The sequence below is a fragment of the Aythya marila genome, assembly GCF_965140915.1.
Source record: "Aythya marila genome assembly, chromosome: 20".
Lineage (NCBI taxonomy): Eukaryota > Metazoa > Chordata > Aves > Anseriformes > Anatidae > Aythya > Aythya marila.
In genome coordinates, this window is record NC_139061.1 from 11,752,531 (window position 1) to 11,893,911 (window position 141,381).

The 141,381-nt window shown below is 40.2% G+C and overlaps 5 protein-coding genes across 8 annotated transcripts; 2 read left to right on the forward strand and 3 right to left on the reverse strand.

Annotated features, from left to right (window-relative positions):
* Window positions 1–422: 422 nt before the first annotated feature.
* Window positions 423–79,456, forward strand: PITPNM3 (PITPNM family member 3). Of its 3 annotated transcripts, none has more exons than XM_082776230.1 (19): window positions 423–545; window positions 8,477–8,572; window positions 16,577–16,684; window positions 30,236–30,312; window positions 33,170–33,405; window positions 39,809–39,998; window positions 42,822–42,941; window positions 48,360–48,541; window positions 50,909–51,078; window positions 54,285–54,455; window positions 61,582–61,776; window positions 62,522–62,670; window positions 64,805–64,921; window positions 65,962–66,078; window positions 68,296–68,444; window positions 70,724–70,873; window positions 71,737–71,920; window positions 72,309–72,437; window positions 72,836–79,456. In XM_082776230.1, exons 1-19 carry the CDS (start codon window positions 524–526, stop codon window positions 73,142–73,144), a joined length of 2,871 nt encoding a protein of 956 aa, XP_082632356.1. In that variant the 5' UTR covers window positions 423–523; the 3' UTR covers window positions 73,145–79,456. The 3 variants fall into 3 exon arrangements, with proteins under 3 accessions (XP_082632356.1, XP_082632357.1, XP_082632358.1); XM_082776231.1 differs by having other exon boundaries at window positions 50,963–51,078; XM_082776232.1 differs by lacking the exon at window positions 61,582–61,776.
* Window positions 79,457–79,801: 345 nt separating this feature from the next.
* On the reverse strand, window positions 79,802–86,403 carry PIMREG (PICALM interacting mitotic regulator). Its single transcript, XM_082776634.1, has 5 exons — window positions 86,095–86,403; window positions 85,578–85,896; window positions 84,447–84,787; window positions 83,251–83,346; window positions 79,802–80,919 (listed from the first exon to the last, which is right to left on the reverse strand). The coding sequence occupies exons 2-5, from the start codon at window positions 85,866–85,868 to the stop codon at window positions 80,775–80,777; spliced, it is 873 nt and encodes a 290-aa protein (XP_082632760.1). The 5' UTR covers window positions 85,869–85,896; window positions 86,095–86,403; the 3' UTR covers window positions 79,802–80,774.
* Window positions 86,404–88,149: 1,746 nt separating this feature from the next.
* FBXO39 (F-box protein 39) lies at window positions 88,150–91,256 on the forward strand (the record flags this gene model as incomplete). The annotated part of the gene is made up of 3 exons (XM_082776683.1): window positions 88,150–89,277; window positions 90,314–90,490; window positions 91,128–91,256. The coding sequence occupies exons 1-3, from the start codon at window positions 88,264–88,266 to the stop codon at window positions 91,254–91,256; spliced, it is 1,320 nt and encodes a 439-aa protein (XP_082632809.1). The 5' UTR covers window positions 88,150–88,263.
* Window positions 91,257–92,158: 902 nt separating this feature from the next.
* TEKT1 (tektin 1) lies at window positions 92,159–98,211 on the reverse strand. The gene is made up of 8 exons (XM_082776080.1): window positions 98,173–98,211; window positions 97,204–97,408; window positions 96,655–96,820; window positions 96,257–96,385; window positions 95,701–95,844; window positions 93,459–93,681; window positions 92,614–92,843; window positions 92,159–92,328 (listed from the first exon to the last, which is right to left on the reverse strand). Exons 2-8 carry the CDS (start codon window positions 97,391–97,393, stop codon window positions 92,169–92,171), a joined length of 1,242 nt encoding a protein of 413 aa, XP_082632206.1. The 5' UTR covers window positions 97,394–97,408; window positions 98,173–98,211; the 3' UTR covers window positions 92,159–92,168.
* Window positions 98,212–101,978: 3,767 nt separating this feature from the next.
* Window positions 101,979–125,295, reverse strand: SMTNL2 (smoothelin like 2). Of its 2 annotated transcripts, none has more exons than XM_082776589.1 (9): window positions 124,793–125,295; window positions 116,272–116,359; window positions 115,537–115,764; window positions 114,798–114,851; window positions 113,184–113,259; window positions 111,614–111,784; window positions 110,926–111,043; window positions 109,425–109,576; window positions 101,979–103,579 (listed from the first exon to the last, which is right to left on the reverse strand). In XM_082776589.1, exons 1-9 carry the CDS (start codon window positions 125,204–125,206, stop codon window positions 103,453–103,455), a joined length of 1,428 nt encoding a protein of 475 aa, XP_082632715.1. In that variant the 5' UTR covers window positions 125,207–125,295; the 3' UTR covers window positions 101,979–103,452. The 2 variants fall into 2 exon arrangements, with proteins under 2 accessions (XP_082632715.1, XP_082632716.1); XM_082776590.1 differs by lacking the exon at window positions 101,979–103,579 and adding an exon at window positions 107,631–107,766.
* Between the last annotated feature and the right edge of the window lie 16,086 nt (window positions 125,296–141,381).

The following is a 141,381-nucleotide window of genomic DNA, read 5'->3' on the forward strand; positions in this document are numbered from 1 at the left end:
CCGGAGGTAACTCCGGGCGGCCGGGGACAGGGCGGCAAGGAAAGGCGGCGAAGGAGAGCCGCAGGACGGGCCGGCCGCGGGCACTGAGGGCTTCAGCTCCGAGCGGCGGCCGCTCTGGGCTGCGGCTGGGCGGGCCCTGTGGGCGGGCGGGCTTGGGGAGTCCCGCGGCCGCGCCTCTGCTCGGGCCTCGCCCATCGCCCTCCCGGCCGCCGACGAGCAGCCGCATCAGCGGGGCTGCCGGCCCGGCTCGGCGCCCGGTCACGCCCGAGCCGCTCGCTGCGCCTTTAACGGCGGCGGCTGCGCCGCGGCGGGTGGGCTGCGCGGGGGGGACGGGGCGGCACGGCACGGCACGGCGGCGCCTCCCGGTCGCGTCTCTCGGCGCCGCAGGCGGGTGGGCGGTGCGGGACCTCCGCCGGGAGCAGATGGAGCGGCGGGGCGCGGGGTGCCGGCGCGCCGGGAGGGCCCCGCGGGCGAGCAGCTGACGCGGCCGGCGACGGCTTGGCCGGGAGCGGGGAGCCCCGAGATGGCGAAAGCTCCGCGCCCAGGTGAGCGGGGAGCCCGCGCGGCGGGAGGGGCCGGCCCGAGGGGAGGGGAAAGGTGGGGGGGGGACGCTCCCCGCGCACCGGCCGGCCTCGGGGGCAGACCACGCTCTGTGCCCGCCGCAGGCCGAGCCGCTCCGAGCCGGCCGCCCCGTCGTGGCCCTGTGCAGGGTGCCGCGGCCTGCCCAGCCCCGTGCCGACCCACGGGACCGGTAGGCGCAGGCTCCCGTAAACGAGACCCGGGCGCGTTCGCCCGAGCAGGGTCCGCTCTGCCTTCGGCGCTCCTGTAGGCCCTGTGTCCGCGATAGCGGGAGTCCCGCGTGGGGCGTCTGCCCAGGCCGCTGGTGTCCTGCTGCCTGCCGGCTCTCCTCCTCGGCGCTGGGCTGGGGCTGTGGAGGGTCTCCCGGTTCCGGAGGCTGCACCGTGGCTGCAGCCTGCTTGAAGCGATGCTCGCTGCTGCCTGACGTGGGAGAAGCAGAAAGGGACGTGGCAGCCGCGGGCTCCTCTGAAGACAATAAAGACGTGCTTGTTTGGGTAGTACCCCTTCAAAGGAAAATGCAGATCCAGACTCACTTGTGCTTACTGGCTCACATGTTTTTGCTTTTGCTTCCCTTGGAGTCTGAGCAATTTGGAGATCAGTTTGCTGGACTTTGGGCTGGAGAGATTGAGAGTACTGTGCGGCAAAGCCATGTAAGAATCATAGAACCACTAAGATTGGAAAAGACTTCCAAGATCATCTGGTCCAAACATCACCACACTACCAATGTCACCCATTAAACTGTGTCCCTAAGCACTACATCCAACCTTTCCTTGAATACCCTCAGGGACGGTGAATTCACCACCTCCCTGGGTGACCTGTTCCAGTGCCTAATCGCTCTTTCTGAGAAGAAATGCCTCCTAGTTTCGAACCTGAACCTCCCCTGGCACAACTTGAGGCCATTCCCTCTTTTCCTGTCACTAGTTATTTGTGAGGACAACCCCCAGCTCCTCACACCTTCCTTTCAGGTAGTTGTAGAGAGTAATGAGGTCTGTCTCCCCTGAGCCTCCGCTCCACCAGACTAAACAACCCGAGGGCGCTCAGTTTCTCCTTATAGGACTTGTGATCCAAACCCTTCACCAGCTTCATAGCCCTTCTCTGGACATGCTCCAGGGCTTCAGTGTCTTTCCTTTGGTGAGAGGCCCAAAATTGGACACAGTACTCAAGGTGCGGCCTTGCTAGAGCAGAGTACAGGGGAACGATCACCTCCCTGGTCCCGCTGGCTACACTTCTTGATACAAGCCAGGAAGCTGTTGGCCTTCTTGGCCACCTGGGCACACTGCTGGCTCATGTTCAGGTGAGTATCGACCAACACCCCCAGATTCTTTTCTTCTGCACAGCTTCCAGCCACTCTGCCCTAAGCCTGATGCCCCATGCTTGCTGGCAGCCACATCCCATGTAACACATGTTAGGTGCACGTGAGTGACCTTTGTCAGCTGGCAGAGCCCATGAGAAACCTCTTGCTGTTGCAGAAGTGTTTTTCTTCTTGGTTGAATTCTGAACCCATTACTTTTGGAGGTGACGGCCTAACTGTGCAATGACTAAATGCCTGTTGGTCTGTGTGTGAAACTTGCCTAGTGTTTGGTGCCAGTCCGTTTATCTGTCAGTGTAGCTTTACAGTTGCATGGTAGCATGACATCTAAAACCAAGTTATTTTTCCCAACAGGATTATTTGATTTTATTTTTTAATATTTCCCCAAGGTAGGCATGGATTGCAGGCAGCCCTGAGAAAAACAGCATTCAGGAATGTGAGAACATCAATCACTTTAGAAAATGGAAGTAGAGTATAGAACTAAATGATTGGTTTTAGTCTTTGATAGACAAAGTATTAATCAAAAGTGTAAAAAGTCACGTTGTTTTTTTGGGGCATTGGTTTGCTGTCCTTTTAACTTTGATAGGAAGAAGGATGTGGTGTTTTCACTTCGTGGTAGTTTGGTAGCTTTATGTTGTCACTGCTTTTTGACTTAAGGAAATGCAAGAACCATCCATTCACAAAAGAGCTCTTTCAAAACGTATCTGACGTAGGAGCAGAGCAAATGTGCAGCTTGTAGAAATGGAGCCTATGGAGTTACCTACATGAGCAAGAATATGCACAAACAAGCAAATGTTGTGGCTGTTTTGCCTTGCAGCCATGAGCATTTCTGTGGCCTTGTCATAAATGCAAAGACCGTAATTCTATGAACCACAACATCTGGTTGATCAGTTTTGAATGGCACATGTGCTTATGATGGGCTTTTAGAGGCAGTAATCTTGACTTGTTTGAGTAGCCAGATCTCACCTATTGGACGTAAGGTCTTAAGCAAAATCCCTGCAAAGAACTTGCTAGGGCACTTGCAGAACTGTAGGTTGCCGACCACATTGGGACAACTGCAGCTCGCTACCTGGCATGTCCCTGTGGGTGGTGTGATATCTGTTCTTAATCTTTATTTCCTTGTGTAACAGACAGCAGTGACTCAAAAATGCCAGATCCTTCACAGAAAGCAAAAATGTCTGCACTAGGAAAGTACTTTCAGATGTGATGCAGGCAGTCCACCTACAGTCATTTCAGGGAAAGGTTAGAGAATATTCATATGTTCCCTGGTTTTGAGGAGTGAGTTTGGAGGAGGTGGTGAAGCTGCTAAGAAAAAGGGTAAAGTTAATTTCTGCTGTGGGAGATCTGGCATCTGAAGCATCAAGAAACAGCTCTAAAAGATGTACTGTATTTATAGGAAAGCTTGATCTAGGATTTGGAGCGTGAACCACCATGTTCAACCTCCTCTCTGTTCTTTCATCTCATCAGTAATGCCATAAGGTGCAAGACAGAAAATGCCACTGGTACCTTAAAATAGGGGATGAAAGGCCTGCATGGCTTAGCTTCTTTTTTTTTGTGGTTGTTGTTGTTTTGTTTCCTGTGCTCGGTGAACAAATATATGCCTGTCCATACCATCTGTTGCAGAACTGTCAGTTGAAGGATGTACAGAGTAGGTAGCCAGGGACTTGTCATTGCTAAAGTGCTATTAGTAGAAAGGCACTGAGTGAGGAAATAGGAGAGAGAAGTTGGTTATATTGGGTACTTAGCCCACAGTGGTGTCTGGACTGTTTCTCCAATTAGCCCTTTCACTTCTTAACATGGGAACTTGCATTTCACACGGACATTTTCTGCCTTCTATCTGTGTATTTGTAGTGTATCTGTGGCTGAGTCAACTAGGCTCTTCGCTCTCCCTTTTATTTTTTATGTAGGGACAGGTGCAGCCACTATGAGAATAAATGGGTGCCCAGGCCCTTTGCTGTTTTTAGCTTTTCTGTTGTCCATCCAACACTATCTTCAAGCTGCTTCTCTTCTCCACTTCTTGTCCCAAGCTGCTTACTTTCTGATGATTTCATTCTGCTGTTAATGCTTCCCTTCAGCCCTCAATTCTTGCCTGTTTGTATCTGTCAGCCCTTTCCGTGCCTGTTAGAAACCCAGTCTTAGTACCCTGCCTCTGTCAGCCCAGGTCTGCTCTCAGAGAAATTCTGTTTACATCTCTTCTCTGGGCTTCAGTTTCTCTGATAAACATAATGACTTTGCTTACTCTAGACCCCTGCTTACTTGATTCCTCTTTCAAGATGACCATTTTTTAAAATTCTTTTTTTTCCCCACCTACATATTCCTGCCCCCTTGCCTTTCATCTTCTTGCCTGTTAAACCAGGATCTTGCTCCTAATTCTTGTTGTCGAAGTTCCCACTCCTGTCCACTGTTTAATTTTTCCTGATTAACCCCCCTTCTGTCCTCTTTCCAAAGTGCCAGCAATACTTCCACATCTGCAATTCATAGGACTGTAAGCATATGCAAATTACAGAAGTGCCTGTACTGGGCGTGCTGCAAGTTCCTGAATGCAAAATGTAGTTTGATCTGGTGCCTTGCTGACAACAGGGGGAATCTTGTGTATCTCCACCTCTTTTCTAGGCCAGCTCACAAGCTTCAACAGCTCTTCTGCAGTCTTGTTCTGGGAACAAAAGAGGTGGAAAACTTCATTATTTTAAAATTTTGGAACATTTCTGCTAGATTTCCAGGCTCAACCACAGGGGCATGTGAGTGCTCTCCCTCGTGGGAGGAAGGCAATAAGATCATATCCCTTGTAAGCAGCTACCATTTAGACTGGTTGGAGCCCCACTGCCCACTCCCTTATTGGCCTTCCTTTCCACTTTGGCCTCCCACTCCTTTGTTTGCCCCTCCAGCCCAGCTCTTTATTTTCCTCACCAGCTTGACCTGCCAGTCTGATTTTCCTCTCCCATTCTCCCATGACACTCCACCTCTGGACTCCTGATATTTCCTTGGCATTGTGCACTCTCCCCCTTGGCCTCCTGCACCACTTCAGCCTCCTCATCTGACCAACCACCTGCTCCATCCTGGACTCCTGCTCTGGCCACCTTCCATCGTGTGTGAGGGCTTTCTTTGAACATCAGTTTTTACCCTGGAATAATTGGAGGGAGTATCCATATCTCCCTCTTTCTTGCCTGAGCTCTTGAGTCCAAGGAGGGCCTCCAGTAGTTAACATTCACATATTTTAAAGTACATCTTCAATTTCATGTTTGCTAAAGAAGAAAGAAAACATAACTAGAAAATAACAGTGGGTAATTTTAACCTCCAGTAAGACTTAACTATGTAGTCACTAGGTAACACTGTGTGGGTAGTTCAGTTAAATCACTTTTTGGGTAGGCAGGATGCATCTGAAACCAGCAGAACAGAAAGAAGTATTATGCAACAGCAGTCAATGTCAACAGCAACGGTCATTCCATCTACCCAGCATCTCTTTGCAAATGGAAAAAACAACTTGTGCTTTTTAATTTTAAATTTCTAGCCAGATCCAGAAGCCAGGCAACATATTTACTGTGTTAAATAATACCTCCAATGTAAATCAAGCAGAGCAACACTTTCACAAGACAAAGGGATCTGCGTTTAAGTGTATGTTTGAGTTTTGCTCTGATGAATTAACTACCTTTAATGTAAAACAGTGGTCAATTAATTACTGAAATATTAAAGCAGTGGTCACTTTAATATTCTCCGTTTCAAGGTTGTTGTGAACATTCTGCATTGCTGCTAAGGTGTGAATTGGGCAGTTCTGCAGAGTTCTGAATGAGCTGCCATATGTTTTAGGCGTTACATATTCACTAGGGTTCAAACCCCTTGCCTTCTTTTTCCCCCGTGTACTACAGCCTAACAAAAAAATTCTGTCAACTGTATCCTCACACAAATCAGTTGTTTGATGTGATAATGGAAATCAAACACTATGAAATTAGAATGGATGTTGGCAATAAACTACCAAGAATCTGTAAAGTACTTGTCATTGCTTTTCTGAATCACAGTGTATAATGCAAAAATGAAATTGAATTTCAGTAATGTAGAGACAACTATGAGTACCATTTGATCTGTAGTAGTGCATAGTCGTATCTATTCATTGGGAGGAAGATGGGAAGGAGTCCCAATAAAAAGCATTTTCACCTAAGATGCAGTAAAAGAGGTCTCAGGTTGTGGCCTTTCAGTGAAGTTATTACTAAACTAAGAAGCATGAGAAGAAAATATTAAACATCTTTAGCCAAAAGAATGGAGGTACCTTACTAACAATGGGAAGGTCAGAAAGTTTATTGCTATTTGTTTCTTCCTCTGATCTCCACACCTTTCCCTGTAACAGTCAGGCTAATATCTGCAAGTCCAAGTTCACATAAAGAAGGGCCTTTTCTGTGCTCATTTCTTCAAATGTGACCTTCATCAAAACTTCTGTACTGACTTAACTATTTCAGAGGAAATGTGTATCAACATGAAACCCAATGAATTAAAAATAATCAACAAAAAAAAAAAACGCACAACCAAAGCAACAACAACAACAAAAAAAATCAGAATGGAAACTGAAATAGAAACCAGAAAAATCAGGTATAGGATGGGGAAAGTACTATGAATTCCTGCAACGTTAATGGTTCTACTGATTTCAGTTGGATTAAATATGTGCATAAAATTAAGTATTCAGATGACATCTGGCAGGATTATAGTCTGTATTGGCACATATACCTGGCCTAGAGTCACAAGTCTGTTAAAACTGTAATTTAACCACGCAGTTTTATAATGAGGTGGTTGCAGCTGTGAGAGTAGCTAGAGGAGATGAGAAGCTTCCAATTTGTTAGTGTCGTAGTTGGCTCAAACACAAGTGTTCTCTTTAGGATGCAAGGAAATGGCCTCAAGTTGTGCAAGAAGAGGTTTAAGTTAGATAGTTGTAGGTATTAGATATTTCAGACATTGTGCTTAGGGATGTGGTTTAGTGGTGGACATAGTAGTGTTAGGCAATGATTAGACTTGATGGTGGTTTTTTTTTGTTGTTGTTGTTGTGTTTGTTTTTTTTCTTGCTGGCATTTCTATTCCTTGTACCTTCTCCCATCAATGCCAGTCCAGTCTGTAAACTGATCAGTGGTTGGTGCAATCTTAAGAGTGGTGCATTAGTTTACAATTAAAGTGTATTAGCCTGTCTGTATTCATGCACATGTCCTGCTCTGCAACAGAAAAAGTAAAAGTTGAATTCGCTTTCCACCAAGTTAGAACCATACAGGAAGTGTAAACAGAGAATTCAGCTTCTCTGCACACTACTGCCAGATCTGCTTTGGTCTTCTTACTAGCTGTTACTGTGCCTATGTGCTCAGGGCAAACACAGTCAGCTGCCTGTGTAACAGGTGAGTGTAGCAACCTGCGGTACTGTGCAAAAGAAGGCAGTTTAGATAGGAAGCTTTGCTTCTGCTTCTTCTAGAGGAAAAGACACAATGCATTTCTGTGGACTGTCTGCTGTGTGAAAATATTCCCCTTGTCTCCTACTGTCAGTCTGGTGTGTTGCCTAAACAGCCTCTGGAAACTAGTACATGTGCCTCTAGTTCAGCTACTGTGAATGAATTGCAAATTACTGATGTAGTGGGTTTCTGTTAAACTCATTGCATTTATAGATAGCTTCCCCATCCTCGGAAACTCTGGTACTGAACAGCTAAAATGAAATGTTAGCTGCTGCCCTGCTTGTAAAAATTGCTGAAGTCTGGCTGCTAAGAACCAGTCAGCAAATCTGGTATTTGAAGAGAAAGTTAATTGACTTAGAAGGAACAAATGTCATCACCAAGGAGGTAGTCTGTATTTTGAAGTAGGTCTGCTCTTTTCCTTCTCTGAAATGAAATAATAGAATATGCAGCAGTTGACACTGTAAATGAAATCAATGAGTCCAGGCAATGCCAGTGTTTAATGCAATCAGGGGATGTTAATAGAGTCCTATGAGGATGGCTAATGCTAAGCTGTTGGCACAGAATGAAGCAGACTGAGTAAGACTAATGCACTAGGGCAATGCAATTGCAGTCCAGCCAGCAAATAAATACGGGTGTGAAGAACTGCAGCTAGCTTGCACAGATTTCTGCTGTTGACTGTGGCTGTGTTTAAGTTGCTTCTAAATCTAGAAGCATTCCTAGTGCAGTATTATAAAACTGGTGCTGCCAAGGGCTTTTTTGGTGGCCAGAATTTTCCCCTGTGGATTTGTGATATTTTTCCCTGCCTTCCATTCACATTCTGTGTCAAAACTCCAAGGTTGCTGGAGGCACAAGCTTTCTTTGTGGGGCCAGCACTGTTATTGATTATGAGTCAGGCTAGTTGTAGTTCTTCTCCAGGAAGCTGCTGTTTAATTGGATTTTTATTATTATTATTATTTTTTTAATATTGCTGCTACAAAGAGTAAGAAAATAGCATTCAGAGTGTATCTGGAAAATTCTGGCTGTCTTTTTGAGATTAAAGTATGTGTCCTGACCAAGTGGATCCTCTTGAGCCATCTACACAAGCTGTTAGTTAATGTATTTTTTTTTCTTTGAAGCCTGGAGCTCAGGTGAGCATTCCCTTTGGTTAATGTGAGTCTCTCTGTATTTCCAGCTGGTCTGCGCCGATTCAGTGGTGCTCAGTGGCACATGCAGAATGTCCTCAAAGACTCTGTGGAGAGCTCCGATGATGAATTCTTTGATGCGCGAGGTCAGTGCACGCTTTTGTCCTCCTCTCCTCATTCTTTCCAGTTTTGCAGCAAGTAGTTGAGCTTCTTTAGGAATGGACTGACAACGTTGTCCTCAACTGACTGAGATATAGAAGAAAAAAATAATAATAGAATAAGATCTTGTTACAAGGATTTATGAGTGGGCCTAAATTTATGGGAGATTGGTGAAGTACTGGTGTGGATGAATGAGCTGCATCTGGTGTCAGAAGAAGCATGTCTGCAGAAGTCCATAGCTTTGTGGGGTCTCTTGGGCCCAGCTTGTTTACAGGTCAGGTAATATATGATGTTAGAGTTAAGTGCTCTGTTTTATAGCTCTGATGATGACCATGAGTGTCTGTGTTACTGATGGCCAGCCTTTAAAATTCATGGCCTAGATTTTCTACTGGCAAAATGTTGACTGATGTGCCTGGAAGTTCTGCTTGTTCAAGAAGCAGCAATATTTTAATGTTTGTGGTTTTAATCAGGAGAATCCAAAATACAACACTCCCTGTGTATCTAATGAGACCCTGAACTTTGGCATCTTTTTTTAAGGTGCCAAGTTTCGTTCTGAAGTGAGAGTAGAGGTTGTAGTTTGTGTGCATGCACAGTGCAAGATGGAGAGTCTAGTTTTGCTTTTGTTTGTGTGACCCAAACCTAATGCTTTTCTGATCTATTTCATTTGCTTTTCTGAAGAGAATAACCCATAGGAGAGAAATTATTTTGCTACTACTTTGAAATACAGCTATAGGATCTTTCATAATGTGAGCTATTGTGGTCGTAGTTACATCCTCATGTTACCTGGAAGTCAGGGGTAAAGGGTAATGGAATAAACTTGTAGAATGTCATTTATCTTTTGTGGAAAGTTGGATTCATTAAGTACTTAATACCAATATTAAGTATTTGGTCAAAGGGAGAGGGAATATCATATCCCTCCCCTTCCATATTTGTTGAGATTTCTCTTCTAGTTTAAAGTTAACCTAATCCAAACTGGAAAACTCAACTGTCCCATGGGGAATTTGGTTTCGGTTTGGGTATGCTTTTTATTTTTAGTTTGGTTGTTTCAGATAACGGCATGCTTAGCAGATGTTCTGCTGATTTCTGAGTGCAATAAAATCTGATGCTTTGCAAAGGAAATGGATATATTACTTCTGATAGCTAAGATTGTCATTGAGTTTCTCCATCTGCTGGATTTTCTCTCTATAATAAATATCATTTCCCAGCATTCTGTTTTTCTTGAATGAGACCTTGTTCTGAGGAAATACATTTTCTTTTATGGGACTGCTTTGGCTTCAGTGTCATTGCTGTTTGGGTGTCTGGAGATGCATGGTGGTACTGAAAATGGTAGTAAGTGCTTATAAGGCAGTATTTGGCATTAAATGTCTGCTGTGATGCAGTGTATTCTGTATTTCAGTATGTTTTTTGTTTCCTTTGTGGGTGGGATTGTTGCAGGAATGGTTGGCAACCAAACATGGCCACATCTTGTGTTTTCATGTTGGCATAAGCCTGAGTTGAAATTCAGCATAGAGGAGCTGTTTTGTCAGGGTTTATTAGTTGCTTTAAAAATGCATGGGTAAGAGGAGAACAGTGAAAACTAAACAGCTTTTTCTGGGGAGATCAGCTCTGTGCTCTTGACTGGTTTGTAAGATAGCTTTGAAGAAGATGCATCTTGCTGCATTATACTGATCTCACTCCACCAGGGGAAAACCCCAAAACTCTGAACCAACTGATAAATCTCTGACTTATTTCTGTGAGACTAAAATTGCAATATTATTTTCCAAAACAAACTGTTTCTAGACAGATATAATTAGTATTAGCCTTATTATAGAATCATAGAATCACAGAATGGCTTGGGTTGGAACGGATCGTAAATATCATCTAACTCCAACCCTCCTGCCATAGGCAGGGATGGATCCCACTAGTTCATGCTGGCCATGGCCCCATCCAGCCTGGCCTTGAACACTTCCAGGGTTGGGGCATCCACAACTTCTCTGGACACGCTGTTCCAGTGCCTCATACAGTGAAGAATTTCCTCCTAATGTTTATGATAGTTATTAGTAAAGTACCTGCAAGGTGTTTTGTGTTTTTGTTTTGTTTCGTTTTGTTTTTGTGTGGATTCTCTTGGAAACAAAGTTAACGGTTAATAAATACCACATTTGTGATACGATGTGAATGGTAGCATTGCTGTTCACAGGAGATCTTGTAACTACTGTCTAACCTAGTTCAAGTTCAGTTGAACTCAACTTCCAGTTATTTTTGATCTAAAGTTGTCGACCAGATGAGAACTGACCAACCATTAAAATATCTTCTTCATCATTCCTTCACTGAGTGCAATAAGTTTCTAAATCAGACTGTGGGGGCACTTTTAACAGGGATACAAAACCCTTTCTTCCCTCCTAAGCATGTAACAGATGTTACAATCCAAAATCTGCTTACAGCTCTACTAAAGATCAAAGAGGTGGCATGTAATACAGCAGCATCATTTTTTCCAGATGAATTTATTTAGTCTGTTTAAAAACTTTGGTTGTTATTTCTGTTTTCTTAAATTGATCTTTAGAGAACTGGCATCTGTATTGCTGTGTTCATAAAAAGAGGAAGCCGATAGCTATGTGCTGTGTATTTCAAGCCAGGCTTTGCCTGTGCTTTGTCAAGGTTCTTAATCATGAAAGAGGCTATGGTAGCTTTCTGCTATTTAAGTGTTGCTTTTAATTTGCTGCATCATGCTCTCCTGAAAATAGACCCACTGGTCTAATTTATTTAATTTTAAACTGCTCTGCTGAGAAACTTGCATATTATTTGACAGTGCTGCCTTGAACTAAAGTGGAAGTTTGGAGGATCTAAATGTTTCTCAGCATGAGCGTGTTCAATGGCAACAGTGGGATGTAAAGTTCTGTTGTGCTTAGAAAAAAACTCTTTATGTATGATGATGCTGTCCCTCATTCACTAAAGTACCGACATCTTAAGAAAAGACTGTGTTGCAAAAATGTGTACTGAATGTCTTAATGTTAAGAAATTAATCTTTGCCTGCCTCGGTGTTTGTTTCCCCCTGCTTAGTGAGTTTAAATATTAGTGGCAGACACTTCTGTAAGCAGGTCGTTTTCCATGTGATACATTCATTTTTGATGATGTATGAATAAATTTCTAGAGTTACCAATAATAAATGTGTGATTTACCATCTGTTTGAAAGAGACCAAGTGATTGCTTCTAGTACTACACCCACGTCTGTGATATTAGAGCAGTTCTTAGTCTTCTGGTGTTTGCAATCTATGGACACCATGTGCAGCCTTGCATCACCTTCACTGCTCACAGGACTTTCCAAGGCACAAAGATAGGTATTAAAGTTTCCAGATATTTCAGTGCAAACTGTGTGCAACAGTCTTCTCAACATCCCTGTTCACAAATCTTTTTTAGCTGTTGCTTAAAACCAGATAGTTCTATTCGTGGTTACGGTGAATTAGCTGTGTAATTTAAAGCCAATAAAGTCTCTTTTATAAATGGCAAATTTGATGCTGGAATTGAGTTGTTCCATAGCAGATAAAATACAATCATGACAACACCAGTTTAAGTATTTTAAAATACATTTTTGAAACATCATATACTTTTATTATTGATGACTGTGATGTGCTGTGAATTTACCCAAAGAGTGATAAAATGTGATATGTTTCCCATTTTGTTCAGTGCAGATGATGACATTTTTGTATGAGCAATAATTTAGTAGCATATCAGATTGACACAATGAATGTGAGAAGAGATATCCTCTTCCCAGGGTTCATGGGTGTTAAAGGAACCTTGTAGTTCACTGAACTTAGTCTAGATTCTTTTTGGAGAAAAATGGCCTGTCACACTAAAAAAAAAAAAATAAATAAATAAGTAAATAAATAAATCTGGCTGTGTAAATGCCATAAATTTGGGAATTTGGGGTGGCTGTCTTGAAGGTGTTTTTTTCTTTTTTTTCTTCCAGAGTAACTTAGCTCTGAAAATCAAGAATACTGAAGGTTACATAAATTAACAACCACCCAAACTAGAAAGATGGGAAAGAGGGGAGGGATGAGGTCTTATCCCTAATTTTTGAAAAGCATCCCATGCTCCTAGCAAAATTAATGCTTAAGAACAATCTCCACATTTCTGTTAAACTCCAATGATTCAAAAGCTTATGGAACCTTCCCTCCCAAAACCTCACTCACTCTGAAATTCTTAGAACAGGATATAGCAGGAGTTGCTCAGGCCCAACTGAAATAGGTCCTGTTTTATGTCAACAACAGTTCTGGGCCTGGCATGCTGTATTCCATGTGCTAGCACGTTTGGTATGCAATTGATGGAATTTTGGAATGGAGAAGACAATCCCAAAACTTCCCTTTTCCACTCTACTGCCTCCATTTTCTCAGATCATCTTTTTTTTGAGATAAACTGCTTTTGAATCAGAATGTCTGTTCAGTATTTTTTTAGATTTCTAATGCTGTCTACTGAATCAGCCGTTCTATAGCAGGATGATTTCCAAGGTTTGGAAGGAAGAGGATAAGTGTGTTTATACAGTACTCCGCATACTATGTTTTAAATGCATTTGGGAGAAATGTCACAATATTCTTAGTTCTTGAGCATAGGGAACTATTGATTTTAGTGTATAATACAGCTTTCATTAAATACTTTTTAATTGTTTAATGTCAGGGTAGTTTATGTAGTCTGAAATGCTCCTGATAACAATAGCTGTCCTTTTTATAACCATTACTTGAAATAAAATGTGACTGCTATGTATAGATAATGAACAACATCTGCTAGCCAGTTGTTAATGCTCTAGTAACAGACTTCTAGTGAGAGATGAGAATTTAATATGAGAGAAACTTCTTACGTGGATCAAAATTAAGTGTGTCTGTGGAAGACGTAGAAGATGAAGAGTGAGAGATGGTGCTCTGTTTCTGTTCTATGTTCAGTGAGAACAGGATGGCTAAATCGTTCAGGCTGTATTGAAATCCTAAGCTTTAGTGAGTGGAAGAGATGGAAGTAGAAATGAAAAACAGCCTCTGTTGATTTTTCTCCAAGTTGCCTTTGTGCATTTCAGTAGTGACTTGCCATGTAGTTTAAACCAGCTGTCTTACAGATTTCAGCAGTTTCTATGTTCCCTGTGAAGCGGGTATTGTAACTTTAAGCACTAACTCATACTTAAAATTTTGTTTAGAGAGAACTAAAATGGCGATGATTCATACAAGTTAGATGAGGTAGTTTATTTGTTTGCAAAATATTTTATTGGGCTCTCTTTTGGGAGTATGATCATTCGCTGTGCCTGATGGGATATTCTTTTGAATTGTCAACATCCATTGTTCAAGAATGCTTTGAAGGTCAGTATGATGATTGCCATTTTTGGAGTTGCTGAGGCATGGATCGTAGACTAATGATAAAAGAAATGTACTTGAAATTTACTGAATGTGGTCTGAATTCAAGTGAGGATAGTCATAGGATGGACTTTAAAGACATTTTGCAAGAGACTGAAATGTTGATAAACAGTGATTACCCACTGTACCAGGAGTTTGACCCAAGTATTTCCAACTTTTGATCACTTTGCAGTTAGCTTGCAAAATGTTTTTCAAATTAAGTTCAGGCAGATTTTCAGAAGAAAAGTAATGAGGAAATGGTCTCCTTTATTTCTACAGTGTGTGCCACTGGTCTGTTAAACGGTGGGTAACAATATGATAAACAGCTGGGGTCAAACCCCATTTACTCAAATAAAGTTCTATCTGACTACCTTGTAAACACAGAATTAAACACCTGTGTTTACGATCTGAACAGCTGTATATGTGTTGACAGTCGATTCATCTGCCCTGGCTAGCTGCTTACTTTAGTGAAATCCATAGAGAAAGGGAGAAGTAATATCTTACTGTTTTCTTCTGCGCACCTCTCCCTTGTTGCCTGCTTTCCATGTGGCATGGAATATGTCAGTCACAAAGCTCTCAGTTCATGGCAGGACTGAGTTACGCTACCATGTTGGATTTTCTTATTATTACTTTATTGCATGGGAACCAGCAGATTTTCCTCAGTTAAATGATGATCACTAAAGATATTTTCTCTGTATACTGAATGTCCTACCAGGGTGAAGTTTGAGCTGTGTGTGAACAAGGTGTGATGCATTAGAAATAGTGTCACTAGAAGGACTGGGGAAGTGATTGTCCCCTTGTATGCAGCATGGTGAGACTGCACCTCAAATATCGTGTTCAGTTTCGGGCCTCTCAGTAAAAAAGGTATATGAAGTTGCTTGAGCATGTGCAGAGAAGAGCAACAAAATTGGTATATGGACTATGTAAAGCAAGACTGATGAGGAGTGGCTGAGGGAACTAAGGTGGTTTAGTATGGAGAAAAGGAGTCTGAGGGGAGACCTCATCACTCGCTACAACCACCTTGAAAGGAAGTTGCAGCAAGGAGGGAGGAGGGTGTTGGTCTGTTTTCTCAGGTGCTCCTAGATGTCTCTGTGCACCTAGATGAAACTTTAAAGCTTTGTATAGCACAGGTGGCTTCTGAGAAAAGGAAAAAAACATGCTTGTAAAGAGGTCTCAGAGTCCTTTCTTCCCTCTGCCATGCCTTTTAAATGTTGTAAAGTCAGAATTTTAGTATATTGAAATCTACAAGCTAGTATTGATGGTTTAACGTTGACTTTTAGAGATATACTTTCACTTCAGGCCTGTCTAGTGTAGGAAGATACTTCTTTTGATTACATGTTAAAATTTGATACATAATAAACTTAGAAATGTTTATAGTAATGGGCCACATTTAGAGCTCTATTTTCAGGCTGAGGTGAATGTTGAACTACAATTATATGGCTGATAAAAGTCCCAGGATGTTGACTGAGGTTTTCCTTGCATCTTGGAAAATGTTCATGTTCACATTCTGAGAAGTTCATATAGTTTGACTGTTATAGAATACTTTAACTACCCTATAGTATAGCACATTTCGTTTCCTGAATAAGTATAAGGATATAATCCATTTGTATTATATTAATATAATTACGTCAGTACTAGATAGTTACTACTTGAATAGTTTAATTGCAGCGTTTTTACCTGCATGACCCACAGAAAATCTTTTTTTTTTCTTTTGTGTGCGAGTGTGTGTGTGTGTGTGTGTGTGTGTGCACATTGCTATTGGATCACAAGCTTGTTACTGAATTATACACATGAAAGTGCAGCATTTGTATTCCTGTGTCAGGTGAGAGGCTTTTAGAACAAAAAGGTTATTAATTTTTCAAGAAGTTCACAGTGATACTGACACTAGCAAGCTTTGTTTTTTCAGTGCATGTCCCCTGAAGCATTTCTGCTCCACCCAGTCATATAAGAGAATATCCTTAGGCTTCCAGCCTACTACATTGCTTCAGAGCACTATTGTAAAGACTGAATAAACAATACTTACCTGATTTCTGGTTAGAAAATAGTTTCAGTCTTTTAGGTAAAATGTGTTTCATGGAAGAAAAAAGGCATGTTGATACTTCAGTACTGTAAGTATCCTCAGTTTGTAGAGACTAAAGGAGGAGAACTGTGGTTTGGGCAAAACTGGAAGTTTATGTGAAATTTCTTTCAGCTGTTAGGTAAAAAAAAAAAAAGGCATGTTTTAGGGCTGTTTTAATCTTCATTCTTCATTGCTTGCCTGGGTTGGGAAGAGGGAGGAATTTTGACTAATTATTGATATTAAACACTTGAGTGATTTATTCACAACTTTGTTTTTAAAAGACTTGCTCAAGGTAAGAGCAAAAATGCAAGCAGTTCTCTCTTTTCTCTGTTTTTCCTACAAAAAAAATTATGTAGCACATAGGTACATTTCAGGGTATATCACTAAGCAGGAAGCTTTCCTGGAGAATCTTGCATATGCTAACCTGTTATGTATTCTCATTTGGAAACATGATGATCTGTTTATTTCTCTGACAGTTACTAGTTTTAACCTTATATATTTCTCTAACAGTTAGTAGTTTTAACGTTATATTTGTTCTTTTGTTCATCACTGCAATTTATTCTTTCTCCTTTTTCTTCCTACAGAAGAGGTGGTGGAAGGAAAAAGTGCCATTCTTATAGGCATGAGCCAATGGAACTCAAATGACCTTGTTGAACAGATAGAAACAATTGAGAAGATGGAAGAAAATCAAGGTAATGTTTACCTTGTTATGTTGCCTTACATGTTAATTTAACATTAATAAGAAAATCTGACTATTGAAGCAATTATGTGTCAGACATTATGTAAATGCTAAAAAGAAGTATAATTTACAATACCCCATAGTTAAAGGTTTTATGTAGACATGTAAGTAATATTTTAGTGCTTGGAAATCACAGAATTGTTGAAGTTGGAAGGAACTTCTTGATATCATCTAGTCCAACTTCCCTGCTCAGGCAGGATCATGTAAAGCACATTACCCAGGATTGTGTCCGGACAGCTTTTGAATATCTTCAGGGAAGGAAACTCCACAATCTTTCTGGGCAACTTGTTCAGCACTCTGTCACCATCACAGTAAAGAAGTCTTACCCATGTTCCAGTTTGGACCTGTTGCCTCTTGTCCTGTTGCTGGGCACCACTGAGAAGAGTCTGGCCCTGTCCTCTTGACACCCTCCCATTTTTTGTATTTGTATACATTGATCAGATCCCCTGAGCCTTCCCTTCTCCAGGCTGAACAGGCCTAGTTCCCTCAGCCTTTCCTCACATGGGAGATGCTCCAGTCTCTTAATCATTTTAGCAGCCCTCTGCTGGACTCTCTCCACGAGCTCCATGTTTCTCTTGTACTGGGGAACCCAGAACTGGACACAGTACTCCAGGTGAGGCCTCAGCAGGGCTGAGTAGAGGGGGATTAACTCTCTTGACCTGCTGGCAACACTCTTGCCTGATGTACCCCACGATACCATTGGCCTTCTTAGCCGCAAGGGCACACTGCTGGCTCATGGCCAGCTTGCTGTCCACCAGGACCCCCAGGTTCTTCTCCACTGAGCTGCTTTCCAGCAGGTCAGCCCCCAACCTGTACTGGGGCATAGGGTTATTCCTCCCCAAGTGCAGTGCCCTGCACTTGCTTTTGTTGCACATCATGGGGTTCCTCTCCACCCACTTCTCCAGCCTGCCTCGGTCTCTCTGAATGGCAGTGCAGCCCTCTGGGGTATCAGCCAGCCACTCTTCCCAGTTTTGTGTTAACAGCAAACTTGCTGAGAAGGCATTCCATCCCTTCATCTAGGTCATTGTTGGGTAAGTTAAACAATACTGGAGCCAGAACTGACTGCTGAGTGACGCTACGAGCTGCAGATCTCCAGCTAGACTGCCACTGATCACAACCCTGTGAGCTCTGCCATTCAGCCAGTTCTCAATCAATCTCACTGTCCACTCATCTAATCCACATTTCCTGATCTTATGTACGAGGATGTTGTAGGAAACAGCGTCAAAAGCCTTGCTGAAGTCCAGGCAGACAAAATCCAATGTTTTCCCTCATCTCTCCAGCCAGTTACAGAATAACAAAATCACAGAATGGCCAAGGTTGGAAGGGACCTCTCAAGATCATCTAGTCCAACCCCCCTGCTCAGTAGGATCACCTACACCACATTGCGTAGGGTGTCATCCAGACGGGTTTTGAATATCTCCAGAGAAAGAGACTCCACAATCTCTCTGGGCAAGCTGTTCCAGTGAGTGCTGTCACTCTCACAGTAAAGAAGTGTTCTCATATTCAGCTGGAATTTCCTGTGCTTCAGTTTGTGCCCATTGCCTCTTATCCTCTTGCTGGGCACAACTGAAAAGAGACTGGCTCCATCCTTGGTTGTCCCATCATAGAAGGCAGTCAGGTTGATTAAGCGTGATTTCTCTTTGGTGAATCCATGCTGACTGCTCCTGATTACCTTCTTGTCTTCCATATACTTAGAGGTGGCCTTCATGATTAGCTGTCCCATCACCTTTCCAGGGATAGAGGTCAGACTGACTGTCTTCTTCCATGACTACTTCTTTCCCTTTTAGAAGACTGGAGTGACAATGGCTTTCTTTCAGTCCTCAGGCACCTCCCCTCTTCTCCACAGCCTTTCAAAGATGATGGAGGGTGACTTAACAATAACATCCTCCAGCTCCCTCAGGATGTGTGGGTGCCTCCGATCCAAGTCCATGGATTTGTGGTATCAAGTTTGCGTAAATGATCTCTAAACTGATACTCCTCAACCAAGGGAAAATTTTCCTTTCTCCATACTTTATCCCTGGTATCATAAATGAAAGATTCTTGAGGGCACGCATTAGCAGTAATGACTGAAGCAAAGACGGCATACAGTAACTCTACTTTCTCTGTATCCTTCATCACAAGCAACAATTTCTTGCAATGTTTTGTAAAAGAAAGAATTCTCATCTGTTTTCTTCTTTTACTTCACTTCTATTCACACATAACTGCTCAAAAGGGCTTTACAGGCAGTGTACCCAACTCAACAGCATTTGATGAGTTGGTTTATGTGTAAGATGCATCTACATTCTGATACTGCTCATCATAGAATGGCTTGGGTTGGAAGGGACCTTAAAGATCACCTAGTTTCAACTCCCTGCCATAGGAGGGATGCCACTCGCTATATCAGGTTGGACATGGCCCCATCCAGCTTGGCCTTGAATGCCTCCAGGGACTGGGGAATCCACAACTTCTCTGGGTGACCTGTTCCAGTGCCTCACTACCCTTACAGTGAAGAATTTCCTCCTAATGTCTAAAGTAAATCTATCCTCTTTTAGTTTAAGACTAATCCCATTTGTCCTATCCTTATCTACCTAAGTAAAGAGTACCTCTCCATCTTTTTTATAAGGCCTCTTTAAGTATTGAAAGGTTGCAATGAGGTCTTTCCAGGTGACATTACAATGTGTGTGTGTGTGTCTATATATATCCTGGGGAGACGTTATATGTATGTATATATATATATATATATGCACATTGCTTAATGTATACTGTAAGCGTACTGTAGCTTTTCGTTCATTGTGCTGGTTTTTACCATTATTGAACAAGGCTGTCAGTCAAGAGTTGAAGTTGGTAAGGAGTGGGGCAGAAGAAGACTGAGCCAGTATTTCATATACCATGTTTTGTTATGTCAGCATGTAATTTCATTGCTTCAGTAGTGCAAAAGAAAGAAGAACACTGGCTGTAATGCACGCTGCTGGTTAGGAACTTTCCTTGATGCACCCCTGCTAAATACATCAGATTTCTTAACAGGTGAGGCAGTTAAAGGCATTTCCTTCTTTTCTCTGCCACTCTCAAATTCAGTCCTACTGATTTGCTACCTGTTGATTTTTCCTTGCATGTGCTCCTCTGTGTTTGTCTTCATAGTTATCTGCCAAATGCTGATAGATCTTATTGCAGTGTTTTTAGTACAGATATTAAGTGCTTTTGCTACAGCTTAATAAAACCGAATAGCAATTAGTGATTTAGCAGTCTTAGAAATGTTTCTGACTAGCAACCATCAGATACAAATGAGGAAGGCAAAGAGAGAATGAGGAGGATGCTTGACTGTATTGTCTCCTGTGCCGCAGTAAAAAGCTATTTCAGTCTTAGCCCAAGTGTTTATAGCCAAAAATTGTAAGCCTAGGTAAACCTGGATTCTCTCATTAAAAACATTATGTAGAAAAGAGAAAGATGTCCTCTATGACGTTCCTGTGAGGAATTTAACTGTCTCAGTGGAAAGATGTGAGGAGTATGGTCTGTTTTTCCAGTTAATATGTGTTTTTTTGCTGAAGCTGGATTTACTTGTGGTTCCCAGAAAATGATGAGTTCATTGACTCTGGTTGCAGAAAGCTTTGTTGCAATTTAATCAGTCTCTAGGACAAATGGTTTTGCTCAGTGGCTATGCAGGGAGTAGAGCACTGACTACTTTTCATGATTTAACAAATCAATTAATAAAGCATATCATTTATGGGATCTTTCAATGAATTAAGATGTATGAGAAGATGCAGCATGCTCTGAGCAGAGCTGAAGACCCACTGGACACTACTTAAGTAATGCTACAGATCCAATGTAAGACATGCAAAGGTTATTGGGAACTTTATAAATGGCAAGTGTGTAATTTAATTCAGTCACTGATTTTCAGTAAGTACAACTGAGAGCACTTGACCATCACAGCCTTTCTCATCAGTGATAGAAATACATCTTCAGGGGAAAACTGGGAGCAGCATTTAAATTGATTAAGTTTTCATTATGGATATTTCCGTTGATGTGAATTTGTGTAGTTACAGGATTGTAGGTAATTGGCATGTTCTTGTTTGATCGTTATTTCTTTTGAGGAAAACAAGTGTGTCTTTGTAAGACATGCTAGAATTAGATGACATCTGGAAATTATGTGCAATCTCTGCTTCTTTTGATTGTCTCCTCTTGCAGTATTCATGCTTTTCAGGAGCATGCAATTACTGGCTTTTGCCAGAAGGAGTACTTAATGTATGAGCATAAATGTGCTTGGGGATTAAGTTTGTGTGCTCATTAAAATGGCAATAGGTGACCTTTTTTGTTCTGAGCCTTCTCAAAATTATAGTGCATTAAAGCTATGAAATTACTTATTTCAATGCTGGTATGAAAAGGAAAAATAAAGCTATCTGTTTTTATCTCTCAAAGGTCCATGTTGTATGACAAGAGATGTGTTGACCTTCAGTGTTTCAAATAACAGATAATAAAGAGCTCATCTAGAAAGCAGTCAAGTTTTATTGCTGTTCTGGTTCATAAATAATTTACTGGAGATATGTGAAAGTGCCTGCTTGCACATGCACATTTGCTGCAGGTTCCAATAAGAATTACTTTATTTCTTAGTTATTTCTTAAGGGGTTTAGCCACGTCTGGGGCCTGACCAAGTAATGCATCTAGGCCAACAGTTATATCCATCCAAAGTAATTTTGAGACATCCAAGAAACAAGTGGAAAAGTGTTTTCATTGCCACCTTTTACACTTCCCCTGCAGTCCATTTGCTCCCCATCCAGACCCAAATATTTAATGCTCTTTGACATCGACTAGCTTTTAGCTGGGTGTTCCAGCAAGGAGCTGATTCATGCAATAGAGCCTGAAGTCCAAACTATCATTTTGTTTATGGAAGTGAGAAGAATTCATTGATGTCGTCATGCTGGCTGACTACAGTATTAGACTCCCACAACATCTACTTTATGTGTTTGCCCCTTAATCCTTTCCAAGAAGCTCTCAACTGTGCCATCACCAACTGCAAGCTCCATACAGTCCAGCCCATCCATTATATACACCAACAACCCCCAGCCTTGCCTGCCCTGCCTGTCCCTCCTGAAGAGCCTATAATCATCCATCACAGCACTCCAGCCACCTGTTGCTTCCCCCCAAATCTTGCTTGTATCAATGATGTCATAGCTCTGGAACCAACCTAAAGGTTCTAACTTCTCTTGCTTGTTCCTCATGCTGCATGCATTGAAGTAGAAACATTTCAGTGTGCTCCAATGTAGCCTGCATGTGTAGCCTCATGGAACAGATTGAAGGATCTCACTAACACAGAGTGCCTCAAACTTTGGCATGCTGTCCCGTATCCCATTCCCCTCTTCGAACCTAGTTTAAAGCTCTTTCAATCAGCTCTGCTAACTTAGGCACAAAAATTCATTTCCCCCTCTGAGAAAGGTGCATCCCATCAGGCAACAGCAGGCCTGATGTCATGTAGACCATCCTGTAGTCAAAAAACTGTCAGAGTTACATATTGATCAGCTGGATCTGCCTATTTCTCTCACTGATACTGGAAGGATAGAGGAAAACAATTGCTGTGCCTCCTGATCCTTTAACTAATTGTCAAGACCCTGAGGTCTCTTTGATCACCTTCGATGACCAACTTTATTGCTACATACATGAAAAAGCAGTAATGGATAAATAATCAGAGAGCCATACCAGCCTAGGAGGTTTTCTAGTAATGTTTCTTACCTGGGCTCCCGGGAGGCAGCAGACTTCCCAATGAATGGGATCTTGGCATATCAGGCCCTCTGTTCCCCTCAGAAGGGAGTCACTGATCTGCATTTTGTTTTCATAATGTAAGTTATCTTGTTACTGGGGGTGGGCTGACTTGCCTTAGACAACCTCTTCAACCTAGATGGATCTTCATCCATACTGTCCTGTCCGTCAAGTTCCCAAGCCTCATACCTGTTGTCTTAAGGGCACCTGGGAAGGCAAGGTAGGCAGGGAGGGGATTCACATGCTGCACTGAGCAGAAAGCTGCTTCCATCCCCCCTTAGCTCTTCAGTCACACCACCTTCTGCCTGGTGGAGAGAGGATAGGGAATTCTTCATGTCATATGTTATGACTGGCTGACACGTCTGTCCCAGGGATGGTAGGGTATGATTCCACCAGTCCATCTGTTTTTCCATCTCCCTGATGCTCCTCAGCCTACCCACCTCCTCCCAAAACTCTGTCACCAGGCTGAGCAGTTCTTCAGCCTGGGTGCACCTCCCACAGTATTAAACTGATGCTGTCAGACACTGACAGAAACCCCAAGCACACCCTGCAGCCTAAGACCTCTTTTTTCAGTCTAATTATGTGTGGGTCTTATCTGCTTTGTTGAATTTTGCATTTCAAACGTTAGTTTAAAAATAAATTAATGATTGGGTCAAGAGATTCACAAGCAAATATTGCAGATATGCCAACTTGGCTCTGAGTTAGCATTTTCCACTTACTTAACAGAAAGGTTCATTTCTTTGCATTAAATGGGTTAGATTATTATTATTATTATTATTTTTAAGATGCTAGTCAGTTGTGGTATGAATACTAACCCATAAAATCTGAAATTATGAGCTATGTTGAGTTGGAGCCATTAAATTCCTACAGGAAATTAATGTTGCTGTGCAAGACAAGGTGCACACTAATATGTTTCATCAAGCTCTGCATCTGGTCTCATCTTTCACTGGATCACTGCTTCAGTCTCCTTTGCCACATCCTCCATATAACTCATCTCCAAGGTTCTCCAACATTTATGCAGTAGTCAAAATACTCAGTATAATGGAAAAATCTGTATGCACCCTCATGGTTCTTTGCTTTCAGTTATGGTGATTTTCACTTTGTCCTGGTGTTCTCTGCCCCATCCTCAGGCACTTTGGCTGCATTGACTAATTTTTTCCACAGTGAATGTTCTGTGTAAACAAACTACTCTCCTTCTCCCCAGTAGCATGTGATCTCTCCTTCCTTGACTCTTTCTGGAGTGTCATGTAATTAATTAAAGGGTGTTTGGACATAACTAAATGTAGTGTTTATACTGCTATTAAATTTATTGCAGTAGCATCTGCCACTGCCTGATAATGTGAAGAATGGAAAACAAAATTTGGCTTAATGGAATGAACAGTGGAAGGAAAGGATGGAAATTAGAATAGCAATACCATTCCAAAACACATCAGATGGCTCATATGAAAACAGATTTACTTCTAGCAGCAGATTTTAAAGATAAACAGTGAATTGGACTTCTGCTGTCCTTGACATGCAAATCATCCATGATAGCAGTTTATACTAGAGTAGGTTATCCATGTTCAACAACTGCTGTCATTTTATTTTTGTGATGCTGTGCATTCTAAAATACAGCTCAGCAAATGTTTGCAAAATGGAGAAAACTTAAGGTAACTTCTAAGATATTTTTAGCTGAGTGTGAGCTCCTACTGCAAAGAAACTCTGATATCCTTGCTGTCCTTCCACAGATTCCCTTTTTGGTTTTGGACCTGTATTAAGATTTGGTCCGTATGCTAAAATCAGCAGGTGGTCTTACATCATTTTCATTGGGCCTAAAGGTTCCCTGGCTGTCAGTCCCATTCAGAGGGTCATCTCATCTGCAGGTGTAGTATCTCCTTTCCTTTGTACTCCCATGGTTGTTATATTTGACACATATATATATTTTTTTTCTATTTGAAGATAAATTTATATATTTTTTTTTCTATTTGAAGATAAATTTCACTATATTCTTGCAGGGGTAAAGTCACATTCTAAAGTGGAACATGAATGTTGTTTGTTCCAGTGATAACTTGTTAAGTTGTTAAATAAATTCAGGTGATTAGAACATGCATACCGTAAAGCCTGCTAAAGGTACGGCAGCTAATGTTGCAAGACTGGATATGTGGTGAAGAAGATGAAGAAAGATCCCCTTAATACCTTGCTGGTGCTTAGGCACACAACTCTGTTCAGCTGTGCTATACTCTGATGCTGACCATATTAGCAACGTAATCAAAAGGGAGAACAAAATGAGTTATACAAAATACGGCATGGGGGGTGCAAAGAAGATGAAGCCAGGCTCTTTCCAGTGACACCGGGGCTAGATGTAGCATACACAAACTGGAACACAGGAGATTCCATGTAAATATCAGGAAGCACTTCCTTACTATGCAGGTGATGGGAGCCCTAGCACAGGTAGCCTGGAGTCTCCCTCCTTGGAGAACTCAAAAGCCACTTGGACACTGTCCTGGGCACCCTGCTCTGGTTGGCCTACTGAAGCAGGGTAGGGGCCAGATGGACCCCGAGGTCCCTGCCAGCCTCAGCCATTCAGCGTGATTCTGTGGCATCTCAGGAGCATGGATTTGCAAAGATACATGTATGTGTAATGACTGTGTAGCACAGCTGTGTAGTGAAGGTAGTTTTGTAGAGCTTCATTTTCCCTTCCCTTCCCTTCCCTTCCCTTCCCTTCCCTTCCCTTCCCTTCCCTTCCCTTCCCTTCCCTTCCCTTCCCTTCCCTTCCCTTCCCTTCCCTTCCCTTCCCTTCCCTTCCCTTCCCTTCCCTTCCCTTCCCTTCCCTTCCCTTCCCTTCCCTTCCCTTCCCTTCCCTTCCCTTCCCTTCCCTTCCCTTCCCTTCCCTTCCCTTCCCTTCCCGTCCCGTCCCGTCCCGTCCCGTCCCGTCCCGTCCCGTCCCGTCCCGTCCCGTCCCGTCCCGTCCCGTCCCGTCCCGTCCATGTTAAAACTGTACTTCTGGGTGCAGATTTTCAGATTTTCAGAAGAAGACAGTAGACGTTCTTACATTACTGCAGTCTGAGCTTTTGGCAGTGTAGTAATGTTCCAAACACAGTAAGACAGCTGCAGACTGTAAGACTGTGCAGACTGCTGTGTCTGAAATAAAAATCTTTTATGCTTCCATAGACTGATCTGTGCGTCGTAGTTTTTGCAATCTCTTAATACTGCAAGTTGATATCATGCTTATCATGCTTCTTTTTTTTAAAATCCCCAATCAAAGTGAGAAAACAGTTTGTAAAGAAGGCCAGTATTCTGATAGCAGTCTACTTTACCTAGAGAATAGGAACTGCGATTAAAACAGTGCCTGGAATCTATTTTCCAGGCATCTGTAAGATTTTTATGAGTGTGGAGAAAGGAATTATCCTTCAGTCTGGCATTTGATGCATAAAGGAAAAAGCAACCCACCCTCTCTGCTTCCTAAAGACCTATTATTAGAACACAATTTTCAAAGGAACAGGGCACAAGTAATCCCAGGAAATATCTTGTCTAATGTGTTGCACTGTAAAGATAACAGAAAGTGTTTGTGAGCACATGATGAATCATGGGTTTCCTTTTTCAGTACTCTGTTGAAGATAAATATTATGGCTCCCTATAAGGTGGTGCCTCATGGCCCCGAACAACTATTTTTCATGCCTGATGTCATTTTAAAACTAATGTTTGTGTGGTACTGGTTCTGCTTTGAGCTTAGGTGCTAGAAAACTGTCACATTTTTCCAGTGAAGAACCTCAGAGTAAAATGGGTCTTCTGGACAGGCTTTTGGAAACACCACTTTTAAATTGAAGCAGATTTAAAGTGTAGAGACTTCCAGAAAGCAATTATGTTTGCTTGGAATTTCCAGGTTTGTGGGTTCATGTCGTTGCTGTTTGTTAGTGGTGTTGTGTGTGTGTATGCGCTATTTATTTTTGTTTGTTTCACACAAATACTAAATGACAAATCCTTTAAATCCTTGCCTGCCAAAGAGGCCAGAATAATCACCTTACTTTTAAATATAGAGAAACTTAGTCACTGTTCGAATGATTTTCTCATGGCTACAAGGAATGATAATGGCAAAATCTGTTACAGAATTAGTTCTTAATTGTAATGCCAAAGTCTGTGTAAATTTACTTCGTAAATTCCACTGAGGTATAGGAATGAAGGCTATTACGTAAAGACAACCTGGCACTTCTAGTTCATAATTGTTTTCTTTTAAACAAAAGATTACTGTAGATTTAATGTGCCATAGTTCTCATAAAGAACTTTATGGCAGTTTCTCTTGTTTCATTACGTGACAGTGGTTATGTTGAGGCAGATGCTGAGATGCTGGACTCAGCAGTAAATCATCACAAATTTGCCATTTGGGCACATTGCAATAAACATTGTTATTTGTAGCTTTTGATATTCTGTATCTTATACATGAATATTTTGGAGAACAATGGCCCATAAGGTAAAGAAACAAGCATCATGCAATGAGTAGGAAAACTAATGAGTGGAAGCACATTTAACAGATATATTCTGTATTTCAAAACAAACTAGTTTGTTGTTCTTGAGCCAATATTGGATGGTTAATAGTTTGACAGTAGAATAAACAATAAACTCAATTAGATTGGGTGTTAGAAGCCTGTCTATCAGTTTTATTTGTATAGGTTATCAGTTTCTTGTCTTACATAAAAAGTCACTGCTAGGCACTGGTACACTGTGAGCGTCACATTGCTGGGTCCCAGTCAACTTGTTGTCCACCAGGATCCTCAGGTCCTTTTCTGCAAAGGTGTTGTCCACACTGTCAGTCTGGGTTATTGTTCCCCAAGTGCAGGACTTTGCATTTCATTTGGTTACGCTTCATCATATTCCTGTTGACCTGTTTCTTCAGCCTGGTGAGATCCCTCTGAATGGCAGCACAACCATGTAATGTCTTAGCTACTCTGCCTACTTTTGTGTTGTCTGCAGGCTTGTTGAGTGTGTAATCTGTCCATTGTCTAGGAAATTAATAAATATGCTACACAGGAGTGGATCTAGTAGCAACCCCCAGGATGCACCAATGGACACTGGCCTTCAGCTGGACTTACGCTGCTGATCACAATGCCTTAAGCCTGGCAGTCCAGCCAGCTGTCAGTTCATCTCACTGTCCACTTATCTGGCCTGTATTTCCTCACTTTGTTTGCAAGGATGTTATGAGAGACAATGTTGAAAGCCCTGATAAAGTTGAGGTAAACAATATCCACTGCTCTCCCTTCATCCACCAAGCCAATAGTCTCATCAGAGAAGGCTATCAGGTTGGTTGGGCTTGATTTCCCCTTTGTAAATCCATGCCGACTACTGCTGTTCACTTTCTTGTTTTCATGTTTGGACATGAGAATAGCCAGTGGAGTAGCCTATCCAGCTGGTCTGCCTGTTTATTCAGATTTATTTATCTATTATTTATTCTGAATTCTTATAATATACTTATTCACAACTGTATCTTTGGGTCTGTTTAGTTAAACGTGTTGAGGTTTTTTAATCACATTTGTTAATGTTAATACCGTAATTAACAGTATATAGTAATTTATTAGTAATTAATATTAGTATATAGTAGTTTGTTAAGTATGTTAATACAGTTGAGCTAACAGATATTGCAGACCTGCTGTTTGAGGACCAAGAGTGTGCACCTAGTGCCTCTGATGAGGTATTGTAAAACATACGGTGTTTGTCTAGAGTGGTCTGAGTATATAATTGACTGTATTGAAGGTACTGAATCTGCTCTCATTGAAGCCAAAAACACTCTAAATTCTTCTCCAAAGTCAAAGTGGACTTTCCTTGTCTTTATAACAGATGATGAACATATGATCCTGTTGTGATAAAAGGTATTAGGAAAGCACTGTGTTTATCTGTGGTATTTCTTCCTGTTTGTTCAGGTTACAAGGTTTTTTGTTTTATTTTTTTGTGAAAATCTCTTGCTCTAAATTTCTGTTACTTCTGTTGTGCATCTTGGTAATGTAGCACTGCAGTTACTGTAGAACTGCAGTTACTAAAGGAACAGATGACGAACAACATCTGTGCTGGTACTGTACATCTCTGCATAGGGACCCGAGTCTTGTTATAAGTGTTGCTGTAAGAATGGAGGACTATTTAATATGTAGGACTGCAAAAAACCCTGTTTATTGTTCAGTTTATCCATGGGATTTCCTGTGAACAGATCTTTCTGTTTTGAAACTATATAACTCTATATACCCTTGTCTACCCCGAGGGTGCTGAGGGAGCTGGCAGATGTGATTGCCGAGCTGCTTTCCATCATCTGTCAGCTGTCATGGTCAACCAGAGAGGTCCCAGATGACTGGAGACTTGATAATGTGACATCCATCTATAAGAAAGGTCGTAAGGAAGATAAAGGGAACTGCAGGCCTGTCAGTCTGACCTCAGTGCCACGGAAGGTTATGGAACAAATAATCTTGAGGGCAGTCATACAGCATGTGCAAGACAACCTGGGGATCAGGCCCAGCCAGCATAGGTTCATGAAAGGCAAGTCTTGCCTGACCAGCATCATCTCCTTTTATGACCAGGTAACCCACCTGGTGGATGAGGGTGTAGTGTACCTAGACTTCAGCAAAGCCTTGGACGTGGTCTCCCACAGTATTCTCCTGGAGAAACTGGCAGCCCATGGCTTAGACAGGTACGCCCTTTGCTGGGTTAAAAACTGACTGGAAGACCAGGCCAAGAGAGGGGTGGTGAATAGAATGAAATCCAGCTGGCGACCAGTCTCAAGTGGTGTTCTCCATGTGTTGGTATTGGGGCACACCCTTTTCAATATCTTTACTGATGATTTAGATGAGGGAATTGAGTGCACCCTCAGTAAGGTTGCAGGTGACAACAAGTTGGGGGGAAAGTGTCAGTCTGCTTGAGGGTAGGAAGGCTCTGCGGACTGGGCAGGTTGGATCGATGAGCAGAGGCCGATGGAATGAGGTTCAACATGTCTAAGTGCCAGGTCCTGCAATGTGGTCACAACAACCCCGGGCAATGCTACAGGCTTGGGGCAGAGTGGCTGGAAGCTGTGCAGAGGAAAAGGATCTGGGGGTATTGCTCGACACTCACCTGAACATGAGCCAGCAGTGTGCCCAGGTGGCCAAGAAGGCCAATGGCTTCCTGGCTTGTATCAGGAATAGTGTAGCTAGCTGGACCAGGGTGGCGATTGTCCACTTGTATTCTTTACTCTGCTCTGGTGAGGTCGCACCTTGAGTACTGTATCCAGTTTTGGGCCCCTCGCTACAGGAAAGAAATTGAAGCCCTGGAGCATGTCCAGAGAAGGGCTATGAAGCTGGTGAAGGTTCTGGAACACAAGTCTTTTGAGGGGTGGCTGAGGGCACTGGGGTTGTTTAGTCTGGAGCAGCGAAGGCTCAGAGGAGACCTTATTGCTCTCTACAACTACCTGAAAAGAAGGTGTGGGGAGATGGGGGTCAGCCTCTTCTCACAGGTAGCTACAGATAGGACTAGAGGGAATGGCCTCAAGTTGTGCCAGGGGAGGTTCAGGTTGGAAATGAGGAGACATTTCTGCTCAGAAAGAGTGATGAGGCATTAGAACGGGTCACCCAGGGAGGTGGTGGAGTCACTGTCTGTGGAGGAGTTTAAGGAAGGGTTGGATGTGGTGTTTAGGGACATGGTTTAGTGAGTAATACTGGTGGAAGGGGGATGGCTGGACTAAATGATCTTGGAGGTCTTTTCCAATCTTAATGTTTCTATGATTCTATGTCTGAAAAAGGTGAGGAATCCAAGTATTTATGCTATCAATTGTCTTTTTTCTTTTCAGGTGAATTATATAGAGCCTCTTTAAGAAAACAAAGGTTACCTGCACAAGGCAGTATTGAAATACATGAGGACAATGAGGTGAGATTGTTCCCCAAAACCGATTGTGCTGATTTTCAAGGACCAGATATGTGGAAATACTCTCTTATTGTATTATGGAATTGTAAGCCTCTTTGATGGCTTAGTCTTTCTTTTTTATTTTTCAGTAAGTGTGCATGCAATAACTGAAAATCAAAATGAGATTTTTACATACTACATAATTTCACTTAGGTGGAAATATGACCCATTTCTCTCAAAAGATGTCTACGTAGTGCTTCAGGTCAAATACAGGCTTTGAGAAGGAGATTTTGTAGCAGTCAGAAAATTGACAGTAACAAAATTACTTTAGAAGAAGCAAAGAATCTAAACAAGTTATGCTCCTTCCAGTTGACTGATTAAGGTCCTCTGCCCCAACACAGGACAAGAAACAGAAATGTCTACATTTCCGTATTTCAAGAATCCGAGGCCAAATGTCCCCAGAAAATGCTGACAGTCTTTGACATCAGATGTTCTTTCAGTTCAGCCCTTTAGCTCCTTGTCTTAGTCATGACTGAACTGCTGATTACAGGCAAATTTTTTTTGTTCCTTTTGACTCCTTCTGTGAAAGCTACCTGTTAAATACAACTGTGCTGATAGACGTTTTTAACAGTTACTTGAGCAATATTGACTTGCTTGAATTTTTACCTCTGTTTTGAAGCCTTCAGTTACACCAACCTGTCAACAGTGCTACTTGTTTACAAGCTGGCATTGGCTGTGGAAAGAGCTACTTTGAGCTTTTAAAGGGAATTAAACTCCTCTTCTGAATAAATGGATGGGGAACATATGGAGAGGGAAATTGTAAATTAGAGCAAGAAAAAGTGGAACCTCAAAAACTCTCTTTTTACTTACCAGCATATCCAATACTGAAAGATACATGCAGATCAGCAAAATGCCTTCAGAGGATGAACATGGGACTTAAAATGAGTAATTCTACTGGAGACTAAAAATCATGGGCTGAACAGATATAATGGCTTTGTGGAACAATTTAGAATTCTCTCGTTTTCAACCATTTGTCTGTCACCATTCTACAGGTGCTGAATTATGTATTTTTTACTCATTCATGCCAACATCTTTTCCACCCCTGCACTTCTACTGCTAAACTCCAGGCTGAAATGTATCTGTGTGCATTTATTTACTTGTCAGTTTTTCTGGTTAATGCTTTGTTTGTTTGATTAATTTTGTGTGTGGTTTTTGTTAAACTCTGAGCAGTTCTTCTCATTTTATATTTACTATTCAAGATTGTGGTTTTGGTAGCAGAGCTGAAGAAGGAGATGCCTAGAACATTGCCTGTTTGCAAGTTGCCATAGTTAATTTAATAAAAGATATGACCTCATCCTGCAAAGTTTTTCCTCTCTTGCACGAGGTATGCTAATATTGGCCAGTTTCTTTGCAAAAACAAAATACTGTGATGGGAAATGCAGTCCTGAGACCTGAGAGTATAACTATCTGAGCTGGTCTATGTTCAAAAGCCCATTTTTAAAAGGTGCTATGTAAGCACATAACTCAAGCCAGTCTTTCCTTAAACAGCTTGCAGTTTAGATAGACTGATAAAGAAAAAGAGAAGAGACATCATCAGAATATAGCACATGAGGGTACAAACCTACCTAATAGATCATGATCACTTCGTAAGACTGGGGTCATAGTAGAAACTAAACTTACATAAATTAATTAAAAAGATGTTACTGAAAATAAATGGAGCTTATTTCACAATATAATATTTGATTATTTTATTTGAACTTCTTTCTCGGTAGATCACCCAAGGTAGCAGTTAACAATCCTCAAGCAAGTACAAGAAGGAAAATAGTTGTCAAGACTTAAAAACAGAGAATTTCCTAATCTTTTCATGTATTAGTAGGTCTTTCTTTGAATGAATACGACTGTCAAAGTTTAAAGAAGAAAAAAATGTGTAACTCTGAAACATGCAAAATGCTTTTCCAGTTTCAAGTAGATAGATAACATATTTTTCTACGTAGCACATGACCTCACCTTCCATGGTAGATTATTGTCTGTGTATTGCATGACAATTCACATACTCACCATTAGCAACAGTTCATTTTTTACTCTCTCAGTAAATGTCTTGTACGTTAACCTCCCCACCCCCTTTTTTTTTCTTCATTTTAATAAGTTACCATTCTCAGAAGGCTTCCAGTTTCAAAACTCTTACCAGTTGCTTCTGCTAGATGCTTTCATGGGCATAAATGAAAACATTGGCAAATGTGTTCATTTGTTTTCCTTTAAAGAACCTGTGATGATTAGAGTTAAAATGTTTCCAGTAAATGCAGCAGCCCATTTCACAATATCAAGACATTTTCTTAGGCTGCCTGTGAATGTTGGACATCTCCAGTCTGGACATATTTCCAATAGCTTTTGATGTGCACAAAGCTATAGTCTTTGTTGGTCTACACCTGACCTGTAAGAGTTTTCTGGCAGAGCATAGTGTGCTCTACCTGGTTCAGACATACTTAAATGTGTTGTGTCCCATCCCATCCTCCCTACCCAGCAGATAACACAAAGGTCACAGTGGGGTGGGAAAAGGAATCAATTCTAATTGCTTGTGAACATTAACATTTAGACATAAGGAAGAAATTTGTTACTCAGAGGGTGGTGAGGCACTGGAACAGGCTGTCCAGGGAAGCTGTGGATGCCCCATCCCTGGAGGTGTTCAATGCCAGGTTGGATGGGTCTTTGAGCATCCTGGGCTAGTGGAAGGTGTTCCCGCCCATGGCAGGGGGGTTGGAATTAGATGATCTTTAAAGTCCTTTCCAAGCCAAACTATTCTGTGATTATGTGATTAACACCAAATATACCAACACTGTCCCTAAAAAGGCTTCCTCCTTTCTTATTTCCTTTTTTCTCACAGGAAGGAGTTAAACACCAGAAATGCAAAACTCATGTGCTAATTCTGATCCTACATGGTGGAAACATCTTAGACACTGGAGGAGAGGACCAAAGCAGCAAGCTGGCAGACATCAACACCTTCAGTTCTGTGTTTGAAAAAGTCACCCAAGCCCATTTCCCTTCTGCTTTGGGACACATCTTAATCAGACTTGTTCCCTGCCCTGCAATCTGTTCAGCAGCCTTCTCTCTTGTTTCCAAGTAAGCTTATTTCATTTTCAAATGTTTGGCTTTGCAGTTTGGTTTTGAAAGGTTTTCTATGACCTGTGCTTTTCATATGAAATGCCATGAATCCTTTTTAAACTTTTGCTCACTGAATGACTTAGTATGATCTTTCATACTCTGCTACATGGATGTGTTAGTTTAAAAACAAACAAACAAAAAAGCAAACAACAACAACAACAAAAAATTCATGGTGGACTACAGACTATCATCCACATGCATCCAGAAGAAAAATAAAATCCAGAACAACTGGGCAGAAGAAGAAAACTATGATTATTGTTAACTTTTCCTTCGTCCATCCTTTAAAATCTGATTAAAAAATGAGTAGTCAGCATTTATCTTCTTCTAAAATGTGAAGCATAGCTAGAACTGCCAACAAATATACCAGCTGACACTTCTGTATCTGATTTGTCTGTTCAATATTTGAGCATTGCAGAGACAGGATGTTATAGAAGACCCTTCTGATAGTTTTAATGTTTTTAGATTTATAAACAAAAATGGCATATTGGTAACATTGGTTTAGGAGTTAAGTGGAGATTGGGAAGCCTTGCTGAGAAACTTAGACTAATTTAACAAAATTATGCTTTGCACTGGAGACTGAGAATAGAAAGAACTACCTAGAATGTTAGTGATTTAACACATTGTCTTGGTGAGAGAATTTACATATGAATATGATTTTTACCCTTTAACAAGAGAAAAAAAAAAGTAATATCTGTTTATTCCCAATAGCAGCTACTACTCTTTGAAACCCTGTAGTGTTTTGCAGTGGGGTATTAATTTATTGCCATTAACCTATAAGAATGCAGTATAAAGCAGTCTTGAATGAACTACAGAGGATGCATCTCTAAGAAACAGTGCCTTTGGCTAATGAAGGCTTCAGTTCAAAATGCAACTAGGATTTGGTTGCATGCATAGTAAGGGGGATCTGTCCTGTTTTTGGCTGGGGTAGAGTATATTTTCTTCATACTTGCTGGTATGGTGCTGTGCTTTGGATTTAGGATGAGAACAATGCTAATAACACACTGATGTTTCAGTTGTTGCTGAGCAGTGCTCGCACAGCCAAGGACTTCTCAGCTTCTCTTGTTGCCCTGCCAGCAAGGAGGCTGTGGGTACACAAGGAGTGGTGAGGGGACACAGTCAGGACAGCTGACCCCAGCTGGCCAAAGGGATGTCCCACACCATGTGGCCTCATGCTGAACAGGAAAACTGGGGGGGTTGGCTGGGGTGGTGGCCATTTCTTGGAAATGGGAATTGGTTTGTGGGTGGTAAACAGTTGCATTGTGCATCACCTGTTTTGTGTATTCTTTATCATCATCATAATTTTTTGGGGGCGGGAGGGGGGGTGTTGTTTTTTTGTTTGTTCATTTTGTTTTGGTTTTCCTTCATTTTCTGTCCTATTAAACTGTCCTCTCAACCCATGAGTTTTACCTTTTTTCTGATTCTCTCCACCATCCCACCTGGGGGGAGGGTGAGCGAACAGCTTTGTGGTACTTAGCTGTCTGACAGGTTAAACCACAGCACTTCTTAAAAAATAAATCAGTTTTAAGACACTGTGATCTTTTCTGGGCTATCCTGTAGGTTTTGAGCAAATCACTTACCTCTACTCTGAGTGTGCTTTTTCAAGTAGGCCAGCTGGGGATGCTTATAACATACATTAATAATTATATGTTTTGAAATTCCTGTGTGCATGCTTGTGCAAAAGATACTGGTGTGGTGAAAAACTATTATTACTATTAATTTTAACAATTGTTATATGTATGGCAGTAACAATTTCAGATATGCACTCTTTTTGACAATGCTGTGAGACTTCAAAAATGACATGTAGCAGCTCCTTTTCTCTGTTGTTATTTATCCCTGTGGTCCAAGTGAAGTGAACTTCAAATAACAAACAGATTTTTTCACTGCATACATCCACTTCAGTGCCTGTTCTTCCTCAGTTACTTTTTCAGTCCTAGAATTCAATCAATAGATGACAGGACCTTTTCAGGTAACACTTTTTGCCTTAGTTGTATTTTCCCTGAGATAAGTATTTTAGACAGAAGTGTGCTAATCTTGTCAGCACGACAGAGAAAGGAGGAAAAAACATGCTCTTAGGCCTGATTCAACTCTTCTACAAGTGTAAATCAACAGTAACTACTGAACTCTATACTGATGGCAGAGGAGACTCAGACTTGGCTGATTTCTTCTTTTCTAAACAGAGGGAAACTTCTGTTGGTTTTGTCCAGGGTTTCCCCTAAGTGACAGTCACTTTTATAGCCTTTCTTGCAGTATAGCACCTAAAGTTACATTTGAACTTGTAGAGCAGATAATGCTGCAGAAGAGGAGAGGATGTGAGTTTTCTACAAACGCGTTTTGGGCCTTAAGAAATGGGAACAGTGATGATTACTGCCCAGATGACAGGGTTGGAAAGGAGGGGTTAGAGTATAGGTTAAAGTTCTGAAATACCAGCTGGACTCAAAGCTAAGACAGCATGCAGGAATAAAAGGGGGCAATGTGTAGACCAGACTGCTAGAAGGTATGCCTGATTGTTCACATCAAGGGGGAATACACCAAAACAACTGGGAAAGCAGTATGTGTGTCCCAGTTGCTGCCCTGCAAGGAAAGAAAACTAATAGTGGAAGAGGAGTTGCAACATCAAGAGGTGTTTGAAGGATCCCTCTGCAAATGAGCCATTTATTAACACGGGGATCAGAAGTGTCTCTTAGATATCCACATAAGGCAGTGCCTGCAGGGCTCAACTAACTGGAAGAAGAGCTGGTAGAGTGGAAGGGCTGGTGACAACCCAAATGAAGAGAGCTCCTCCCTTCTTTTGCTTTGCTTTTTTTTGATTCCTTCTTGTTGCAGCCATCAATGCTCAGCCAAACTGAAAATAGCCAAGGTAGATTTTTGAGTGTTCAGTTGAACCATTCCCAGCACTGAAATACAATTAGTACTGCCAAGGTATGTTCTTGCCTTGAATCACTTGTAATGCATCCATTTGGTGCTGACAGAAGGAGAGATGATTATCGGCTCTCGCAATTTTGCTTCATGCCAGCAGCTTTCACAGTCAGAACTGAAGGAAGCAGTTGTGGAACATAAATTTGTGGTAAACATCCCACTTAGCAAACTGTGGGTGAGGAGGTGTGTTTTCAATTACTGAAATATTCATCGGGTGTGAGCCAGATAAAGCAGCAGCACAAGATTTCATGTTTGGTTTGAATGTATCCTGAATTCTGTGAATGTGCAAGCATAGTGCATGCCAAGGTAGAGCAACCCCTCTGTTTGCCTTGGCACAGGTTTTGAATTACAATGCGTCTATGTGCTGAGTATCTGGGTTCAGACTAATGCCACTGGGACCTTTCATCTGAACACGCACAGGCAGTTCTCCTCCCTGTCTTGCAAGGAGGGGGGTTAAAGAAAAGGGATCTTTCAGGGAAAATTCACTCCAACCAGTAAATGTTTTAGATTGTTTAATCTGGTCTGCTTCCATCTGCTCCCATCACTTTCAGTTTCCTGTATCTATTGTAAATCAGAAAGACACTGCTTATGCAGCCTGTGTGAATCTATAACGTATGAGTGATGTCCTGTGACACCTTTGCTGCTAAGGACAGGTAAGGTTTAAAACTAAGTTCCATTGTAGTTCCAACTAGATGGCTTGTGAGCCATCTCTTCCCTTTTCAGGGAAACATGTCACTGAGTAGATCAAAAGTTAGGCTTTTTAATAGATTGATTTGATGAGCATACATTGATTCACATCTCAGACTGAACCTTCTAAATTACAGAGTTAGCCAAACTGGGTAACAATTGCAATTTATTTATTTATTTATTTTAAGAAAAAAGCTTACATTGTAGCAGGCGAAGGGGCAAAAGTCAATCTTAACAGGCATGGGTCACTGTAAGTTGTTTGTCTAGTTGTTGACTACAATGGCTTCTGTTTACTTCTTGGTTTGAATAAAACCTTATGTAGCTGACTAAGCATGACTATTAAGCATGTACATCCTTAATAGTTTTGAGTAGGCATTTTAGGTCTCATAGACATTTAAATGGATGTACAGAGTTAAGCACATGCTTGAGCATTTTTGTGGACTGTCTCATTCTTCTGTTATTAGTCTTCTATGATTAGAGTTGAGGCATAAACTGGAAAGCCCATCTCTTTCTTTGCACAGCAAAGCATAAAGAAAGAGCATTGTTAGAATCTGATTACACAATAAAATAATTTAAAAGACAGGGAAAGTCTTTTAGCGAAAGAGACATTGCCTCTGAACTGTTTACACTCTTTGGTCCAACATACCTTAAACCTAGTGAGGGTCTTGAAAACTGGCAAAATCTATTTCCAGAGCAGTACCAGTTTTTTGCTATAGGGCATTATGTAAAACAGGGATGGTCTTAAGAGGAATTAATGCAAATGCTCAGCCTGGAAAAATCCAAACGTAAATAAGTGACTTCACTGTACAGCAACAAGTGTGTACAAGACAAGGTAATTTTCTAGGTGTTAAAATTTCATCTCTTTTAATAAACTATTAAATTGCACAAGATGCATTTTTCAGTTAAGAATTAATGCTGCCTAATTCTGGAGTTGGTATCAACTCCCTGACTGAAATTCCATTTTTAATGCTTGTGGATGACATTGCTACTGTATTTAAGAGTTTAGCTAGTTTTAACCCTGTGAGCTAAGGCAGTGAGATGTCTGTGAAATTTAGGCACAGAGGAGCTAGACACTTGCTGAAGGTAAGAAATCTGTGGCAGAATTAGGTCTTGAAATACGTTTGTTGTTACTACACCAAAGAATCACTTTCCTTTACCTCCTTGCAGACCAAACCTCGTGTTTAAACAAGAACCAGACAGGAAAGTTAATGACCGCAGTGGAGCACTACGTTGTTTTTGTCTCATATATATAGAGGTAGTATTTTCTTGAGATTTTCTTCCATTTCTTAAATTCTTAAAGAACTGTGCCAAGAAATATGGTTATCCAACTAAATTACTGACAGTACTTTGCTCACAACTGCAAAATGTTATCTTGTTCCCACTGTTTGTTTGCCTTTAGCAGTACTGCAAGAAGTGGGAGAGAAAAGCCTTACCTGATTGAGGTGAAACATACTTTGCCCCTTGGTTGTCTGTGTAGTGTTTTATCCTTTCATTATTCACCAGTGGGCAAGGTCAAGGTTTGATAGTTATCCAAACAAGTGTTCCCCCATAGGTGATTTTCCCCTCTGCTGTCCCCTTTCACCTCTGCTGTGGCCAGAGACTGACCTAAGGAAATTATGAGGGACCTGTGTTTCATCTTCACCTGTATTTAGCCACATGCTTTCTACATTCAGAAAAAGTTTCTTCCTTTTTCCTCCTTTCTGTTGCTCCTGCTCTGCTTGAAAATTACCAAATCACTGGAGTGTGTCAGCAATAGTCAAGTATGGAAACGTTCTGTGAAGCTGAGGATATGAATACAGACTGACCTTCATACTTGAGCATTGCAAGTCATCTTTTCTTCTTCTGTTACCCTGGTGATAGCCCTGAGGATGAAGATTTTAGCAGAGACACAGACTTTAACTCCAGTTCAGGGAGCTCACTTTTCAATATTGTGATAGCCTACAAAGTTCCTAAAAATAGTGACTGCAAAATAATGTTGAAGTATATTCAATTTGCTTGCCTATGGCTTTGGATGAACTTTGGATGTGCTGAATTGTTGAAAACACTTCTTACTGGACAGTCAGCTTACTGGAAGAGAATCTGGCACACAGTAATGTGACTTTCACCTTTGACTCCACTCATCAATAAAAATCAGTTGAGACATGACTGACAGATTTTCTGAAAAAGTTGCAGGGTACACATCCAAACTAAAACAAAACTGGCATTCTGACAAATTTAAGCTTGCATTTTCTATCAAGTTTCCACCTTTTTGCAAAATGTTACTCTGCAAACAATTACATGTAATTTCAGAACACAGGCAATTCTGTTCCAGCTGTTTGAATGGGCGGAACATTGGAAAAAATGTTTTTATACACTTTTGAACAATGTGCCTGTCACATGTTCTGTGAAACAATACTTCATTGTGATTATTTGATCCCATTTTTTAATGTAGTGAATTAGTATATGGGGGGGAAGCTAAAAGGGAATAATAATCTCTTCATTCATCTAAATTATGTCTACTTTTACATGTAAAAATAAGGTTGAAAAATTGCACCATGTGTGCTTAATTACAGGAATGCCTTCTAGCATTGTCTCAGTTTTGTAAAGCAGTAACTCCATGATTGTTAAGCTGTTGAGTGTTGTGAGAAAATGATCCTTCCTGTACTTTCATTGTCAACTGCAATAGCCAAGCCCATTTCTGTTAATAAGTAACTGTTCATTAACTAATGCTGTATGATGCCTTTTGCATTTTTCCTGATGATAGCATGTTCTTCTTTAGCCTAAATCCCTACAGCTATGATGAAAGCTGTCTCAGCAGCAGTGAAGACCACATCCCACTGGCTGCCTTGCCCTTGCTGGCTGTTTCATCCCCTCAGTACCAGGATGCAGTTGCCATGGTGATTACTAGAGCAAACCAAGTTTACAATGAATTTCTCAAATCTGCAGATGGGGTTGGTTTTAATGGACAGGTAGGACTATTCTTCTCCTACATCAAAGTAAAATTCCTTTAAAGTAAGACTGTTTCTTGTTAAACCACTTCTGATCTGTGTTGATGGTTTTGAGTTATGAGTGTGGGAACAATACTGTAAATGTGATGTATATGAACATTAGCTTGGAATTGTGCCCAGCATGAGAAAGACCCTTCTGGAATCCTATGCAGTATTTTACCTGGACTTACTCAGTTGGTAGAAGATATTATACCTTCTCCCACGACCATTTTGAGTCCTAATCTCTTGTTAATTATTGCTGTGAGCTCTGGTAATGTTTAGGAGCCTTAGTTGTGCAATAAGAGTGTATTATGCTAAGCAGTGAGCAAGCCTGCCAACTCAAGACAAGTGCTAATCTATGTTACCAAGTTCATCATCACACACCTGCTATGGATGTTGGAAGAATTGGGACATTAGCACATCTCTGACTAAGAGCAAAAGGAAATTTAACAGTTATTATTTATTTTTTGCCTCCATCACAGTAGTAGTAAAGCAGTTGACAGTAAAGAAACCCAGAAAATAAATATTCAGTTGCTGACAGTGTTGCAGGTTTCTTATGCAACTCAGGGATGGTCATTTATTTTTTTCAGTCTGATCCACTCCCCAGTGAAGTCACCTGCAGATTTCTTCCAGCTGACATATGTCACAGTTATTGTTCCTACTTCTCCATCTCTAGACTAGAAAAAGTAGTACTTTCCTGCTTCACATACAATAAATATGGTACTGCTACCCTCTATAAATTACTGATTATTTTTTTTTTTTGTGATGGGGCCCTATACATAGCTGCAAACATTCACTTCCTTAAAGTACAATGACGTCCAGACTGCAGAACAAAAGAAAAAAACAATTCAGAATATAGTATAATCTTTGAAGGAAAGCATGTGTCTTATAACACAGATTATTTTCTGTAGCAATAATAAGATTATGCTGTGGCATTTTTAGACTACAATTTGGTCTGAAGCCAGTTTTACTGTTCACAGCAAGCTATTCTTGCTTGAAACATGGAAACAGTCTATCTTCAGTGATAGAGCATTATAAAATGTGAGATTATGAAAAGAGGAATTATACAAGTTACAGAAATGATTGTAAAAATAATTATCAGTAGAATTTTTTTATTTGACAAAGAGACAAAGAAATCTCCCTGTTTTTTGCTGCAGACTCTGAATTAGTATTATACGTGCAGAAGTCATGACCCCTGTACACTCCACAGAGTTCTTACCATCAACAAATACCAGTATTATTAGAATGGAAAAGTGACTTCTCTGTGCTGTCTGCAGTTCTTTGCTGTGTTCCTTAGATAGAAATCTCAGTTCAACCTCTGAATAAATCATGCATTTCTAAAATAGATGCCATATAACCCGACTCCACCCTGTGTGTCTCTTTTCTCTCATATTTTGGTCTCTTTTGTCCATTTATATTGAAAGTTCATCAGATCAAAGGCTGCCCATTAGATTTTATGCAGCATCTGGAACAAATTATCTCCATTACCTTAGTGCCAATAGTAGTGAGGATTAGAAATGGAATGTAAATTCATGGAGATATCATTAATCTCCAACAAAATATGTTGTTGGTTTTAATAAGGCTACCGGTCTCCATGTGATTTTCAGTTCTTTGTTGACTTCATTGAATGTTAATAAGAATCTGAACATCAGAGATTAAATCAGCATTTCGGTTAATTATATATTACTTTAGAATTAGAGTTATCTTAGGATAGATGTTACCTTCATGTATTTTGATATATATATTTTTTTAATCCTGAGAAATGTGTTTTTAACTGTTAACTCTCAGTTAAGAGAGCCTGGTATATGGAGATACACTGAGAGGGGCTTGAGGTTATTTTCCTACCTGCATCTCAAAGTGCTCTCTTTTCCTAACACAGTTCACTTTGAAGGTATCATGCACAACATTCTGGTATTCCAATTGTGTAGTTTGGTGTTGTAGCCAAGATGATTTAAGGCTACAAGCAAGTTAAGGTCTGTAAGGAGAAGTAATTTCTTCTGTTAAACTGATTGGAGTTGGGAACAACAGACTGGGTGTGTTCTTCAGTTTGAGAAACATACAGAATAGGTTGCTGAAACTGGTGGAAGAGAGCAATTTGTTAACAAGGAGAGAGGTATTAGAGCAGTTATACCTCACAAGAAAGAGGCAGGGGGACAGGGTGAAAGAATTGTCTCCTTGTGGGGCTGTTAAGCACAATCAGCTTGTGAGGTAGATTCTAATGTTCCTTAAAATTACTTCAAGTACCAAATTGCCAATTTTAATATCTCATTTATTTTAATTCCCAGGCCCGTATTTTGAAGGTAGCTTGTATGTTGATATTAAATGTGAAGCAAGAGTGAGTCTCATTTTAATACCTCATTTAAAAGTTCTGTTCCCTTGTCCTGACAGGGACAATACCAATTTGTTTTTAATTAGTTGAAATCTTCTACCCTATCTGACTGCAGGAAATGTTAGGTAGCTTAAAATCTGTAAGATGGTTCTCTAGTGATCTGGACTTTTTAAGCTGGAAGCAGGCTTTAAGTAGGTGAAAGAATTCTGGCCCATTTGGAAGAACTCCTTGCTGGTCAGAACAGCCTCTGGGACAGATATTCTTGGCATAGGGCATATGTCTGTAGATCAGTTCCTCAGATGAGAGGAGACAAAAGAAAGTGACTACACGTTTTCAGCTGCAATAGGAACTACACTCTAAAAAAAACAGGAACAAGGGTGTAAATTAAGACAGGAGCTCCTATGCAGTGCAGTGATGGTTTTTGTTTCTTGTAAAACACTTGCTACATCCCACAAAGTATATTTTTATTTCCTCAGGTGTGTCTTGTTGGTGACTGCATTGGAGGAATTTTGGGTTTTGATGCCATCTGCTATAATGCTAATAGAGCTGATGAGAGTCGGAACAGTAGCAGGAGAGGAAGCATCAGCAGCATCCAGGTGAAGAGAATAAAATCTACTAAGCTGAAATCCTATAGATTCATTCCCTGGGGGGACAATTGGAAATTCAGGTCCATATAAAACAGAAAAAAATCAATGATTTGGTAAATTGCAATGATAGCACAGGATTTTTCTCACATATCAAAAAATTGCCATCTGAAAATAAAGTCTGCATATTCAATTTTATGATGCATAAAAATCACTAGTGAAGGCTTTATTGGTAGATCTGTAACGTTGGGCTACAGAGTGTCTTTTATTGCATACCTAATCCCTCACTGTAGATGTAAATGTGTCATCTCAGTAATCACAGGCTGCTGTTTTTCCAAAATCTTCTTTTTAAAAAAAAAAAATACTGAATTCCAGACGCTATGGAATCAATTATGCTAGTGCCTAGGGGTAGTCTAACATTATAATATGCTCATGAATAAGTTCTACTGACTGGTGAAAGACTGCCTCCTTTTTGATGAGGAATTAAGTCACCTGAGGATGTGTGAATGGACCACTGAGCATAACTGAGTCTCTAGATGAGTGCTGTATTTGGGGTGAAGGGATGATTAATTCTGTGGTCCAGGAAAGATTTTATTGTAGGAGAAGAGCATTTTTTTTAAATTCTACTTGCATATAGGAAGTATGACTGTGTTCTCCACTTAAGAAAGAAAACTGGAGTTTAACTAATCTTACGTACTTCAGACTCAAGTGGATATGCAGAGTGTTGGAGTTGACACTGGATGAGGTGCCTGCACTCCATTCTTTGATGGTTTTGTGACACTGGCTAAATTGTTTCCTCTTATGACTCTTCAGTTACCTCTCTCCTCAAAAATGGGATCAATTATACCAGCCTTCTCAGTTCATTCAGAGTGTGTTACAGAGTAGCATGTGAATATGGTAGCACTCTCCAGCGAAGACACATCCTCTAAACATTTCCAGGAGGCAAGTTTTTCTCTGACATGATTGTGGAGTCTCAGCAGGAAACCTTTGACAGTGCCAGCACTGAGGATAGTGTGTTGCAAGCAACATAAACGGAGAAATTGACCTGCTGGAACCCAGTCCTGCAGTGAGACTGATTATAGAAAAGTTGCTAATCAGTCTGAGAGCAGGGATCAGACTTTAGGAAGACAGGTTCTTTTGACTTCACTGCTCTTGCTTATAGTTTCAATTTTCCTTCCTTCTTTTCCATGATATCATAGAGCTTCACTTCCCAAGTCTCTCCCCAGCTTTTCCTTCTTCTCCTCCCATTTTCATCTCTAATAGTCTGTAAATTCAGAAGAACTAATAATTCCTTTCATTCCTTGTCTTGTCTTCCTGCCCATTGTTCCCAGCTTGCTCCTGTGAAACACAATCAGGATGCCCCTTTTACTTTTTTTTTTTTCCTTCCTTGGTATCGCCTGTAGAAATGGATCTCATTGGAAGGCTTTGAAGCACAGAAATATGAGGGAAATATTTTACAAATGTCAGAGGCATTTGTGAAATAAAACTAACTGGAAATAAGGATGAGACTGGGGTACTCTAAACCAGTTAATTGTATGCTCTGGTTATGAACCCTGAAAATAGAGTAAATAAGGTACCTTCAAACTCTGGTTATTTCAAAGTGGTTTATAACAATAACTATGATTGGTGATGCAGTGACCATTACATTCTCTGAATAATTCACAGTTTCAGGCTCTATAATAAACTATTTTTGGGGAGAGAAAGAGGGACTGATAATTTGTCACAGCAGTGTAAATAAGGAATTAGAGTGGTACATTCAGTACTATCACAGGTGAATATTTATTGTTTTGTGTTGCGGTCTTTTCTGTTTTTTTAGTTTTCAATATACACTACATATCAAGTGAGGCTTATGTGTAATTAGTAGTGATTTCCACAGTATAGGCAGAAATGTAAGTTATTACTGAGATCATGATTGTTACCTGTACATGTCTTTCAGGGGCAGTATTTAAAAATGTGTCTTCATGTTCAATAAAAGAACCAGCAGTAGAGCAAATGTCACTCTGCTCAGACCAGATTAGTAACTCTTGCCCTATAAAAATCAATTACATTTTTAAAAGTTAAAATGCTTAGCAAAAAAGCCAGTGTTATCATCATCGTCACCATCATCATACCACTCCGAGAGATTTTTAGGTATAGCAGGATGAAATGACCTTCATCAGTCATTGGAGGTGGAAACCCAAAGTCTTACAATAGCAAACTCTGCACTGGGTTGGGAGTACTGTATCTGTTGCTGTCTTGCTGCAACAGCTAAAATACTCACCATCTTGAAGCAGACAACCCTTCATTAGGACAAATAGAGAAAGGTGATGATTTGAACCACATGGATAAATAATACATAAAAACCAACTGTGGATGACTGATTCAGATCCTAATTATTGATTGCATTTTACTGCAGATAGGATTTTAATTGTGGCATTTGGGGGCATTGAGAGAGCTCGTGTCAAAGGAATAACAGGCTTTTAATTGTTTGAAATGTAGCATATGGTCTTTACACTGATCATATCAAACTTCTACTGTATTACCTGCTGTGTTTTTAAGTGGTTTAATATATTTTCCAGAAATGTTTGACACACTTTGATCTGGCTGATACAAATGCTGAGTTGGCAAAGTTTCTTTCATGGTATGCAAGAAAGACCATCATGAAGGTGAACCTAAATGCTCCAACCCATGACATCGAAATTTAGCCCCTTGCAAAATATGACCTGAGGTTATCTTGTGATGCAAGAGAAGAACACACTCTCTGCAAAGAGAATCTGTTAGTGAAGCTTAGTGGACAAAAGTGAATTGTTGCTGCCTTTCAGAGATGAAGACATTAGCTTCCATTAGTAAGCAGTCTTACCAGCTAGTTCTGTGGTGTCACAAGCTAGTTTTTGAATACTGTGAAGAAATAAGAGTGACTAAAACAAGTGTTTGGTTTTACATTACTATCATCTCTATGCCTTTTCAACAACTAGCCCTCTTCCTAAGGCCACCAGTAAATCAACAGTCCTACACCAAAATGTTTCATGATCTTGAGATTTTTTCATCTGCTTTTTTTCTCTGGCAACATCAAGGATTCCTATTTTTTTAGTCTATTGACAGCAATGACTTTTTAAAAAGTAATGGGAGCTGAGATGCTGATGTATCTGCCACATGGTTTTAACAAACAGAGCATTAAAATGTCACCAGGGTTTTCATGAGGCTCTGAGACTTGGCAGTACTTATGTGGTTTTAAGAAGTCACTAATGGTATGATATTTAAGTGCTTTGCCCATTAAAAACAGTGGATTTATCAGAGGACTTCATGGGCTTTTTGTTCAATCTCTAAAAATTCCCTTTCAGCTCTGTGTGTGGGTTCACCTCCATGTAGTGTATTTGAATATTCTTAGCATTTTAATAAATTAGTTAATAGTAAAAACATCTGCCAAATTGGTATTTTGGTCAAAGGTTGCATGCAGAATATTTGTAACATGCAAGTTTTAAAATTAAAACCATAAAAATACATATATTTTCATGACATTTTTGGTTAGGAACAAGCTAGAGATCAGAACTCATCATGGAGGCTATGAGGTAAATAAAAATCCTTTTGACTACTGAATCAGTTGGAAGTAGTCATGACACATGAACAGATTAAGACATGGCATTCACAAATGTTCCTCAGAATTCTATAAAAACAGTCCTGAGAATCTATAAAATAAAGTTCCTGTGTAAACTTTATCAGGAAAGTTTGGACATAGAAATTCTGGCTTTAGAAGAACCCTGGTGTTCTGCAGAATAGATAGAGATGGTAGAAAAAGCATTGATGTTGTAACAGAGCTTCAATGTAGGATTGTATACTGCAGGACATGTTAAGCTATGTAGAGTCAGTTTCAGAGTTTTAAAACAAACAAGCACCAACAAAACAGAAATGAAACCAAAAACAAGGAGGACCTGTAGTTGGTTCTGGGTTGAACTCAAAGGAAGCACGTTTTATTTACATGGGCTGCTGCTTTTGGTTTTCTGTCACTTTAGTGTACAAAGCAGCAGGGGCAGTTATCTCCCAACACACTGCAGGAGCTCTCCCCTCCTACACGGCCCTGTGGAACAGTTCTCTGCCTTTTAATAATAGTAGCAACTAAAAAGCCAGAAGTGAGGCTTAGTTTTAACAACATAGATGCAGTTATTATTGCGCAAAGCAAGGTCATAAATCTTACACAGCTTATATAGCTTATACAGCTTATATAGCTTATACAGCTACAGAAAGTTGGCGTGGTATGAATTTTGCTACATGTTACCATGAAATGCAGATAAAAATCCTACATGCATATATATATGTATGCATGTAATATATGTAATATGTAATATAATCCTACATGCATGAAATATATAGACAGGAATATGTGCATATGTAGGATATGTAGACAGGAATAATTGTCTATGAACATGCTGGTCCTAAATTTATCTTATCCAAGTTATTAGGATGCTAATGTTAGTTGCATGGTATTACTCATGCAAGTTGGAAATTAGGTTGGAAACTGGGAAAAATTATGGTAGGAAATTAGGAGAAATTTCTTCCCAAAAAGAGTGGTTAGACATTGGAACAGGTTGCCCAGGGAAGTGGAGTCACTGTCCCTGGGGGTGTTTAAGGCAAGGTTGGATGTGTTGGTAGGGGGGACGGTTGGACTTGATAACCTTGGAGATCTTTTCCAACCTTAATGATTCTTTGATTCTACAATTCTATACTGTGAATTCTAATACTGCATTATAGAGTTAGTAGGATATGGACAAAAACTGTTAATCACACAATTAGAAGAGATAACTCTTCGCCTAATGTGTCTTGCTGATGTTCATATGATTGAAATATTTTTTAATTTAAAAAAAAATCAGAGAGGATGTTGATGTAAGCTGCAGAAGTGCTGGAGGAAATGAACAATAAATACATCTATTTCCTATTTAAAGGGGTACCTTAAAGATCTGGTACCACCGATCTCCTCTTGCATCCCACAGAAGTTCACATTCTTTAAAAATCAGGTCCTGCATCCATGGAACATAATAAGCAAGACTGTTAATGTTCTAATGGCATTTTGTGCACTCAGGTAAGACCCCTTCTGATTACTTTATAATATTTATAGTTTTTTAAGAAAAAAACTATAAATAGTTTTTAAGAATGATGAAGTCAACAAGGGATGAAGCCTTTGTGTTACTCTTCCCACCACCGTCCCTATGCCTCCCTCCCCTCCCTTTCCCCCCCCCCCCCCCAAAAAAAAAAAATCCTGATTCTCCTTCTACCTTTTAGGCTGTACATCTTACAGGGTAATTTAGTCTTCATCTCTTTCCATATCCTCTCCAGCAACAGGAAAGTCTAACCCCTTACACCCTTCCTTGGATAAAATGAGGTCAAATGTATAAATGCAGCTCTGTTGTATTTTGGTCCCTTCCTAAATCTTCTTTTTGCTGTGTTCATTCTCTATAGGACAATCCCCTTTTAACAGATGATTCCAGTCTGGGTGGCAGCAAACGCCTGAGCAAAAGCAATATTGACATCTCGGAAATCATGGAGGATGAGGACCCAAGGCAGCCGTTGCCTAGGAAACAGAGTGACTCATCCACCTATGGCTGTGATACTATAACCCAACATCATGCTTTCCTGTCTAGGTAACTAGTGTGTGATGACTGAGTAAAAAAAAAATAGGCTTGCCACTAAATGCAGCCTGTCACTGCCAGTGGAACAGAGTCATTTTTATTGGTTATGGTGTATTTCTGGAGGTTTGCTTCAAGTCCCTGCAAATACTTTTCAAACAAAACCATGGATATAGTGTGTCTAGCATCAATTTACTCACATGTGGAGAGTTTTTTAACTTTTATTCATCTGTGAAAGATTTGAATATGCAAAACTAAATGTAGGTAGATTCATCTCTTCAGTGGGGCCCACACACATCAAGATGGATGAATGCTTTATAATTCTGAATTACTGTTACATTTTTCTTGGACTTCACTTACAGACTTTCCATTATTCTCTAAAGAGTGAGATAATTGCTTTTGGTGTTCTAATTGGTCTACAGGCTATACAGAGCATATTTAAAACAGAACAATAGCTAAAACTGTGTAAATGTCAGGCCTAAATGGGGAGGAGGCTGGAGGCAAGATTTAATCTCATTAGCTTTCTTGGGTCCTAAGAAACCTTTTAAATACAAATATGATGGGAAAATCAGCATTCCTTTTGTTTTCCTTGTTGTTTCTGTCTGTTCTGAGCTTTTGCTTGCTTTTTACTTCTGAATTATTTGTGCTTTTTATTCCTCTATCCATCTCATTTCCTTTATTTCATCAGGAGTGATGCAAACGGAGAAGTCGTAATGTGTATTCAAGTGCTGCTACAGTTTAAGTACAGTGCAGACTTACTACTGTGTTGTACTTCAGTCTGGCAGTTTTTTTAGTAGCAGCTTACGGTAATTTTATTGCCTCAAACTTTTTTTTTTTTTTTTTAATATCAGCATGTTGCATCTTCCCTCTGAGGCAAAATGGTTGGTTTTACTTTTCCATAACTGAAAACTTTTTGTCAGTTATTTTAGATTCCTCTATAGGAGTACTGTGCTATGTATAAAGTACAGTGCTGGATTGTATAAACTACTTTATACTTGGGGGATAATAGCATAATTAGATAACCGTCTTTTTACAGGTCTTCTCTTTTAGTTTTCTGGATGTCTGTGTTTTAAACTAAAACCTTTCCACAGAGCTGTACTTAAGCAAGAAGTTGGATATCTTCCATTCACAGTTTGGACACCTCAAACTTCAGGCTGTTGCGGTTATTTGAGAAGAGTTGCGTATACCTATATAAAGGAGGCAGAAAATATTCCTTGAGAGGGTGGGGGAGGAAAGTGTCAAACCAAACCATATCATCCTTTGCCCCACCCTGTCCAGCCTGTGAGACTTGCATAAGATCACTAGACCTTTTTTATCGTGCTTATATACTGCTATTTGGAAGTAGTGTGTCAGTGTGAGTAATGAGATTACAAAGATCCCTCTTTCACAGAGAAACTGATTTTTGAGCTACTTTTTTAATTACTTTTTGGGAGTTTTGATTAATAACATCAGGTTATAATTTGAGAATGTCAGGTTCTCAGATTGAAAGAATTGTCTTGTTGTTATGGTCTGATTCAGGACAAGTCTTCAGGATTTCTGGATTCTGAGCCATGATTGACCATTGATGTAAAGTGTAGTGTGCAGGTAACTCATGAGGGCTTTGGTTACAGCTCTGGTGATAGCATGGTCAGCATCTCTCAGTCAGGTTTTGCATGCTATGGCGACATGTTCTGTTCTGTCTCATGATGCTTCATGAGCAAGCGGGGTGTATATGTATATGTGCTAATGTTCTGCATCTGAATGTAGTAATTTCATCTTTCACAAAGCTAAATGAGGGATGAGTATTTTCTTTGTCCATGAAGGATAGGTGATCTGTATTTACCATATGCATATATGGCACAGAAAATAAATGAAAATGTTCAAATAGCTTAAAAGATTAAAATATATCTATAAGCATCACTAATTTTAACCTGTAATAACTAGTTAATAACTAGTTGAAAAGTTGTAAACTTCTGTTTCATAGCTCACAGAACACGTAAAAGCAATGCTTTTTTATGTACTTGTACAACTGTAACTTTTTAATACCATTGTCCTTACACAAGTTGAGTAGGTTCAAATTTGTAGCAAAAGTTGCAGAATAAGCTTACATGCACCTGTACAGCTAAAAGGGAAGGGAGGTAGACTTCAATTTTAAGAGTCCTTGCATAACTTACTGATAAGTATTTTAACTGTAGAAAACTTGTATGTTGAAGGTAGTAAACTTAATTAATGGCCACACTGGAAATCATAAATGGCTGCTATACTGTAATTAATCTTTTTACAGTTTAAGGCATATTGCTTGGATCTTGATGCAGGTGTTAGAGCTTTCTAAGCACCCTGTTTTTGGAATGTATTTCTTCTCTGGATTGATTATTGTTGAATCAGTGCGTTTTCTTTGCTCAGCATCCACTCAAGTGTGCTGAAAGATGATGCAGACTTTCTTCCTGTGAATTCCAGTCTCTCAGAAGTAAACCTGGGCCGATTTGAATTTGAGGTGTCTGATTTCTTCATCTTTGGATCGCCACTTGGTTTGGTGCTGGCCATGAGGAGTACTGTTCTGCCAGGCCTGGATGGTAAGCTCTTTCTGGGGTTAGAATACAGGATGTTTAATGACCTCTGTAAACAAAGAGACACATTTAAAAGGAGGTAAATAAAAGAGTCTAATTAAAGACTGAGGAGTGAAGTAAGTTTCTTCTAAAAGATGTGAATGTTAGTGTAGGTTGGTACTGAGGCATGAGGTGGTGAGGTCTGTTCCGGCAATGTCACTGCTCACCCATTTACAGCAGTGTGTCTTTTGCTCTGCTGTTGATTGTAAATTCCATACAACATGAAGCTTATACCTCACCAAGGAGCAGTCCTTGAAAATTACACCAAAAATAGCATCTGTGCTTAGTACAGCATTTCATCTTGTTCGCTTCTGGCTTCATGTGTAAATTTCAACCCCATTAGTGCTGGTTGTGAGCCATTTTAAACTCTGGTAAGAACACAGTGATCAGAGATATACAGGATTTTCTTTTTTTTATTTTTTTATTTTTGAATATATTTGGATTTTTTTCACTTATTTTAAAGGGATTTACTTTTCAAATTTCAGTGTGTCTTTTGCTTCTGTGCATCATATGAAGTTTGGATAGCAAGGCATCTTCATGGGAAATGATATGTTCTGTTATTAGATGAGGGAGAAAAATCCATTGCAGTAATATAAAGAGACAACAATTCAGAACTCCCAGGTTTTTTTTTCTTTGTAGGAGTTCAATTTATACACTTTTGAGTAATGTCATTTGGATATCTTTCAATGTTGCATTTAATTGCTGAAATAAATTGGAAAGGAATATGAAATGAACTTTATTTTACTTGCCATAAGTAAAACAAAAAAAGTGTATAGGAGGCTTCAGACATCTCACAGGAATTTTTTATCAGGTTCTGTGGCTTCAGAGGAGAATATTATTAAACTCTCATTTTGCATTTCTTCTGATTGATGTACAGATCATCCTTTCTAGAAAAATCAGCATACAACAGATAGTCTGAGCAGGTTTTGGTTATCCTGCAGCTGGAAACTTGGTAGTTGCCAGTGATAACAATCTAAAATGTTTTACAAAGAGTACTTTGGTGAAATGTTGTTCATGGGCATGCATCACTGCATCTGCTTTAGGCAGTTAACTCAGATAGCATGTGAGGAGCAGTCTAGTCTTCATCTATCATCAGTGGAATGCATTTAGATACTCACTGAATAGCTGTGCCATTTTTCCTTCATAATAGGTTTAGCAAGACTTGAAAAGGTTCCTGCCTGTGCAAATGTGGGCTGAGTATGCATTTGGTTGCTGGGGTTTAATGTATTTTGCATATCTGACAATAACATATTTCAACAGCTTGCATGGGCTGAGTATTATTTGACACTACCAGCAGGATAATTTGGAGAAGCAGGTAGAAGTTTCCTCTTAAATATTAATTGAAAAGGAATGTCTTCCTTTCTTTCCTCTCCCATGTCACAAATTCCTTGTGGTCTCACATCGTGTCCTAGCTGTTTATGAGGTATGACAGGTATGACACCCCATTCTAGTTCTGTTCTGAGCAACTGGAATTTTCTCTTTTTCCAATAGTCCTGTGTCTGTCCCTGTTTGAAATAGATATATGAACATGTGCCTCATCTTTAGAATTAATGTTTTTCTGAACTTGAACCTCAGTGCTGAAGTATCATAGTATCATAAAATGTCTTGGGTTGGATGGGACTTTAAAATAATCTACTTCCAACCACCCACTAGATCTGGTTGGACAAGGCCCCGTTCAGTCTGGCCTTGAACACCTCCAGGGATGGGGCATCCAAAGCTTCTCTGGGCAATCTGTTCCAGTGCCTCACTACCCTTACAGTGAAGAACTTCCTCCTAATGTCTAAACTAAATCTATCCCCTTTTAGTTTAAGACCATTCCCCCTTGTCTTATCCTTATCTACCTGAGTAAAGAGTCCCTCTCCATCCTTTTAAGTATCTTTGAAAGGTTTTTGCTATGAACAATAAAAGGGTAATTTTCTTACCAATTTAAATAAAAACTTGCTGACACTCTGCTATAGCTTTTACAGAACAGAGATTGCTGCAAAGTACTGCTATGACCTGCATATGGCAACACTGCTTTGACAACTCAGAAGTAGTCTTAGAAGTTCAGAACTCGGTAACATCGATATAGTCTACATCAAGATTTTTCCCTGTATGCAATTAATAACAGCAAGCAACGGAATAAATATTCTTAGAGTCCTTCCAGCAACATGGGAAGGACTTGAGAAAATCTGTAAGAGTGTAGTGTTCTCTGATATAGGTAGTTCATTGTGACTGACTGCAGCAGAGAAAGTTGAACAGTGTCAAGTTTTCTCAGTGTGATTTTGCTGATGTACAAATACCTTTACTGCTGCTCTTGAAAATTAGAAAGAACCTAAGTAGTGTTCTTTGATTTTATTTTTTTTTATATCTATGATGGGTACTCTGATAAGAGATGTCATTTAAAATAGATTCCATTATATCTAATATTCAGTAACACTCTCCATAATGAATTCATCTACCCAGGCTGGCAAGATTCGGAGTGATTAAAGTGTGGTATAGCTCAATGAGAAGGGACTACACTGTCGTACAGATTTTATCCATCTTGTGTGATCACCCTTCTAAGTTATGCTGCAGTGCCCTGTAATCAATCAAAAGAATGCCCTGCTATCTGACTAAGTAGATGGTTAACAAATACCCATTTCCAGTTGCAGCCCCCAAAACTCTGAGAATTTTCATATCTTCAGCAAGAATGTTAAACATTGCTTTGAGTATGACTAGCTTCATTTCTAAGCGTTAGCTTTCATAAGGTGACTTCAGAAACTGCAATAATGTCACCTTTCTTCTCTGGATCTCATTTAGATTTCAGTCCTCTATGTGTAACAGGCCTGTTAAACCATTTTGCTGGTAAATATTTGAAGTGCTGAGAGCATCATAGTTGTAATGCTCAGTAACAAATTTACAAGACTTTTGAACTTCTTTTTACTTCGTTGCTTCTGTCTTGTTTCTCTGGCTCATCTTCGTGTCTGCTGCATGCCTACATCTGAGATTGTGATGTCTCTGTAAAATTCCTTTGCAACAAAATGCTCATTACAGAGGAAATTGTAACTGATTTACATAAATTTCTCATGGCCAGATATGTGCTAGTCTGGAGTTGCAGAAGACCATATTAATCATTTATATATGTATATACTCCTTGAAAATTGTGAAGGTGCAATACTGAACTCTCTTTCTCTGTTTGATTCTCATCCAAGTATGCCAGGTCCGCCCAGCCTGCAGCCAAGTTTACAGTTTCTTTCACTCTGCTGATCCGTCTGCCTGCAGACTTGAACCACTGTTGGAGAAAAGATTTCATCTCCTGCCTCCATTCAGTGTCCCACGGTACCAGAGATACCCACTGGGGGATGGAAGATCTCACCAGTTAGGTACAGTACTTATTTTCCATAGCTCTCTGTATCTATTCTTCTCTTAAGCTTTCTTTCCTTACACAGCTCAAGAGGATTTGAAATACAAATGTGCTTCCATGCTAAAAACTAGTGATCTGGGGCAGAAGGGTACAGATATATTTAGCAAATATCAAACCAAAGATCATTGAGAAAAACTGATTCTTGCATGTGAGCTTTTGGGATACTAGCTCTGTTAAATAGTGTTTGGAAAGTGAACCATTGCTTTAGATGAAGAGTCACTTGCATGCTTCCATGTCTTTGACTGAGTTGATTGATACCATCATTTTGGACTATTTATTTTTACAGTTAGTTGAACTTTGCCTACATATACCAGTTGTTTTAGATGTTGTTTCTCTTGGTTACTTGTAGTAGTTTTATTGCAGATATCTATTAAGACAAATTATAGCACTAGGAAAATTGTCTTTTGATCTGCTCTTTTGTTGTTAGACTATTAAATAGTAATGATATTCAGCAATTGATGTTTGAATCCAGGAAAAAAATAAACAGATTGATTGGGGAGAAAATAGAAAGACATGGATTTAAATTAAAAAAAAAAAAAAAAGGAATTGTGCTGTTGTGTTGTAACAATTATGTTTTGACTTTGCATATAAAAAAATGAGATAGTTGTACGAATGTGCAGTATCCTGACATGCCATATTATGCAAATAAGGAATTAATCAGTGTATGTGTATATGCATACACATTAGATTTATTCTTCTTGCTACACATTCAGACATGAATTGAGGCCTCAGCAGAATATTTCAAAAGGCTTTTCAGGATTTGGAGTCTCACGTTAAAGGCTAATACAGTAAAATGGCAGTGTTTTCTTTTTGTTAGAACTGGGTGAGTATAGATCATTGTGAGCCTCTTCTGTGCAGTGTGATACACACACATCCCTTCCTTTTCTCTGCCAAAAGTAGTGTGTATATTGGATGCCAATCAGTCTAAATCTGATTAAACCAATTTTTGAAAAACTACAGCAGATCTTTAATTGTATCATTTCACATCCATAACAACGTCCTATCTAGGAAAAGCTCAGCAGTACTAAGTTCTCAGATAAAAATTTGAAATAGGGCACTTCTATGCAATAGTTGTTCTTTATCATAGCATATAGTTCTTTCTGTTGTAGATGTGTTTAAGGAATAACAATAATTAGTATTCAGATTTAGTATTAGTCTGTAGTTTCAATAATAGTTAAAATGTAACTGGTGACATTAAAAAACATAACAGACTGCATTAGAACAACACAAATAATTTTATGAAAAAACATGATATTAAAGTACTTGGATTTTTTTTTAATTAGGAAATGAGATGGAATAGTCTTCTTAAATTCATTCAAAGACCAGTGTTCATATGAGTAGGTAAGCATTAAAAAGCATGAGAAGAGCAAGACTCATGGTTACACATGAGCTGCTGAGTTGTGTACATCTGTTGTGGGAATCCTACAAATGTTGATGACAAGGACAATATAAAATAGCGGTACTGACATTTGGTTTGGAAAACAAACATTCTGGTTCTACAAATGGGATTTATTTTCATTTTTACAACATGAGAGTCTATATTCTCAGTGTTTACTAGAAATCAAGGTTTCATTGGATGGTAGAGAGTCTAGGAGTGGCAGGTTTTTGACAGGATGAACTATCAGATTGTCACCTACTTTCAGCATGAAATGTAACAGCACAGGTTCAATAAAGGATTTGGAACAAATTCTAATGTACAGAAGAGAGATTAAGACTTTATCCTGAGAGGGTAAATGACTGTTCAAGTATGAATTTACCTGTAGCTGCTTCCTTACTGTCAGCAGTTTTGTTTTGCTGTCTAGTACAGAATTGTTCAACATCTTTATAGTTTCTGCCCTCAGCAAGTACGCTGATGACACAAAGCTGGGTGGAGTGAGTGGCACACCAGAAGACTGTGCTGCCATTCAGCGAGACCTGGACAGGCTAGAGAGATGGAAGAAAACAAATGAGGTTTAACAAGAGCAAGTGTAGAGTCCTGCATCTGGGAAGGAACAACCACGTGTATCAGTACAGGCTGGGGGATGACCTGCTGGAGAGGAGCTCTGAGGAGGAGGACCTGAGGGTCCTGGTGGACGACAGGTTGACCATGAGCCAGCACTGTGCACTTGTGGCCAAGAGGGCTAATGGGATCCTGGTGTGCATTAAAAGGAGCGTGGCCAGCAGGTCAAGGGAGGTGATCCTCCCTCTCTACTCTGCCCTGGTCAAGCCTCACCTGGAGTACTGTGTCCATTTCTGGACTCTCCGGTACAAGAAAGACAGGGATCTCCTGGAAGGAGTCCAGCAGAGGGCCACAAAGATGATACGGGGCCTGGAGCATCTTCCCTATGAAGAAAGGCTGGGAGACCTGTGTCTGTTCAGCCTGGAGAAAAGAAGACTGAGAGGGGATCTCATCGATGTGTGTAAATACCTGACGTGTGGGAGACAGAGGGATTTGGCCAACCTTTTTTCAGTGGTTTGCGGGGACAGGACAAGAAGTAACAGTCACAAGGTAGAGCACAGGAAGTTCCGCACCAACATGCGAAAGAATTTCTTCATGGTGAGGGTGACGGAGCACTGGAATAGGCTGCCCAGGGAGGTTGTGGAGTCTCCTTTTCTGGAGATATTCAAGGCCCGTCTGGATGCCTGCATGGGCAGCCTGCTCTAAGGAACCTGCTTTGGCAGAGGGGTTGGACCCGATGATCTTTCGAGGTCCCTTCCAACCCCTTCAATTATGTGATTCTGTGAATACTAAGGAATACCATAAGAAAAGCCTTAATATAGTCTCACCCACACCAATTTTCTTAACACTGTTAGCTAACTTTTAACACTGTTAGCTAACTTAACACTATTGCCAAGCCACTGAAAATCCTGCAGATCTGTCTTTTCCTCAGGAATTGACTAAGGAATAGCCAAGCTGTTGGACAGTCCAATCTATGGAATGTGTTCTCTCATCACCCAAGTGTCTGAATTTTCCTACTGCTTAGTTAGGCACAAAATTCTGTCTCTGAAACATATCTCAGGCTATCTGAATACTTCCCTTAGACTGCTTTTCATGTTGAAAATGTTGTGTTGCTTTATTTTACCAGCTTTGTTGTATTGAAATAAACTCTTCAGATACTATGATTCTTGAAGCGAGACTTTATAAGTGATTCGAGAACAAAGGGTTTATAAGTGATTTGAGAACAAAGGAACTTTTTTGGTTCTTCTAAGGCAGTGTGTCAGAAGATTCTCCTACAAAGCACATAAATCTGGAAACACTGTCTGTTGGACATATTATAGGTTGAGATATTCAGGTTCAAGGTCTAATGATCAGCAGGTGTTCCATGGTATGGTTTTGTATTAACTCTGCATATTTAACTGTTGCTGTGCTTTACATCTAAGCTATGTTATTTCAATGAATATGAAATCCTCCCATTTAAATGCACAACCTTAGAGATCCTCTTGGAATTAAAGATTCTTAATTCACAAAGGATTAATCCCTGTGACTGCACAGATTTTTTTTTTTTTTTTTCATTTTCTCTGATACCTGGGCTTGTGAAAGCATTTCTCCAAATGGGAGCTTTCATGGTATTAACTTGGAATGGTAGTTTCCTAGTGAAATACAATGAAACCTAATTACACCAAACTGTATTATTGTTATGCACTGCCCAAAACAGCCTTTCCCGGTAACATTTCATGTCATTGCAGGATCTCATTCCCTATTACTTTTCTTATAAGAACAAATGGTTAATGTTTGGTTTTTTTGATTGGTTTGTATTTTTTTTGTTTTAAGTGTGAGGGCAAGGTACAAAGTTCAGATTGTGTTACAACACAGAGAAAGACACGTTGTCTTGACTTTTATTGGACAGCACCTTTCTCAATTTTTGCCTATTCAACATTTAGAATGCTTTTGTGATCCTTTACTTTGTGACAGATCCCTGATTTGCCACCACTCGTGGTTTTGACACCACTAGCATGTAGGATGTAATTTCTTTTTGCTTTGCTGCTTGTGGCATGGGGAGGGTTAAAAATATGGTCACTGTGTGTTTACTGAAAACACCTGGATTCAACTTACCCTACTTTTTAGACATTTGACATAGCAGAATGTAGATAATTTTCTTTCCTATTTACACTTAATAAAGAGTCTTTGAGCTTCTGTCACATTTCATTTTGCAGCACAATTGAAATAAATGCAAATTTCTTCTCTTGCAAAGTTTTATTTATAAGGAGTATGTAGGATTGCCAAATGGTGTGCTTCGTTATGGGTAGATAGAAGTCAAAGTCTAAAAGCACTGTATTTCTCTGATTGTATATAGAGAAATTAATGAATTGTTAATTTTGTCTGAATTGCCTGGCCGTGAGGAAGTTGCTTTGCCTCTTTGTCTGTGATGCAACTATCATAATTACCCGAGCTGGGACTTTGTGAAATGATCTGCCTTTGTTATCAAGCTTGATAAGTAAAAATAGTTAGACTAGTAATAAGAACCTATAATGATAAGTGATAATAGCCTCTAAAGGCTCTTAGAGAGCCTTTAGATCAGATCCTTGGAGCCTTTAACCTCAAATCCTGAGTCATGTGATACTCAGTTTCATGAAAAAGATTATTTTTGGAGGGAAGTGTCTTTTTCAGTTACTGTATTGGAAGAATAATGAAAATTCTCCTCCTTCACCATTCAACAAAAACCCATCTTCCAGAGATGAAAGCAGACTGCCCTACCTGCTTTACATAAAGCTGATTGAGGAAATATGAGAGAAAGGCATTTTTGGCAGTTTTCTTCCATTTTATTGATTTGGTCTCTTCAAAAGAAGAATGGTTACTCAAAATAAAAGTATTAGGAAATAAACAAAATACAAAGCTCCAGATTCTTACCGAGTGGTTGGTAAGCCAGCTAATAATTTGGAAAAGTCAAACAGTGTGTTGGCTGACATGTTTTCTATTTTGTGCAAAGTTATTATTTTTAATTCTGTCTCCATCTGCATTTTTGTGGGAATGAAGAACTGAATCTCAAACTTTTGAAAACTTCTGACAGAGAAGGAAGGATTGAATTATAATCAATTTACATTAGTTTCAGTAGAGCAACAACAATTTGGAGGTAGAGAATTTTAAAAGGCACAACAACCCTTTTTATTGAAGTTAATTTTTACCACCAGAGAGGGGAAGCAGAACATATGTGTCAGAAAACTGCCAACCACAAGCACTTTCTGGAGGCATCATTTTTTTTTTTAGCTCTCATTTACAGAATTTATTGCACTTTCTGTGGAATTTCCTGTTGATTGCAGTTTGATTCAGGTTACTGGTTCAGATAGACCCCTAACAGAGTTGCATCTTCCTTGTTCCTTACTCCATATGTCTGTGGATTCTACTGCTCTATCATCTCTTCAGTGAGCTGATTTGCTGTGATACTTCAGGGCAATGTGGTTTGGAGTTTGTTGTCAGAAAGACTAAGTGCATACTGGTTCAGTGTTTAGAATGACTTAGAATAGAACTTTTACTTCCTTGTACCTCTTGTTTTGCTACAAAGAGCATATAATATCTCCCCATCTTAAGAGGTAGGTTATAAGAAAGCAGCACTGTTTTTAATTTTCAGTTGTCTGTGTTAGAGGTTATGGTTTGCCTGAGACAAGGGAAATAGTAAGATTGTACTTCTATCTTTTTCACCTTCATTAATCTTTCCTACAGCCACACATAACTTTCCTTGTGTGGCATCAGAAAGATTCCTTTGAAAGAACGGTTCATTTTTTTAATGAAACTCAAAATACAGATTCCCATGGAAAAAAATGATTGAATATATTCTTTTGAAACTGTATACCAATCATGAAGTGTAAGAATTTAGTTGCTTCTCTGGTTCAATCTGGTCTATCTCCTTGTGTTGTCTCATGCAGTTGAGATATTCAGGCTTATGTCAAAACAAGACAACCTTTCCAGCCATGCCTGCTTTTTGGAAGGGATGAATTTGTAGGGAGCTATGAAGCTATTCCTTTTCATTCAATGCTGACAAGTTTTAACAGTTCTGATATCTATAGACATTTATACTCCCAGTGTATTTTTGCAAGCAATGATGTTACTGTAAACAACTTTTATGTTTAAGTTCTTAAAAAATCCTGTTGTGTTCTCCTCTGTGTACCATTGAGGTGTCCTTTGCACTAAGAGTTGGTAACACTTGAAAAGTTGGAAAAGAAACTTACCCTAGGCCTCCACTATGTAAAGAAATGTATGACGTAGTCCCTAACCCATGGCCACCTGAAAGATGAGCACAGTGTGATCAGTTGTCTGAATGGGACTGAAAAATGCTCAGGAATAGAGCAATATGTCGTCAAGGTCCCTCTGCTTTCTTTTTTATCATGTGCATTGAACTGCTTCCCCTTTTCCCTTTGTTGACTACATTTTAATCTCTCCAAGAGGTTTGTTCTCTGAAAAAACTATAGAGGAGTCAGCTGCTTTTGATGTGCACTTTGCTGTACATCCTGTCTCAAAGGTACCTTGTGGAGCTTCTGCCTTTGCTGGGTGCAGCAGGGATGTGCAGGCTACATCGGTAATACTTTTATTTAAATGCACATCTGTTCTTTGAACACCTCAGGAGTGTTGCAGAACACCTCAGGATGAAAGCTTTCTTTTGTTTCACTAAGTAGAGGTGTTAAGCATGGCCCATAGCTCATCTGTCAGAGTGGCATGAATAAATGAGAATTCTGTTCCATTTGTGAAGATGTAACGGTCTCTTTCTCTAGTCCTTTCGCTCACCTCAGGAAAATGAGGAGTGTCACAGACTCCAAGGGTTGCATAGCTCTTCTTAGAGAGTGACTTTAAAATAGGCAACGTTGAGTGAGAGGCAGCCTCCCAACAGAACTACGCATTTTGGAAGATCTTAGATGCCATTGCATTTTTATGGCAGTAGGGTATGCTTTCTCCATTTAGTTGTGTTGTCTTGTGCTGCCCTTCTCACTCTGAAGGAGTTTCATCTGTGGTCATTAAATCTGATGTTGTTAAGGAAAATGATCGTTGGCTTTATATTTTAAAAATATATATTTCAAAAATAATTTCAAAGCCATGTTGTTCATCCCATTGTTTTTTTGTTGGTGGTGGTGGCTGTTTTTTGTTTTGTTTTGTTTTTCATTTCTATGACCTGCAGGTGATGCCATCCAAAACCACAGTGCTCTGTTCCTTGAGAACAGCTCTTTGAATATAACTCTTGCTCAGGAGAGTCCTGAATCTCCAAACACATCTAATCAACCACAAGGAAAAGAGAGAAAGTTGAGCTTGGCCAGCACAAACAGCGAAAACTCAGGGTCAACAGAGAGCTTGCCATCAGCATACTTCACCAACAGTGAGTGAAGCCTGGTGACGTGCGCTGTCTGATATAGCAAATGCACTTTCCCTATATCCTTTCTGTGGAAAACTTTATTATGAAAAGGAAAATAACTTACTTGAAAATCTGGGGAGAATGAGAACAGCCTAAGTTGCTGTGGTTTTAAGTAACACAATTTAACTTCCTTTTTCTGTTTGTAATAATTTAGATAAAATAATGGAAGTGAAGTCACAATTCTATATTAAAATGGCACTTGGAAATAGTTATTAAGGGTTTCATACTAACTTGGGTTTAGAAGCATGGTCCAGGCATGAAGAAATATAGATAGATAAGAATTGTTACTCATAACTATAAGTGCTATAGATCATTATATTCTCCTGTTACAGACTGTAGACACATATCAATAGCGTATTCATTGTTTGCGAAGCATTTGCAACTCTTACTCTGTAACACGATCAGAAACTTAACTGGTCTTTCACTGTACATTTCCTATGGACCAGGAAGCAAAGGGAATCATGGTAAGATAACCTCTGCTTCCCAAAACTTGGAGGGCTGTTTTGACTGCAGACATTTAAGGGATTATGCAGTCAGTGAAAACAGTACATTTGTGTTTGTTTGATGCCTTTAACAGACTCTAAATGGCAGGATTAAAAAAGCAGAAGATTTTATTTTGTTATCTAGCTTAAACATAAAAACAGCAAGAGATTTGCTAAGATATCTTTTAGAAATGTGATACTTTTTTTCCTTTTGTTTTATTTTGTAGTTACTGCAAAGTGGTGGGGAACAAAACGAATTGATTATGCCTTGTATTGTCCAGATGTACTGACAGCATTTCCAACTGTGGCCCTGCCACATCTCTTCCATGCCAGCTACTGGGAATCAACAGACGTTGTGGCATTCATTTTGAGACAGGTCATTGATCTCTTTCTTTCTCTCTCTACAGCAAATATCCCTCTCAAAATTAGAGGGAATAAGGAAAAATTAGGAGACTGAAACTGAAGCGTGTAAGAAAAAACAGTTGCTTAGCAGTCTCTCCTATAACTGTACTAGTGTATTTACAGGCATTGTGTGCACTGTCTCAGAAATGATTTCTGAGGCATACGATGAGTCTCTTGTTCCTACTGTTCCAGTATTTAGACAGCAGCTGTGAGTGACCTAGAGTTAACCATGTTCTGATCTCTAGAGAAAGTCATGAAGCTGAGAAATCTCACCTGGGTTGAAAAAAATTTAGTGGATTTGAATGTGACCTGCAGGATAAGTGGCCAAGAAACCAAGGTCCCTCCCATAGAAGCTAGGTACAAGCACTTTAATTTGTATTAACTCAGGAATCAGTGTATTTTTTACATCCAGTGAATGATGAAATTATGTTTTTAATTGATGAAATTCTAAGGCTTCTTCAGCCGCTCACTGTCCTTTCAAAGCATCCTTTGGTATATCTAATTCCATTCAAAATGTAATAAACTTTGTTTATAACTAGTGTCACCAAAATCAATGCAAAGTAAAAGCTGTTTATGGGTTTTTCATGAAACAGAACAGCCTCCAGAACAGGAATCTTATTTGTTGTTCATCCCAAAGTAGAGAAGTGTCTTCTGGAAGTGTCAGGATGCAGATACCTGTTTTATTCTCCTGAAAAGTCTTAGATATTTGCATGTGGATGTTTCTGCTCTCCTTTGCAGCTTTCTTAAAGCTCTTGTCATCTCTTTCTCTCGGGATTTTTTTTAACCTTGAGTCCATCAGAACATTCTTGCATATCACCTTTCAAATGCCTCCCTAAGCATATTGCTGATACTTTTCTGTCAGCAATCATTCCTGCTTTATTCTTGCTTTCTGTTCATCCTTATTAAGTTGCAGTGTTTTGTCTTATCTAGCCTTATATGTGCATTCACACATTTGGAACGTTCCTCTAAAGCAATATGTGAGTTTGTAACACTACATAAAGGACTGGTTAATTTCAGCAAATGATGGACATTCTGTCTTGCTACCTGTTAAGGTTAAGGCTAGTGACTCATAAATGCCCTATAGGAATATATTTCCTATATATGCCCCCTGGTGAATGGAATTTATGACAATTTTTTTAAAAAACACACTGGCCTTCCAGCCTTACTCTGATCTGTTGCAAGCCAATTGCTTTTCTGTGGCTGAATGCAACATAATTTTACTTGATGGACACATCAGACAGCTTTCAAAGGGATTTCAGGCCACCATTCCAGATGGCACCAGGGTTGGAAAACTTCAGCATAGAAAGCCAACTGTCCAACTTGATTCATTTTCGGCTAGCATGTGAAAAATACAGACAAGCGATTTCTCATTCAAACTGAACTAGCCTCAAGCTGTCCCTGGTCCCATTATGGAAGCTGCAAGCCATGTCTTGCTGAAATTTGTGGGTTGGCTCTAATATATGAGTTGAACACGCAAATTTGTTGGTTAAGTGTGTGATATTTAGGTCATAAGGAAATGTAGCTTGCATGATGTGACAGGCTTTTGCATGTTCACAAACTATAGTCCTTTTACCTTCAGATTAAACCATGTCACCAGCCACAAGCCAAATCTCGTTCCTGTTCCCTACTGCAGTGGTGAGTAATAGCCAGAAGGCAATAGGAAACATTGTCTGGGCCTATGAATAGAAAATCGTTACAGATAGAGTCAGAAATCTGACCTCTGCTCAATAAAGGGCATTAACAAGTCTTAAGGAGCCACGGTCTTAAGGAGCCTTACTGACTTTGCAGACAATGAGGAGTGTCTCTTGTATCATCCTAATGTTTGTGTGGTTCAGGGAAGGATTTGAATGTAAAAAAATGTGCATGCTGTGGTGTGAATGGAAAAGCTGTTTATTAAGGACCTGAGCTTAACCATATAGACAAATAAAATGCTTTCACTCTTTTGGCCAGTGCTTAACGTGAACATATGGTCTGTGCATCTTTCTGCTCTGCTTGTGCTATCTGCTCTGCAGTGTCATTCAGCAGGGGCAGCAGTGTACTCCTTTCCTTGCCAATTAAAGGACTCTCCAAGCAACACATGGCTTATAAAAACATTAATATCATTTCAGGTGATGAGGTATGAAAATGTAAATTTCAAGGAGAACAACAGCCTGGATCCAGCAACACTAAGCCCATCTAATCCACGAGAAAAATGGCTCCGTAAAAGGACACATGTCAAATTGAGAGTAAGTATAAATCTGAATATCCATGGTAGCTATAGAAATTGGGTTTGGCAGCAATTTAAATGGAGTCTAATCTCCTAAATTGTGAATTTTACATAACTTAAAGCTGTTAACATAATCCAGAGACAAATAAATTAACAGTTAGGAAATAGGAACAATTTATTCTTGGTTTATCATTACACATTGGGAGAAAGTGTATTTCTTTCTTTAAATAACTGAAGGGCCTTACATTTCAGTTAAGCAAAGAGGTTGTTCTTCTATTTTCTTGTATGATAAATGAATCTATGACCCAAGAAAACATATTTTCTTTCTTTAGATGCCACTTCAATTATAAGTATCAATTAAAGGCTTAAATAACAAATAAATAAAATTCATGACTTGAGAAATTTCTTTCAGATATCACTGAAATCCTGACCTTTTTGCCTTAGCAAAATTACACTGTTAATTTTTAGACAGTTTTTTAACAAGTTTTGAATGCTGCTATAAGTGCTGATAAGGATTCGTTGTGCTCCAGAGCATAAGTGCATACCAGGTTAAATATGACATTCAATCAGTAAAAGCTTGTGTCCAATCTATGCTAAAAATGTATTCTCAGTTTGAAAGATGTGCCAAGTTGCAGATACTCTTCCCATTCATCAGTTAAAAGTTTCTTGGGGGAGGATTGTTTGTTTTTTAGTGTGAAAAATTTGAGCTACTGAAAATAAGTGAAAGTGCCTCATAAAAGGAATGTTCTGCATGTAATTATGTGGATCTATGGCACCACTTGTTCTGAAAGGTAATTGGCATTTCCTTTAAAAGTACTCTCTTCTTTGGTCATTTTGGGTGTCCTCAACAGAATCTCTATTCAGGAATGCACCATTAATGGAATCTTGGCCATTCCTGAAAGCCCAGTTTTGACAGGTACTCTAAGGTGCACTGGGATGTACCTCAAACACACTGTCTTGGACTGTGTTTCTGTCTTACTGTTCATAACAGCATAATAGAGACAATAGCCTTACTATAAAAGCAAACTGTACCCTTCCCACCTTTTGCTCTCATTTCAGAATGTGACTGCTAATCATCGAGCTAATGACATCATTGCAGTAGAAGATGGTCCTCAGGTACTAGTTGGGCGCTTTATGTATGGGCCTCTGGACATGGTAGCTTTAACAGGTGAAAAGGTAAAATCTGTTTCCTGTTTCCTTATTTTTCTAAAATAAGTGTTTACTAGAAATAGTTGTTGAATGTAATGCACATGTAGTTCATAGTACCAAAGAAAGTCTTACAGTGAGGGATTACGTCACTAGTCTGCCATCACTTCAGCAAAAATATTCTGTAAGCACACTCTCTGGATAGCTGACATTTTTCCCAGCTATCATCATTTTTACGTGATGCTGGCCATCTCCTCTTGTTACTGAAAAGCATGCTGGGTAGCCATCGCTGAACCCGTCCTGTGTTTACACTACCTACTGCAGAAAATTAGCTTGTTGAGGAAGGACAAAAAAAGTATTTATTAACAGTTGGCAAATCACTAGAAGAAAAATGTACATCTTCCTTTCAAGGTAATACAAGTAGATAAAGGAATAGTGATGCTGTAGGTTAGGTTGCTATTGTTTCTCATACATGGAAGAGTAAAGATCAGTTGTAGAATTGAAGAAGTAATGTGCCATGGTTGGAACCATCTGTGCTCCTAGCGCTGCCTGCAGCAGCCAGGCTTAAAACTAGCAAAGCCAAACATTAAGTGAACTCTTTGTTCATATTCAATAGACTGTAAGAGCTTTTATGGAAATTAGCAGAGCGTTGTTGCTGAACTTAGGGTAAAAATGAAGCTTGGAGACTTCGCTTTGCTTGTTTTGTGCCCATGCTGCTAAGGTGATGCATTAACCTCATGCTGGGTTGAGCATTCAGCTTCCTGCTTTTCAACATTGGGCAGTCTACTTTTAGTAGACTGCACTTAAATAATGACTCTGATAACAGCTTTATTTATGGTAAATCTCCTTTGTTCTCCATCTTCTTTTGCACTGTTTAGGAAACTGGCTATGGAAAGACTTCTGCCTACCTTTTTTCATGTTACTAAGCAGGAAGTGGTATTTCAGGTAGAAAAACCTAAGGATTGTGTTGCCATGCATTAGAAATGATCCTCTCACTGTTGCAAATGTACTCAGGCTCCTGGCTTCAAAATATTGGAGTTAAGATGTTGGCTGAGTTACATATAAGCTAGATATATTGCACTCAGCCAGAGTAAAGCTCTTGCTTTTGAGATCAGCATTTACATTCTCACTCTCTGCCTACATCACAATGAAATTATTGCACTCTTCTTATGTTAAATTTTGTATGTTAAATTTTCAGAGGTAACTGGAAAAAAAAAAAAAAAAAACTTTAGTGAAAGACAGGAATCTTTCGAAATTGTGTTATAGAATGCATTTGGAAGCCTTGACCAGTGTCTTTGAGTTGATAGTCTAGATTGCATCATTCAACTGAATTGCTTCCATCCCTAGCAGAGACCTCACTGTAAAATGTTTTCCATTCAGCCTCAACTATAGAGATCTTGAGTGATGCCTGTCTGAAAGATGGTTCATGTGACAAAGAACTCTTCTACAGTCACAAAAAGCTATGTCAGCTGCTGCTGTGTGTTGGCTTGAAATACAGTATACAATATCCCGTACCTCTGTCACTGCTGGGCTTCATCAGTTAACTCCACACGACTTAAGTGATGTGCTGCTTCTAAGATTCTATTGCAATATTCAGCATGCCTTGTACTGGTACAAATTGAACTATCATCATGGGTAATGGTTATACTTCTAAGACAATCACTGCTTCAATCTTATCCTGTTGTTTTGTTGTGTTGTTGTTTGGCTGTTCTGTTTTAAAAAACACCTTAAAGCATCCCCATCACTTGAGTGACTTAAGTTGAAGAAAAGCACTGATGAAACCTCTTCAGGGAAAAAAAAAAATCTTGATACTTTGAGATGTGTAGGCTTTTTGTTTGAAAGCAATGTTATGATTTGAGAAAGATTTCATCTTTTAATAACCAGCTGATTTTTTTCCCTTTTGTAGGTTTAGTATGCAAAAACTTAATACACACACGCAAGCTGAAATGATCTTTTTTCCAGTTTGATGTTCCTCCTGAAGTCCTGAGCTCTATATGCTCTTGACATTGGCAATGCTAAGATGGGTGCTTTAAATGGTCAAAGCAACAGTAAACTCTTGTACTGTGTGTTAGGAAACATTTCTAATTGAGAGGATCCTCTATGAAGTTTTTATTGAGTTTTAAGGTTCCTTGAAACTTTGTTAGCTTTTGGTACAAGACACAATTGGAGATACTAATGGGATGTAGGCTTGGCAGGTCTTGTGTGATAGTAGGCACCCTCTGTGTACCTGTTGTATTGTTTTTGCAGGTTGATATCTTCATAATGACTGAGCCATCTTCAGGTAGATGGGTGTACTTTGACACAGAGATATCCAACAGCAGTGGCCGGATATCTTACAGCATACCCAAACAAAAGAGATTGAGAGTTGGTGTGTATCCCATCAAAATGGTGGTCAGGTAATAACTCTAAGCTGGAACTACAGGTGTGATGGGCTCTTGTGATCAGGAAGACATCGACATGTACAAGATTGAAGTGTGTATGGAGGGGAAATTTGGTCAGTTCTATATTAAACAACAGATTTCTGTGTGGCTTTAGGCAGATAATTTAATTTCTTTGTGCTTCAGCTGTCCAGTGACAAATTTAATTATTTTTCTTGGTTTTCTTGCTGTGTTATCAGTTTAGATTTGAAACAGTGGTCATCTGTTTACTGGCCAGCTTACAGGTGTCCTGCCCAATGGGTCTTAACTATCCTTCCTGCAACACAAAACTTCAACATAATTCAATTTAGTGCAAAATAAGATGACTGGATGACTATTCAGTTTTCTTATGGCAAGAGTGTATGATTTGGTTTATTTCAGAGCTTCTTCATTGGAGAAAAGATTGCTGAAGGGTATGGCTTCATGTTCTTCAAGCCAATAAGAAGCTTTTATTGTTGAAATTAACAGTAGAGGATGTACTGTCTTATTCTCAGCCAGCAATGTGTGTGTTGATAGCAGGCTAATTGAAAGAGTCGCTTTAATTCTGTACATAAGAATGTTTATTCTAAAATGGGGGGAAAAAAGTATCTCAGAGTAACGTTTTATTGAAGTCAACTCCCCTGGTTTTCCTGTATTTGAAAAAAATACCGTGTTGTCATGTATAAAAAGTGAAAATGTATGAAGTAAGATTTGTTGGCATAGGTGCAAGACTAGGGTAGCTGTGCTTTTAAAAATTTTGATGTTTAATTCCTGTGCTGAATTAAAATAAATAAATAAATAAATAAATAACTTTAATTTAGCATTGCACTTAGAATTAAATCACATACCCAAATAGAAAATAATTTTACAGTTTTCTTTGAGTCTCTACTTTGGAGGCACAATCAGAGTGATGAATTCAGTTGAAATTGAACGTGACATTATCCACCCATTAATCAAGTCCAAAGTCAATTTTCAGTCTTGTGTAGTGCTAATGGAGGAAGAAATATTTTATTTCAGTGTTGTATAACAAACCATCAATTTATGAAAAGACAGTTACATGAACATAAATTAAGGTGTACAGGGAAGCTAAGTACCCATGGGCATTTAGACTGCAGGAATGAGTTTCAAACAGGAATCAGAGTTGTCCTGCCTTTGCCTGTTAAGCTGTAATGTAATTTGCACATATTTTAAGAATCTTCATCATCATATATAAATTTCTATATCATACGGTGATCATCTTTTTAAAGGAAGGACAATGTGGTCTTCGGATCACATTTTTTTAAGGACCATGATATCGTGGAATAATAAGACTTCGGATCACTTTGTGCTTTATTAGAGTCCAGACCTCTTGGGGAGGTCGTCATGAACAGAAGGTGGCATGGCATCTCACATATCTTTCTATATGAAAAGCCATCTGCAATTGCATTTTTCTGTTGGCTTGGTTCTGTTTAGGGGTAGGTTATTTTGGTTTGTTTTACTTTTCTGGATTGGCATTTCCATTGTAATTTGAAATGATAGAGAGATGGCTAATGCTAATATTATTCTATTGGTTATTTAGTGGAGAAAAGCTGATAGTCATAAGCAGAAAGATGCCAATAAAAGGTACATATCAGTTCTTCCCTCGTAATTTCTGAGAATTTGCCAGTAATTGTAGACTGTTGGGGAAAAAAAAAAAAAAAAAAAGCTAATTTCTGCCAGAGGAGGTTTAGGTTGAATATTAGGAAGAACTTTACCAAAAGGGTTGTTAGGCATTGGAATGAGCTGCCCAGGGAAGTGGTTGAGTCACCATCCCTGGAGGTCTTTAAAAGACATTTAGATGTAGAGCTCAGTGATCTGATTTAGTGGATGACTTGTTAGTATTAGGTCAGAGGTTGGAGTAGGTGATCTTGGAGGTCTTTTTCAACCTAGATGATAATGTGATTCTGTGTGCTATGTAGATCCACAGAGAATTCACATATTATCTATGTGTATATGTAGACAGATAGCATCCAAAGTTTGAGTTCTTAAGTTTTTTGGTGTTTGTTTTTTTTTTTTTTTTTATGAATTGTTATATGTATTTGTACAAATGCAATTTCTTATTAACATCAGCTTCCAAATTTCATATTGGAAAGCAATTTCCTAAAAGTTTAGGTTTTAAATGCCCCACATAGGACTGAAATCAGAATACCTACTTGATAGAGATATTTGAAACTGCAGATCTAGACAGTCCTTAACTAGAATGTGCAGAAAATATTCTCACACTATGCTTGTAAAAAGTGTTTATTCCTTTGGCTCTCCAGAGGGGACCAGAGCAGTGCCACAAGCTATCTGACTGTGCTTCCCCGAGGAATGGAATGTGTTGTGTTCAGCATTGATGGTTCATTTGCAGCAAGTGTTTCAATTATGGGAAGTGATCCCAAAGTCCGAGCTGGGGCTGTTGATGTTGTCAGGTAAGTGAAGTTTTCATGCTTCGCTTTCTCAATCTCTGACTTTTCTGTTTGAACACAATAGGGGGGAATGGAACAGAATATATAATTTTTTAAACTAAGGATGCAAAAATTCTTTGAAGGCTAGAATGCTTTGCAGGTATGTTTCTGCATTTGCTTGGACAACAGGCCTGCCTGATTTTCAGAGGAATCTTAGAATGCTATGGTTTACTTGGAAATTTGTAGTTTAAGTTGGATAAAGATTGAAAATTACGTATTCAAATGAACATGGTGTTAAAGTGCGAGTAATTAATTAATAATGATTCCAATTGTTACTGTGGTTAGCAAAGAGTGTATTTTGTGTTTCACTAACTTCAAGTAAGGACATACTTCTGCTCCAGAAATACCAAGCGCCATGAGCATAGGAGAGTTTTATGGATGAAAAGTCAGAATGCTTTTAATTCATTCTTGCAAGTCTGTTAACACTGCACTGGGTGAGGAAGTACAACTCACATTTTGGAATGCAGAGATGCCAGTTGTCAAGAATTTTCCATTTCCTTCATTTAAAATGACAGAATCTCGCAATACATTTCAAAGGTAGGAGGACTTGAGGTACAGCAAAGGGACTATTCTAAATCCATTTTTAAATAGCTATTATGTTTTACATAACTTATTGTATGAGACTATCACTTGCTTTATTCTATCTCCCTCAAGATGTAGATATAATTGCATAATTTCTCACTAGGAGCAGACAGGGTGCTTTCTACCTGTTGAAGGGTCATGTCTGATTTCTAACTGGGTCCATGCTGAGCAAAGAAATACTAACCTGTCTTTTGGGCATTATTTCTTTTTCTGCATCTATGTAATTTATCTGTTGTTTCTGACAGACATTGGCAGGACCTGGGGTATCTGATTATCTATATTACTGGCCGTCCAGATATGCAAAAGCAGCGTGTGGTTTCATGGTTGTCTCAACACAATTTCCCACAAGGAATGATCTTCTTCTCTGATGGACTCGTTCATGACCCACTGCGACAAAAGACTATTTTTCTACGGAATCTCATGCAAGAGGTACTAGAAAGAAGTTTATATCCTTGAAACCTTTTTCTAGAGGATATCATTGACTGAACAGTAAATCCTATTGGCCATTATAAAGTATTTTTGCCATTCCTCCTTTCTTTTCTTACTTTTCAAAGAATAGGAAATGCTAAATAAAATATCCAAAAGTACCTCCTGGCATATGGTATTACAAATAAATCGATGAACTACTTATTCTTTTCTCTCTGCATATTTGTAATTCTGCTGGCATGCAGGCAAACAGCTTTAGCTGTGTGTGGTTTACAGCATTTGTTAACAGTGAGTTTGCCTGTTGCTTCGATGCTAAACAAGTGCCATCCTTGTAGTGCATGCTGTTCAATAGTCAGAGCATTAACTTTGGAAGTAATATTATTTTTTTCAGTGCCACATCAAAATCTGTGCTGCATATGGTTCCATGAAAGATATTTCTGTTTACAATGTCTTGGCTCTGTCACCATCCCAGATCTACATAGTTGGACGTTCAACAAAGAAATACCAGGCACAGTGTCAAGTAAGTAATTGTTGCTGCTCAACCAGGAAGTCCTTGGGAGGAGTAAGGAAATGCATGTGCGTGAATGTATGCACGCACACACGTGCACACACACGCAAGATAAAGAGCAGGGACAGTCTTTCAGAGAAAGAAGGGCAGTTTTGGTCTCAGATGAGGCATTTTCTGGCTGAGTGAATCATAAAGAGAATTGAATGGTCACAGGTTGTACTTGCAAGTACATGTGTTGCATATTGCTGAACAACAAAATGGAACAATTCACTGAAATTAAAAAGGAGAGGAGACATATTAAGTCTTTTATTTATATATAACTAAATTGCCAAAGATAGGAACTGAACTCCTCATAGAGCTCATAGGTTGAGGCAGCAGTAATTTGTCACTCTCTTTCCTTCCTGTTTCAGTTCCTCAGTGAGGGTTATGCAGCCCACTTGGCCTCACTGGAGTTCAGTCTTCATTCACGACCCAAAAAGAACAACTCTCGGATGATCTTGAGAAAAGGCAGCTTTGGCCTTCACTCCCAACCTGAGTTTTTGCGCAAGAGAAACCATCTCCGCAGGACTATGTCTGTGCAGCAGCCTGACCCACCTTCTTCAAACCCCAAACCAGAGCGTGCCCAGAGCCAGCCCGAATCAGACAAAGATCATGACAGACATTTGCCCTCCATTGCTTGGGTTAGAGGTGGAGTTCACAAGTTTGAATCTGTCCCCTAGGAAGCCGGGGTATGTTGATCTTGGATGCCACCCCCTTAAACTTGTAATCATGCCTCAAAGATAATATTTAGGCAGCTTCCAACTAGAAAATGTAGAGAGGAACCTGTACCTCGGAGTTGTTCCTGCTCTAGAAAATGCCTTCTTATACCAACCAGGGAACTTGCAGTTTGTTCCTCTTGACATGTTTATTGGGAAATTTTAAAACAATCTAAAACTATCGCAAGTGCTTAAAACATCAAAGCAACAGGAAAAAAAATTATCTTTGGTTATTTTGTACAATAGATACAATAAAATGTGCAATAAGAGAAAAAGCTGCAACAAGCTGTTTTTTATTCAAAAGAAGGATTGTGGTAGCAGCTGACTAGCTGCACCCAAAGCAGTATAAACATTAGGTCCCATAGGTTACAGGGAAAGTTTGCACTTTAAACATTAGTTTTATCTGCTGCCACTTCACTTTCGATAAAGAGATACATTTGCAAGGAAAGAGGAAGAGGGAATACAATAATGGGTAATCAGAATTTGTACAGCAAGATGCTTGTTGGGTGCCTTTAACCCAAGATATCCTTTCAGCTTACATTATTGGTCAACAGACTCAGATATAGGCACTCATGTTGTCTGAAGTGCTGTACATCAAGTAATTTGGAGAACTCCACCTATGAACCAAATCGTAAATGCTTCGTGTTAGAAATAAATGTCTCTGCCACGGTTTGAAGTAGTTAGTGTTGCTGTGTACAAAGTGCTGTGCAAGTGTACAAAAATCACATTGTTTTGTTGAACTTGGTGACTGTGCAAAATGTATTAACTACTGTGAGCAAGGAGATGTCTCTAACCATCTAAGTCTGAAACAGATCCTAAGATGGTAACCTAAAGGGAACTTTTTTATTAAGGGATCTGCAAACTTCAGAGCAATCAATTTTTCCATTATTTTAACTAGAAACTTTAAGCTGGAGGAGGAAAAAGTGATAAATGCTAATGGAATTCCTGGGAGTAAATTATTTACCTTCTCATGCTTTACAGCAACTACTGTGCTAAGACAATCTGTAGCAGTCAGAATTACAGCCTGTGAGCTTCAAAGAATGGAGACGACAAATTACAGGTGCCAAGTAGACATTTTCCTACTGATTTAAATTTATCTCGGATCTCTCAATTAACGTATTAAAAGTAAAAATGTGTGAAGTTTTCTCTAGGTGATAATATTTCTAAACTAAACATTTTAATTAGTTTAACGTAGCTGCAGTTTGCAGCTTCTTTATGCAAATATTTCCACCAAACTATAAATTCACCAAGCGAACTTCCATGATAGAACTGATGCATGTTTCAAAACCTGCAACGAAGTTGCTAGTGCACAATTATTTTTTTTTTCTTCAAAAATTAAAACTCCAGACTGTTGACCCTGAGAAAACTGGAAGTCAGTAGGGGGATTTGGTTTCTCCCCAGCACATGCACTTTTGTGGAGTTGCAGGTTGTCATCCCCACCCTTTTACTTTCAGGTTTTCCTAATCTATAGCTGGAACAGAAAGAAGTCTGTTGATTAATGATTTCAAAGTCACTGTGTAAAACAATAAAGGAATGCAATAGAAAAGTATTCTGATGGTGCAGAAGGAAACCCAGTAACTTCCTGTTAACATAAAAGTTTCAGTGTGTTTTTTGAAGGGCCTAGTAATGTGGCTTTTGTCCTAAAAGGCAGCAAAATAGCTTATAAATGAAAGTTGGGGGTTTTGTTTGTGTCTGTCTTTCCTGGTTTTAAGCTTATCACTTACCAAGATTGTCAGTTACCTATTTCAAACTTCCTGAAAGATTTCTGGCACATCAGAAAGTTGTTCTTTTATAATGCTTCATTTAAGGGAAGGAGTAATCTTTGCTGAAGATTTAGGAAAGCTATGAGAAGTTTGGTAGCTCACATTCATTAGGTAACTGCAATACAAGGGCTGGGGTTGTTTTGCTCTGTTGGCAAGTCAGCCAGCTACAAAAGCTAAATGAAAGATCTCCAGAAACTACACTGAAGCAGTCTTTAGGTTTACAAATGCTTTCCCAGTAGTGTCACACTTAGCTCTTTAACCCAAATTTAGAGTAGTTTTCAGTGTTCTTTCTTTACCCAATGTGTCTTTTATTTACTGATCGTTGTCCATTTCGTTTCCTGTCCTATGCAGCTAGGAGGAGATTACACAAGCTAACACCAAACAGCAGGCTCCATGTCCCTCCAGTCAGTTCAGTGCTATCATAGGTACCAGAGCTGACAAGATGTTAGAGCAGTGAAGGCTACTTATCATAATGATGATAAGTACTCAATACTCCTTCCTGCTGCTGGTCTAGGAAACAAAAAAAATCACGTAGTAAAGAAAGATGCATGTATCTTTATATCTGTGCTCCCTTCCTATGAAATGTATCTTGCTCTAACAGGGACCAACAAAAGAGATTTCCTGAGTACATCCTCTGAAAAGACCAGCCACAGTAGCTAAGTCTCTGAACAGTAAATAATTGATACTGCAGAGCAGTCTTTGTTTATTAGTCCCACGGGACTGCCTTCTTTTTTCATATTGCACAATGACTGACAGAAAGTTTTGGCTCTTGCCAGGGCAAGACAACAGAATATAGTTATTGCACACATGCTCCTGGTTGTTGTTTTTATTTTAAATAGGTGAGGGAGGGAATCCAAAGATGGTGGCAATCACAAGACAAATTTGAAACTTACATAAGGGACCTAGAGGCAACATTGACTGCAAAATTTGAAGTTATTGTTTAAAAGAACTGGGTGTTGGGTAGCATGTCTTCTCAGAGGAAGAACTGTGCCCGTTCTAGAGTTCAAAGCTAATGTTGCTTTAGTTGTCTACCTCTACCAGCCGGAGACTCCAATACCTATTTTTTGATTTAAGTTGCTAAGACCCACTTCCTTTCAAAAAGGAGATCTGTGTGTAATTCTGTGATTGTCTTTAAGGGACTTAGGATTCTGAGCACAAGGTTAGGGAAATCTCCTAGGTTACTGAAGTTTGTTTTACTATTGCTAACACAATGGCATGTTGCAGGGAACCATGTCCTGAAAGCTCTCTCTCACTTTGTGTATTTCTGTTAATTTCTGGGTCACATTTACAGTAGTCATTATGTTGGCTTCTCATAAGAATATTATGAACTAAAAGTAGTAAAACAAATGCTATTGTATGCTTGATTTAGTGGTAACAATTTCATAGTCTGTACACATCATACTGAAATTCAGCTGAAAATATTTTCCCTAACTTCATTTCCTACAAGGGTTTATGTTGCCCTTGCATAATACCAACTCTACTTATTGCTCAGGGAGAGAGTGGTTTATCTCCTGAACACATGCCTCCAACTGAGCACTTTGGTGAACAATGATTGATACAGGCATCAGTTTGAAAGTTAAGACTTCATGCTAATTAGTAACTGAGCTTGAGACATCAGATGCAATTGTTTTGAAAGCACTAACCAGTTGCCACTAAAATGGCACAAAACCTCTGTTGGAGATGGGACTATGGAAGATATTTTTGTGATTTACTAGGTTGGTTCAACAAATACTGTGTTGCCATGGCTGGAGACCTCAAGTACTTCAGAACACTAGTTCCACTCCTCCCCACCCCCTCCTTCTTTTCCCCCCAGTCATTAGAAGCACTAGTTCTACAGCATAACTTTTCAATGTTTTCTCTTGAAACACTGCCTTCTGATCAGTCTTAGTTTAATATTTTGTCCACATGAAACTGCATGCAACAGTTCATTGGCATTCCCTTTGCAATTGGCCTTCAGTTTCACTTCCGCTTTCACAGAGGGATTATCAGTCCTCTTCAGCAGGCCATTCACTGAGATTAAATTTGAACCTGCAGTCCTTTTTTATTTTCTGATTACTGAGCCTCATTGCTGCATTCTCTGTAGTCAGTACTTTCTTAAACTTTATAGGCTAAGTGTTGAGGCATACACAGAAGGTAAATGTTCAGAGAAGCTGTGGGTATTATGGGTGGCCAAGGAACACAAGTTACACCCATCAGTAGTCTTCAACACATACAGTGCCTCCAGTATATTACAGAGAAGCACATAAACCTTTGATCAACTTAGTGGAAGAGGCAGAAGCGAAACATAAAACAAAAAGCTGGTATTCCATTTATTCAATTGGGTTCTGAAGCAGCAGTACAAGTCAGCCCTGTTCATATATATCTATAGCCCATAGTTCTTTGCCCTGTTCATACATATCCATTTTTAAATTACTGTATTCTGGGGGGGGAAGAAAAAAAAAAAAAAAAAAGAAAGCTGTGATTAATAGCAGTTTTAGACTTACCTGAGATATTGTGAAAACAAAACTTCACACTGTGGTGTATTTTGTATGTATGTAGCTATTGACAGCCAACCTAAGTGAAGTTCTGCTTTCAAAGCAAATTTGTAAGCTCTTTTTTTTTTTTTTTTTTTAAACAATGGCTGTTTATTCAATTAAAAAAATGTATCTGAGTACACTGGTGCGCTTCAAACAGAATCTTGCTTGACTAAAGTATGCCTATTTAGTTTTGTGGCATGGTTTATATCTATTTCTGCATAAAATTTTGTTAAGTGTAAAATTGACATGGCATTAACTATTCCTCTTGTTCCTTGGGGTTCATGAAAGCTGCCATTTTGATTTGTTTGGAGGAATATAGTCTTAATTCTTACAGATTGCTTCTCCTGAGCCTCTACTACTTAGGGAAGTCATTTCTAAACAGAGGTAAAACTTTTCACTGCTTATGTAGAAGAGCAGCTACCAGTAAACCACAGAGAAAGACATTTGACGCACCTTAATCTAATATTAAAATCCAGTGACATTTATCTTGAAGGTCCACCATTCTGCAAAATATCCTGTTTGCCTTTCTTAGTGAACAAGTTGTCCTATTTACACATTACAGGCTTTAGGCCAGAGAATGGCTATGAATGTAAGCAAATACACAATAGTTATTTCACGTATTTCACATGTATTTCATGTATTTCACAGCATAAATTTAGAAAGAAAAAGTGAAGTTTGTCCTTTTGTATTGTTTAATTTCTTATATTTGGTAAAAACATTAAGCATTTTTTATTATACCTGAAAACAACAGGTATTTTTAGCTTTAGAAATTTGTAACTGCAACAATTGTTACTGAGCTTTTGAGGGAAAACTGATTTTCCCCATTTTTTTCCCCTTTCGCAACAGAGAAGGTAAGTATGTTATGAAAGTGCTAGACAGTTCAAGTGTGGGCCATTTTATAATAATTTGTTTTAATAATGAAGCGATTATACAATATAGTTTCAATTTTTTCTGATTAGAACTTGAAATGTGGGATCTAAAATCAGGACTTCTGCGTTGAATTGTTCATTTCAGGCACACAGGGGAGAAAGTTGCATTCTTCATCCTCATCTGGAGCTGTCTCAGGATAGAAGTCTCTAAACACAAAAATTTCCAACTTACCTCCTCAGCTTCTGTAAGAGCAATGATTCCTCCTTGTCTTTGTTCATAGTTTCAGCAGAAATTGTAGTTCTCACAAGGTAATTTCACTTCAGTGCTGTTTAATCACTCAAGTGTAACTATAGGTTTCTACTAATGATCCTAAATTCAGTCCCCCATTAAAAAAAAAAAAAAAGGCAATAATACATTTTTCTGGATGAAAAGAGCTCCTTTTTTTTCAGAACTAGGAAAGGGCCTGGACCAGCTAGAATCCTGTGCCATGGACTCTGGAATTGAATGTCAGGTGTTGGTATTTCTCTTTCCCTCATTTTATACCAAGTCCAAGGTAAGGGGTTGATAGTTTATCCTCTATTTGTATTTATCCCAGTAAGCTACCTTTGAAACTGGCTATCATTGTCTGGGGAGTGTGGAGGTGGTGGAAATACAAAACAACTCTGGCAGATAAGTTCCTATTTGTAAAATTGTACAGAACTTAGGGGGGAGAGGGAGGGCACAGAATAGAGAGGCAAGATTACCATGACCTGCTGGGATATGGGGTACCAGAGATCATAACACTAAACCATAATTTAAAAATCACAACTTCTATGGACAAAGTTATTCTGCGAGGACTGATGTAGGACCCAGAATGGCAGGCTTCTCACAGAACCCCAAGCCTTCTGTATAAACTTTTCTATTTGTGGGGAAGGGAAAGAGGCAGTCCTCTTATAACTGAATTCCTAAAAGGAAAAAAAGTTGTACATGTTCTTTCAGTCTAGTTTTATGAAGCATTTACTTTCAGATATTATTTGTCAGTAAGAAGGTTCAATCTGGTGACAAATGTTTATATTTCTTATGGCTGCCTTGTAAAGATTCAAAAATGCACAATAATGAATTTCTTAATATGAAATAAGGAGTAAGATTTCTACAACTGGTATAGATTTTGATGTGTGTTGGTTTTTAAAATCTTATATTAGCCACTAAAATAAAACCTTCCTTGTCTTTAAGCCAGTAGTGTCCCAGACTGTTTTTATTCGTGGTGGTAGTATAGAAACTGTTTAATATTTTTGACTATCTGAAATAAAGACATAGATCTCTGAACAGACGTCAACCTGTGACCTTCAATCCTCCTTTTTGAAAAGAATACAAGAGATTTCAATAATGAGACACGATCCTTGTGGAAGCTTTATACAAGGAGTTTCAGTACATGCAAGGAATAACTTCAAGGTACTGTTCCATACGGGAAGTTTTTTGTTGTTGTTGTTTTATTTAAAAGCACAAAAACAAACCAAAACCTACTTCAGAAAAATCACACAATCTAAAGCTCACACCAGTCATATGACAGCCTAGATGTCTGGGATGTTTACAGGCTTTATTAACTGTTTCAATATTTTATAAGTTTAGTTTGACAGGAGAACAGGAAAGTGGGAACAAGTTTAAAAATCAGTAATTACACATAAATCAGAATTGAACATGAGTGCTTCTCATATTTATATTTAATACTGTTAAAACTTAGGCTGTTCAAGTTTTACCAAATTATATGTGCATCTTAAAAGTGATTGTAGATAAAAGTTTACCAACTCAATCTTTTGTCTGAAGGTACATCTTAGAGTGAAAGTAATTCCAAAAGACTGCACAAAACTCCTACCGTAGAAAACAGCACTGGTGTTGAATTCTAGAAGCTTGAGAAATCTTTGCTTTAGTATGAAAGACAAAAGTTGGGCTAGCCTAACAGCAGTCCTTAGGCTGTGTGTTGAAGTCCTAATGTGGCTCCACTGTTGTGGCTTGAGTGACTCCAAGGAAACCTGTTGCCTTGGAATGCCATTTGTGGTCAGAACTCAAGCAATTATTGTTTCTTTAACTTCCAGTTAAACATGATGCTTAGCTTTTAGTTTGTTAGTATTTAAAGAAAAAAAAAAGTTTTGAAAAGATCACTACTTTTAGTATATTATAAATCTGTGACCCTTGCTCTGACCATGGTCAGTGCAACATATGTTTCAAAGTACTTAGTGCCTATGAAAGCCACTTTCAGGATGGTCCCTTATCTTAGTAAGAGATAATACATTGTGGTACAAATTTCATTTGACTTTAGAAGAGAAAGCAAGGGAATGGAAGTCCCAAGCTGCTTTGTTAAAAAAGATTTTTAAAATGTAGTTGCTTAATCAAAGTTACGTTCAAAGCATACAGTACAGTCTCTCAGGTCCTAATCAAAGTCTTCCTTTAGATATACTCAAACCAACACTACTTATAGCCATCTCTGTCCAGGTACAAACTGCTCAACAGTTTCTTTGCTTGCCTTTTGATAGCCTGAGAAAATTTCTGAGATCGATGTACAGACTGCAAGTTTTGTGCCATTAGACAGTAGTAGATTGATACCGCATGCTGCCTGCAGAAGAACAAGACTACTGTTAGTAGCTTGAAGTCTACAAGGTTAAGTAACAGGTTGTTACACAAATTGCTGGAAAAATGGCAACAAAGGACAAGATCTGAGAGCAAGGAGGGAGCTGGTCTGGACCTGTGTACTTCCATTGAACACTTCTGAAAACTAGCAAGAAAATACTTAGTTACCTTCAATGAGCATAAATGGCAGTACAAAAATGAAGTATGGCAATACTTTAACTAGCAACAAGAGCATTTCTTGTGATATAATGTAATTCATTAAAACAGATACATCTGAGCAATGCATGGAGCTGGCAACCATCATCAGTTTGAGAACAAAGGCTTGTTTCATTATGGAAAAGATTAAATGGAAGCTACAATAAAGTAATTCATGGCAACTGAATACTGCAAGAGAAGGTAATGCGCTAGAGTGAGTGTAAGCATACCTCCAAAAAAAATGTATTTCACAACTATTCCAAATGGGGATCCTACAAACAAGCAAGTGCTGGAGCACATTGTATGCATCTACATGGGCAGAACTGGACCAAATCACTCTGAGGAAGCAGTACACATAGCTGTTGGAAGCTTCAAGCAAGCATTTGAAACTGCTCCCAGGTAGCAGAGAGTTGTATTTTACCTTTTTTTTTTTTTTCTTTTCCCTAAGTTACAGAAATCAAGTTCTTACACCTTTGTTGCAAGAATAGGAACTAGTATTCATGATACAACTTTCCCTTTAAACAGAAAGAATAGTTCAGATGTTAACAGGTGAAGATATTAATGTCATAACACAGATCACAGTGAAGGTTATCAAGGCTCTTATGACATTCTCATAGCAAACCTGGTAATGGTTCAATGAGTTGATACTAGAAGGTGATTTTCAGAAACACAAAGCAAAGAATTCATGTTCCCATCCACTTAGGTGCAATTGTGTTTAATAAGAATGCCAGCAACACAGGTATCATCTACTGTTTTTGTCACAGCATCATGTTAACCGCTAGTACAATGCTAGGGATGGAAAATAAAGGCTGTAAAATTAGCTCAGGGTAATACATGTAGTTTGTTCTGTCATGCTTTGTGATCTCTGTTATTAATCAGTAAGAACTGAGATCAAATGACAAAGACATTAGTACTAGTAGTTTTCTGATCTGGGGTGAAAAAAGCTGCTGTTTGCATAGAAGCCCAGTTTATGGTTCATCGCAAAGACGCAAGGTTTCACTAATCTTCAATACAGAGGCTGCTTCACATCTGCACAATGATCTGCTGTAGCAGAGAATGCCACAGTGAATATGAGGGAAAGAACCCTTTGGTTCCACACAGTAAGATTTTAAGAAAACTTTGAGTTAATATGTCTGTCCCTCTCCAAACAGCAGTTTTTCTCCTCACAGGTGCATGCAGGTATAGTCAAAGTAAGCGAACAACTACTTTACCTGGTTGATACTATCTTCAGTTACAAATGAGAGAAACTGTCATATCACTAACAGATGGGAGAATATTAGGAGTGAGATTTAGTAAATTTTCAATGTATATTATCATTAGCTTTTACAGGAGTAAACCTATCGCTATCTAAAAATGATGCCATTGGTAGAAGTTGGATTTTTGGAATTGTGCAGGATTTTATCTCTTGCCTTTATCTCTTTGTAGATAAAAGTAGTTAATGCTAAGCCTTCGCTAGAAGATCAAAGTACCTTGACTTTTAATTACTGAATGCCTGACATCAAGTGTTCTAAGAGAGAAAGGGGAGAAGGGGGTTTAGGGAACTGTTCTGTGTTGAAATTCCTGACCTTTAGTTTTTACTGACTGAATAGGCCTACTTCAGCATGACATAACCTTTACAAACACCTACCACCTCATGGGTTAACCAAGATTTTGTACAAGAGGCTTCTGCATCCTCTAAATTTTGAGGTATGGTTCAAATTGGCTATTTGTAAACATAAGTATATAACAAAAGCTTTTTTCTTATAAATGTGCATGCACCAATGATAGCTAAGTGTCTGTGCAATGGTTTGGAGTTTGTTTTCTTGGCATGTCTGGGTTGACAGCTCTTTTAGACAGAGGTAGCAGGATACTGTTCTCATACAAAGTAAAAGTTAGGCTCTGACTGGGAGAAATCAGAGTTCTACAGCAAGAAGACAGGGTGACTGTCTGTCAGGTTTTAGAAGCTGCAAGTTCAACTACTGATTGAATCTGCACAAGCGTCATGAAGAAAAAATGGCTCTATGTTACAACTGAGAAAGTTCTGCAGCTCTTCCTCCTCCTGAGTTACAGCAATCACTTCGCCTAATGTTCAAGTGGAAGATGGCCTATTGCTAAGAGTTGGGGTATTGTTGGCAGTATTTACCTCTCCTCTTGTACAATACCATCATCAAGTGCCTGAGAGAGGTGCTTCAGTCGTCGAATCCCTGAGGAGACCAGTTCCAACTCACACTCAAACTCTCTGCAAAAAGGATGTTTATTACTAGAGATGAAACAGGCAGACTGACTAGGTGACACTGCACAAGCCTCTATCCCTGCAGTAAAAACTCAAGTTACTGAGAGAAGTTTGGGCCTGTAATAATTATGTTCTTAATTCTACTGACCAACTGCTTCACATCTCCATTCATCCTATACATAGCTATCCTCCAGTTCAGTGACTGGTCTCAGGTTCTTGAGGTTTAGACAGCTTCTAGCTTTTGACATTTCTCACATGACTTTGACCGAGACAAAAGCATACCTGGTACATTATAAAATACTACCTTAGCTCACAACCCTTTCTCTAGTTTAGTGACACGGTTCAATGGTAGACTTGGCAGTGCTAGGTTAAAGATTGAACTAGATGACCTTAGAGGTCTTTTCCAACCTGAATTAGATCACAGAATCACAGAATTTCTAGGTTGGAAGAGACCTCAAGATCATCGAGTCCAACCTCTGACCTAACGCTAACAGTCCCCACTAAACCATTTCCCTAAGCTCTACATCTAAACGTCTTTTGAAGACTTCCAGGGATGGTGACTCTACCACTTCCCTGGGCAGCCTGTTCCAATAATAGATGATTCTATTATTCTAATTTCTGTTAAATCTTTGAGGCAAGAGGAATCTCTCTACTCTGTACGAAGAGGTTGGCATAGGCAGAACTCTTTCAGGTATCTCTGCAATAAAAATAGCTCTATCTTGCTAATGCTGCTAAGTAGAAGATGTGTTGAGAGCTTCTTTACCAGAAAAAGAACAGCAGAGTTCAGGTATATTCCTAGAGTCAGATGTGGTTTGGTGCTGAGAAACATGCTGTAAACTTTCTAATCCAATGGGAGAGTGATTAAAAAGGAAGCTCTTTCTTGCCACGGCACAAAATGAACATTCATGGTTCAGCTTTATGCAGTGCTCAGCCCCTTTCTATTCAGCAACTTGTAACTACTACTTTCCTAACTGTCCTAAGAGCATACCATTTCAGTGGGATAGGATAACAACCTTCATGCCTTGCCATTCATTTTACAAGATACTCTAATCACAGTAACAAAAAAAAGCGGTAAGGTTTACACAAAAAAAAAAAAAGTGTCTTACGTCATTCTGCTGGCACGAGCAGGTGATGAATAAGGGCTCTTAAGTGCTGCTGCTCTTCTTGATCTCCGGAGTGGGACAGCATCTTCACCGTGCCAGGATGGGAAACCCCTCCATTCTCTGTGTTCTGACACCCTTGTTGGCCCAAGCAAGGCTCTTTTGCTGGATTCTGGGGTGCTCATGGAACTGGCTGCTGGAGTAACACTATTCTTGTTATGGCAAGGGGTTTGAGGCATAGTACTTCTTTTCTTGGAAGAACTGGTCACATGGCTTCTCCTACCCACAGATTCATCCGGAAAGGCCACAATTGACTGTATTGGGTTTTGGTGAGTCTTCTGTATTTTCTGAAAGGTGCATTAGATAGACATGTTAAGCTAAATGAAATCTAGAGTTTGGAAACAGAAAGATAAGGAACATCTGAGCTGAATCCCTAGTTTTCATTCTCATATCAGGTTTACCCATTTGGGTTCAAGGAATCATTTGCTCCCCTAATCCTTGGAACCTGACAAGGACTTCAGCAGGCACTGGAAGAAAGTGCCTGCTGCTTTTGTGCAGGAAAGAGACAGGCTCTCTGATACAAAATTAATATGCCTAGAGTCTGCCTCCAACAGGAAGAGCAGTGCAAACTTTAGGTTGCTATGATGCTACCACCTACTGGCTTTTGTCAGTCCAAATTTAGATTGACTGTTATGAAGGACATGCTAATAAATAGCACAGGTGCAGGAAAGATCTCTATCTGTATTTATATGTCTAAAGCTACGCATTTCACAGAAACAATCATTTGCAAGCAATGGCAGTCTCTACCCACCTTCTTCCTCATGAAGGCTGCTCTGTCATACATGATGAAATACAGTAGGGGAAAGGGGCTTTATTAAATGATGTCTTATGTTTATTCTTTTCACCTTCCTCCCTGTTCTGCCAGAACCATAATTTTTCTGGATAATAAAGGCAAGGATTATCTAGCAAGGATAACATTCTACTAATGAGTAGCTATGAGCCAACCACTGTGTTGTACAATACATAGAATAAACATTCTGGAATACATTATACTTTACATCAGAGTCCAGTAATCTTGGAACTGAAGTTGAAGCACAAAATAAACTCTACCTACTCTCCAGTGCAAAGGCAAAGTACCTGGGACACCATTCCAAAAGCATTTCTTGCTGTTCTTGTAATACTCCGGAGAGTTTGGCACTTTGCTCTTGCTTCCATACTTTCCCAAGTTGGGGTCTCATGGAAATTCAGCTCTACCTGTTTTAAAGGTATTCGCTTCCTTAGAGACATACGGATGGTATTGAGAGAACTCAAAGAAGCCTTTCTCTTGAATTTGTCTGGTACAGGGCTGTCATTTTCATCAAAGTCAGCTAGGAGCTGGTGTTTCTGCCAGCCCATTGTTGCCTTGACATTTTTGAGCACAGATACCATCTCGGTCCAAGTCTTGATCAATTTATTTCTGAAACGATCAGAATACAAACAAAAATTAGAGCAAAGTGCATCAGTATGGAAAAGGAGAGATTGGATATCACACACTGCGTTTCCAAGGACATCAGTCCTGGCAAGCCGCGAGCCGCAAGCACATCAGGTGGAACGCGATTTAACTGAAAGTTTCTCGATGCCTCACGCAGACTAAGGTCCCACATTCATAGCTTACCGGGTTCCTTTCAGGTAAACTGCCGCTCGCTACGGATTATTTCACCTCGGAAAGCCCTGCACAGGCGGGATACCGGGAAGGGAGCAGCTGCTGCCCAAGGGTTGAGTCCTCTGAAGCCCGCGGCAGCTGAGGCGGCGAGCCCCGGCGACGCGGTTACTTCACGCGCAGGAGACGTTGAAAACCACGGCCGCGAAAGACGGCAGCGGCGATACAAAGGCTGGGGGAGAGCAGGGTCAAGCCCTGCACGGCCTCCTCCTCGTACGGCAGGGGACGCGGCCCGCGACAGGGCCTGCACCGACCGGGACCACGCCCGAGCCGCCCGCCACCGCCACAGCCGTCGCCGCCGCTGCGTTCAAATCCCGCCCCGCCCCCCTGCGTTCCGGATTGGCCGGCGCAGCCGCGCGCGCGCTTCCATTGGCTGAGCGCGGAGGCCGTTAGACGCGCGGCCACCGCCCAGGGTGGGTCGGGGAGCTGCGGGAGCGGAGCGTGACGTGACGTGACGCGACCGCTTCTGTTATTGCTGATAATTACAAGAGAAGTCTTGGAAGGCTGCGTTTGTTGCTGTTGTTGTTGGTTTTGTTGTTGTTTTGCCCCATGGGCTTCTTTCATAGCTGGAGAAGACAGAGCTGGTGGAATTACAGCGTTGTGCTGCAAACTGCTGGGGGGCCCTGTAGCAAATCAGGCAGCAACGAAAGGCCGAGTGCTGCCAATGTCATTAGTTTTGTTTTGCATCCTACCCCAGAGGAAAGCAAGTAACGCATTGATCTTCAAAACACTTGTACCTGAAAAAAACGCTCTTGGAAAGAGCTGACTGCTAGCGACACCTTGCCCTGCCAGAGCCACATCTGGCTTGCCCATTGACATTGCAGGATGCCTTGCAAGTCAGGTCAGAGGCTTGTAAGCGTACTTTCTAGGAGTTGCAAAGCACTACAGTTTTAAAATTTCCACATGACAGCATTTGTACCCTTTTGTATTCATAAACTTTAATGTGGGCAAGTGCATCCCAAGAAATAGTCCATTGTTAATAGAAATGTATTTCTGTGTATTACAGCCATATATGCTAGATTTGGTAGAACCAAATGGTAAACTGATCTGTAAAAGGCCTCATGAAAACAAGCACCTAACAGATCCGTGGGACTTAATTTGTATTTTACAGATGATGTTTGTGATTAGTAAATAAAAAGATAGATATGAAATGCATTATTTTCCTTCTTGGCTTTTTATTGTCTTTTCCTGAGATGATGAAACAAGTCTGCTTATCTTTTTCATTCTCTTTACCTCAGCCCAACTAACTTGTTTCAAGTTGGCTTTCTTTGCTGTTTGCCCTAGCATGGCTCCAGTTGTTGTGACATCACAAAAGTTACTTCTTTGCTTGATAGCAATGACCAAACTTTGGGGAGGGGGCGGTGAAGAGGGAGGTAGAGAAAAGAAGTCATGAACTCAGGAGGGCGACTATCCGTCAGAGCTGGAAAGGTGCTCAGGGAGCTGGACAGAGTCCAGTCTTGAGAGTGGAACAGGTAACATCTTGCATCATGTTTGTTTCCTTGTGTTTTATTACTACGCAGTTGGACTCCTGACTCACCAGCCTTCCAGTCCACTGGACCAAAATGTCTCAACAGCCTGTTTGACCAAGCGATAGAGTAGCTTACAGTGCTTATTACTCTCAAGAGGGATTGTACCTTCATCTAAGACATGGCGCTACTTTCAATTGTCCTGAAACAGTATTCAAGGGGCTAAGGACAGGCATGTGCAGTATCTTTGCACAGACAGTACTGCTCATCTCTGTACAGCCCAGAATGCTGGACACATTTCTACACTAGGTATCAGGCCCCAAAACATTATCAATTGCAATGACTGTTATCATACCATTTCCCTGTTTAGCTAGACTAGAGGCCGAAAAGTTCAAAGATGAATCCCGTGATTGTTTTTTACTTATTTTTTTTCTTTTGATTTAGGTTAGACCATCGTTTAGACATAAGAACTTACTTGATCCTGACAACTTGAGTACAGAAGCAAAGAAAAGACTATTGCTTTTGACTGTAAAGAAGCAAACTTTTAGCTGTTTGCTTGAAAGACCATCCTGTTGGGAATTACCGGAAATTTAGCCATAGCTTTCTTAATTTAAGCTTGGTTCAACAGTCAGAGGAGACGTGAAAAATTGTCTCCTCAATGGAGGATGACAGTGACTCTGAGCAGAGCTCCTGGGCTGATCTACCTGATGTCTGTCTGAGACATGTCTTCCACTGGTTAGGTGACAAGGATAGATCTCGGGCTGCCTTGGTCTGTAAAAAATGGAGTCAGGCCATGTACTCAGGATCCCTCTGGAGAACCAGAACCATCACATTCAGTGGTCAGCCATCAAGGGCACACACGTTTGAATTTAAAACTGCACTGTGGTATGTCAAGAAATTTGGCAAGTATTTGGAGCACCTTGAAATCAAGTTATTGTATCCTTACAATACTGTCATTACTCGAAAATTTCAAGCGACTATGAGAGGTCTTCTTTCACACTTGGGTAAATGTAACAGTCGCCTCATATCCCTGAGCATCAAGAACCTGGAATTAGACCGCTTGGTCTGGAAAAACATGGTCAGGGCTCAGTTTATCAAGAACTTAGGTACCTTCCTGAAAAGAATGAGCAAACAGCTTGATTATCTCAACTTAAAAGGAGCAAGAGTAACCTTGGAAGAAGGCTGTGGGCTTCTGAATTCTCTGAGCTGCTTGACTAATAAAAGCTTTATATCAGAAATCAATATCGAGGATTTCTTCAATCTCCACCTTTCTGTCTACAGCAGCACCTTGTTCCACCAAACCATGTCCAAGTTCCACAGCCTGGTTATCCTGACTTTTAATTATAATTGCATCTCTGATGAACTGCTGGACATCCTGCGGGAGCACAGTGCTCATTCCCTGCGCACCTTGAATATCAAATGTCATATCCACGACCCTCATGGGCAAGTCGTCTGGGGAATGTCATGGGCCAACTTGGCCAAGAGAGCCCCAAAACTGAACATCAACTTCTTCTTTGAAAGAGTTATGAAGCACGATCACTTAGCCAGAATCCTGCTAGTGGAAATCCCAGTCAGGAGCATCAGTTTACGGAGCTGCTATTTCAGTGATCCAGACTGGATAATGAGACCTACCCTCACCAACCTCCTCCCAGCCTACTGCCATGTGCTGCAGGTAAGGTGAGCAGTAGCGACAACTTAGAGCGGTAGTGATAACTTATCCCAAAGGTAAGTAAAGTAATCATGTAGGCATTCTGCGTAACAACAGTCACCTATAGGAATTCCTGACCACTTCAGTTTTATTTTTATGGTATTTTTCAGGAGAATTATTCAGTGTTCCAGTGTTCCAGCTGTAGTCTAGTTTGGTACTACTATCAGTTTGGTAGTGTTTGGACAATGCTCTCAGACACGTAGCCTTTTTTTGGGGGGTGGTCCTTTGGGGACCCAGAAGTTGGACTCGATGATCATTGTGGGTTCCGTCCAAACCGGGAATTTATAATTCTATGATTAATTATCCTTCCCTAGTTACAATGTTTGTGATGCTGTTCTTCACTAATGGCAGGCTGGTGTCAGGTTGCCCTCATAAAATACCAAAACATCAAAACTACAGGTGATTGTAATGTCAGCTGTGAGCTAAAAGAACCTTTCAGGCAGAAAAGCATCATTTTTGTAGAAAAGCTCTTCTGCCAAAGCAATTTGTTATCATGGAGGTTGCATCACAAAAGGTGTAAATGACTTACCTGGTCCATGCATTCTTGAGGGAAGCACATGGCCTTACAACTAATGGTTATTGACAGCTTTCTTTAAGTTCTGTTGCATTGTAGAATTTTGCAATAAACACCAGTGATCTAGAAAGCTTTCTAGAAGTTGTCTTTGGATGTACTCTTTTACTCTGTTATCTTTGATCATTTCTGGTATGTGAAATAATACCACGGCGTGAGCTGTGGGTTGTCTAGAAGACACTAGAAGCCCACTAGAAGTTGCATGTCTCTTAGGATGGTACGTCATGCACAGTGGACCGCCATCTTAAGGGGAGAATGGAAATTAGCATTGCATATACTTCTGTCATAAAAAAGTGATTTTTTTGCTAGTGTCAAGGTTCAAAGTCGATCTGCTGGCAGTCACTTCTGTTAGCAAATTTGGGAAATCCAGTTGCTACTGCACTCACAAGCTTTTTTCGGTGGTACTAACAGTGTTCTTTCTTTTTCAAGAAATTAACACTTGAAGTAAACAATGACCATGAGGTGCTGGATGATGAGCTGCTACAGCTCATCTTATCATGCAGGAGGTTGTTTTTTCTGAAAGTCTGGGCATTTCTTAATGTCACCTTTATGGAGAGGGTGCTACATAATCGTGCAGAGAGGAGATGCTTTTTGACTACCATAAAGGTAAGACTTTGTGCTTCAAAACTCCTGTTACCTTCCTTCTTCTCTTCCCTATTGAGAGGAATCTGTTGTCACTATATCCATATAAAGGTCACAGAAGGAAAAGTTAACGTAACTACCTTCCCTATATAATGCTAGTCTAGGGGTTCCCTCTGTTACCTCCCAGGTCAAGCTAGGGATTCTTAGTTACCTCGCAGGCCTGGTATTTGGATCTATGCTTAAACTGTAGAGTGTGGGTTGGCTCCTAGTAAACTGCAAAAATATGTAAACACATCTCACTGAATAGGGATGCTGTGTTGAACTGGGGCTAGACCACAAATGTAGCTGGTGTAAGCCATGCTGTCATGCTGCTTTGCCTGCTGGACTCTGAATTTAGTAGATTCTGTTAGAGCTGTGCAGATCCCACATATGCATTAGTCCTGGGGGAAAAGTACCCTTCCTCTTCCCAAAAAATTCTTTGGCAGGAGATGAGTCTTCACACAGTTTGGAGTAAAACCAGTAAAAACTTTAGGATTTAGCTCAAAAAAATTGGCTTCTCTAGATCCCTCAATAGTTGTAGAGGCTTCCTGTTGCCATGAACTTTAATGGGTTGAGACTGCTCCATGTATCTGAGACACATGACTGCCATTCATGCACACAGGTCAGGATTTACACAGCCCGACAAGAGACCAGTGAGGAGGATCGACTGTTGCGCGATATTTACAAGAAGTTCAAAAACCTGATTGACTCAGAGCTTAATTATTTTGTCATCACCTACCCAATGGTGTAAGCCACAGGGAGACCCAGAAAAACACCAGTTACATCTACAAATGATGAATGAATTCTTTAGATGGCATTAGTAAGGGATTTAAATCTTGCTGGTGCTGCCTCCAAAAGGGAAATACCATTACAGCAAGAGACAGGCAAGGAACAATTTTACTATCCCCTGGATTAAAATGTTGGATTTGAGAACCAAATGTGTCTCCTGCATCATTTATCCTTGTAATTTCTTTGCTTTCCCTCACCAGAACCAGAGGAAGCCCTTTCCCAGCCTTTACATGCACCTCCAGTAAAATCTAGCCCCTCCACTTTACTCAGCAATTCCCACTGTAGAGTTTCAAACACCTCACAATTGAAGGCCCTCTGATTGTTTCTGTTTTACAAATAGGGAAACAGAGATACGGGGTGAGGAAATGATTAACCCCAAATTAACCTTGGCTTGATCTTGACTCAGTTGCCATCAGATACCCCATCCAATGTATCACCAGTCCCTAGTTCCTATTGAGTTTAACATACACACTGTCCAGTTCTTAACAGCAGGTGTTAAGAAAAAAAACGTACCTTGGCTAGTCCTACCCATGGTGCTTCTACCCACCCCTCCCATTTGCCCATCTTTCCAGCAAGTGCCTTATGTGGAAACACCTACTTAAACTTCCACAACTTCTGTACCTCTCAGTGGCAAAAGATATCATCAGTTGCACATGAGATAAATAACATGGAAGGCACATTCCTTCTTATTCTGGAACTTTATTGCCAAGTGGGAGATTTCATCAGGCATTCTAAAGCATAGAAGTAGCTGTAAATACTAGGTCTGTTTTAATTACCTTACACATCTAGAACGAGAAGACAGCATTAAGACAAACCAGTAAATCTGGAAGTTTGTCAATAAAAATCTCACCAGGAGTTGTTCAGGAAGATGTCTTCAAAAGTTGTTAATGCAAACAGACTCTCTCATCTGCATGCAGAGCACTTCATCAATGTATAATGTATTTGCCTTGACTTGGATCTCCTCCTCCAAGGAAAGCTGTCGTCGGCTCAGACCTTTCAGCTCTGTCTCAGCCTGTGCCAATGTATCCTTTAACCTAACAGGGAAAATATAGACACACATTATTTGAGAATACATGGACATTTTGTCATATGGGATAAGAATTCCAAGTGGGGATAAAAAAAAAGAAAAAAAAAAAAAGAATGAGGATTCACAGTGAGACTCTATCCAGACAGCTTACCCTAAAATGTGCTACCCTTAAGGAAAAAGCAGTTCCCAACCTTTCAGGGAGGATAGCTGGGACCCAATGTTACTGTGACTATTTAACTTAACCCATTAATATATACCACAGTTTTCCCACTCTTTCATCATTTCTACTTGCCTTTGAATATTGTTTGTAATCTCTTGAACTTCACTAATCAACTTGTATTGTACTGTATCATAACATAATTCCACATTGGGACGATGGTTTCTTGCTTCCAAGCGAGTTTGAACCACTTTAACAGGTCCTTCTTTATCAGCAATTGCTTTCTTTAAGGCTGCAATGTTCTTCTCCTGTAAGGCAGTCTCATCCATCACCTTAACAAATCCAACAGAAGGAACTGCTGCACACTGCCTCGTACAATGAGCGAAATCATCAAGATCTTTAATAGCTATAGTAATAGCAATCACAGTAACACTCATTATGTTTAGGTTTTATTTTACTAGAGTATTTTTACAGGTTGCCCAGGATTATGGTTCCTTCACTGGAGAGGAGGTAACATCATTCTAAGTGAGACTAACAATTTAAGTTCAGCAATTAACTCTTAACATCAAGCCCAGTTTTTATGCATTGAACTTCAAGCACATTGGCCCTGATTTAATAAGCTATTAGGCTTTTACATCACAATCGTGAAAACCCTGTAGGAATACCATGTATCTGAAAATCACAAGGGAAATCCCAACTTCACTGAAGCCTAAGCATTTCCATTGAGTGAATGCTTTCAGAAACAATTTACCTCTGTATCAGTGCACATAGAGCTGGTTCAATAAAATCTAAGCTGACTGTTATGGGGGTAGAGGGTGGAGGTGGGGTACAGATGGTGGTGGGGGAATGTGGCAGTTCTTGCCAGTATTATGAAGGTAAAATTCTTAACTGCAGTAGCTCAAGACACCAGATTCAGTAAACTGGCTGATAACCCATGCCCATTGTTTTCATCTTTTCACTGACAGACTGCTATTACTTACTGATGCAAGGAGTATTTCTAGCTTGTGCTTGGCATCTCTGACTTCCTTCACCCTGTTTCTAAAAGCAACATTGACCATCTCATATTGCTTGTGCATGTCATTCGCTGTCTGGGAAAGGATGCTGTCAATCATTGCCCTTAGTGACAGTGAGTTGTTTCTCTGTTTGTCAGCCTTTTCAACATTTATGTTTGAGAAATCTGTCCAGTCTTCAGGGCTAATAAAACTGAAAGAGATTCAAAATAAAAGGTCATTGACTGGTAGCATCAGGCCATCTGTGATTTTGTAAATCTGTAATTGCTCCATAAAACCAAATATGAGTGCTAAAAAGAACAAATCAGTACTATAAAGCAGTACTATTAACTGCATGCCCCAGTGAGTGCTAGTTTTTCTGGGAATTAAACAGATACAAAATAAAGACCCGCTCTGTCACAAACATTTCAGAAAGAAATAGGGGTAGTATGGAAACCATTTTGATAAAATCACAGAGCAACTTTCTTTTTACTTTCCTTTCCTGATAAGGGAGGAAGGGGTAGACACAGATAATAAGCAAAGTTTCTTGGAACACCTTTTGTTAATGAAACTTTTTTTACTAAAATAATTAATATGTTACTATTAATAATAAGTAACTATTCACATAACACCTTCACTTACTCTCTTGCACAGTTCAGTTCTACATATACAAATAGTGAATTGTAGCAATAGTTGCAAAGCCAACCCCCAGGTGTATCACCAGAAGTGGAGGGTCATACTTGTGCCCCAGTGGCTTGTAGGCAGGTATTTGGAAAGTTTCTCAGAGGTTTATTTGTTTCATTGGGTGTGTTTATAAACCTGTAATCATCATCTGCATACAGCATCAAACACTGTTCTGGGTGTGGTCTGAGTTACACAATCCGTTGTTGATGTCCCCTGGTGTAGTAGTGGCAAGAACCAGCAGTGTCTTGGTGTTCCAAGTGTGTCAGTTCTTGCAGAGTCAATAGCTTCCTCAGGAGACTGTTTCACACACTACATAGCCTGTTTCTTCTCACCAACCTGTTCTGTAGTAGCTGTTTCTCCATCTAAACCATTCACACTTTATTCACACAAAAGGGGCATATTTGACAGGTTAAAAACTGAATTATAAATTAACCCCACACCTCATGTGTCCCAGTCCAGCATTCTACCAACTACGACATCCTGGGAGAGGAAAGGAAATTATATCAGTTAATCTATTCTGGTTTTAAGCAATGTATGAAATTTGCTCTAAGTAACTGTGAGCCTCAAAAACTTGTAGTGTACTGCAGTTCTCTAGAAACATGATTATTGTGGCTTATTTCACTGACATATTACACAGATACTAAAGTGATGGACAGAAGTATAAAAAAATATACAACAGACTGATGATGAACAGCTAGTCTGTCTTACACATAGTTACTTACATATAGTTACAACAACCTCCTGCAGTGCTACAGGCCTGGGGGAGAGTGGCTTGAAAGTCATGCAGGAGAAAAAGATCTGGGGGTGCTGATTGATGCTCACCTGAACATGAGCTGCCAGTGTGCCCAGGTGGCCAAGAAGGCCAACAGCTTCCTGGCTTGTATCAAGAATAATGTAGCCAGCGGGACCAGGGAGGTGATCGTTCCCCTGTACTCAGCTCTGGTGAGGCCAGACCTTGAGTACTGTGTTCAGCTTTGGGCCCCTCAGTACAAGAAGGACATCAAGGTCCTGGAACATAGCCAGAGAAGGGCTACAAAGCCGGTGAAGGGCCTGGAACACAAGTCCTATGAGGAGCAGCTGAGCAGGGAACTGGGGTTGTTTAGTCTGGAGAAGATGAGGGTCAGGGGAGACCCCATTGCTTTCTACAACTACCTGAAAGGAAGGTGTGGGGAGATGGGGGTCGTCCTCTTCTCACAGATAACTAGTAACAGGACAAGAGGGAACAGCCTCAAGTTGCAAGAGGGTAGGTTTAGGTTAGAAATCATGAGACATTTATTCTCAGAAAGAGCAGTCAGGCATTGAAATGGGTTGCCCAGGGAAGTGGTGGTGTCACCGTCCCTGGGCGTGTTTAAGGAAAACTCGGACCTGGTGTTTAGCGACACAGCTTATTGGGTGACATTGGTAGTAGGGTGATGGTTGGACCAGATGATCTTGAAGGTCTTTTCCAACCTTAATGATTCTAAGATTCTACTTTAATCTTGCTATTTCTGGAATGGTTCAAACTAGCTGTATAGTTAGCATACATTTGCTGAGCTAAATAACCACTTACTTTCCTTCTATTTTCACTGCATTATCAGCATATCTGACATCAGGAGTGTTGTTTGTCAGGCTAGCACAGTAACTGTCAATCTTCGAAGCTGTGAATTTATCCTTCAGATCCATTTCCAGGTTGTATTTTGCAGAACGGTTTAGTCTAGAAGAAGAAACAACAAGACTCTAAGCCAAAGCTTAAGCAGAAGTCTCTCAAACATGCATGTGAGAAGAGGTACATTAGTCAATGCAAATGCTGTTACTGAATTTTTCATGCATGAACTCTTAGTTGTAAAGTCACAAAATCTAGAGCATGGTGCTAACTCCATGTGAACTGATGATATAATCTCCACTGGAATTAAATGCACAGGACTGGATCCTGGGAAGACCAGGGATCGTGTCGAAGTGCTTTCAGTTCTAACAGAACTTCTCACAATTAAAACTGAACTTCTTTAACTGTTTAGAACTGAAAGTAACCTTGGTTCTGTGTTCAGCCTGATGCTTCAACTTCTCAGGGTTATGTCTGTCCTACTTTTCAGATAACCAAAGTTAAGTTATGCTCTTTGCCACTGTACCTGATTTGCTCAATGGTTTGTTCCAATGTACGTTCAAGCAAAGCAATTACCCCCTGTAAGACTTCAACTTCTTTGACCAGTTCCTGTTCCACTTCATCATGCACCAAGTCAATCCCAACTCGCCTCTGCCTAAATAAAAAGAGGAAAAGCCATCAGTCACATTGTTCAAATACCTACTGATAACAGTGGTGAGAGCCCAGCATATCCAAAGTCTTTCTTTGCCACACTGGTAATCCGTCCTTTAAGGGATTGGGTCCCCAGTGTTAAAACACATAAATCAGACCATGACTCTGCTGCAGAAGCAGCCCCTCAGTTTTCAGCCTTTTAAATTATTTGTTAAAAGTTTATTACCTAGATTTTTTTTCTCACTCCCTGAACACTTTTCTTCTTAATCTCACCTGTTCAGGAGACACTTCTGGGCAATGACAAGTGGCTCTTTGCAACTCTCCAAGGCTTTCTCCAGCCTGGTCTTGAAAGTCAACAGTACCTCTGTCTCATTAATAATTTGTTCAAGTTTGTTATCTAATTCTTGCCTCCAGAATTTTATTTCTTCCAGTCTCTGCTCTGCAGAATGAAAGTTACAAACATCTATTAATACAAGCTGCTCTCAAACGCTAGAGCATTGTGAGTCAGATCTTAGCTACAGCTAGAAATAGACTCAGTCCACTGCAGAGTGAGTTTAGTGCTGGAGGCTGATGTGTGGACACAGTTTTACAACACTGTGTCAGGAGGTTGGGGTGAAATAGCTTTCTGCACATTTTAGACAGGTAATTTATTTCATATAAAATAAAGAATCCACCTAGAAATATTTTGATAATGTTCTGTATTTTTCCATGAGATCAGATAACATGGCATTGACATATATTCCTACCCAAAATCACCAAATTTTTTAAGTCCAGCCTAAACATATAGCTCAGATGATACTTGCAGAGCACACATGGGATTACCTATTTTCTTGTTGACATCACTTTGGGTTTTCTGAGTTGTCTTTTCTATTTCATCCACCAGCCTTTGACTCTCAGCTATCATGCGCTCTGAACTGGATTTCTGAGACTCTGTACTGGCACACTGCATCTTGTTTGCGACATGCCATTCGGAAGGATGAAACTTCGGTGGTGCTTGAAACAGTCTGGACATTTTTTTTGAAGGGTTCTGAATATAACACAGGTCAGTTCTTGGAATGTGGAACCTGAAATCAGGAGTAGCATTATATTTGTCTGCAGAAGCAAGAAGGGATGAATACGGTCCAGGAGGGTAGAAAAAACATCTTGCCCCTTTTATCTGCAAAATGACACAGATATGAAAAGAAATAATTTCTTGCTCAAGGTTCCCCAGGAGTTTGCTAAGATGTGGAGGAGAGGTTTTGATGTGGGAGAATGAAGAACTGAGAATTTGGGAACGGAAACTAGGAGGAAAGAGAGACGATCAGAGAAAGCTGAAAAAAAGTGAACTAGTATAAAAGTTAAATAATGTCCCACAGGTTGTAGAAGTAAACATGCTTTAAGAACATGGCTGGAGAGATGCATAAACTCTAGACTGCAAAACAAACAAGCAAACAAACAAAACTAACAGACACTAAAAAAATGTGAAAAAGGAACCTTAAAAATTTGAAAACCAGATAAAAGAGGAAACGGAAAAGCCTAGGGAGTGCTAGAGGAGAACACAGAACAAAGCCTACTTGTGACTCTTTTAACATAGGGTTAAACAGATGCCCAAAATATATGCAAAGTGACAGCAATTTGACTGAATATCAATTTTCCTATTCTTGCACTAAGTTTATCCAGTGCTTCTGAGATAACGCCTCTCCACAGGGACAGCATACACTCACCAACACACGGTTTTGCCCACACACTAGCACAGGTATCGTTAGACATCACCACCCCCCCCCCACACACACACCTTTCTCCCTCACACACCTCTTGGCTGAAACTGCTCCTGGCCTGGATTGTTCGTTCCCAAGGACAAATCCTGGCTAAGCAACACGTCCTCGCTTCCCCTTCACTGGGGGGTTTGTTCACAGCTTTCTTCCAGCCTCAATCTTCACGGCAGCAGCACAGTTCGTTTTTAAACGTGAGACAAATCCTGCAGGAGGGGGCTCAGAACGTCAGGGCAGGTAAACAAAGCAGTTGCTATGGGAAGAGCAACGCTGCCTCCAGCAACCTGGCCAGCTACTGCTATTGCACCAAGTGCTTCCTTTCACCCTTTGCCAGAAAAAATAAAAATAAAAAAATTCTTTGTCTATTAATTGAAATGGCTGTCACAGCTTTGGACAGTAATTTTTGAAGGATTTATTGAAGAAAAACATAAAGATTCTGAAAACAAATGAAAGGTGTGTTAAATACCTAACCAAAATGTCCGTCATTAAATATTTAGCAGTATTCTTTAACCACTCAATTTTCCTGGCAACTATGTTCTTTCCTTACCTGAGACAAAAGAGAAGAAATGGAGGAGACAAAAGAGCATTACATTAGATGCTACAGCTGGAGCCTTCTCTTCCCCAAGCTGAACACCACCAGCTCTCAGTCTTTCTTCATAGGAGCGGTGCTCCAGCCCTTTAATTGTCTTTGTGGCCTTTCTCTGGACTTGTTCTAATACATCCATGTCCTTCATGTGCTGGGGGGCCCGGAGCTGTACACAGTACTCCGGGTGGGGTCTCACAAGAGCAGAGTAGAGGAGCAGAATCAACTCCTTCAACCTGCTGGCCACGCTTCTTTAGATGCAGCCCAAAATACAGTTGGCTTTCTGGGCTGCAAGCGCACATTGCCAGCTCATGTTGAGTTTCTCATCAATGAACGCCCACAGGTCCTCCTTATCAGGGCTGCTCTCAATCAATTCTGAGCCCAGCCTCTATTTGTGCTTAGGATTGCCCTGTCCCAGATGCAGGACCTTGCATTTGGCCTTGCTGAACTTCATGAGGTTTGCAAAGGTCCACCTTTCAGCCTGTCTAGGTCCCTCTGGATGGCATCCTTTCCCTCCAGCCTGTCGACTGTGCCACACAGCTTGGTGTCACTGGCAAATTTGCTGAGAGTTCACGCAATCGCACTGTCCGTGTTACCAACAAAGATGTTATCAGCACCAGTCCCAATACTGACCCCTCAGGAACAGCACTTGTTACTGACCTCCACTTAGACACTGAGCTGTTGACCGCAACTCTCTGAGCGCGACCATCCAGACAGTTCCTTACTCACCAAAAGATCCATCCATCAAATCTCTGCATTTCTAATTTAGAGACAAGGATATCATGGGGGATAGTGTCAAATGTTTTGCACAAGACCAGATAGATGATGTCAGTTGCTCTTCCCCCATCCACCAATGCTGTAACCTCATCATAGAAGGCATCCAAATTTGTCAGGCATGTAATACTGTCATTCCATACGTCTGTCATGCTCTTGAGGAATGGAATTACTAACTTCTTTGTAGATTTGAAATGCAACGCCTGAGTTCCTCAATAATTACCCAAAAGATTAAACTGGAAATATAGCAAAAGAATTTTCATTTGCAGTCTGGAGGTTGGAGCTGCAGATGCTGTTGTTATTGGCTATTCAATGAAAACTATAAAAATAAGCAGAATAAATACTTGATGCAGGTTCTTCGATTTTACTCACACTTTGGCAACTACTACATTTTAGCTAAACAAGTGTGCCTGGCTTTATTGTACTCTGAAGTACTTCTCTATCGGCTTTCTTTTAATTTGACCTCAAGAAACTAGGCAAGATGTGTACAAATTTACTCCAGTGTGCAATATTCCATAGCTGTGAGGTACCCCTGAAGTTTTCCACAAGTACAACTGGTGTTACTGTAGTGAGTAATGAGATCTCTGTGATTTCATACTAAACGCTGTGAAACAGAAACTCATGGTCAAAATCACACAATTTTATACTTACATCTTTGCTTTAAATTCTTTCAGGTGAAATTCATTTGTGATTGGTCCTCTTTAAATCCAAAGGTCAAGTTGTTGATTTTTTTTTTCCCCAGTAGTGTCTTTGAGATTGTTCAGGAACAAGGCGTACTCATATACCAAAATTCATAATTCTGACCTATGAATTTTTATTTATTTGTTTTTAGGAGAAATCAAATGTGTTACATATTACTGTCTCTATACCACATGTATCTGTGGATATAAGAAGGCACTTTGTTCTTGTGAATTACAGGAAACAGTCTGATTTTTCCTCTTTTTGAAACATATCTTAAGTGATGATCATCAAATTTTAAATTATGCAGTACTTTACAGGTTTATGTGGAATATAATGGGCTGATAGTTACTGTCCGTATAGTTCAAACAAGGCTATTCGATCTTTTTGTGATGACTTCTTTTGCAATTGGTATCTAGACAAAATCAGCTAGTTGGAAAGGCAGCTTAACTTTACTCTTAAACAAAACAGCTAAATCTTTATCTCTGTGAGAGTTCAGTTTCTCGATATAAAATCCATTATAGATGTTTCATCACTGGCTAGCACCATGGTAACACTAACCAACTGTAAGTAAGCAAAAGTTCTCAAACGGAACGCTTTTTTTTCCCTAAAATGTTCATGGTTGTGGAGTCCTCTTTCTTAGGGCCTTCTCCCATTCTCCTCCCTACTTCCATTCATCAGGTGATGATCTCAATTATCACCGCTGCATTTGGTGCTGCTGTTTGCACAGTCAGCATTTGTGATAAGCTTCCACTGGATGGTATCAAAAACAAAATGAATGTTGGTAAGGAAGAATTGGGAAATCCCAGTTTCCAGAACTGGGAATGCTATCTATTTCTCCACCCAGTCCAGAAAGTGTAGGCTAATCAGAACTTTCTTATTACTTTACTCAATAAAATGAATTTTTTTATTTTTTTTTAAGTTCATAGAATGTCTTCTCCTCTCCTGTCACTTTTTCTCCTGTTATGAATCCTGACTTAATAGCACTTCTTGTTTCATGTATGTCTACAAGACCTTATTAGGAGCCAGGCTTTTTAAGGGAAGTTTAGAGGAAGAGATGCTGTAAACCCTAAACAAGTCTAAAATCTCTGACAATGACAGTTTGGAACAGACTCCTTGGGCCTGCATGGGCTATCTTTTTAATGTTAATAATGTCTATTTGTAGCAGATGCAGCACCTTCATGATAGGTCTAGATTTGGCTATTTGAAAATCATCTCTGGAAATTTTCTTTCAAAACTGAAAATCAAGCAGATAGTAGCAGTGAACTATGGGCTACAAAAATGCTTGCACTGATTTGATTTTAAAGAGGTATGTGGGGGTCTATAAGAGTTTTCTTTTTGTCTTCGTTTTTAAATTCATATACAGCTAGTACAATAAAATGGAGCTTCACTTCCATTGCTTTTTGAGAACAGAAATACCGTGTAAACAAAACCACTGACTAAAAAGGACAAAATGTGCTTAAATCCTGAAAGTGTTTGGAGTTTGAAAGTTTTACCAGCTACAGGGAAAAATAATTTTAAACAGCAGGTGATGGTTCTGCTATTATTTTAACAATCCTGCATAGAACAAATTGATCTAGCCTTTAAAAATAGCGTAAAGTTGCCAATAAACCACCTTGGATAGTATTGAATTTTTGATGCAGCTCAGAATGTGAAAAAAAAAATCTGCGTAAAATACAGTATGCCGACAATATATTATCTTTTTATCACTCATGCTAAACAAACTGTTGTATACACAGTCTTTTTTTAAACTAAAAATACTAAAAAAATCCAGCAGGGGGCATATATTACATACTTTAATTTTAATTTAATTATACAATCCAATAGTCCAGGTTATACAGTTTAGATCAGGCATTCTTTTAATGCACACAGACAGATTTTTCTAAAATTCTGTGATAACATCATCTCTATTATCTCTTTACATACATCAGCAGTTAAAAAATCAGCCTACAGTCTTCCCCTCCCCTGCACTCATTTTGCTGGCAAGTACCAGGTAATCCTCACCATCACCTCTCTAAAGTGAGAGGAGATTTGGAAACTGCAAATGGCTTTTGGGTAGCTGTGAACAAGCTAAACTGTAGCAAGGATGTAAATTCCCCCTAGTGAATTGGCAGTAATTTTGCTGTCTAAAATTTCCTTTACATAATTATTTTCTACTAGGCCTAAATTGGCCAAGCACTTACCTGTGTTGTTAAGACTCACATCACACAGGAAAATCATCCATGACCTGGGACTGTGAACTAATTCAATGTATAAAGCCAGTATTGCTCCTCATGTTGTAGCCACGCTTGAACTTGGCTCTGCTAGTCAATAAGAAGTATTCTGCTAATGAGAAGTATTCTGCTGTGTGAATGGAACTATGCATTTCACATACCAACTGTAGACAGATTTCTCATTGTGCCTAATTTGATCACTTCTGCAAAACACAAGTACAGTGTGTTCATCCTTATAGTGCATATGTTGGACTGTGCAACAGGTGCACACATTCCTCAGAACTATGGTCATTCTAAACAAAGTAAAAACTGAAAACAATGGCAGATATTACAAATGTGTAACAGGCCTGCCTGACCCCTGCTCACTTGCATTAAAGTTATATTAGCAGTACCTGGGATCCTGCTATTTTAACCAAGTATCTTTCAGATATGTATTAAGATACGTATTTAAAACATGCTTTCAAAGTTGTTTCCACAGTGTCAAAGGCTAGGCACACTTCAAACAGAACTTGGTGATCCAAGTCTTTAGCAGTTAGTTTATACTTTACCTTTGCATGCTCCCCCCCTCCAAACAGCTAATAAAGTAGTTCACGGTAGAAAAGCTGTGGATGCCCCATCCCTGGAAGTATTCAGGGCCAGGTTGGATGTGGCTTTGGGCAATCTGGTCTAGCGAAAAGTGCCTCGGCCCATGGCAGGGGCATTGGAACCAGATGATCTTTAAGGTTGCTTCCAACCCAAACCATTCTGTGAGTCTAACAGAGACAGGAGCAAAAATTTAGCTTCCTGTAATCTTTACAAGAATATTACAAATCCAACCTACTATTAGCACCAAAATGACAGCATTTGTCTTTTCCCACGTTCTTTGTCATTTTCAAACACACTTCTTGTGTTACTCACTTGCTGATATGATCAACACTTTGAGGCGCTGCTCAGCAACACTTCATTCAGCAACACACGTGAATGCAAGCAGAGGGACAGTAAAAAGCAAGAAATAGTGTTCTATTTGCAAAATATCAGTCTTTCCATTAGCATACTGTACTTGACCCTTCTGGCTGGAGAGGTGGTGATGCTTTTATTCAAAGCGTCGTAGATGATTGTATAGAGATTGGACATAGGTGAAGACACACATAGGATCTGGCTTGTGGCCCATCACCATCATGTCATCCACTTCTATCAGACGATCGCAGTGAGCCATTTTCCTGTAGTAATAATAAAACAGATCCAGCAAATCAAGAGTTAAAGCTAAAGCCTGTAGCTACTTACAATATACCTTTGCTGCTCTAACTTGAGCATCAATGTGGTATATAAGAAATCCTGAGATTTATCAGCAACAGTGAAATGGTCAGGCTCAGGAACTGTTGACAACTGTTATTTTTGTTAACATGGAACATACTTACTCTTTCCCTCTTTTTCCCTATACTGGAATCTGATCCCATCTCTGTGGCATATAGTGCAATCTCCCATTCCTCTGCTTGAGTCTCAGTAAATAGGGTGATACGAGTTTGTAAGTCATGGGGTTTTCTGCTTATTACACTGGAAACTCCAGAAGAATGGGGGAACACGAGAAGAGATGAAATCTACTAATTAAAGGCCAAAGTGGCTTTGGGTTCTTTTTGTTTGCTTTCCCCCACCTCCACTTTTCTCAAGGTGTGAGTGACTTGGACAACAGTCTCAAGTGATCATCATGTTGGAGAGCAGAAGCCTAACCGAGACTGGAACAATGGAAAGGAAAAGATCTGCTGAGGTCTAGGATGAAAAAAATCATGAAAGCAGTAAATATTTGATCTGCCAAGCTCATAAAGGTTCACAGCAATAATTGTGAGAGGAACCCTTCTGGCAATAGAAGAGAACAGTTCAAAGGCTATCACAGCTATGGAGAAGTAATTTCTTAACCAATGTTTCTTATTGTGTGTATGCCTGAGTTCTCCCATATACTTATTACTGTTACACAGAAACTGAGATAGAAAAACACATCAACTTTCCTTTGAGAGTTGTAGATAGTTTTACTGTAGAGATTGACCGCCTGAAAGGGTTGTGAAAGTGCTGTAGAATTGCTTTAAGTTCACTGACATTTAAGGAAATTTATGTGTGCATATAAACTGCAATTCTCAATTTGATTCATTTGCCAGGGGCTGGAATAGGGAAAGCTGACATTTTTTTCCTGTAATGGTAAATGGCAAATGTAGTTCTGTAAGTTTTTGCTTTAATAAATAAATAAATAAAACTCTGAAAGAAACCCACAGCTTCAGTGTGGTGGTACCAGTGTTTGAAGTTGTATCAGCCACTGTAGGAAGCCACTGTATCCCCCCCATCCAATCAGTATCTGGCAATTTGAACCCAGCAGCACACCACATGAAATATTCTTACTACAAGTCAAACAAAACAGCCAATAATAATTATGTTGATACTGGATCAAAAAGCTAGTATTTCTTTTTACTATTAAATGAAATGACAGAATAGCTGAGAAGTTCCCACTCATGATGACTAACAACCATCATCTTTGATTGCCTGGCACATGGCATCAAAAAGGACAGTGTGATGGAGAGTATTAGCTCTGTCCATTTTACAAAAATGCATACAGATACAGGTGAACCAAGATGAACAGCCTCACCAAGGGCAAATCACGCCTCACCAAACTGGTGGTCTTCTATGATGCAGTGGCTACATCAGTTGACAAGGGAAGACCAACCGATATCACATACCTGGACTTCTGTAAGGCCTTTGACAGCCCCACAAGATTAAATTAGCTAAACTGGAAAGAGACTTATTTGAAGGATGAACTACTTAGTGGATTGGGAATTGGCTGGATGGCCGCAGCCAGAGTTGCGATCAGCTGCTCTGTGTCCAGGTTGAGGCTAGTGATGAGTGTGTCCCTCAGAGGTCCATCTTGGGATCAGTGATGTTTAGCTTCTTTATCAATGACAGACAGTGGGATTGAGAGCACCCTCAGCACCCACATGCACCTAAGGAGTGCCATGAAGATGATCAGAGGGTTGGAGCACCTCTCCTGTGAAGACTGAGACCCGGGGTTGTTCAGCCTAAAGAAGAGAATGCTCTGGGATGACCTTATTGTGGCTTTTCAGTATTTAAAGGAGGCTTATAAAAAAGACAGAGAGCAGCTTTTTACATGGGCAGATAGTAATAGAACAAGGGGAATAGTTTTATAATAAAAGAGGGGAGACTTAGATTAGATATTAGGAAGAAATTCTTTACTGTGAGAGTGGTAAGACACTGGAACAGGTTGCCCACAGAAGTTGTGGATGCCCCATCCCTGGAAGTGCTCAAGGCCAGGTTGGACAGAGCTGTGGGCAACCTGATTTAGTGGGTGGCATCCCTGCCTGGGGCGGGGGGGTTGGAACCAGATGATCTTTAAGGTCCCTTCCAACCCAAGCCATTTTATGATTCTCTGAATCCTCCCACAAAATTAAATTCCATAAATTAATCTACTTGCTCGCCCCTCCTTCAAGGGTCACAGTTTTGTCTAGAGAGTTTGGATATATTAACATGCCTCAAATTCAAATCAGGTATCAGGCATATGGGATTGGCCAAGCAGCTACAAGTAGACTGTCCAGTTCCTACAGACTGTTCATAGAAGTTGGATTCCTTGTGCCCTATGAACTAAATTTTTTTTTTTTTTTTTGATTGATAAAGACAAATCTATTAAGATTCCTTCATTACTTGAAGAAAAAAAAATGATTAAAACCAAAAAACAATAACCACCAGACACTGAGAGTAATAGTAGCAGAGTAGTAGTTTTTTTCCCCTCTTCTGTCCAAGCATAAATTATGAGACTGATTTCTCAAGCTTAGTTTATGTCAATGCTAAGGCTGGTTTACAGTAGCTGCTACTAAGCTCTTACAATTTAAACACCATACTTATGCTGCTGCTGTTAAGAGCATTAAACTGCATAATTACACTGAAATGCTTAAGATCACCAAACATTTGCCTTCACACAATAAAATGTTAAAAAAAATTAAATTTAAAAAGTTTAAAATTAAAGTTTAAAGTGATGTTTAAAATTAAAAACGTGAAGCTTACACTTCTAGAATGATAGGCTTTATAAAGCTTAAGTTCAAGCTTTTTTTTTTTTTTAAAAAAAAAAAAAAAAAAAGAGTATAGTACTTGACTGCCTCTCCCTGATTCTTTATAAATTGGCTTCTCATACTTGAAAGTAATCTTTTATAAACACTGGAAAGGAGACACTTTATAATTCGTCTCAGACCTTTTGGCACTGAATATATTATGGAACAATAAAGAGACAGGGCATAGGGATTTCACTAGTACTGCAGTCCCTGCTCTTCTCCATTAAAACATCTACTTTTTCTTGTTACTTACTTTAAGGTAGGGGGTGAGGAAATACTATCTTAATTTCACATTGGTCTGCAGCAGAAGAAACATCTGTGGGAAGTTGAGTGACTAATCTACCCCTCCTTGCAGCTACAGAACACTGTCAAATCAATGCTGCCTTTAACAGAAAGTCTCCATTTCATGTGGCCAGGAGAGTGTTCCTTAGTGTCCAATCAATAGTCCATCAAATACCATTTTGATACTACTTATGAAAAGTAATATAAAAATAATTCACCAAGTGCTATATAAAAGAGATGCAGAATAAACCTCTACTGCAGGCTGAGGAGTAATTTGCATGAGTTTGTACTATGAGTATACACTATTCAAATACATTCACTGAGCTGAACTGAGTCTGAGCACCACCTACCACAGATGCAAACCTCTAACTCTGCACCTGTAGAATTTATTAATGCCAGTCCGTGCATAAGTTTAGCTGTTGAGATATTAAAACCCTCAACACAGACAATAATAAGCATATATGGTAACTCTGCAGTCAAAGGTTGATATTTGAACACATTTCCTCCCTGTTAGTAACATTTTGCAGACCTAAATAAACATCACTGTAAAGAAACCAAAGCACAGCTGCTGTTCAGCATCTCATTATGCATTTCCTGGCCACAGAAAAGATAATAGAAAAATCGGTTTGAGAAAACTGCTCAATTAGATGCAAGGACACAGAAGTCATACAAAGTACTCACTGGCAACATAAATCACAGAATCAATCATAGAATGGCCTGGGTTGAAAAGGACTCACAGATCATCTAGTTTCAACCCCCTTGCTCTGGGCAGGGTTGCCAACCACTAGAGCAGGCTGCCCAGAGCCATATCCAGCCTGTTATCCAACATAAAACCACTATAGTGACAGTAAACACCATTAGTGGACCCAGTAGAAAAGCTGCAATATTCACTTCCACTTTGCTTATTACCAAGTATATAAACATCATGAGTAAGTATAAACTGAAAGGCTGTTCAAGTCCAGCCTCTTGACTGATGCTTCCTTCAGGTTTTTGTTTCTTGACTTCATTCTGTGTTTACCCTGCTGAAGAAAAAAAAAATCAATTTGCAAAAAAGTTGGAGAATATGCCTGATGCCTTGTTTGCTGTAACAAAGATTCCTGTGTGCTAATGGAATAAACGATATTGTTGAACAAATCTTTAAAATACCAGCTGTCACTCTGAGAAATGCTGAACTCACTAAGATCTACCAAGGATCACAGAATTAAGATTGGAAGGGACCTCAGGAGGTCATCTAGTCCATTTTCTGCTTAGTGCAGGGTCAGCTAAAGGAACGTGGACACACAAGTTATTTTTCATTGACTAGTAACCATGATATGGCTTGATGGCCACTTCAGTTCAACATCCTACACGTTGTAATCCAAGTATAAACATTCATTGGCTATCAAATATAAAGACAAAGCAGATCTGAACTGTCAAACAGTATTTCAGCATAAATTCAACGGAATCAGTGAAATAGTGACAATCTAATGACAGAACCCATCCCAGTTTTGTTGGTTTTGTTTTTTAAACTACATACTTTCCCAATATAAAACCAACAGGGTTCATCTAAATGCATTTTTGCCTGCAGGTTGCAACTTCTTTTTCTGGAAGCCATTCAGACACCTAAACATGGATTGTTCAAGGTAAAAGCATGCAAGTCCTGCTTGCCACCATGCTGTCACACAGTACATTGTTAACAATTACTTTTGTCATGTAATCTGTTCTGTTTATTTTGTTAGTATTTCTAATGGGTTTTGCTAAGTGCACTCTGGGTTATGTTTTGCTTAAGTTCTAGTAAATGCAAATTTGTAAGGCTTATGAACTTTCCAGATATTATTCCTCAGGTCATGTAAATGCCCAATCTGTCAGTAAAAATTAGTAACAACAACCTCTGTAAAATATATTTGCCAAGGCTATTTTGCTTTAAAAGCAGCATCCTATTGGAATGTGGTTCTCACCAATGCACACTATCAAATGGAATCTTGGAAGGTAAGCATGTGCAGCAGGCAGTAAATGAGGAACCTTGAAGTGTGACAGGTGGAAGTTGTGAATTTCTACATCTACATCAAGCACAACTGAAATCTACTGACTGCACATACACTTCTGTGACCTAATAAAAAAGACAGTACTGTGTCCTGCTGATCTAAGGACAAAACTGCAGTATGGTCTTGAAACATCAGGAAACAATTAAATGCAACAACAACACAAAAAACACTCCATAGATCATATAAAACTAATGGCTTTGTGGTGGATGTTCTCAAAGCACTTTTGAAATTTTCCTGTAGCAATCTTGTTAGCAATATCATCTCGTGTACACAGATGTGGTTCTGTGGTAAAATACCGTGGGTGAAACCTGCAGCTAATAGTGGCTGCTTCTAGCAGCAGTCCCATGTTCTAGCAGTTGCTGCTAGGATCTCAGAGGTGAGAAAGCAGAATTCAAGTACTACCCGAAGACTGTGAAAGACCTGAATGTGAGACTCCAGTGAACTATTCTGTGCCTGGTAAAACCACATCTGATTTTAGATTTTAGACTGCTGCATCTCCTGTTCTATGCATTCTCTGTGCAGAGCTTTATCATTTTTTCTGGCATGACACATATAAGGTATAGGATCAACAAGAAGAACGATGAAACTCTTCACTGCTGCCTAATTGATAAGATTTGAACTGGAAGCACTTAACAGAGATCTAATGTGATACTCACTCAGCCATGGTGAAAGCCAGCTCAAAGTTCTGCTTGCGATTAGCTGGGTCAAGCTTATTATAATCAAAAGCTTCAGGGAAGAAAGAATGCACAAGCGCACAGAATGCCATCCCATCATTCCAGCTTGAGGAGAAGTTCTGGAGATCAATATGCTGTCATGATGAAAAAATGCACATGTTAATGCAGCACCAGGAAACTTGGAAGAACAGCTGTTTTTGCTCACTGCAGTTTTCTGTCCAGATCTCCCATTAATCAAAGTAACATAGCACAGGCTTTATGTTTTTTCTTCCCCTCTTTGTATTTCCATAATATTATTTGTATTCTGAGAATAAGTGGCATGATCAGCAATAAAGCCTCTTGCCTGAAATGTCCAGACACAAAGCAAACACACCCTCTAGGTCCCTGATCCAAAGCCCACTGAAAATACTGTGAAGAATCTTGTAAGCCTCAGTGAACTCTGGAGCAGGTCTAATGTACCACCTCACTATCTGTGGAAACTGAAGACACTGCTCATTTCTATGAGGAATTTATAACTGCAGAATGGTTCATTTTGTGGCTGTGAGCAATACTGGATAAAGACTTGCTTGCCTTGCTACTCAATAAGACCTAATTCAATGCTTATTACACAGATGAATAGAAATACAGGAAGAATTAGGCCTACCGCAAAACCTGATTCTTAGAACTAATGCTTATTGTCACTTTCAACTGCCAGAGTAAAATGAAACATACTGGTCTCTTGCCTTATGCTGCTTTCCCATTGTACAAAATTCAAGCCCCAACTTTTCTGTTAAGCAACTAACAGTCATGTTTAGTAGCTCTGCTTAGGTGTACTGTAATTAAGAGTTCGGCAATAATAATATACATTTTACAAAACAGATGAAAAACATATATTATAAACAAACAAAATACAACCCAGAACACTAGAAAATTTTCTCCTTGAAATTACTTGGGAATTGTGTCTTACGGCCGGGTAAAAATTACTAAAATCTCAACAAATTAATTCTCTTAGCTACACTGATGTTACCTCACAGAAATTAGCTCACTAACATTCTGTGATTCAACCTCAACTATTTAATACAAATGTGCTTCTCTAAAAACTAGGAAATAATATTTTGGTCTTCTGTGTAGCAAAAGGGAGATGGTCTCCATGTACTGGTAAAAGGCTATTTAGAACTTATTCTGTGTAATGAGGATGAGATATCAAAGTCTGCTACTATGAAAATAAAATGTGTTGAATGTACCCTGAAGTCCATATCCATAAGCACAAAAATGTAGGCTTTCAGACAAACACTAATGTATTGTCTCGATAGACATACAGAACCTCATTCATGCAATAGACTTCCTGCAGCTTTGCCCATGCAACATGTTACCCATACAGAACATCATGACCTTGGACAGGACAAAGTTAACTCATTGTATAGCATGTTTTACGTTTACTTTCTGAGTACTTTTTTAGCAAGTTCTCCAGAAAAAGAGAGCTGAAGTGCTAACATATCTTTACCTTGTATCCTATGGTTTTTGAGCGACACCAGTCTAACAAAATTTGTTTAATGCTGCTAGCGCTGGCAACCCCAAAACTCTGTGATCTCTTCAGTTTAGCTCTGGATTCTCCTTTTCCCCTGGAAAATTAACAGAAACTAGATTAAATTACATCCTAGAAAAACTTAAACCTACTTGTCATCAACATTTATATAACCTTGCCCACATCAGTCCCTGTCCAGGTGATATTTGAGAAATTCATGGCTAAAACTTCAACTTGCTGGTCCTGCAAGAAAAACTCATTTTCATTTCACTAAAGCTAGGATTCCATGCTCTCTTCTATCTAAATCATGACCTTACCACGATGCATAAAGAACAGTCCATGTTTTTGGCCCTTAATGAATGACAAGAGAAAGTCACTATATTCCCAGTCTCTTATAATAATAGAGGAGGCAGCTTTCACAACACTCTCTCCTGATAAAAGGCATCTGCTACTTCAGCTGAATAACTCCAAAGACATAGGAATCTATAGATGTGAATTTCCATAGCTCAGCCTGTGATGGCAGCAAATCTGTACATGACCTTACAGTCCTCGAGCTCAAAAATCTTACACTGAGAGTTCTCCCACCCAGCTGTCCTTTGCTGACAGTAATTAACAAATTAGTTTCCCATACACAAACCCCTTCTGGTGACACAAGGGGGTGACATACTTTGCACTGTCTTGTTCAAATTTCTCAAAAAGCGCTTTCCGGGACTGTGTTCCCATAGTCCGTGGGAGCGTTTGAGATCGCACCAGTTCTCGCCTCCTTTGAACTTGGTGATGCGTAGTAGAAGACGAGGAGTTAGGCTTGGATGTCACATCACAGTAACTGTCAGCTGCCCTGCAGAAAAATTACATGCAAAGTATGTGGTTAAAGAAATAAAGTTTCTCTCTGCAGTGACAGGAGTCAGCATAGAGGCCCAGCTTTTGCCTACTCTAAACCTTCCAGAACAGCAATTTCAAGGGGACATGAATGAGTCAAAAACTATTTAAGTAAAGGTTATAGCTTTATTGATAGACAATAGCACTTGAGTACAGAAGTTTCTAAGGAAACACTTATGAGACATAGCTGGCCAAGTCGCAAAGGCTGTATAGCACTAAATAGAACAACAATTAAACACTTTTAAGGAAACCACCTAGGAGCACTAAATCCCTTTAACTTCAGCTCCTGGGTTCCTGGAGGATTCAATTCACGTTTCAAAAATAGAACTTGAATAGTAATTCAGGAAGTACTTTTGAAATTTTTAATTATAGTACACAGAATCCTTAGCTCATGTCACTGTTGCTCTACTGATTGCAAGCTGCTAATTTGATCAAGACACAGGATTATACTCTACTTTGTCTTTGAGCTGTAAATCATTTCATCAACATTAAGGAAGTAAACAACACATGGCATTTGAAAGTGTTTCCCTCTACTGAGATGGAGCAATTGAGGTAAAGAGCAATAAAATCAGTGTCACACATTAATTTCTGGTACAGCTGGAGGTCAGATCTCCTGACAGCAAGTTCTGCAGGGTGCTCAGTATATCACAACTCAAATATTGAAGTGATAACATTGGAACCAACTCAGAAGAAATATAATGCCAAATTTGGGATGATTTTCAAGGCAGTTGCAAGCCTAACTTAAGAGACTTAAATTGGCAGCCCTCCCACTTTTCTTGAATGGATATTTTGCATGCTGAGGATGCCTGGATTTGCCAGTACTAAGTGTGATACCATGTAATACTACGCTAAGCAACTGTGACTCTGACTTGATCAAAAATGTGTAGTAGCCAGTTTTTTGAAGGACAAATGAAAGTCTTCATTATCCTGCAAGGCATTTATCTTCAAACCAAACTCTAGCCTAGAAAAACTATGGTTGTATGATGGCACTCACGTGTTGGTTTCCAAAAATAAACCCAAGGCAGAAATTCCTGATAATTTTTAGAAGTGCTTCCAAAAGGCCTGACAACTTGCTCCCCATAACAAAAATCTACCACTGGCACTAAGAGTTTCACTGACAGCATAAAAATGCAAAATCCACAATTAAGTCTGCTTTAAACTCCTCTAGAAAGCTTGTTTGTTTTTTACCCCTTCCCATCTGTGTTCCATGTAGCCCCTCAGGAACACTCACAACCTTTAACAGGTTGAGATTACAGCACCTGGGACTCACCTGTTCACTAAGTCAGCAGAATACCTACCCGTTAATTGAGATTATACTGAACATAATGTCCTAACAAAATATCAAGAAGAATGCCTGCCTTTCACCAGCTTTGGTTCCACTGCTCATCCCACAGCTTGCAGTTGAGACAGGCTTAGCGATAGATGTGGTATTCTCTGTATAAAAATAAGAAAAAAAAAGATGCAACAGGGTTGAAACTCTTCTCTCCTTTCCTCATATGTTTTCAAACCTTATCCTGATGAACAGCCAAGTACTACTGATTTTCACTCACCACAGTAAGAAGCTGCAGGCCTCTGCCTAGATTCCAGTTTAAAGCTAGCAAGCTAGGAACGGATTTTCCCCAGGAATTCCGACCCTCTGCAAAAACTGTTGCACCGCAGCAGAATTGTATAAACAGGTCGGAAAAGGCTGTGAGAAAATACCTTCAAAAAAACTCTGTTGGGAAGGCTGGACTCTTCCACTCCCTTGTGCAGACCTCTGAGGACATGCTGCCAGTGATATTTCACTGAAGGGAGGAAAGTGTGCTACAGCTCAGCTTGCAACAGTCATTCTGGCATATAAAAGGAGTCCCAAGAAGTTTACCACACACAGAACACAATTTAAATGACCTAATTTCCACCAGGAATTGTTTTAATTTATGAGGTAGAATAGACTCCAAAGATTGCAAAGGTGGCTTAAAACTAAGTTTGCATCTTCCTCTTCTCACCCTTGGTGTTGCTTCTTCTGTGCTTTCCACCCTAAATCCAAGTACTAGATTCTGGCTAGGCTCTGTAACCGTGAAATAATGGAGTGGTTTGTCCAGTTTCAACACACTAAAGCCAAAACTTGTTGCATAAGGCAGGAACTCATTTGTGGAAGGCTCTTTCTATAGACAAAGAAGAGCCAACACCTTAGAAGCAATCCAACCTAAACACTGTCCAAATCACCCTCTTCAGAGTGCTGAACTCTCCCCACTGCCTATAGAAGGGACCCAGACCAACTAGATTTTTCATTCAAAACATGCCCTGGTAAATGCCAGCATACAGATGTGAATCTAGAACTACAAAAAAACTGCTAGATACCTGTACAAATCCCACAGATGTTAAGCTAAGGAGGAATATCATCACTATTGTGGACAAGCTACATCTCTGCTCAGCTGATATTTGAGATAACTGAAATGCCAGCACATTTTATAGACAGTAACAGCTTGGCATTATTGTCAGAAGTAATTTTGGAGAGAGCTCAAGTCTTCTATTGCCATTGGAATCAAAAACACTTAAGGCATATGTCTCCTCTGAGACATTTATATGTGAAAGTGACTACTTACTGTTCTGCTCAGATTAATTTGCTTCAACACCTGTAAGGTGCACCCACCACTTTCCAGCTGCAGTTAAGCTTGCATTCAGTCACAGCAGCAGTTCATTCACTTGGTCAGCTGAAATGTTCACCATTCAAGCTATCTGTTCTGACTCACTGTTTTTGGTACCAACTGTTTCCACTTCAGAGGTTGCCTAACAGCACACATGCACACTGCTGTGCAAATATGGATATGTACCCCTTGCTTTGAACCTGGGAAATTAAATCTGCATGGAGTTTTGTTAGCAACTTTTAGCATTACTATGTACCTACTAAATGGAGCTAGATGCTTAGATCTGAATTCCCCATGGAATCTCTCTCAATATGCATTGCATGACACACTGGTAGGAACGCTCACCTCCAGTGGCAGATGAAGCCAATGTTCTCAATGTACTTGAATTCCATGCCTTCACTGAAACAGGAAAAAAAAATACAAAGGAAGGCTATGTTACATTCTTAGCTTGAATAAGACAAAATTTGAAAGACGAACCTGCAAATAATCCCTATCTCTTACTGGCAATTCCATCTGATCTCTCTCTAATCTCTCTCTGTAATTTTTGACCAATATAAATAGTCTGATCAATAAGCATCACTGTGACTAAACACACCTGAAATACAGCTCAAAGACAAATGACTTGAATATGAATCAAATAATACAGGATTTCTTTCTTTTTTTTTTTTTTTTTTTTTTTTTTTTAATTTAATTTAGATATAAGAATAAGATTCTGCAATCTCTCTGACTTTCTTATGTGTTTCAGTTTGCTGTTGCTCATTCCTCCCTCTGCATGACTTCTGAGCCTGTTAGCCAATATCTGCCTAACTTCTCAAGATACTTCTTCAGTAACTGTGCTAGAATATAGGCTGCATTGTGAACCCAATTATATTAGGCTACAAAAATTCTCTGAAGATGTGACATTATAACCTAAACCTCCAACTAGGACCCACAGTATTTCAAATCGGAGTGTCTCACTATGGAACAAGAAGCCATAGAAGTGAGGTTTGATAACTACCTGTAGGTCACAAGACAACCACTGTGTTCCCTGAAGTAATAAAATGAGTCACATTTTCAGAAAACAAACTTTTTTTTCTTCTCTTACCTGACTGGCTGGAAGTTTTCAATACCGTCTCATTTTTGCTCTTGCTCTGTCCAAGAATGCCAGTAGATGCATTAGCTGCTCCTGTTGAACATATGGTTTCTCCTGATATTCTGGTTACTGCAGTAACAGGAAGGTGAGGCATCTGTAATGTGACTGCAGGGGCATGGGCCTCAGGGGAAGAATCTGACACGCAAAAAGCGGTCAGTTCATGGGCGACTTTTGGCTGACCTGGTGAATAAAAGAAAAGCAGAGAGGAAGTCAATTTATTTACAGATCTGTAACAAAGTTACAAACCCATTTCCATGCAACAACTTAATTATACAAGTCATTGGTATTATTCTACCCCGTTCTCCCTCTGAGACGTTATACCATTTACAGCACTACATGACACTCAGCAAGAACAGCTTCTTCAAATCATTAATTCACTAGCACTTATGTTTAGTAACCTCCTCTTGCTCTGTGCAACTCCTGCACCGTCTTCTGCTGTGGATTAGGAGTCAGCATTCTTGTTCTTTTCTTGGTTTTATGAAGTGCCAGTTAATTACTTCCTAATATTTTATTCCTAGTAATTATTTCCTAATTTTCCTAAGTAGGAAATAAACAGTGCCACAGGACAAAAATCCATGCTGAAACCATAACAGATTCTAATTGTTCCAAAAACCAAAAGCTGCTCCATGACTGCCATGATCAGGTATTTTACAAGTAGTGCTATTTAATTTCTTGGTCTTTTCCTACCTGATGAAGACTGGTGTCCATTTTCAATGATAGAAGAACTAAAAACTCTTCTAAACTCAGGTTTGTGGTGGTCATCCAGGTCCACACTCTGTCAGAGGAAACAGACAACTGAATTCCAAACAATATCAAAAGTCAGAGGAAAACCCAGAAACCCCAGCCAAAAACAGGTCTTTCCCATACTACTGACCAAAATACAGGATGGGAGAAATTCCTTAGCTCTGAAGGCCAGAAGTTGAAAACTGACCACTGGCAATGCAGGTCATGCATCAATACTCACATACTTGTCCCAACAGGCTCCATGCGCCTAGGAGGGCACTTTATCCACTTTTCTTAGACAAAGCTATGTAAGCTATTCACCTACCATCACTGTAATGGTGATAAACAGAAGACCCTGTCCAATTGTGGAAAAACAAGGGGAATGCAGAATTTGTAAGTCCAGGTCAAACCTTCCTGTTCTCTCCCTTTCATTGTAACAGAAAGTCTGAGATGCTGATGTTAAAAACAAGGCCATCCACCCTATTAAGAGGGCATGGAAATAATGCTTTAGTGGACAAAAATTTCCATCTATGTGTGATAAAAGATAGGTAGATGTAGCTGGTATTCATTTAATCATATAATCAGAAACAAAGCCTTGATTGCATTTAGCAGGACTTCCACTAAATTCACAAGGACATGCATTAAGTCCAAAATAATCATAAATTACATTTGTCTAGGGCTAATAATCTCAACTTCATTAAATGCCAAAAGACTTCAAAAAGATGAGGATTTTGCAGGACAACAAGAGGACATATAAAAAACTTACTGGGTAATTCCTTCCAAATTGGTTGCAGTCTTTTTAACAGCAAAACCAGCCCTACATGGCAGCTAAAGCATTTTTTATACTGCCAATACCACTGCTTGTGTTGAGATATTTCTATCATATTTTTCATAGAACTACCCTACATCATGCATTACCTTAACTGCATGAATATGCAGATTCAGCTAGCAGAACTACCTACACGTGTGAAGTAATACGTGTTTAATCTGTATAGGTACATACATATACATAAATTTAGCCTGGTTGTATTGGAGGTACCAGTTGCTGAGGGTGTTCAGGATATCTGTAAGAAAGGCTCACGGTATGCATTGGTGTGTGAAAATAGACTGCAAGAGTAGTGTACACCTAGTCCTGGAAAGACAAGCGAACCTTGCACAACTTTACCAGATGAAGAGTCCATTTCTCTCTAATTGGACTTCATTGAGAAACTATTTAGCTATAGAGCTTACATTGTTTCAGACTACTAAAGAAAATAAGAGTAGTCATCCTTCTGTACAACTCATAGTACAAGGTTAGGCTTCATACAAAAAGTGTCACGTTTCTAACTTTATTTTACTCAATCGTACTATGTCCAGTTCTAGTATTTTTGCCTGTGTAATGTTTTATGCCCTTTTAAGCAAGTTACTGAGATAATTCATGAGATAATCAGTGTTTCACCACTGAAATACACTGTGGATTCAAGTTCATAGCTTCTCTCAATGTCAGGTTAAAAAGACCTTTATGTATTTCAGACTACATCAAATGATTTAACATTTAATATTCTGTTTCCTGCAATAAAATAGACAGTTGACATATTCTGAGAACATATGTGAAAAGCATTACAGAAAGTATTATCCCAGACATTTATATCTGACTTATAATTTGCAACTTCTGTTAATGATACTTTCTTCAGGAAAAAGCAAAACTTTTCCCACCTAATGTCCAGGGAAATCAGCTAAATTCTTTATGGTTTTGTGCATCCGTGTTTGTTGTTGTTGTTGTTGTGTTTGTTTTAAAATAATCAATAAGAAGTTATATGATTTCGGAGTTCAGGAACTAAATAAAGAAGAAATCACCTTGCAGACATCTAATAACCTCAACTAAAAAAAAAAATGTAGCTGCCCAGAATCAGTGTATACATGCAGCAGAGTCAAATTCCCCCTCCCCCCAAATTTTTTTCCCACAAAATTGGTGAAAAAGTTAGAATGTTAGGCTTGCTCTTAGAACTAATCTCTTTGTAGCTCAGTAGCCTCTGTATTATGTAGGATGATAATATTTTCTCTAGTTTTAGGGCTGTGGAAATTCCTCCTTCACTGCAATGCTGTTAAGACCTTGGAGATCCATAGCTGGAAGTCACTGTAAAACGGGAAAACACAGTAACCCACTAAAGAACACCCTGCACATTCAGAAAAAGTAGGCATCAGATCCTGAGATTAGAAAAAAAAATACATATATTATCTCCTCTCTGAGCCACTGAGGCACACACCTGTCACGTCTTCAAGCCTTTGCCTGAAACAAGGTCAAATCGTAGAAGAATGACAGACAAATGAGATTCATCTCTCTCAAACAAGATTTCTCAGTCTTCCAGAATTTTGCACAAATGCACCAATTATCAAGAGTCATGATAAAAATCATTGGATCTAAAAGTGCTCTTTATCTGATTGTGTGAGAGATACCTCCCTCTTGTTACACATCAGTGTGAATTGAGATGGCTTCATGGTATGTAATGTCAGGTGATTTCTGGACCACTTAATCTGCTTGTTTGTATTGCCTGTGTCATTATGTTTCATGGAGTAACTCCTGTGCTGACTAACTGTTGAGTACCATCAGGTCACTAGAGAGATACACCTATAGGTAATACTTGTTTAGATCTTCCCAAGTGTTCCTAATCCAGCTATGCATTTCTCTGTTGCTTTCTCCATAGCTGGCCAGTTCTCTACAGATGTCCTTCCAACAGTCTGTCAACACTAAATAGAAACTCTTCTAACAGCATCAAAACAGACCACCCTTGTAATATTTTTAGTCCTGCTTGTTCACAAAGGAAATCATGTTCAATCACAATCACTGTGGAAGTGATAATGCTCCTGCCAGTATGTGAGATTCACTCAGCAAAAAATGTGAGAATTATTCCTTTCTAATAATCACAGGCAGGTAGGATAGGGACCCTAGCATTTGCAAAGGACAACAAACAGCAACAAATTCCTCAACAAGGGATAAATCCTCCATACTGAAGCTATGGCTCCAGAATCTCAGTTTAAAATTCATTTTCCAAACATATTCTATGTGATACCTTTGCAAAAACAGCTATCAGAGTCTAGCCCGGTTAGAGAGCCAAATTAAAGTATAGCATCAAAATACCAGGAAGACTGGCTGTGGTTAACCACAGTGGCTAACAACTGACACACAAATGCACACTTTTTTTTTCCCAAGCAGGACTTGGGAATCCATATCACAAGAAAGAAGGTCTACACTGTAGGCTAGCTATGGAAGCTGAGGGCACCTCTGCACAAACTTGACCAGCTGTATGTTGGCTTCAGCACAGGTAAACTGTATAATCACAGTCATGCAATGCCAAGCCTGTGTTTCATTTCCTGAGCGCTACTGCTAAAATGTGGAGACCTTTTCTTTCTCCTATTCCTGGCCTCCTTTTTCCATTACCTCCCTTGTATCAGATCTTATAAACCACAGAGCAAATCATGTCAGCTCAGGAATCACATGAAAAAATAACCCTCTTTGTTATCAAAACCCACTCGTTGTCTATCAGATCCTGTTTCCACTCAGTTATGTTATTAGATTGTGGTGGAAAACAAGCAGTCATACGTAGGATGACGTGAATGTCCTAACATTGCAGCACACTGCAGTTACTGCATTAAACAAAACATAAATCTGAATCCTAAGCGCTGATACCTGCCTCTCACCAAGGCGTATTCACTAGCTCAGAGCCACACAAAGGCATCTACAAGGCTCCTGACAGACCTCAACTGCCTCCATCTGGAACAAAGCACAAGACATTTGACCCTGTGTCTACATCAGAGAAGCTAGGTCCCTTACCCTGTGCTACTACCTCCTCAGTTTTGTTAATTAATTCCTCTGGGGTTGATCTTATGTCAGTGGAAGAAGAATCTTCTTGTAGAAAATAATGTGCTTGTAACAATATAAAGCCAGCTTGCCTCAATCTCAGATCTTTGACAATCTGGGACACTCTCCTGCATAACCTTTCTTCTGCTGTATTACTAGCCTCAGGCACAGCCACCTGAACGGCATCATATAATGATGATTTTTTGAAAAGCATTTCATTGCAGCTCTGACTCAGCTTTGTTTATAGGTGAAATACAATCCAGTGGCACCTAGGTTACAGAGCACCTAGAAGCTCACCCCAGTCAGTGTATCTTTGCATGAGACAATGCACATATTGACAGCAGGCAGACAGTGATGAGCTTCTGCCCAAGAGCGGCTGCAGCATGAAAATAAAGGGGGACAGAGGAACAGGAAGGTGTTGTGGTGTACCCTTATTACACAGAATACCACCAAAAGGCACTGTGATTGGTCATAAAAACCACAAATCCTTACCACAGTGATGTGTTAATCTGCTTCCCACATTGATTAAAAGACAAAGGCAGACAACACCTAAGCTTGTCTTTCTCCTTTCTGTAACTTTTAAAAACTACCCCTACCTTTGGCATAACACAGAGCTGCATTTTTATTTTTAATTTCATTTATTTACTCTGCAGCTTATTCAGCACCTTGCATTCTGTGGAAGAAAAAGGAGAAGAAAAAAGGTGAAAAATTAAGTCAAGGACAATCTAGACACAATGTATTTTTGAGGAGAAAACATCCAGATCTCCTAGTTTTGACTCTCAACAACTTTTTGAATTAAATGATACCTTCCTCGGCTATGAGGAAAGTTGCCAAAAATGTGTCCTGTCAGGAATCCCTGAACCTCAGCAGAAGGAACTGATGAAAACTGTTTATGTGACAGACATGATCATAATTAAAGGATGAGTCCAAGATACCTGCTTTAACCCAAACTTCCCCAGACTTTACAGCTGACAAAAATGAACCCCATGCTGCCTGTTTATGGCTTCTTCAGAGGTCACACCAAGAAAAAAGACATAAGGCTAGGGGAGGAGACTCTTGTGTCACAGATAACTGTGCAGCTAGAACAGAGCTCATATATACTTTAAGTATACATATCTACTCATAATACTATGCCTACACAAATCATGGAAACTAAGACTTTGCAATCAAGGTTCCTTGAAGATTAAAAAAAAAAAGGATCAAAATAGCATAGTTCAATTGGATGTGACCTACAAAGACCATTGAGTTCAAACACAGGTCTTGCATTGAATAGCTAAAATGCTATTCTCAAATCTTTTGTCAAAAGAAAACAACATAAAAAACACAGTATTATATGATTCTTTTGGAAGAAGTGACCACAAATAGAAAAAAAGCAGGGCCCTCTCCCCAGCCCCCATCTTCTGCCTGGACAGCATCACTGGAAGCTTGCCTTTTTTTTTTTTTTTAAACATATCATAATTTTAAACCAGTCCCAGGGATTCTGGCATGTAAGTTTCATATACTGGCTGCTGTCAGTGCTGGATTTGGACACTCCCTTTCCATTTGGCAGCCATAATCTGAAGATTTTGGAACATTCCACAGAGCTAATTTCCAAACAGACCCTATCTTTTTGCTTTACAGAGATAAAAGGTATCACCTTTATTCAGTTTATAAAATTCAGAGTTTTCAAAAAGATTTACCTAGTTGAAGGGTAAATCAAGAAATAATTAGACACTTCAGGATCCAGCTGTAGCAACTCAACAAGCAGATTTACTACAGTCTTAAAAATAGAAAAAGTTATTCTTCTTTCATTATTAAAACTTCAAATTCACCACTATCCCAAGATAGAAAAAGAAAAGTGAGCAATTTTTCATGTGAAATATTTTGAAAGAATGCAGCAAATAAGACTGTGAATGTGACAACCTTTGATCCAAATTACCACCTGATTCCAAAACTAATGAATTCCAATTACTTTCCAAATCATCCTGCTCTGCAGAAGTCAGTGATACAGAAACTACCCCAGAGAGAAAAAACAGAAAGGAAAAAAATGAAACAAAAGAAGAAAAAAAAAAAGGAAAAAAAAAAAAAAAAGACAATAAAGAAAGAGAAAATCTCCAAAGCAGTCCTTTTTGCTGTTCATATGAAAAACAAATGTGCAAACAACAAAGAACAACAACCACCCCCCTCCTCAAAGCTGCCTTTCCCCATAGCTGGAGAGTTCTGGGTTTAACAGACAACAAATCCTTTGCAACATTAACAGCATTGTGTCTTATGCAGGAAATTGGGTAAACAAAAAGTCATCCTGAAAGAACAGGTCACTTGCTATACTGAAATACTCTGGACCAAAGGCAGCTGGCTCCATCTAAGTGAGCACTTACACTAGTGTATACCAGATTTCAAGGACAGCATAGCTGAGGCGGCCCAAAAATTATACTTAAAAGGAGATTTGTGTCTTTACTTTTGTCTGAACTATGCTTGGAACTCCTTAGCCTCACTATTTTATTTTTTTTTTCCTCAACAAAATTACCTTGAAAAGTAATCTGGCGACATTAGAAAATAATAGTTCAGACACTAAAGATGCTCAGAACCTGCAGTATTCAATCTGCAATCTGAGAAAGAAACTCCTAATTCTTGTCCAGAGTATTTTGCCAGAAACATTGAAGGAAACACAACCCAGCTCTTTACTGGGATAAACGCTGTGTCAACCACACAGTGAAAAGAAATGTAACCAATAAATCTTTTAAGGAGCAAAAGAACACATTTATTTGCTATTATTTCCAGAACTCTATTATTTGTTTCTCCTTGTAGAAGCATTTACTATAGCTAGAAGTCTTATTAATTTTTATCACAGCCACTCGTTTACCTGAAAACATACACAGTGTCGTGTATGGTACTCTGCTTCTAGTGCTTCGGTTGCATTAGCAGAAATTGCAAGCAACTGAGAGAACATTTTCTTCATGACAAATAACCTAGGTGACCTGCACAGTGACTAAGGCTTGTGCTTTATCCATTTGAGCACAGCTACATCACAACCTTAACAACAAAAAATTTGTTTTCACTGCATACATTTGGTGTGTGTGGCTCCAGCTGCATCTCCCGTGGTTCTTAGTCCTGAGATTTCTTCTCGATCAGTTGTGCTAACTCTGGAAGTTGTCCAGTGGGGAAAATTGCTGGGAAGATACTGGAGAACTACCAGTACTAAAGTGATCTTCCCTGAACCCTCAAAGCTAAGAGGGAAAATTTCAACCAGAACAAAAATACATTCTGTGCTTTAACCCAGACTTATACCTAGAGCTGGATATTGCCATAACCTTGACACAAGGCTTACCACAGAGTGTGGAGTATACGCTACAAATAGAGTGTTGATGAAGCAAGTGAGATGTGTGAGGGACCACATCTTCTTGTCCCTTCCCTGGTACTGAGCTTACTTCTGCTCTTTGCAATACAAATAAGTGTGGATGGCTCCATGGAGCAAAAAGGAATGGATCTGAAAGATGTGCATGCTGTTCATCTTTGCCATTTTCAGGAAAATGCAGCAGCTGCTACAATGGCATTGGAACAGCGCATCATGCAGCAGCTTTGTCTTCTCATTTGGCCAGCTGTGGGAAGCCCTATGCCCTCAGCCTTGAGACAGTGAGGAGGAAAAGTTCTGGAATGTTATAGAGAATCCTTTTCTAGTCCCACCAAATTAACTTTGAATGAAGTTTATTTCCAAGCTTTTATTTTCCATCCCCAAAGCTTGGATAACCCATGTATCATCTTTTCATAATACAAATCTCAAAGACCTCAGGCAAGACATGGCTTAATCAACATCATACAAAATAGGCTATCAGCTCTAAAAGCCAACTCTAATACCACATAGTTTTATGTGACATTCCCCACGTACTGTCTGGAAGTAACCTTCTGGTGTCCAGAATTGTACAGGAACTCTCACAGCTCCTTCCACAGAACCAGGCATATATGAAAAGTACTACAGAAAACTCACTGTCATATGAACTTCCTACTACCTAGGATTTTCATGCACCAAGTTATAATGCTCCACCATAGCGCAGAAACAGTTTTACCAGTGGGGAGAATGTTTGTGCTTGTTTAGGTCATGGATACCATGACAGCTTGCATGGGGCCTAGCTCACTGGAATGAGCCAAAGCAATGTTCATTGCACTTGCACAGCAAAACTGTCACACCTCAGGATGTAAAGTCACTATCTTAGGGAAGCGTGTTACTGCCTGCTATAGGCTGCCGAGCTGTTCTCCTTTAAGTGCTTGCCAATTGGCAAACAGGATTGCTGGCACACTGATCCCCCTGCAACTACTCCAGAAAGCACACACAGATATTTCCATGTATCTGTGTATATTGATAGCTGAGACCGCCTCCAACTTCTCTTTTTACATCTAACTGTAGTGAACCAAGAGGCTGCTGCCACCCTAACCAAGATCTCTGGACTTGAAGTGCCATAATCAGAAACATCTCCAGATGGAGTCACAGACAAGGCCATTCCCAAAAACTCATCTACGCTACACTGCACAAGAAGTGCCCCATGTCACTAAACACTCCCCCATGCCAGTGCAGAGCTCAATGACACCCGTGAAGCATCCACTCGTGCCCAAGTGCTCACGCACCCTCTTGGCACTCCCTCCACCGCCTCCCCAGCCACGGTAAGCACTTACTTGGCTCCGGCCAGCCACCGCTAGCTTCGCATGGCTGGAGAACCTGCCACTGGCCAAAGGCGGCCCCGGAGAGCCAGGTCCCGCAGGCGGGGGGCTCTCCTCTGCCCCATCTGGCCAGTCCTGCAGCAGCCCCGCCGACTGGCCGAGGGCCTCCACCTGTCGAGCCAGGCGCTCCAGCTGCACCCGCAGGCGCCGGTTCTCCTGCTGCAGCTCTGAGACAGTGTGTGCCAGGGGGCTAGCAAGGCGCAGCACCTCCTCCACCTGCCGTCCCACCCCTTGCTTGAACACCTGGATGTCCGCATGGATCTCCCGAACAGCGCCCCGCAGCGTGTCCTCGTAGCGCCCCAGGGCCTCAAACACCGTCTGCGCTTCGCGGCTGGTCGGATCCTCGGTCTCGCCCGGCATCGCGTTCATGGCCCGCAGGCTCCGTGGAGCGGCCAGAAAGGCCTGGGTGGTGGTGGTGGTGATGGTGGTGGTGGCTCCGGATCCGCTGGTCGCGGACACCCGGCCAACACCTCTCCCGCCGCCGCCCGCTCCTCCCCTCGGGGAGCGCGCAGGAGCTTCCCGACGCCTTAAGCCCGATCCCCGCTCCGCCCTGCCCCTGTGCCCGTGCTGCGGAGGTGAAGCCGGACGGAGCCCGCGCCGCGCCCGACGGGGGGCGCCTCGGAAGCGCCACGCAGCAGCAGGGCACGGAGGCAGCGAGACCGGGAGCGGAGATGCTGCCCGGGACCGCCCCGCTCCGCGTTTGCACTGTGGGAGGACGGCATGCAACTTCAGCAGGGAACAGCGAAACGGGGCGGGAGAACGGGCGGGGCAATGCTGGGATCGGTTTCATCTTTCCCCAGTTGCCTGGGTGCTGATGCCGAAGTAAACAGACCTAAATGGTCGCCAGCACAAGTGAGGAAAGGTTGGATGGGCTTTATTCCTTTGCAGAATACACATAATATAGCAGCCTTCTTCCTCTGCCTTTGAAGTACCTGACAACACAAGGAAGACAATGAAAGAGCAATATGATGCAAATGTATCTAGGAATCATATATATATATTTTTTTAATAAAATAAAATTTTATAATCCTCCCCTACAATTTGGTCAGAATAGCACACCCTTCTCAAATGAAAGAACTCCTGCTTAAAACAAAGTTCATTTAGAGTAAGAGAGGTCATGAATGTGCAGTGTATGGCATATTCTGCATCTGTGCCTTATACAGACTCTTATGGGACTGAGAGAGATGATACAGCTGAGCTGACCTAACAGCCTACTGTGGCTAAGATAGTCATCTCCCCTGTTAACATCCTCACTCCCACTGCTCATGTCACAACAGTTCCAGGCCCATCAGAACACTGCCTGAGCTGATTCAATTCGTTAATCCATCAGAAAAATTAATCCACATAAAGAAATGGATTTGCTCTCTTCTGGGCCGATGAGCTGAGCCAGCCTAGAACATGGTCAGAAGAGTCTTCCTGAAGCCAATGGAAAGGGAGGGAAAGAACTGGACAGCACTCAGAGCAGCAATTGGGAAAGGAAGACCACTTCTGTTGGACAGAAGTGAGCAGCTAGTTCTTTGCATGCAGTTAACCCTAAATCGAGTTAATTCCTCAGTCTCACACTGCACAAAGTATGCAGAATAGTTAACACAGCAAATTTGTATCTTATCTCATTGCCCAGTAACTTCCAACCACAGGCATGGCTCTCACCAGGCTGGCAAAGTTTCATAAAGTAATAGGGCTGCAGGGTTGATGCCAGCAGGGAAACTGTCCCCATCTTGAAAGAATAAATACATGCTTTCCTCCAGAAAAGTAGCAGGACAACAGCTGTTTTCTCTAACAGGTATCAACTGGTGTGAGAAATGTTTTCTGTGTAGGAATGTTGCTTTCAGCAAGGTGTTAGAAAACAATACTGTCACCAGCTCTGGCCACACTCATGTTTTCCGTATCTTTATTTTTTGTTCTCACAGAGTTATCTGCTCCCTTTATCTGACTGGATCAGAAGCCATTTAGCTCCTGTGGTACTTTGCTTCCCAGAACAAGTCTGCCTCTTCCTCTCTTCTCATTTTTTCCTTCTCCCCTCCATCCTTTCTTCCTTCCCCTCCTCCTCAAATGCTTGAAATTATTTCCTTAAATTCTGTAAAGTAACCAAAGACTTTGTTCTCTGCCATCAAGAGTCTAAAGTGCTTGCTCTGGCAATCACCTCACAAGCTCAATTCTTATGTAAAATCTAAGGCCTTTTTTTGGCCTAGCATTAACATTTTGCCCTAGCATTAACATGGGTAGATAGAATAGTTGCACAGATAAAAAGAATGTTTCAGTGACCTGTTTTAAAAGAACAAGAGTTTTAGAGCAACTGCAAAATAATTCGTGTTATACCTCTGCTGTTCCCATCTCCTTAGTGTTTGGCTTGTGTCTGTGCAGAGGAAGTCTCTTCCTGCCAGTGGGCTGTACTGTCATTTGATGGATCTATTTTGGTGTTAACATTGTCTATGCATGTAGTGTGTGCACGTGTCTGTGAGAAAGGAAAAGCTTCTAGTCTTCCTGCACCCTCTGACAGCTACCCAGTTCAGGACTCAGACTACAAAGGATCACCCTCTTCTCTCTACAAATTGCATGAAAGGACAAGCTCACCATTTAGCAATTCCATGATGAATGGGACAGCAGGAATGGTAATTGCCTTTTCACAGCTAGAGCAAACAACCCAAGTTAAACAAATAATCAACAGAACAAATACACTGTGTATTCCATCAAACTTTTCCAGTAACTGAAGACCAGTTAACCTCCCTTTTGGCTACAGTTACAGCCAAGAGAGCAACATCTAACCATAGTTCAAATAGGCTTCTTTCCGGTAATGGATCTCGTACTTCCAACCAATCACTGGTTCTTAGGGACTAGGAAGAGATCAAATGTCTGTCTAGCTAGGGACAATCAGAAGCCTTTAGAATGCAGGAAAACACTCAACTCCCTAGGATCCAATCCTCTTTCTGGTTGAAGTGGAGGAACAATTCCACATAACCAGTACTCTTGCATGTAAAGCATTGGATTCTGTCTCCAATTAGAGACAGAACACTGAACTCGTTGGATCTCAAATCTGATCCAACCTGGCAACTCCTACATCCTTGCATGGCCTAACCAGCTCCCAGTCATAGATATAGACTACTTTATCTACAGCATATAGCTGAGACTGTGCCTTTGGGAATGATAGATGCTGGACTGCCCTGGTACTGGAAACCTCTGCACTCCTGCTAGCCAAAATTCTCCTTGTGAAGAGACTAAGACCATCTCTTTGCTATCACTACCAAGAGTGATAAGAATAAAGCAGGATTCTCAGGCTCTTGGTACTGAAAGCAACAATAGAGTAAAGAAATCAAAACAGAAGCTGAAATGAAACAGAAGATCAGGGAGTAGAATGAGTAATAGATTTGTGTGATGTGTGTTGTTAAATAAGCACCTAGAGTTTTTGTACACATGGATCTATCCCATCTACACTCCACCCTCACTACAATTGGACTGTGAAAATAAATTCAGCGTTGCCCACAGACATTTAACTACTTATACTGTGCCTTTTCTGCTTGGCAAGGAAGCACTATCTTTAGCTAAAAGCCAAAGGTAAAGCTGCCTGGATTCCCTTTACAGACTAAGAAGTCTGCATTGCCTGCCTTTGATTAGGAATACCTCAGAATATTTCTGGATCATTGTTCTCCTGCCATTGCTGAGCCAAAGCAGAAGCACAGAGGCTGACCTCAAAGAGAACTCAGTTCAGGGACTGCTACTTCTGTCACATTAATTATCTAATTTTGACAGATGTTTCACTTTAGCCTGACAAGGACTAGCAAACAGAGAAACTCAGAGAGGAACCGGCATATACCAATTTCTACAGAATCAGTCTTCCTACAGACAGCTGATCTATGAACACAGCCAGATGGCAAGTGTGTGCGAACACTTGAAAAGCTCAGAAGAAAGAAGTGGCTTGCTTTTTAATCTTGGCAGCCAGCTGTGCATCTTCCTACTGACTCTGCATTTCCCAGTGACTTGCAAAATGCCTGCTTTTGGAGAAAGCCTCCATATAAAGGCCTACTGTAAAAGCATTTATTGTTTAAGAGTCTAAGTCCAGAGAAAGTAAGTCATAAACTCTGTCCCTTTTGGCAATCATCCCTTAGCAAAAGATTTCTCTAATGTTTAAACCTACCCTCTGCATGGATGTGTACCTCACTCAGTTTTGCTGTACTCCTGCAGCATACAAGAAATCTAACATACAATGCAAAAAACAAGTGCAAAACAAAACTACACATGTACTAAAGACCAGAGGCACCTACTGCATGATACACGATTGTTAGCAGAAGGCAAGTTCACCTGTGATATGACCGAGTGCTCTTGATATGATTTGCCTGTGTCATTCACAGACCAATGTGGCATGCTGCAGTCAACTGCAGAGCCCTTAAAATCAGTTGTACCCAGCTGCGTATAGTAAGTCATTACATCATATTTCCTTACTTTAGATTTGCTTCCCTCTTGAATGTCGTTTTTATGTTTATTTTATTAAGTATTTTAGTTCCTTGAGTCTCTTTTTATTCATGTTAACAGAGCAACTGGAGCAGGGTCTGGGCACTGGGCTCTGGTCTTCTCTTTGCCACTGACCTTTCAACAGTCACTGGGCAAGTTATTTAATCTTTGGGCCTAGTGAAGCTTTATGGTCCTTTATGTACTTCTACCAAAACCACAGTGACATGAAGTAGATGTGAGTTCTGTTTGCTGTAAGGCTTCTGTAAAAAGCTAGGCTCATATAAAGAAAAATGGGTTCCTACTCCACAGTAGCTAGGACATGTTATTGGGTTCTGTGACCAGATCTTCCCTGACAGCACCATTGATGACTTTACATTTGACACCATAATTAAGCATTGCAGGAAAAAAAAAAAAAAAAAAAGCCGATATTGTTCAGAAGACTTCCGACATTCCACCCTTTGGAATTTCCTCCTCTATAGGGAAGGGTGGTATCATGTCGTACTAGCCAGTGTCTGAAAATAGAAGCCTGCTTACTCCCATCAGTAGAGAAGGTATTCCCCCCAAACCTGTTGGGGTTTGGATGAAATGGATGTAAGGAAAGTAGGGGGAAGCACAGCCCACTGATTGCAGTGTTGTTCTGCCCAGTTGAGAAGAGGGATAGGCTTCCTTTCCTCTCACAATGATCTGGTAACTTTGTAAGTCTCAGCTGACCTCTCTGCTCTTTGATAAGTGTTACCATCCTTCCTCTTCCAAAAAAGAGATTAAGAGTTTCACATCCTGATGGCATTCACAAGACTTCAGCAACTAAAGGATTGTAAACTTAACTAATATTAAAAATGAGTTATGTTCTCAGTCATTATTTCTTCTCTGCAAAACTTACTTGAAAACAGATGAAGATAACAATCACTGTGTGCTGGCAAAAAGCCAAGAGTCCCCAGGTGTTTAACATAACTGACAGGCAACTTTTCTGTGTCATCCCTGCTTGGCACCAGGGATTATCACAACACTAAAATAATGATCACAGAGAAATAACAGAATGCATGCACCAGGCATATGCCTGCAGATATATGTGCAAACACAGTCCATAGGCATCAAAAGGAGCATCCATCCTCCAGTTTGTACAAGGCCTTTCATCTTCTTCTGCCACATTCACTTGTCTCAAAAAGGACTAGCAGAGCTAACAGTCTCTGCAACACTTCAGAGTACCAAGTCCTGTCAAGGGTAACATTTAAGAGATAGCAGTTGCTGCCATGGCTGCAAACTTTGTTTTCCTCAATACTGATCTCAAATAACATTGAGGCTCAGTCATCCTCTTAACAAATCGCTATCTGATCCTGTGTCTGACAGCATTCCATAGGCAGTTCCAATTCTTTCCAGATCAAAGTTCTAGCTTTTCATGGCAGAAGGCAACCTGATACTCTGGCCTAGCTCCAGCTTATACAGGACTGCCAGGCAAGGGGAAGGCCTCAGCAATGGGACATTTTGTGTCAGCACCTGTCTGAAAGTGCTCTGTTACAGAAGAGGTGGAAAAATCTACTGTCACTTCACCATAGCCAGTTCTTTAATCACATCTCCTATTTAGTACCTGCTTCATCATGCACTACACCTTACAGCGTGACTTGTTATGTGTTATTTCCCACATCACTCAGCCTACCCAGTCTGGGGTCTCAAGGTGACATCAATGGAAATTCCAAGACTGGTGCAAGTGAGTAAAGGGGAGAAGCAAAAGTTTTATAGGTCTGTGGTACACTGTGGGAGTGACCCAGGCTGAGGATCTCAGAAGCAAATCCTTGAGAGGAAGGATGAAAAATTGCTACCATAGTCATTGATCTTTGGATAATGCATGTGGAAGAGCAGGGTTGCTCCAAACTACAGGAAGGCACTACGTCTGTGGTCAGCACCTTGACATCCTCTCAGGCTGCAACACCACTGCATGTTCCCATGGCTGGGGAGCTTCCCCCCAAGGAGCTGGCAAAAAGGCATTCAAAACTCCCACTAAAGTGGCTAGCATTTTGTTTCCAAATCAACAAATTGTTGTTTTTGTCTTTGTTCTAAGAAACACATTTGCCAAGCATCTGGAGAGTTTTGTGAATGTTAAGAGACCAGCAACATGCTGTTCTCCCTCATGCTTCAGGAGTAACATGTTGCTAGATACCCCACCTATCTTGCCCTGCATTCCCCAAGCACTTCATTAACTTCTCCATCTACAGCAATGTGGAATTCTTCAGGGCTCTTTAGCCATTTATCAGGCAAGGGCTTGAAAGCAGCTTTCTTGACTGATAATGCTGGTTTATGAGCTCTTGCTGACCGGGGCTCCCTTTTCCCTGAATACTCTGCTTTTCAGGCTTTTCATCCTTCCCAGCTTGCTACAGTCTGTGCTGTTTTGGAGTGAAATCCCAAATGTTAAAACGCCAACAGCCTACAGTAAACCTGTATCAATCTGATACTGTCCCAAAGAGAGCAATCAACAGCCCTTGGCTGCTGTGGAGTCTTAGCCTATGTAACATAGGTGATATTATTAACTTTCTTTAAACCACTGACTGAAAGAGCAATTGGAAATACAGTCAAACGTTTAACAAGGGCTGCCTGCCACTTAATGTTAGCAATAAAATTCCTGAAGGGTCAGGAAAGACATTTCTGCTAAAGAAGGAACCCAGACCTCACGTGTGCACATTAAACACAATGGAAGGAAGGATCTGAGGTTTTTAATCAAGGTAAATATGCATGTGCTATGTGGGTAATTTAAAAGATAACAAGGCACATTCCACTCTCAGCTATAATACTACAGTGAATGTCGTATTACTTTACCAGTTCCTGCAGTTACTTGAGATTTAATAGCTATACCTCCAAAATCAGAATGCAGGACTTTGTCTTAATTTTGAAGATTGCATATATGAAGTACTGGTGTCTTTATTTTATTTTAATATCTGTCCATAAGTTAAAGCAGAACCCTAACACTCTGATGAAAAAAATAATGAGGAAAACTGATCTGGTGAGTAGAATATTGGGAAGGGCAAAGCATAAGAACATAAGAAGGAATGCTAGCAGGGAAACTGAAAATAAATGGGGGCTACAGGCGAATCCTGATACAACTTCTTTGACCTCAGTGGAGTCACATTTTGTTTCCACTCAGTCACTGCCTCCAGCTCTGGCTTCATATGTGATCCTTCATAAATAGCTAAACACGCTCTAATTCACTGGCTCTGTTCTCCCTTTTTTGCTGCTCAGCAACTTTTGAACTAAAAAGGAACTTACCTCAGCTACTTATAAATTTGCAGTCATGGAACTAGTGAGAACCTTGCAGGGAGACTGCTTTTCAACTATAACAAGCCAGTGTGACAATAAGGATACCAGATAATTATTTGGACATATAATCTTCACTACTGAGAAGACATAGAAACTCATGGCACACATTAAACAAAAGACACTTCAATATAGTCCCAGAAACCAGTTGCTGGGTATTTTTTTTTTCCTTTTTCCAGAATTGTTCAATCAATGGCCTCGTTCAGGCTGGAGGCTGTTTCAGGCAAACACTCTGGGCTCCGTCACGTAGGTTTTGAATTTTCCCATCAAATCTTTTCAGGACTCTTTTATCCAAGTACATTTAGAAAGATGTACGTAGTGTTCTTCCATGATCAGCAGGACTGTGGAATTGACATTTCCTTTACCTTTATCCTGTACTGAAGAAGTAACTTGAGAGCTTTGCTCCAAACAAGTATGGAAAAGTAATATCCAAAAGAGTTAAGATGCACAACAAAATAGCAGGCATTCAGCAACTGTTATTCTGAAAACAGTGGGATAAGCAATGCCTTTCCCCCCTACCCTGGTACTGTATTCCTAATGATCTCTTTAGAGTGTAGGCCAGCACTGGCCTACCTGCACTGACAGCACCTCTCAGTGTGGCACTCTGAGGCTTACAGGAAGAGGCAAGCTCACTTCCTGTAAAAGCACACTGAAAGATACATGAACATGATTAACCATAACAAATCACTGGAAGACAGAAAAGGGATGTTAATTCAGTACCAGTAGTCGGAGCCTGAAGCTCATCCTTCCTCAGAATATATACAGAGTAAACTGAGCTCTCCTTTGAAATACCTGGGGCTATCTTCATAAGCGTGCTAGGATTCAGAGAGCTAGCAAGGAAATAAGAGTCTGGCTTGCACCCTTAAGAAACATGCAACTTTGTTCTGAATGTTTTTAGCAGTCAACAGAAATAGCACTTGGGAAAGGTCAACAACTCATTTTTCTGGACCCAATAACAATTACAGGGCCAGCAAGGTTGTTCTGTGATGACACCCACAATGAATTATGACCTGCAGGGGCTCTATGACAGGACAAGCAAATAAAATGCAGTAATGTGAGTCACAGCTTGGATGTTGTGTTTTTTATGGTAAAGGGATATTATTTTCATGAAATACAAAAATATAGAGTATATAGCCAAGAAGCGGAAAACTGTGCTAATACCAGCATGATGATTCTGTGTCTTCATGAAGCAACAAGCTTTGTAACAAGATACCCAGCACTACTTAGAACCATTGCATTTGCATGCATGTTTTCAACAATAAATGAAAAACTCAGATCAGAATGTCTATGACTGGAAGGGCTCATTTTGAATGTATGTGTCTAAGCAAAGAAATTCTGGTAAACATAACCCAAAAAGTCTTCTACCCCGTTTCAGAGCTGCATAGTACTTTGCTAGAGTACTGAAATGAATGGCTAAAAGTCTCAGCATAAAGACATCACAGAAGAAAAAGTTCTGATTCTTGTTCTGATTCTGTTTGTTGTGTGACCTTGGTCACATCATTCAAAATTCCCTTGAATGTGTTGTTCCTGCTAGAGGTTATTGACCCTTCAAATCTGCAGCTATGATTCATACCTAGAAATTTAGTTCACCTTGAACACTTTCAACAGGATCTTAATAAAATCAAATGAAACACTTTTCTAGAATTCTGGATCCATTCTGTCCACATTCTGAGAGGAATTGGTACCTGATGTTCACCGCATCAATGGAAAACAAACAAAGAAACACAGAAGATCTATTTACACTAAGCACAAATGACTTTCCAAGTTATGGGATACTGCCTTAAGCAGATGGCTAAATGAGATGCTTTCTAAACACAAACCCAGAGAACTGGTGAGAAACCTGAACACAGAAGGGGTAGCTTCAGTAACAGAAGTTAAGTAGATACCTAAAGGCCTGTTAATTATAGTCACACAGCACCTACAAAGGCACCTAAGATGGCTAGATTTGGGGTAAATCTCTGAAAGGAACCTCCCACAACACCAAGACCGGGAGTCCTAGACTTTTTAATTATGCACTTAAGCCTAAACTATGAATGCTACCACTTACAGCTACATTGAGAGGACCACACAAAGCCTTGGAAGAAGGCATACTGAGTATCTGTGTGCAAGCACATCCATTGTGATTGCACATGTCAAAAGCTCCTCAACCTCAAAGTATCATCGCATATTAAAAATTTTTCAAGATCCATTTTGTAATCTTTTTTCTTCTAATCTAGGGAGTGTGGGGCAGTACTGCCTTCCACCATACGCAGTATCCCTGAGAACTGATCCTGAATTATTTTAATTATTGTCTGTGAGCTTGTTAAACATCTGTAGCATTTCACCTCAGAGATAGTTGTACCTCAGTGAGAGGTAGGGATATTCTTATCCAGCCTTTCAAGAGCCTTAGGGAAAAATACATACTCTATAAGAATTACTACTCACATTACTTACTGAATTCTTACTGATTTATTGCCAAGCAAAAGACATTCTGAAGGCTCTTCAAAGTAGCCTCTGTGTTGCTTAAGCATATCAGAAATGACTCTGAAAGTTAAAGTATTTCCTATAGGTCTTGCTCACTAGATTTTAAAACTAGATGAAGTAATTAGATTGCTTTATTTGCATTCCCAAATGTGCTCCATGGCCCACCAGAAACCAGAAGGATGCAGGTAAATGCTTCATAATGGGCCCCATGAAATGGTATCACAATATATAGATTTAATTCCAGATTTAAGTGGAATAGTGGGTGGCTGTCTGCAAGAAAGACATTCACTCATAACCTGGAATATATGGGAATGCCTGTTCCAGGCTGACCTGCATAACACGATCTAATTAATTTATCCAATCAGTGAGGGAATTCAATTAGAATTGGGTCTCAATCGTGTTCTGAGAGCACACGATTGAGATATCAAAGATGATACCAGAGTCAGTGCTCTCAGGGTGATGAGAACCATGGGTGAGACACCTTCTAAAAAGTCCGCACTTCACCAGAACAACTGTAAGAAGTGACTGAGAAAAATGGGTTAATGCGACCAACATCTCTTATCAGCAGAGACTAAGAAAAATCACAGGTTGTGCTACAGTGTTTATTGTGAAGACTGACTGGGCTACATGTTATTCCAGGTTACAAGGGAGAACATAAAACAGCAGAAAAAACATGAGCAGAGTTCCATCTGGTCCCCCTCTACATATTTTTAACAAAACTGTGCAAATAACATTAGTAAGGTGCTCAGGGAGAAGATCTGCCTAAAGGGACTTACCAGTCCTCAAGGAAGAGGCACTTTTTGCCACTTTTTCATTGAGGTAACTTTACAAGCACAATCTTCCATTTATGGCAGTCAGAACTTCATCAAAATGTGTTCCCTGAAGGGACTCGTGTCCCTGGACAGTTACAGCCTGTCCCTCAGGTGTGCCACAGAGGCAGACTAAGGTTGGAAGGGAGAGGAGCTTTATTCCTCTAGAAATACGGAGGGCTCAGCTTAGTTAAGGCTTCAGAAGAGAGGCAGAAAAAAGGCATGGAGTACGAAGGTTGCTGTCATCATCCGTGACTCTAGTAGTTACGCTAACTTCTCCTGCAGTGTTCTCGGCCCTCAGTCAGCTCAGTCCACCACTGCAGATGCCAAAGACGGGAGGGTAACAAAACCTGCAGCTGAAGGGAAGGTAGGCTACCTTGCTCTTCCCAGCTAGTGTTTCCCTGTGGCTTTGTCAGGCTCCTTCTCACACAGAGAACTAAGAGCCAATGAGGCAAAGCAGTTTGTCAAGAAAATTGTGAAAATACTGAGAAACTCAGCTCAGCTTTTTGTCTGGTATGTGCATTTAAACTTATGGCTTGCTGGCAGTCTCCTTTCACATTTATTTCACTAGTTGTGAAGAACAATTAAGAAGAATACAAAATTAACAATTTGGGGACTGAGTAGTAAATTATGTGGGGGAAATGTATGGCAGAGATGGATGTTGGAAGGACAGCTTTCTAATTTTGTGTTGTGATGCAGAAGGACAGTTGGAAACTAATCCTGAGAGCTGAATGCAATGTAACAATCACTCACAGCTCTCTCTAAGCATAATACTAAAGCTTCAGCAGAAGCAAAAAGCAAGTTGTTGAACTACTCCCTTACCAATCAAATCACAAAAGAGCAAGCAAAACAAAGCTCAAACTCCATTCTCCTCTCTGCTGGGCAGACCCATTAATGGGACCTGGACCTATACAAAGTTGAAATAACAAGTGAATGAATTCATCTTCAGTACTTAATCAACACAGCTGCAGCACTAACATGCATGGAGACACAACTAAGAGAGGAACAGCAGCATTGACAACCATGATGATAAAAAGATAAATTCACCAGCTGTCACCAGCTGTCTTCCTACAATCCAAGTAACTGTCACTGAATCTTCTCTCTGCAAATGGCACATGCTCCACAGATTGCCTTATTAGTCATGCTATATTTCAAAGGGTAGGCTCAGCCTTGGACCATGTTACAGTTTTCCTAAGAAAGGCAACAACTGGCTCCAAATGAAGGTTATTCACAGTCAAGAAGCCATACCTCCTCTCCAGAAAGGATACTGGATAAGACAAAATGCAGAAAGGCCTCTGTGGAATAGATCCCATGCCTGTGCAACAAAGCAGAGTAAATATGTATCTCGTGTGAATATGGCAGTCAAGATAGAGGAAGCTACATTGAAACAGTTCTTGGAGAAGCTGTATTTGATAACCCAGTTAGAGCAGGGACTCCTCCTGATGCCAAGAAAGATGAGAGAGAACTAAACGGACGGCAATCAAGAGTATGCAAAACTTTTCCAATATCCAAGAGAGTGGAAGGTAGTAAATACCACTGAATCTGTATTCCATGACACTGCTCAGACACAGCACAGAGGAGAGTCAAGTAGGATGTGTAGTGAGGATCTTTCTCCACCAGTAGCTCCTAAGGCCGCTTATACCCCAGCACCATCTATCTCTTTTTGCTCACTTCTGGTCCCTCAGGGCAAAGGTTACTATAGCCAGAACAACTCCGCAGAGAACTGAGCCAGAGCAGCTCAGCTAAAGCACACATCCAGGGATCTAGTTGGTTTCCAAAGAAAAATCACTTCCCTTTCCCACTGCTTTGTTTTACAACTGGATCACTTCACGCCCACCCACAGCAAAATGGAAGTGACATTAATGCCTCCCAAGGCAGGGCAGAGCCTCTTAATGCAGACCTACCACCAATGAAATAACTGTAATTGCTGCCTATAATACAAGCCAAAGAAAGAAGCTGAGGAGTGCAGCTGAAATGATACCATGTGACTCAGGCCTTGAAAACACAGCATTGTGACTTCATCGTGTCTTCTCATTCTCTCAGAAAATCCTCTGCAACCCCTTACAGCATGAGTAAAGCTCCCTCTAGGACTATAAACCTCCAAAGCACCCTCAGTTGCTTGTCGCATTCTCTCACTCCTTTACCTCAGCTGAAGGAGCAGAGAAGTGGATATTCTGTGTTACACATTGCAAATACATACCAGATGATCCTGGGTGCTGGCAGTTTGCCTGCAGGGAGAGAAGATAGCCATGCCCAAGTGCTAACTTTGAACACGCTTGCTCAGCAACCTTAGGCAAATCACTTCTCTCTGGTCTCAGGGTGAAACACACAGGCAGTGAAGCTAGGAAAAGAAGTTCCCTCTCACCATCCCATCCACCTTTACAGAGCTGCTACAGTGGTCTGGGCAGTCATGGTATAAACAAGAAAACACGATAATGGAGATAATCACCAGAATGGACGTTTTGTTTGTTTGTCTAAAGATAGAACGCTAGAATTTAAGGGTGTCACAGTGCAGCCTTAGTTCCTAAACCAGACGGGCACTGAATTAATTGGAGGTCAAAGACAAGCATGACTAGTGGAGAGCAGGAGGTTTGCCACTATAGAAAATGGATTGGTTCCTTCCCAAAGGAAACAGGTATTGGGATGTTTACCTTCTTCAAGAAGGGACTATTGACTTATACCGTACAGCTGCAATTTTAGTACTGTGTTCCCTCAAATAACCTTCACTTTCTCAAGGCCCATGACATTGACTGAACTCCTCTAATTTCCAGTTGGCCCACCTGTCTGTCATTTCCAGGTTAGCTAATGAAACAGAAAATGGAACATTCATATTGTAAAGAAGTAAGCTCCTATTACTCTTGAGTACACTCAGCTGACTAAACTCAGGACAAAAAAAAGAAAAAAGTGGCCAAACTGCCTCATCATAAAATACAACACTCTATTTTTAATCGGATATATAATCTCCATTGGAAAGGTACAAACACCAGCAAATCCAGCAGAACAACCCATCAGACAAAAACAATCTCATTGCTAAAGTCTGAATGCACTTAATTTCTGCTTTTAAGCATTAGATTTTATCGTGCCTTTCCCAGAGTGCACAAAGAACCTTTTGCAAAGATGCTTCCTCAGAGGTGTTCTTAGAGCAGATCTGTAGCATGTCAATGTGAACAAGATACAGGCTGCCTGCCTCCCCTTTTTGTGGCATTGGAGTCACACTCCGCCAAGCATTACTCTTTGTGGTATACACCCGGCTTCCCTCAGCACCCATAGTCTCTGACATAGTTTGTTTTCATTCACAAGTGGGGCTTGGCATTCAGGTGTCCCACAGAGGCTGTGTCCAGTGACAGCTATTTGCAGATGCCACTCATATATCCATATCACTTTGCACTCAGTAAAAAGAGCCTCAATGCAGAACTCCAAGTAGGAGGTCACATACACTGTCAGGGTGGGAGGGAATCCCAAGGACTCTTGAACCACTTTAAGGTTCCTCAAGGTTTCAGGATACTCCCAGTGCTGTTCACAGGGCTACCAGGGATTTCTTTTGCATTCCCATGGACATTTGGCTAGTAGGAATTTGTCCATCCTAGGTTTGTCAGCAGTACTTGCGGCGGGAGGTGCTTTTTCCCACAGCTGCACGCCCCCTGCATTGTGCATGGTTTCTTTCCAGTTCTGTGCATGATTCTCGTTGCTAACGTTTGGCAGGCGGCATTTCCAGCTGTGCACCAGGATAATGGGCATGGTGGTCGGGAGCAACACGGCTGCGCTCCAGGCGTGTTTCCCTGCAGTGGCGGTGGGGGAAGAGTGCTGGGACCACCACTGAGATGAGTGAGACCCTTCAGAGGTGGCAGTGGGCATTTGGGTGTTTCCGCCCTCCTGGGTGTGGAGGTACGGGGTGGCTTGGCACTGGGCGCTGCAGGGCTCAGATTGCCTGGAGCAGGGGCGAGGCAGGGTGAGGTCCCACCAGGAATACCTGGCTAGTGGCCAGCCCTCTGCCTCTACCCTTACCCTGACCTCCCACCTTCCTTCCTCTCCCCCCCAAACCACCGCAGAGAAGCTTTTCTCGCCGAGGCGATGAGCAGCAGAGCTCCAGATGAGGCCGGAGCTGGAGCTGGCCTCAGAGGCGGCCGGCCATGGCAAATGAAGCTGGGCGTGCAAGGCAGTGGCCAGCTCTATTCATTTAATAAATTGTAAACTTTAATTGCAATCCAATTTGGTACCCAGTCATGTATGACAACTGGGGGCTCGTCCGGCAGGGCTTTGGTTCCTGAATTCTTATTTGATCTAGGAGAGGCGCCCCACCATTTGGTGGCTGCTGTTCGAGTCAGGTTATTAGGGTTATTGTTAGGGTTATTGTTGGGTTAGGGTTAGGGTTGTTAGGGTTAGGGTTAGGGTTAGGGTTGTTAGGGTTAGGGTTAGGGTTAGGGTTAGGGTTGTTAGGGTTAGGGTTAGGGTTAGGGTTAGGGTTAGGGTTAGGGTTAGGGTTAGGGTTAGGGTTAGGGTAGCTCAGGGTTAGGGTTAGGGTTAGGGTTAGGGTTAGGGTTAGGGTTAGGGTTAGGGTTAGGGTTAGGGTTAGGGTTAGGGTTAGGGTTAGGGTTAGGGTTAGGGTTAGGGTTAGAGGGTTAGGGTTAGGGTTAGGGTTAGGGTTAGGGTTAGAGGGTTAGGGTTAGGGTTAGGGTTAGGGTTAGGGTTAGGGTTAGGGTGAGGGTTAGGGTTAGGGTTAGAGGGTTAGGGTTAGGGTTAGGGTTAGGGATAGGGTTAGGGTTAGAGGGTTAGGGTTAGGGTTAGGGTTAGGGTTAGGGTTAGGGTTAGGGTTAGGGTTAGGGTTAGGGTTAGGGTTAGGGTTAGGGTTAGGGTGAGGGTTAGGGTGAGGGTTAGGGTTAGGGTTAGGGTGAGGGTTAGGGTTAGGGTTAGAGGGTTAGGGTTAGGGTTAGGGTTAGGGTTAGGGTTAGGGTTAGGGTTAGGGTTAGGGTTCTCTTAGGGTTAGGGTTAGGGTTAGGGTTAGGGTTAGGGTTAGGGTTAGGGTTAGGGTTAGGGTTAGGGTTAGGGTTAGGGTGAGGGTTAGGGTTAGGGTTAGGGTTAGGGTTAGGTTTAGGGTTAGGGTTAGGGTTAGGGTTAGGGTTAGGGTTAGGGTTAGGGTTAGGGTTAGGGTTAGGGTTAGGGTTAGGGTTAGGGTTAGGGTTAGGGTTAGGGTTAGGGTTAGGGTTAGGGTTAGGGGTAGGGTTCGTATTCTGGTTAGGGTTAGGGATAGGTTTAGGGTTATTTAGGGTTAGGTTAGGGTTAAAGTTAGAGTTAGGTTTAGTGTTAGGGATAGGGTTAGGTTTAGTGTTAGGGTTAGTGTTATGTTAGGGTTAGGGTTAGGGTTCTAGGGTTAGGGTTAGGGTTAGGGTTAGGGTTAGGGTTAGTGTTCTCTTAGGGTTAGGGTTAGGCTTAGGGTTAGGGTTAGGGTTAGGGTTAGGGTTAGGGTTAGGTTTAGGGTTAGGATTAGGGTTTGGGTTAGGGTTAGAGTTAGGGTTAGGGTTAGGG

What these genes read in the sequence shown, in the direction of transcription:
- PITPNM3 (XM_082776230.1), top strand. Translation starts at nt 524, where the DNA reads ATGGCGAAAGCTCCGCGCCCAG. An exon ending in TGTTCTGCCAGGCCTGGATG is followed by an intron (nt 51,079 to 54,284) that starts GTAAGCTCTTTC and finishes TTCTCATCCAAG; the next exon opens with TATGCCAGGTCCGCCCAGCC. An exon ending in CCCATCAAAATGGTGGTCAG is followed by an intron (nt 68,445 to 70,723) that starts GTAATAACTCTA and finishes TTGGCTCTCCAG; the next exon opens with AGGGGACCAGAGCAGTGCCA.
- SMTNL2 (XM_082776589.1), bottom strand. Translation starts at nt 125,206, where the DNA reads ATGAACGCGATGCCGGGCGAGACCGAGGATCCGACCAGCCGCGAAGCG. An exon ending in CAAAAACCATAGGATACAAG is followed by an intron (nt 109,577 to 110,925) that starts GTAAAGATATGT and finishes TCATCATGACAG; the next exon opens with CATATTGATCTCCAGAACTT. An exon ending in CTGGCTTTCACCATGGCTGA is followed by an intron (nt 103,580 to 109,424) that starts GTGAGTATCACA and finishes TTATTACTACAG; the next exon opens with GAAAATGGCTCACTGCGATC.
- PIMREG (XM_082776634.1), bottom strand. Translation starts at nt 85,868, where the DNA reads ATGGTATCTGTGCTCAAAAATGTCAAGGCAACAATGGGCTGGCAGAAA. An exon ending in CTTTTGGAATGGTGTCCCAG is followed by an intron (nt 84,788 to 85,577) that starts GTACTTTGCCTT and finishes TGCACCTTTCAG; the next exon opens with AAAATACAGAAGACTCACCA. An exon ending in GGTATTGTACAAGAGGAGAG is followed by an intron (nt 80,920 to 83,250) that starts GTAAATACTGCC and finishes GTTCTTCTGCAG; the next exon opens with GCAGCATGCGGTATCAATCT.
- TEKT1 (XM_082776080.1), bottom strand. Translation starts at nt 97,393, where the DNA reads ATGTCCAGACTGTTTCAAGCACCACCGAAGTTTCATCCTTCCGAATGG. An exon ending in CAGAAGTGTCTCCTGAACAG is followed by an intron (nt 96,386 to 96,654) that starts GTGAGATTAAGA and finishes CTTTTTATTTAG; the next exon opens with GCAGAGGCGAGTTGGGATTG. An exon ending in TAGAAATACTCCTTGCATCA is followed by an intron (nt 92,844 to 93,458) that starts GTAAGTAATAGC and finishes TGTACGAGGCAG; the next exon opens with TGTGCAGCAGTTCCTTCTGT.